The sequence below is a fragment of the Acinonyx jubatus genome, chromosome B2 (genome assembly GCF_027475565.1).
Source record: "Acinonyx jubatus isolate Ajub_Pintada_27869175 chromosome B2, VMU_Ajub_asm_v1.0, whole genome shotgun sequence".
Classification (NCBI taxonomy): Eukaryota; Metazoa; Chordata; class Mammalia; order Carnivora; family Felidae; genus Acinonyx; species Acinonyx jubatus.
In genome coordinates this window covers 120,627,688-120,762,311 of record NC_069385.1, presented here as the reverse complement: position 1 = coordinate 120,762,311, position 134,624 = coordinate 120,627,688, and the positions used below count along the sequence as shown (strand labels likewise).

General features: G+C 47.5%; 12 protein-coding genes and 1 long non-coding RNA gene across 31 annotated transcripts in view; 6 read left to right on the top strand and 7 right to left on the bottom strand.

Annotated features, from left to right (window-relative positions):
- Positions 1-13,971, top strand: part of ABCF1 (ATP binding cassette subfamily F member 1) — a 14,992-nt gene extending 1,021 nt beyond the window's left edge. The window contains exons 2-25 of one of the 3 annotated variants that reach the window (XM_053223373.1): positions 3,490-3,536; positions 3,756-3,845; positions 3,961-4,087; positions 4,238-4,275; positions 4,361-4,468; positions 5,908-5,982; positions 6,064-6,180; positions 7,022-7,126; positions 7,721-7,843; positions 8,253-8,353; positions 8,447-8,532; positions 8,806-8,945; positions 9,031-9,179; positions 9,503-9,586; positions 9,787-9,911; positions 10,100-10,212; positions 10,332-10,503; positions 10,669-10,743; positions 10,836-10,906; positions 12,396-12,428; positions 12,511-12,679; positions 12,859-12,923; positions 13,010-13,082; positions 13,207-13,971. In XM_053223373.1, coding sequence (XP_053079348.1) covers positions 3,490-3,536; positions 3,756-3,845; positions 3,961-4,087; positions 4,238-4,275; positions 4,361-4,468; positions 5,908-5,982; positions 6,064-6,180; positions 7,022-7,126; positions 7,721-7,843; positions 8,253-8,353; positions 8,447-8,532; positions 8,806-8,945; positions 9,031-9,179; positions 9,503-9,586; positions 9,787-9,911; positions 10,100-10,212; positions 10,332-10,503; positions 10,669-10,743; positions 10,836-10,906; positions 12,396-12,428; positions 12,511-12,679; positions 12,859-12,923; positions 13,010-13,082; positions 13,207-13,373 — 2,453 coding nt within the window. In that variant the 3' untranslated portion in view covers positions 13,374-13,971. Of the gene's footprint in view, positions 1-3,470; positions 3,537-3,755; positions 3,846-3,957; positions 4,088-4,237; positions 4,276-4,360; positions 4,469-5,907; positions 5,983-6,063; positions 6,181-7,021; positions 7,127-7,720; positions 7,844-8,252; positions 8,354-8,446; positions 8,533-8,805; positions 8,946-9,030; positions 9,180-9,502; positions 9,587-9,786; positions 9,912-10,099; positions 10,213-10,331; positions 10,504-10,668; positions 10,744-10,835; positions 10,907-12,395; positions 12,429-12,510; positions 12,680-12,858; positions 12,924-13,009; positions 13,083-13,206 lie in introns of all 3 variants that reach the window. The other 2 variants (XM_053223372.1, XM_053223374.1) reach the window with 2 other exon arrangements.
- Positions 13,972-19,214: 5,243 nt separating this feature from the next.
- PPP1R10 (protein phosphatase 1 regulatory subunit 10) lies at positions 19,215-38,154 on the bottom strand. Its single transcript, XM_015062720.3, has 19 exons — positions 37,416-38,154; positions 31,137-31,254; positions 30,364-30,450; positions 30,074-30,209; positions 28,779-28,830; positions 26,204-26,281; positions 25,892-26,065; positions 25,569-25,674; positions 25,344-25,456; positions 23,875-23,975; positions 23,471-23,618; positions 23,235-23,393; positions 22,887-23,133; positions 22,639-22,702; positions 22,344-22,538; positions 22,100-22,175; positions 21,729-21,842; positions 20,771-21,571; positions 19,215-20,475 (listed from the first exon to the last, which is right to left on the bottom strand). Exons 2-19 carry the CDS (start codon positions 31,241-31,243, stop codon positions 20,366-20,368), a joined length of 2,868 nt encoding a protein of 955 aa, XP_014918206.1. The 5' UTR covers positions 31,244-31,254; positions 37,416-38,154; the 3' UTR covers positions 19,215-20,365.
- Positions 38,155-38,728: 574 nt separating this feature from the next.
- On the top strand, positions 38,729-44,741 carry MRPS18B (mitochondrial ribosomal protein S18B). Its single transcript, XM_015062728.3, has 7 exons — positions 38,729-38,885; positions 40,074-40,182; positions 40,291-40,388; positions 40,521-40,589; positions 41,936-42,002; positions 43,530-43,589; positions 44,163-44,741. The coding sequence occupies exons 1-7, from the start codon at positions 38,808-38,810 to the stop codon at positions 44,456-44,458; spliced, it is 777 nt and encodes a 258-aa protein (XP_014918214.1). The 5' UTR covers positions 38,729-38,807; the 3' UTR covers positions 44,459-44,741.
- A 475-nt stretch (positions 44,742-45,216) lies between these two features.
- ATAT1 (alpha tubulin acetyltransferase 1) lies at positions 45,217-59,487 on the top strand. Of its 6 annotated transcripts, none has more exons than XM_015062723.3 (13): positions 45,217-45,360; positions 45,794-45,854; positions 45,981-46,072; positions 46,192-46,252; positions 46,370-46,483; positions 46,681-46,782; positions 53,767-53,812; positions 53,932-54,000; positions 55,566-55,637; positions 55,808-56,051; positions 58,573-58,652; positions 58,744-58,786; positions 59,120-59,487. In XM_015062723.3, exons 1-13 carry the CDS (start codon positions 45,254-45,256, stop codon positions 59,292-59,294), a joined length of 1,266 nt encoding a protein of 421 aa, XP_014918209.1. In that variant the 5' UTR covers positions 45,217-45,253; the 3' UTR covers positions 59,295-59,487. The 6 variants fall into 6 exon arrangements, with proteins under 6 accessions (XP_014918209.1, XP_014918210.1, XP_014918211.1 ...); XM_053223380.1 differs by lacking the exon at positions 45,217-45,360 and adding an exon at positions 45,367-45,683; XM_015062724.3 differs by lacking the exon at positions 53,932-54,000.
- Positions 59,488-59,674: 187 nt separating this feature from the next.
- On the top strand, positions 59,675-63,475 carry CB2H6orf136 (chromosome B2 C6orf136 homolog). Of its 2 annotated transcripts, none has more exons than XM_027052821.2 (6): positions 59,675-59,935; positions 61,311-61,709; positions 61,980-62,068; positions 62,251-62,451; positions 63,030-63,099; positions 63,179-63,475. In XM_027052821.2, exons 1-6 carry the CDS (start codon positions 59,864-59,866, stop codon positions 63,290-63,292), a joined length of 945 nt encoding a protein of 314 aa, XP_026908622.1. In that variant the 5' UTR covers positions 59,675-59,863; the 3' UTR covers positions 63,293-63,475. The 2 variants fall into 2 exon arrangements, with proteins under 2 accessions (XP_026908622.1, XP_053079365.1); XM_053223390.1 differs by lacking the exon at positions 59,675-59,935 and adding an exon at positions 59,961-60,513.
- Positions 63,476-63,525: 50 nt separating this feature from the next.
- Positions 63,526-79,065, bottom strand: DHX16 (DEAH-box helicase 16). 2 transcript variants are annotated; one of them, XM_015062718.3, is made up of 20 exons: positions 78,587-79,063; positions 76,918-77,165; positions 76,669-76,831; positions 76,304-76,360; positions 72,721-72,975; positions 72,331-72,534; positions 72,059-72,250; positions 71,302-71,412; positions 71,015-71,130; positions 69,150-69,360; positions 68,855-68,953; positions 68,598-68,750; positions 67,054-67,194; positions 66,259-66,421; positions 66,042-66,160; positions 65,861-65,928; positions 64,990-65,152; positions 64,721-64,882; positions 64,259-64,432; positions 63,526-63,744 (listed from the first exon to the last, which is right to left on the bottom strand). In XM_015062718.3, the coding sequence occupies exons 1-20, from the start codon at positions 78,791-78,793 to the stop codon at positions 63,616-63,618; spliced, it is 3,135 nt and encodes a 1,044-aa protein (XP_014918204.2). In that variant the 5' UTR covers positions 78,794-79,063; the 3' UTR covers positions 63,526-63,615. The 2 variants fall into 2 exon arrangements, with proteins under 2 accessions (XP_014918204.2, XP_053079345.1); XM_053223370.1 differs by lacking the exons at positions 69,150-69,360; positions 71,015-71,130 and having other exon boundaries at positions 78,587-79,065.
- A 1,748-nt stretch (positions 79,066-80,813) lies between these two features.
- Positions 80,814-90,059, bottom strand: PPP1R18 (protein phosphatase 1 regulatory subunit 18). 2 transcript variants are annotated; one of them, XM_027052818.2, is made up of 4 exons: positions 89,962-90,059; positions 87,266-88,957; positions 82,387-82,597; positions 80,814-81,740 (listed from the first exon to the last, which is right to left on the bottom strand). In XM_027052818.2, exons 2-4 carry the CDS (start codon positions 88,889-88,891, stop codon positions 81,721-81,723), a joined length of 1,857 nt encoding a protein of 618 aa, XP_026908619.2. In that variant the 5' UTR covers positions 88,892-88,957; positions 89,962-90,059; the 3' UTR covers positions 80,814-81,720. The 2 variants fall into 2 exon arrangements, with proteins under 2 accessions (XP_026908619.2, XP_014918244.3); XM_015062758.3 differs by lacking the exon at positions 89,962-90,059 and having other exon boundaries at positions 87,266-89,623.
- Positions 90,060-90,896: 837 nt separating this feature from the next.
- NRM (nurim) lies at positions 90,897-93,914 on the bottom strand. Of its 2 annotated transcripts, XM_015062729.3 has the most exons (4): positions 93,638-93,908; positions 92,857-93,053; positions 92,068-92,244; positions 90,897-91,718 (listed from the first exon to the last, which is right to left on the bottom strand). In XM_015062729.3, the coding sequence occupies exons 1-4, from the start codon at positions 93,768-93,770 to the stop codon at positions 91,437-91,439; spliced, it is 789 nt and encodes a 262-aa protein (XP_014918215.1). In that variant the 5' UTR covers positions 93,771-93,908; the 3' UTR covers positions 90,897-91,436. The 2 variants fall into 2 exon arrangements, with proteins under 2 accessions (XP_014918215.1, XP_014918216.1); XM_015062730.3 differs by lacking the exon at positions 92,068-92,244 and having other exon boundaries at positions 93,638-93,914.
- On the top strand, positions 93,365-97,754 carry LOC106966618 (uncharacterized). The gene is made up of 4 exons (XR_008298860.1): positions 93,365-93,684; positions 94,119-94,272; positions 94,967-95,108; positions 96,845-97,754. It is a non-coding gene; the product is annotated as an uncharacterized LOC106966618 (long non-coding RNA).
- Positions 96,596-111,628, bottom strand: MDC1 (mediator of DNA damage checkpoint 1). 7 transcript variants are annotated; one of them, XM_015062731.3, is made up of 15 exons: positions 111,393-111,624; positions 109,035-109,173; positions 108,106-108,486; positions 107,951-108,020; positions 106,200-107,665; positions 105,399-105,464; positions 105,141-105,230; positions 103,651-104,427; positions 103,502-103,545; positions 100,999-103,032; positions 100,798-100,917; positions 100,487-100,669; positions 100,131-100,256; positions 99,909-100,019; positions 96,596-98,105 (listed from the first exon to the last, which is right to left on the bottom strand). In XM_015062731.3, exons 1-15 carry the CDS (start codon positions 111,393-111,395, stop codon positions 97,938-97,940), a joined length of 5,778 nt encoding a protein of 1,925 aa, XP_014918217.3. In that variant the 5' UTR covers positions 111,396-111,624; the 3' UTR covers positions 96,596-97,937. The 7 variants fall into 7 exon arrangements, 6 of the variants coding, with proteins under 6 accessions (XP_014918217.3, XP_014918218.3, XP_014918219.3 ...); XM_015062732.3 differs by lacking the exon at positions 111,393-111,624 and adding an exon at positions 111,004-111,250; XM_015062733.3 differs by lacking the exon at positions 111,393-111,624 and adding an exon at positions 110,843-110,997.
- Positions 111,629-113,300: 1,672 nt separating this feature from the next.
- TUBB (tubulin beta class I) lies at positions 113,301-116,963 on the top strand. The gene is made up of 4 exons (XM_015062738.3): positions 113,301-113,540; positions 114,928-115,036; positions 115,312-115,422; positions 115,722-116,963. Exons 1-4 carry the CDS (start codon positions 113,484-113,486, stop codon positions 116,777-116,779), a joined length of 1,335 nt encoding a protein of 444 aa, XP_014918224.1. The 5' UTR covers positions 113,301-113,483; the 3' UTR covers positions 116,780-116,963.
- A 2,072-nt stretch (positions 116,964-119,035) lies between these two features.
- On the bottom strand, positions 119,036-131,150 carry FLOT1 (flotillin 1). Of its 2 annotated transcripts, XM_027052855.2 has the most exons (13): positions 130,972-131,150; positions 130,607-130,665; positions 130,239-130,314; positions 130,056-130,146; positions 129,675-129,818; positions 129,419-129,538; positions 129,235-129,330; positions 128,859-129,011; positions 121,941-122,122; positions 121,734-121,779; positions 121,478-121,615; positions 121,054-121,218; positions 119,036-119,682 (listed from the first exon to the last, which is right to left on the bottom strand). In XM_027052855.2, exons 2-13 carry the CDS (start codon positions 130,647-130,649, stop codon positions 119,653-119,655), a joined length of 1,284 nt encoding a protein of 427 aa, XP_026908656.1. In that variant the 5' UTR covers positions 130,650-130,665; positions 130,972-131,150; the 3' UTR covers positions 119,036-119,652. The 2 variants fall into 2 exon arrangements, with proteins under 2 accessions (XP_026908656.1, XP_026908655.1); XM_027052854.2 differs by lacking the exons at positions 129,419-129,538; positions 130,972-131,150 and having other exon boundaries at positions 130,607-130,792.
- A 379-nt stretch (positions 131,151-131,529) lies between these two features.
- On the bottom strand, positions 131,530-132,841 carry IER3 (immediate early response 3). The gene is made up of 2 exons (XM_027052856.2): positions 132,587-132,841; positions 131,530-132,487 (listed from the first exon to the last, which is right to left on the bottom strand). The coding sequence occupies exons 1-2, from the start codon at positions 132,794-132,796 to the stop codon at positions 132,227-132,229; spliced, it is 471 nt and encodes a 156-aa protein (XP_026908657.1). The 5' UTR covers positions 132,797-132,841; the 3' UTR covers positions 131,530-132,226.
- Positions 132,842-134,624: the final 1,783 nt, after the last annotated feature.

The following is a 134,624-nucleotide window of genomic DNA, read 5'->3' as shown; positions in this document are numbered from 1 at the left end:
CTCAGACAGCTAGGGTAGGAATGTCAGCAAAGCCTCCCAGAAATATGTGGCAGCTGAGTTGATTCTGAAAGAATCAGTATGAGTTAGCAAGGGGAAGAGCATTCCAAGCAGAGGAAGAAATTTGTGCAAAGGTAAAGACGTAGGTGAGCCTGGCCGTTCCCCATATTGGGTGACTAATGTAATGGGGTTGGAAAGGTGTGCAGGAGACAAATAATGGGACGCTTTACACGGTATTCCAAAGACTTTAATTCTGAAGACATTAAGACTAATTGAAGTGCATAAGGCATGGTGTGATCAGCTCATCCTGACAACACTGAGCAGTGGAGAATGACTTGTATTGGTCAAGATTGGAGGCAGGGCTACCATGTAAGAGGTGCTGGCAATGATCTAGGTGAGAAGCAGTACCAGGGTAAGCCAAGGCAGTGAATATTAAAGAGTTACTAAGGAAATGGCATTGAGCAGGTCTGAGAACAGACTGAATGAAGGGAGAAGAATTAAGGATGACACTCACTTAAGTAACTCAAAGGGTAGTATACTATTGTTTGAGATCAGAAATGGGCTGTAGGGTTGGGAGTGGGAAGAGATAAGGTCAGCTTTTGAATGTCAAGTTGGGGATTCCTGGGGAACTTCTAAGAGGAGATGGCAGGGAGAGATCTAGGCTAGAAGTAAACACACAAGCAAGTGTTGTTGAAACGTTGAATTCAGAGGAGTCCCCTGAGAGAGTATGCAGATTGAAGCCAAAAGAGGACAGAAGACAGGAACCCAAAAGATCCTCAACAATTAAGGGAAGGGAAGGAAGGAGGTAGAGGAGATGACACTGAGAAAGGTGAGCAGCCAGAGAAACTGAAGGCAAACCAGGAGCCAACAGGGTCCCTGAAATTAAGTAATAACAGGAGGGAAGCAGAGGATGAGGAGGTGGTAGCATGGAATATTGCAGAGAAGTCATGCAAAATCAGGACTAAAAAAATTCTTTTTGGGTTGAGCAACTAAGGGGACAGTGGCAACTTTGGCAAAGGTAGTAGTCATTAGGAGATGATACCCAAATCAGATCGGAGTATGCTCAAAAAGGAATGGGAAATGAGGAAGCAGAGCTAGTGTGAACCTGTGGAGACCAAAGTAGAAAGCAGTAATTGGGGGAAGAGATAGTAAGGAAGTGTTCTATTAGGCTTTGAAGTTAGCTTAAGTTGTGTGCTGAAGGGGAGGAGCTATTAGGGGAGGAGCGATGGAGGAGCAATGGAGGAGCGCATTGCTTTAGCGGTACTTAGCTTTTTCCTCTTCCTTGGTGATCATACCTTGTCGCACTTGAACCTGTGCATAGGATTTTCCTTTCTATGGTTAGGAGGATCAAAGTGAGGTTTAAAGTTCAAAAGAGAATTAAAGGAAGGGAGAGATGGTTGCGTTGTGTTAGTCCTTGGGGAGAGATTAATACCTGGGAGGAGTCACTCCTCAGTGTTGTCAAGGTGAGCTGATCATGCCATTCCTTCCTCTGTACTGCAGTGGGTCCTCCCTCCTAATGTCTTTACGATTAAACTCTCTGGAATAACATATAAAGCCTTTCATTATTTCTCCTGCACATCTTTCCAATTCATTGACACTATTCACCCAATATGGGGGATCAAATTTTGATGAAATGTGTTCTGGTTGGAAGATACAGATTAAGCAAAGACAGACCTACATATGCCTGAGACTTAATCAGGGGGCAATAACAGGTCAGTGTCCAGAACATAGGTGTGGGTAGGAAAACAGAGATATAGCAGAAAAGATAGAATAGGACCCTTTTAATTTGTAAAGTCTTAAGTTATAGGGATTGTTCTTTGATAACACCAGTTTTGGGCATATGGGTGGTCAGTAAAACTTTCCTCAATAATTGGTTACTACAGACTATGTGGAATTCTAGTTTAAAAATACTTAGTCAGTAGAGCATGTGACTTTTTTTTTTAATGTTTTGTGTGAGAGAGAGAGGGTGCATGTGCATGGGGGCGCAGGGGGAGGGGCAGGGGCAGAGAGAATCCCAAGCAGGCTCCACACTTGGTGCCCCACGAGTTCAAGCCCCACATTGGGTGTGGAGCCTAGGAGCCTACTTTTTAAAAAAAATGAAAAATAGGGGCACCTGGGTGGCTCAGTCGGTTAAATGTCCAATTCTTGGTTTCAGCTCAGGGCATGATCTTGTGGTTTTGTGAGTTCAAGCCCCATGTCAGTCTCTGCTTACAGCACGTAGCCTGTTTGGGATTCTCTCTCTTCTCTCTCTCCTCTCTCTCTGCCCCTCCCCCACTCGCACTAAATAAATTTAAAAAACTTTTTTTTAATGAAAAATACTTAATGTAGGTAGCAGAAAGCCACTGATATATATATTTTTTAATTTTTATTTATTTTTGAGAGAGAAAGCAGGGGAGGGGCAGAGAGAGAAAGAAAGAAAATCCCAAGCACACTCTGCACTCTCAGGGCAGAACACGATGCAGGGCTCAAACCCTCAAACCGCGAGATCATGACCTGAACCAAAATCAGAAGTTGGATGGTTAACTGACTGAGCCACCCAGGTGCCCCTGATTTTTTTTTTTTTTTTTTTTTTTAACTAAATGATTACAGGAGTGTTTCTGGATAGAATTGGAAAGCAGTGGATGGATAGGATGATTTGAAGGGGAATGTGATAGTGGGTAGGCCCGGACAGGAAGAGAAATCATAAAGCTGCTGGCTGCCTCCCATTCTCATGGGGGAAGGGAGAGAGGGAGTTAGTCATAGTCTCCTGCCTTCAGGGAAACAGGGTTGGATAGAGGGGAGGAGCTGGAATTTGTTCAGTCAGTCAGGTTTTGTATAAGACTTCCTACTTTGTTCCATGGGAACGCAAGCTAAACAGTCTGTCAGGTTGCTCTCTGGGTTGAAAGACTAATGTACAAACAGTTAAATATAACAGTGTGATTTGTGCTAGAATGTTATTTGAGCAGACCAGGTGGGGCATAGACCCAGATGTTCATTTATTAACCAGACAGCTCCGTTTACACAGTCTGCAGCTTTTCACAAATTACATATGGCAAACCAAATTTATACTATCTTTGTCCTTTTAGAGAGGACCTTCTCTTCCAGTATGTCCTGAGTTAATAAATGGTACCACTATCCCAACTAATTTTGCCCAGCTAAAAACATAGGAGTCTTTGGGGCACCTGGCTGGCTCAGTCGGAGGAGCATGGGACTCTTTGGGTTGTGGGCTTGAGCCCCGTGTTGAGTGTTGAGATTACTTAAAATAAAATCTTAAAAAAAAAAAGAAAATGTAGGAGTCCTCTTTGAGTACCGTGTCTTCCCACTTCTGTCTTCACTCTATAAATTCTACTTCTCCCTTCCACTGCCACTCTAGACCAAGGCACAGTTGGGACAATGCCTAAGGAATGATAGAAAGTAGTAAAATAGGATGGAGCCACTGAGAGCTTTGCAGGGGAGGTCAGGCTGCTTTGGAATTTGTAGATAAGCATTCACAGTGTCTGCTTAACCTTCTAGACAAAGTGGTGAAGAAAGGGAAGAAGGACAAGAAGACCAAAAAGACGGTGAGTAAATGAGGGTTGTGGATGAGAAATGACAGTGGATGTTTCCAATCAAAATAAGCCCATGTGAAGGAGGCAGGGGGTCCAAGGGAGGAGGAAAGATCTTTTCAAGAAAGGAAGCAAGGTGAGGGTGGACTGGAGGTTCAGTGGGCCTGTGTGTGGCAGAGAAGGACTTGGTTGGTCTCTGAGCCACATGTACCTATCTCTTAACTCCTTTTACAGTTCTTTGAGGAACTGGCAGTAGAAGATAAACAGGCTGGGGAAGAAGAGAAAGTGCTCAAGGAGAAGGAGCAGCCGCAACAGCAACAGCAGGTTCTCAAGTGTCAGGGGGTCCAGCCCACATTGGTTCAGTCGGTTAATGAGGAACTCTCTGTACAGCAGAGAGGGGCCTGGGCTTCGTTGTCTTACTCTCTTTTCCTTTCAGCAGCAAAAAAAGAAACGAGACACCCGAAAAGGCCGGCGGAAGAAGGACGTAGACGATGATGGAGAAGAGAAAGAGCTCATGGAGCGTCTTAAGAAGCTCTCAGTGCCAGCCAGTGATGAGGAGGATGAGGGTAAATGACCTGAGGGGAAATGGGTTCCCAGAATCCCTGAGTCATGAATAATAAAGTGCCTCATTTCTTGATTTTGAGTTGGATTAGATTGAGTAACCAGACATTATAATTGTTTCCTAACTCATCTTCCCAACCGTCGTGTCATTTCAGTACCTGCCCTAATACCCCGAGGAGGGAAGAAAACCAAGGTAAGCCATCTGTGTGATAAACAAGAGACCCCAGGGCTGCAAACTTGACCATCCCACTGATTTCTCTGGCCCTTTCATTCTCTAGGGTGGTAATGTTTTTGCAGCCCTGATTCAGGATCAAAGTGAGGATGAGGAGGAGGAAGAAAAACATCCTCCCAAGCCTGCCAAGTTGGAAAAGAATCGGATTAATAAGGTGAAAGTGGCCACTCTGCTGGTCACTCCCACCCCATGTAGCACCTTCTGGCCATGGTGTGGTAATTCCCCTGCTTTTTTTCCTGCTTTTATTTTTTTAATTTTTTAATTTTAATTTCTTTTAAGATTTTAAGTAATCTCTATACCCACTGTGGGCTCGAACTCACAACCCTGAGATCAAGAGTCACATGTGTCACTGATTGAGCAAGCCACACTCCCCATTTTCCTGCTTTTTAACTAGTTCTTTTAGGGGTGCCTGGGTGGCTCGGTCAGTTGAGAGTCCAACTTTGGCTCAGGTCATGATCTCATGGTTTGTGGGTTTGAGTCCCGTGTCGGGTTCTGTGCTAACAGCTCAGAGCCTGGAGCCTGCTCCACATTCTCTGTTTGTCTGTCTGTCTCTCTCTCTCTCTCTCCCTCTCTCTGCCCTTCCCTTGCTCACGTTCTCTTTCTCAAAAATAAACATTAAAAAATTAAATAAAAAAAAAAACTAGTTCTTTTAGGTCTCACACTATCAAAATCATCTTTTTTTTTTTTTTTTTTAACGTTTATTTGAGAAAGAACATATGCGAGCAGGGGAGGGGCAGAGAAAGGGGGACAGAGGATCTAAAGCAAGCTCTGCACTGACAGCAGAGAGCGTGATGTGTGGCTTCAATTCACAAACTTCGAGCTCATGACCCAAGCCGAAGCTGGACGTTTAACTGACTGAGCCACCCAGGCTCCCCAGATTAGACTCAAAATCTAAAGCAAAGGGCCTCAAGTTTTTGCTTTTCCACTCGGACCCCTTTTGCAGGGTTACTTGGGATTCTTCTGTGTATATGTTTCAAATTAGCCTGTTCACACCTTGGCATTCAGTTTTATGCCTGTGTTGAAGTATTTGTGGTTTTGTTTGTTTTTTAAGTAATCTTGACATCCAACTTGGGGCTCAGACTTAACCCCAAGATCAAGACTTGCATGCTGTACTGACTGAGCCAGCCAGGTTCCCCGCCCCCCCACCCTTTTAAGCACTACCCCAACATAGAGTTTGATTGAACCCATGACCCCAACATCAAGAGTCGTGTACTCCACCAGCTGAACCAGACACGCACCCCAAAGCCTTTCTTTCTTCTTTATGTTGTGTCTTCCCTTTTCCTTAGAATGCTCTCTCTAAGCTCAAGTCCATTATTTCCTCTCAAGATGTGCCCTCTCGAGGAAGCCCTCCAGTGCTAGTGCCACCCCACCCATGTTCGTTTTCCTGACTCATGTTCCCTTAGCTTTGCTGACATCATCTAACTATTTTTTCACTCTTTCACCTCAAGGTAGAAACTAGGGTTTTCCTAGGTCTCATTTGTTTTCGGAGGAGCACTCAGTATAGTTAGCTCCTAGTTCTAAACTCCCTAGGAATGCTTGATAAATAAGTTAACAAATTACTTTTCTGTGTGTGTGTGTGTGTGTGTTCTCCAGGCTGTATCTGAGGAACAACAGCCTGGGCTGAAGGGCAGAAAGGGAAAGGAAGAGAAGTCAAAGGGGAAGACCAAGGTGAGGGAGTATTGGCAGGAGGAGGTGCTGGGTCTCAGGAATTAGAACATTTCATCAGATCCGTTGTTTTTTCCCTGTTAGCCTCAAAATAAATTTGCTGCTCTGGACAATGAAGAGGAGGAGGATGAAGAAGAAGAAATAACAAAACAAAAGGAGCCACCCAGACAAGGGAGGGAGAAGACCATGAAGGCAGAGCAGGTGTGTATTTTGGTGTTGGGGGAAGGAAGATTGGCTGAGGGACTGGCCTTCTGTGGCTCTTGGTTGGGGGAGGGGAGCAGGATCTGGGGGTGGCATTACTACCCAGAGCAGGAATTAGCAGGCTTTTGTAAAGGGCCACATAGTAAATATTTTTGGTTTTGTGGACCACATATAATCTCTGATGCATATTCCTGTTTTTTAAAAAAATTCTTTGAAAATGTAAAACCATTCTTAGCGCTTGGGCCGTATAAAAATAGGCATCAGGTGAGATTTGGCCCACAATCCATTTAGCTCCTGATTCAGAGAGGAAGGGACCGTGGTGGTAGCCTCAGATGATCTGGGTTCTGGCTCTGCCACTCACCACCTGTGTGACCTTTCCACCTTCTCAGGGCACAGTTATCTGTATGATCTAGTGATCTCTGCAGTCCCTCCACCTCTAGAACTTTCTAATTCTGGATTCTGTTAGATTTCTTAGTGCTGTAAGGGTTTCTGGACGTTTTCTTTGCATGTTAACATGTAAGCCACAGAAACTCATTTGATACATGAGTAAAAGCTGTTTTATTTATTTCCTCCCCAGTGGTATGGGCAGTTTTGTTTTTAGGTGGGTAGAACTGTTATACTTTGTACATACACATTCATACTATTTGTCTTCTGTCATTCCTGACACAGAAGTGGGTGAAGGACTCCAGGGAGCCCAGGAGTGTGTGTGAGAGAGTGAGAGGACCCACCAAGAAATTTCAGGACTCTGGGAAAGGAACGAGCTAACTGTGGGGCTGGGTGAATGACATGAAATCTGAGTTTTAGAAGGGGTCTCTTGTTTTTCATCATCTCGTTCTCACAGGGTTCAGAGGAAGAAGGAGAAGAGGAGGAAGAAGAAGGGGAGTCTAAGGCTGATGATCCTTATGTGCACCTTAGCAAAAAGGAGAAGAAAAAGCTAAAGAAACAAGTAAGATCTCGGTCAGAATTAGGAGCGTTTGACTGTTTTATTTTTTATTATTTATTTATTTATTTAAATTTTTTTTTTTTTTTAACATTTACTTATTTTTGAGACAGAGAGAGAGCATGAACAGGGGAGGGTCAGAGAAAGAGGGAGACACAGAATCTGAAACAGTCTCCAGCCTCTGAGCTGTCAGCACAGAGCCCGATGCGGGGCTCGAACCCACAGACTGAGATCATGACCTGAACCGAAGTCGGACACTCAACCGACTGAGCCACCCAGGCGCCCCGCGTTTGACTTTTTTAATATTTCAGTTGGACTCCTGGCTGGCTCAGTAGGTGGAGCATGCAACTCTTGATCGAGTTCCAGCCCCACATTGGGTGTAGAGATTACATAAAATCTTTAAAAAAAAATTTTTTTTTAAACTAGGGGACATCTGAATTGGGGCAAAAGGGAGCTTTTGACGTTACTGCAAGAACAACAGTTGGAATAAAGAAACATGTATTTTGTGGACCTTTTTTTGGTGTCTGATGACATGTGGCTGTGTTGTGACGGGTAACTGGCAGACAGTGGCCTCATATGTGGGTTTTCCTTCTTTCTCAGATGGAGTATGAGCGCCAGGTGGCTTCATTAAAAGCAGCCAATGCTGCTGAAAATGATTTCTCCGTGTCCCAAGCAGAGGTGTCCTCCCGCCAAGCCATGTTAGAAAATGCATCTGACATTAAGGTAAGGTCTGAGAGGCTCCCTCCCAACCAGTTTGCTCAAGGAAGTGCCACCTTTCCCTGAGTGGCCATGGCAGCCGAGGAAGCCAGGTATGAGTGGTATATTGGAAGAAAGCTTGGAGGTGTTTTCCATACCTTGACTTCTGCCAGCTTCAGTGAGAAGATAGGAAAACCAACACAACTAGAGGGGTCCACCCTTGGGGGGCAGGAAGGGTGGGATGGGCTGGACTCATTTAGAATTTGGGAGACTCCCCTTCAAAGCAGTGGACAGGAAGTGGACCAGCATGGTGAAGAGGGTCATGCTGGAGCTATCTGTTTTGTCAGAGGCTTCCCAGCAGGGAGAAAGTTGTCTGAAAGAGGGGGGTTCTCATGTGCTTTTCTTTCTTCTGCCACTGCTTCCCTGACAACTGCAGCTGGAGAAGTTCAGCATCTCGGCCCACGGCAAGGAGTTATTTGTCAACGCAGACTTGTACATTGTAGCTGGCCGCCGCTATGGGCTAGTGGGACCCAACGGGTGAGGAGAAGGGCTGGAGCTATAAAAGGGAAGGGGCTGGAAAAAAAAAGGTTTTTCAGGGATGGCCTGGTCTTAATAGTTCTCGTTCCCCAGCAAGGGCAAGACTACTCTCCTCAAGCACATTGCCAACCGGGCCTTGAGCATACCTCCCAACATTGACGTGCTGCTGTGTGAGCAGGGTGAGGCCAGTGGTGGGATGGGCCTGAGGGGTGGGCAGTTGGGGTAGAAGAGTCAACCAAGACCAGAAGAAATTGTGGTTATGGAGTGGGAAAGGTTCTAAAGTAAGATTGGGGACTGGGAGATGGATGCTAAGGAAAGACTAGAGAAAATTTCTTTGGAATAAGTACAAAGAATTGGGCAAGGTCAGACAAACCTGAAATTGAGCTGAAGAAAAGAAGGAATGGGGGACTTGGCCCTCAGGGCAACTGGCCTTTTCTCCCCTGACCCCCCAGAGGTGGTAGCAGATGAGACGCCAGCTGTGCAGGCTGTTCTTCGGGCCGACACCAAGCGATTGAAACTGTTGGAAGAGGAGCGACGGCTCCAGGGGCAGCTGGAGCAGGGAGATGATGCAGCTGCTGAGAGGCTAGAGAAGGTAGAGGAGATGGCGCAGGGGACATGGGCTAAGAGTTGGGGGTTCCTGGAACCTTTGGACATGTGTCCTCTTCTCCCTCCTCCAGGTATATGAGGAATTGCGGGCGACTGGGGCAGCAGCTGCAGAGGCCAAAGCCCGGCGGATCCTGGCTGGTCTGGGCTTTGACCCTGAAATGCAGAATCGGCCCACACAGAAGTTCTCTGGGGGCTGGCGCATGCGTGTCTCCCTGGCCAGGTGGGCCACCTACCTCCTTGCCTTTCCCCTTTGCAGCATCAATCCACGCATGGGCAGGGGTGGCGGGAGGCGGGGCTTTCTCTTCTTCCTGTTCTTCTAAGGCCAGTAGGGAGTTTCAAGTCTTCCTGCTCCTTCCTGTATTGTCTGCATTGCCAGACTCAAGATCTTTCCTCTTGGGGGCATAATCTTTTCAACATCTCCTGCTCTCTGAGGAGAGATATGGAAGGAGTGTTCATGGTCTCACCTGCCAGAGGCTTCTGTGGAGTTCTCTGAGCGAGCATCTTCCTACCCCTGACCCTACATTCTGGTGCCCCACCTTCTAGGGCATTGTTCATGGAGCCCACGCTGCTGATGTTGGATGAACCTACCAACCACCTGGACCTCAATGCTGTCATCTGGCTCAATAAGTGCGTCACCTTTGACTACAGTCTTTGCGTCATTGGTTGTCATTCTGTCCTTGTCTCCTCTAGCTGTTTACACTCTGTCCTTGACAGCACTGTATCCAGCCCCTTTCTCTTTTCCTCCCTGTTTTCGTTGTCAGTCTGTTTCCCTGACTTAACCCTAAACTGACCATTGTGACCTGTCCACACTCTTCTCTAAAACCCAGCTACCTCCAGGGCTGGCGGAAGACATTGCTCATCGTTTCCCATGACCAGGGCTTTCTGGATGATGTCTGCACCGATATTATTCATCTCGATGCCCAGCGGCTCCATTACTATCGGGGCAATTACAGTAAGGATCATTTGTTGGGGGGAGGAAAGAGATGAGGCCTTGGAGGGAGGACCCATAGGGATGCAATGATTAGCTAAATCTTAAAAGAGTCTAGACAGAGATGCCCAACTCTGTCCTCACCAGTTCTGGTTGTCCCTCTGCTGGGGAGGAAGACAACCGTTGTTGCCCATCCTCCTTTTCTGCCTCAGTGACCTTCAAGAAGATGTATCAGCAGAAGCAGAAAGAACTGCTGAAGCAGTATGAGAAGCAGGAGAAGAAGCTGAAGGAGCTAAAGGCAGGTGGCAAGTCCACCAAGCAGGCGGTAAGCACCTGGGGGGCTTTTCTCTCAATATGGAGAAAGAGGGAACTCTGTGACACTGCTCTCCATTTCAGGGACTGCTGTGAAGGGTGTGAATTTCTCCTTTTCCCCTTCCTCTCCAGGAAAAGCAAACAAAGGAAGCCCTGACTCGAAAGCAGCAGAAATGCCGGCGGAAAAACCAAGATGAGGAATCGCAAGAGGCCCCTGAGCTCCTGAAGCGCCCCAAGGAGTACACTGTGCGCTTTACTTTCCCTAATCCCCCACCGCTCAGCCCTCCTGTGCTGGGTCTGCATGGTGAGCAGCTGCAGACCCCACCAACGCAGGGCGGAAGTGTGTGCACCCCACGTCTTCCACCCAGCGTGGGATCCATTCCTTTTCTCCAAGGCCAGGAAAGGACTTTAGGACACCTTCAGAGTGATTCCGAAAAGAAAGTATATCACTTCTTTTCCTGATTCTCAGGTGTGACGTTTGGCTATGAGGGGCAGAAACCACTCTTTAAGAACCTGGATTTTGGCATTGACATGGATTCAAGGAGTGAGTTGGTGTCAAGTGGCTTGGGGACGTGAAGCAGGGCTACAGGGACAGTTTCTGAGGACCTCTTTGACCACCTGTCTTCCTCCTTGCAGTCTGCATCGTGGGCCCTAACGGTGTGGGGAAGAGCACCCTGCTTCTGTTGTTGACGGGCAAGCTGACACCAGTAAGTCCTGGTGCCAGGACCAGAGAGCATGACGAGTGTGAAAAGGCAGCTGTTCACCAAATGCTAGAATCAAGGAGCCCCCTCTGTGCTGGAGATTTAAATACAGAATTCATCGTAGATGATTCCTTTTCCTCAGAGGTGCTAGAGAGGAGAACACTGTAGATCAGGGGAGAGAGCCAGCAGAAGTGGGGTTGGACTGGGGGCACCACTCCCCCATGTGTGTTTTGGTTATAGAATAACTAGAAATTGCATGAGTCAGGGGCACCTGGGTGACTCATCCGGTTAAGCTTCTGACTCTTGATCTCCGCTCAGGTTATAATCTCACGGTTCCTGGGATCGAGCCCCATGTTGGGCTCTGTACTGACAGCAGGGAACCTGCTTGGGATTCTCTCTCCCTCTCTGCCCTCTCCCTCTCTCTCAAAAATAAAAAACTTAAGAAAAAAAGAAATTGCAGGAGTCAGAAAAGTCTGGAGATAACCAGTATTAATTTAGATGGATTACTTTCTCTTTTTCTTCTCTGCAAATGTGCATATAATTTTTTTTTAACAAAAGTGGGTTCTCAGATGAATTGTTTCATAGCCAGTTCTCAGATAATACACATCAAGTATTTTTCCATGCCAATAATTACCTGTGTACATTCGTTTCTTGTGGATTTATAGTTTTTGATCACAGTCGTTTAGATTTTTTTCTGGTTTTTCACTGAAGGTCAATCCTATAGTAAACTTCTTTTTTTTTTTTTTTTTTGAGAGGGTGCAAGTGAGCAAGGGGCAGAGAGAGTGAAAGAGAAAGAGAATCCCACTGGCAGATGGAGAGAGAGAGAAGGTGGGGCTCATCCAAAGGGGGGCTTGAGCTCACCTGATGCGGGACTCAAACTCATGTATCGTGACACCATGACCTGAGCCGAAGTCAGGTGTTTAACCAACTGAGCCACCCAAGTGCTCCAGTAAATATTATTGTACATGTTCATGACTGTAGGTTTTTTTTTTAAGGATAAACTTCCTAGAATTGTTTTTAGGATTTACAACATACTGCAATACAGTGCTTTTGATTGGTTGTAACCATCTTTGCTCCCTCCAGGAAAATGTTGAGAAGGGCCCACTTCTTCATACACCTCAAGTTATTTTTTCTTAGATCCTCTTACAGTCTCTTAACTCCCATATGAGGCAGAACCCTGAAAAAGTTGCCATTGGTAGATCTTGCTGGGTGGGAAGGGGGTGTTTGTTGGTTGTGGTCAGTCCCCTCTTGGTTCTGAATCTGTGCTTTTTGTGTCCCCTCCTTTATTGTCATCTCACTCCCCTTTGCCCTGTACTCTTGTCATTTCCTGGATGTGCCTTTGTCACATTAGGGAGGACATCCGCGTTCCCCTTCTTGCATGGACTGATTCCCAGCCCAATTCTGGTATTTGTCTCCCCTTAAGAAAAGTGACGATGTGGAGGGGCAGCATCTTCCTCTCCATTCCCTTATCTTCCCACTTGCTTTTTCCTTGCAGACTCGTGGAGAAATGAGAAAGAACCACCGGTTGGTAAGTTGGCTTTGGGAATTAGGGAGGAAGAGCCTGATAGAGGAAGTATGATTTTTACAGACCGCCTTCCTCTCTTGGGCAGAAAATTGGCTTCTTCAACCAGCAGTATGCAGAACAGCTGCGCATGGAGGAAACACCCACTGAATATCTGCAGCGGGGCTTCAACCTGCCCTACCAGGATGCCCGGAAGTGCCTAGGCCGCTTTGGCCTTGAGAGTCATGCCCACACCATCCAGATCTGCAAACTCTCTGGTACCACTGTAGGGGGCTAGGGAAGGTGTCCTCCTCAATTTTCACACCTCCAGACTGTACCTAGAGTCAGAAAAGAACAGCTAGGACTTGGGGAATCTCTGCACACACACATCTTCAGAGTTTATCTTCAGAAACATAAGGCAGTGAAGTGTGATGGCCCTCTTTTTCCTTTGCTACAGGTGGGCAAAAAGCCCGAGTTGTGTTTGCTGAGCTGGCTTGTCGGGAACCCGATGTCCTCATCTTGGTGAGTGAGCTGGACTATGGGAGGGGGTAAAGGTGACAGTAATGAAAAGAATTGTAACACTTGGTCATGGAATGTCTCTTCCATAGGATGAACCCACCAATAACTTGGACATTGAGTCTATTGATGCTCTTGGGGAAGCCATCAATGAATACAAGGGTGGTAAGTCAGCTCAGGGTGCACCCTCCTCCTTTCCTGGTTCTCATTTGTCTCATTTGTTCTTCACGTTCTCATTTGTCTTTGCCTTCTTTGTCCCTACTCTCCCTGCTCACATCTTTTTTTAAAGCTGTGATCGTCGTCAGCCATGATGCCCGACTCATCACCGAAACCAACTGCCAGCTGTGGGTGGTGGAGGAGCAGAGTGTAAGCCAGATCGATGGTGACTTTGAGGACTACAAGCGGGAGGTATTGGAGGCTCTGGGTGAAGTCATGGTCATCAGACCCCGAGAGTGAGTTTTCCTTCCTGGAAGTCTCCTGAAAGACAAGCTTGTGTGGCCTAGAAGTCCCCTGTTGTCTCCCTTTCTCTGCTTGGAAGCCTGCCTCTGGTCTGCAGCTGACCCAGCAACTACTCAGGCACAGGAAGGCAGAGCATGGTCTTGATGTGACCAGGGTACCACTTTGGTTCCTTTTCTCTGAAAAACTAGCCTGTTACAGTTTTCTTCAGATAACTGAGCTGGCCTTATCCTTGACATTCCTCCATATACACAGAGATGACCTTCATCATTGTGGGCTCCATCTAGCCAAACTTATGTGGCCAGTTGTCTAGAGACTTTCATCACCAAGAACCCTGCCTGTGGTCCACCAGAAAGCTTCAGGGCTATCTGGTCCCCTGGTCTTTGAGTGGTGCTGTTCTTTTCTGGTGGATTTAATGCTGACTTACTGATACAGTTACTGCAGCTCAGTGCTGGAGGCAAGTTGTGAGGCCTAGGCTGTTACCCAGCCTAGGGCTTGGTGCCTGCAGTCTTTTTGTAGTTGGGGACTTGGGGGCAAGAAAATTACCCCTCAACTTGAATCTCCCTTTACAAGGGGAGGAAATAAAGGAAAGTTGTTGCCGTCCTGTCGCTGTTTGGAGATTCATGGGCATTGGGACTATTTTTAGTTTTGATTCACTTTATTGCTAGCAGCATTCAGTATCCATGCTTCCCCACTAATACAGATGGATCTAATTTGTAGTCTTATGCATTTTAGATGGTGCTTGCTGTTTGAGGATTCTCCAACCCTTCAGATAGGAACAGAAAGGGGTTCATCCCTTCCATCTGGGACTCTTGGGCCTCCCATTGCCCAAGCTTTGCTCTGTGGTCAGGGCCCCACAGTACTGATACTCTGAAAAGTTCTTAAGTAACTGACATCACATACAGCACTGTGGAGTGTACAAAAAGGAAAAGACAAGGTCTGCCTGCATCAATAGTTTAGCTACAGAAGACTTTAGAAAATGAGACATGAGTGTAAAGGTGATTTGGTTAATTGCCAAATGTGTGTCCTCTAGATGCTATAAGTTGCCACGTGCTCATAGAAGGGAAAGATGATCCAGAACTTGATTATTTGATAGACAGGATCACTTCAGGATGGGCCTCTTGAAAAATAAAAAGAATTTGAATAATGAGAAAATAGGGAGTCATTTTTGGAATGTAGGAAAAGAGAGATCTCAGGCCTGGAAAGAAGAAAAAACTATTCGGGAGTTAATGAGAAAGCGTAGCTGGTGTGGCCATTTTTCTTACTATTATATTGGAGAGGTAGATTTGGAAAGTAACCACTGGCAGGTGGTTGGTGACTTTAGGTGGTGATGGGTGAGGTCGACTATAGAAGTATATGGAATGGAATCCATAACTTGTTGTGGGTGAGGTAACTAAATGCTGAACTAGGGTAGGGGAGGCATGGGAAGGAAAGGACGGGAGAGGTGTGTGGGAGTTGGGGAGAAAGAAGAGAATGATCTGATGTATCCAGTTCCAGAGGGAATATGAGGAGCTGTTTGGTTAAGTCTGACAGCTTGGATATCTATTTTGGGGAAACTATTTTTTGACCAAGTGAATAAGTAATAGCCTGAGGTACAGATTTTGTAGGGAAGTGTAGTTTTGGTGTGGAAATAGTGTTGTTAGGGAACATCTCAAATTAGAAAGGAACTACTCCCTTATGGAATTTGAGGGGAAAAAATCAGGGTCTTAAACCAAGCACCTGAGTAAGATGTTTTATGTAAAGTAATTTCCACGATTATGTGAAGTAAATCTGTCATAGAACAGTGGGAGCCAGGTTTCAAGTCTACTTACTAAGAGTATGATGTTGGACAGGCTACTTAGCCTCTTGGTACTGGTTTTCTCATCTGTAAAAAGAAGATTGAAAGTGTGTACCTAGGGACACCTGGGTGGCTCAGTCTTAACCGACTGACTCTTGATTTTGGCTCAGGTCACCATCTCATGGTTTGTGAGATGGAGCCCCGCATCAGGCTCTGTGCTGACAGTACAGAACCTGCTTGGGTCCCTCTCTCTCCCTCTCTCACTATGCCCCTCCCCTGCTTGTGCACTCTCAAAATAAATGAATAAACTTAAAAAAAAAAAGTAGCTACCTTGTAGGATTATTAAGGGATTAGGCAATTTTCTAAAGTGTTTTAAATTTTTTTGTTAGATGTGTTTCACGTTACACTCTACACTTTTCAGTTCACTGGTCTAGATGAGATGATGCATAAAATATATAGGAATGTTATTTATAAAGTGAATACCAAAATTTTGCGTTTCAAGTTTTTTATCAACTTCACAACAAGTACTTTATGCTTCAAAACAGCTTCCATACATGGACACAAATTGTAGTTTTTTCCTTCAATATACATAGTAATGGAGTTATTAATGCACTTAAATGTGGGCAAAAAAATACAATGCAAAAAGAACAAAAAATATGGTTTATATGGTACAGTATGTATGGATAACCCAAAGCCTGGAAAATGGAATTTTGTTAACAAATATTCTTACTCATAGACAACTTTTATTATCTATAAGTCATGCACTAATGTATATAATAACTACCATAGAAATGGTTTTGAAAAGCAGAGATTCTTCTGCATACCTTCCTAATGAAACAGAGGACACTGACCTGCCCACAACCATCCGCCCTCAACAGAGATGGTTGTTGCTGATATGATGGCTCTTGTTTAGCTGACTCCAGTGTCCTGGCTATTTTCCCTCTTGTGTAAAATGTGGACAGGGTAACCAAAGGGTGAGTCCTGGAAGAGCATGAAAGCCAGGATAGCACTGTGTTTTAGGAACACACAATGAGGTTTCAGGAAATAGTGCCAGTACACTACAGTAAGAAACTACAATAAGAAAAGTGAAAACCAGGATTGAGCCTTGTGGCCATACAGCATGGGAGTATCCAAAGTTGCCATTGTGTGGCCAGTGCTAAATGCAACAACTGGGACACCGAACTGGCTGTTCTGGGTAGTGATGTTCAAAGTGTCCCAGACCAGCAGCATGAGCATCGCTTGGGATTCTGTTAGTGCAAGGATAGGAACTCTGCTGCCTTTGGAGCTAGGATAGAAAGGGTAGGGGGTGGGCTTTAAATCCAGTGAATAAGAAAGATTTCTCAGGAATAACATTAAAGTCAAGGCCTGAAGGTGGTGAAGGAACTAGGTGAGTGGAAAAGAAGAGCCCTCAGGGAAGAAACCATAGTGTTTCAGGGACCCTGGAGCCAGAAGAGCTTGACATAGACAAGATAGGCAGCTTGAAATAGAGCAGGGGCCAGACACTCAGAGCCTGTAAGCCTTGATGGTGAGTTGGGATACTGTTTGAGAAGCAATGGGAGGCCATTCTCACAGTGGTGAGAATTTATTATTTTTAATGTGTATTTGTTTTTGAAAGAGTGGGAGGGGCAGAGAGAGGGAGAACACCCAAGCAGGCTCTGCACTGTCCGCACAGAGCCCAATGTGGGGCTCCATCTCATGAACCAGGAGATCATGACCTGAGCCAAAATCAAGAGTCCAACACAACCATTTGAGCTACCCAGGTGCCCGTGTTTTGATTTTTACAAAATTGTTCTGGCTGCTGGGTGAATAGTTGAGTGGGTAGAGGAGATGCTGAGAGAGGGTTAGATACTGCCTTGAAAACTGATACCCTTCTTCCTCTGGGAAAGGAAGATCACATAGGCTCAGATATTTTCAGGTGAAGAGGAAGTGGTGCTCACACTGGATGGATCTCATTCAGGAGCTCGGGTGCCAATCAAGAGGAATTGCCAAGTAGCAGTAAGTGTTGAGTTGGTGTCAAGATGGTAGGATTTTGTGTTTTTTGCAACATTAGGTTTACTGCCCAGGAGCAGGAATGGGGAAACTAGAACAGTGATGATCCAGAATTGGAGATGGAACTGGTGTGCTTTGGGTGGGGTTGACAGAGAATGTCTAAAGTTGAAAGGGTATTTCAGGGGCAGGGGGAATGGAAGCAGAAAGGAAGAACAGACCAGCTGAAATGGAGAGAAGTGCCTGCAGGGGAATTGGTGAAGGCATGGAAATGGGTCGCTTTGGATTTCCATGGAGAATTTGAAAGAAAAATGGCTGAACTAAATTTTAAATTAACGTAGAAAAAACTTTGAGCTCTAAAAGTTCTTGTGGCTTGATGCCAGAGATAGGGAAGCACAAGCCAGAGAATGGCCCACTAGATTTTTCCACTTGAGCTGGTACTACATTTTTTTTTCAACGTTAAAAAATTTTTAAGTAATCTCTGCCCCCAACGTAGGGCTCCAGCACACACCCCTAAGCTCCAGAGTTGCACACTCCACTGACCAAGCCAGCCATGCACCCCTACTTCATTCATACTTTATTTTTTTTTTTAATCTTTTTTTTACCTCATATTTTAACCTCTTTTTAGGTGCTTTTCTCAGGTCCTAAGTGCACAGAGCTTGTATACGCTGACTGGGCACAACCCCTCTGAGGACTCAGCAAAGAGAAGATAAAATTAGCCCCATTGGCCTTGCTAAATGTAAATGACACCTGTGAAATTTAGGTTATGCCCTCGTGTGACCAATCCTGTGTTCTAGGGCAGTGTCTTTTCAGTGTTTTCCAGATCAGCATCAGCAACACGTGGGAACTTGTTAGAAATGCAAAATCTCCAGATCCATCCCAGAACTACTCAAATTAGGAAATTTGCTGGACCCCATTCCTCATGTCTTTTAATAAGCCCCTCAGTTGATTCTGATGAACACTAAAAGGTTGAAAACTGTTCCTTTTAAAAAAAAATTTTTTTTTAAGTAATCTCTGTGCCCAATGTGGGGCTCAAACAACCCTGAGATCAAGTTGCATGCTGTACTGAGCCAGCCAGGTGCCCCAAAACGAGCTGCTTTCTCTGAAATCTCTATGCCCAACATGGGGCTCAAACTCATGACCTAGAGATCCAGAGCCACATGCTCTACTGACTGAGCCAGCTAGGTGCTCCTGAAGACCACTGTTCTTAACCCATGCCCTAATATCCCCACCTTCCTCCTCAAAATGCACTATAATTCTAATTTCCCATTTCAAAATTAGCAAAACTTCATATTTGTAATAATCCTATGTTCTGATCTCTAAGACCTGTCTCCGCAAGAATCTTACTCCATCAACTAGGCCCTCAGTACTTGCCCTTAAGAATCCTGCATCATCAGGACACCTTGGTGGCTCAGTTGGGTGGGCATCTGACTTTGACTCAGGTCATGATCTCATAGTTCGAGTTCAACCCCCACATCAGGCTCTCCACTCTTGGCACAGGGCCCGCTTTGGATCCTCTGTCTCCCTCTCTCTCCTCAGCCCCTCCCCTGCTCATGCACTCTCTAAAAAATAAAAATTAAAAAAAAAAAAAAATCCAGCATCATCTAGCAGCAGTTAGTACAGCGACCTCTATTTTGCAAAGCCACTTCTTGGGGGAAGAGGAGCGTACATTTTCTGCTTTTCTTCACTTTCTCCACTGGAACTGCTCTTAATAGGAGCCACCAGCTTTTCCTTTCACCCACCCTCACTTAAATTCCTTCCCTAAGTAACTCCACAGGCATGTTGAAGTGAATGTCCACCTACACCATCTGTAGCTCCAGCAATCTGTGAAAAGCTGTGTTCCCCTAGGTCCCAATGCTTACTCAAATAATGTTGACCCATGGGATTTACTCTGTACCTATGGGTGTTTTATGTTCAAAATATTCCTTAATTATTTCACTTAATACCAACACTGACCTCACAGAACAAATGTTAGCTCCTCAAGAACTGAAAACACATTCCACAAATGTTTGTCCTAATGTACCTAAAACAGCAGATAATGGCTGGGTTTTAAACAAAGAGCCCAAACACACTAAGGGTTAAATAAGCTGCTTCTCTTTCCACTGTTTATTATTAATGTACAAAATATACAAAACCAAAAGAAAAAAGAAAATACTCATCCCTCAAATCCATTGTGGCTCTAACCCAAGACCCTGCACAAAAGCCAACCAATCCACTGTTTTCACAGAAAACAACTGATGCCGAGACATGTGAAGGAGAGGGCTGGGGAAGGGCAAGTCAGCTTGTTGCACCCACCCAGGAAGGCACCTGGTGGGATTCAGAGGTGGCTGACAGGGCAAGGGAGCCAGAGGCCTCACACCAACAAGGTTCCAGGTGGGGGCAAAGAGTGCGCCAACTCCTGAAGGCAGTGCATGTAGTGTGACTGTCAGGCCCAGCGTGCTGGGCAAGTTGATGAAAAGCTGGTCTCACTGAAGTGTTTTACAAAGTTTCCAGAATGAGTTGTAGGCAAGGGTGGACCAACACCAGCAGCCTCACCTATACCAGCTAAAACTTCCACTGGATGCAGATGTGAATTGGCCATCACTGAACCTAACAGACCCATGATGCAGACTTGGGTGTTCACAGAAGGTTGCAAAGTCTTGAGAAAGGACTCAATGTAAAGCCTGTGTCAGGGCAGAAGTGGGGATGATATTTTCCAGAACTCAAATCCAGCCTAATTGAGCCCTCTCAGTGCAGTGGGATATATAATACCCCTTTTACCATCTCCCCACCCCCATGAGGAATAATGAACTTGGCTGGGATGATTTCATAAGTGCAGCTGATCCCATGTCAGTTCTGTGTGCATGTGGAGGACCCACAATAGGAGAGTAGAGGTGTTCTCCAGGATAACCAGCTTTAGGTTCTCAGGCATTAAGGGCAATACTGGAAAGGGATTTGGGGTTATAGGGCAAATCTCCTCAAAAAATGAAGCCAACTGGGTCTTCTCTTCAGCAGTCCAGGGTACAGAATGTATCCAGTCTCTCCTCCCCAGACTGGAGGAAAATATGTACATCAATACGCACCAGTGATCGAAAACCCCCAGAAACCCAAGCAGGTGGGAACTGAGGGGGCCGGCTCCTCATCAGCTGGGGAAAGGGGAAAAGTGGGCCTCACAGAAGCCATAACAGGGTAGAAGGAGCAAGGCTGCAGTCCACAGGGGTGTGTGTGGGTGGGGCAGAGGAGGTGGTCCCTAGGGCAGGGGGGGCCCATTGACACCCGGGTGGTAGAAGGCACAGTTGTTCTCATAGCGGCAGTTGCCCTTCATCATGAAATGTCGGCAAACAGGGCGGTTTGACATGTCTGTGGGAATGACAGTGGAATGGTTAGACAGAAAACGGCAGACAGAGGTCAATGCCACCCTCACCCCCACTTCCTCCCACCCCCACCCCCACCCCATCCACAGCATCCTGAAAACTTCTCTTTCAGGGAGACCTGGAATCTTATGGATTTGGGGGAAGGGCAAAGGGTAGGAACTGAATGCATGCTGAGAATGAGGTGATCTCATGTTTGGCCTAGCACACCTGGGGTACTAATGCTCCCCCAACAACTTGTATGGAACACCAAAAACCATATAGGGAGCAGGAACTATTCTCACCTCCTCCATGGCTGTGGCCTCCATCATGCCCTCGGTGGCCCCCTCCTCCATGGCCAGGGCCATCATGGCCACGGTGCTCATGAGGCGGTGGCCCTCGATGGTCATGGCCTCGGTGACCAGGGACATCATGAGGCCGGTGGCCATGGGGCCCTCCATGTCCAGGACCTTCATGGGGGCGATGTCCACTGCTTCCACCCATGCTCCCACCAGGGCCTTCATGGGGGCGATGTCCGCCACCAGCACCCATGCCTCCACCAGGGCCTTCATGAGGACGATGTCCACTGCCTCCGCCCATGCCACCGCCAGGGCCTTCATGGGGACGATGTCCACTGCCACTGCCCATGCCACCGCCAGGGCCTTCATGGGGACGATGTCCCCCACCTCCACCCATGCTACCACCAGGGCCTTCGTGGGGGCGATGCCCACCACCCATGACACTGCCAGGGCCTTCATGGGGACGATGGCCACTGCTGCTGCTCATGCCCCCACCAGGGCCTTCATGAGGACGATGCCCACCACCTCCAACCATGCCCCCACCAGGGCCCCCTCTTCCATTTGGGGGTCCTCCTCCAGAGCGACCTCCTCTGGCCCCTCGGAAGGGAGGAGGAGGAGGAGGTTCATTTCCTCCTCGGCCACCACGGCCTCTATGGTACGGTCCAGGACCTGGTCCTGGACCCCCCCGCATTGGGCCACCCCGCATGGGGTCACCCGGGCCATCCCAGAAGGGATCACCCCCTCGTGGAGGGGGTGGGGGACCCAAGAGACGTGGACCCACTGGCCCACCGGGGCCTCCGTGAGGACCTGTTAGGGGGAAAAAAGAAACAGTAACAGTTACCTGTTACACTCAGCCTCTCCCAGCCTAAACTATCTATCTCCTCCCACCTTTTGGTCAACCTACACTATTACCATACCACAATCAAGCAGGTAAACCCATTCCAACCTCTCGTTTACCACCTACCTGGCATAGGTCCCCCAGGTCCAGGGGGGAAGTGCTGCATGGCCTTGGGGCCACCAGGGCCTCCTGGTGGGAAACCATTGGCTATTGGACCAGGGCCTAATAATCCATGTGGCACTATTAAATACAAAAAAAAAAAAAAAAAAAAAAAAAGAGAACAGTCAGCAAGAGGATTCTAGAAGAGTGGCATGACTTCCTACTCAGGTATGCCCCTCTGGCCCTCTCAGACCAACTTGGCAGAGCAATGCTCTATCCAGTCTTCCCCTCCCCATCTAGCAGCAAAACCCCTGGCTCACCACTGTCTGTGAACCCTACTCCCCACACCCCAAAGTAGTCTTTCTCCCCCCAGGCCCAGGGCTGGCCCTGGTGATTACCCAGCATCTGCTTGATCTTGTCTGAATAGTCTGGTTGCTTTAGCAGTTCCTCTGAGGGATGACTATTTGGGCTACCCTGTGAGGAGGCAAGGTGAATAGAGAGCAAGGTTAACAACTGGCAGAGAAAAGAGAGGCAGATGAGGGGGTAAGTGAGAAGATGAGTATTAGCGTAAAAAGACAAGCAGATTCCAGAGAAAGTGGAAATGAGGAAGGCAGAGGAAGGCAGAGGAAGGCGGACTCTTACCATGATGGAGGTGAGGATCTCTTGGACATTGATGCCCCCTCCTCCAGGACCCTGGGGGCTCTTTCCAGCACCCATGCTTCCCATGAGATTGGCCAGGACAGGAGGCAACTTGGAGCCACCTGCCCCATCAGGTGAGCCACCAGCTCCCCCGGGCTCCAGGGTCTCAATATATGGGGTCTCATCCATAGAACACTCCTGCAAGAACAGGAGAACAATTCCATTTGAAATGGAAATGAAATGTGAAAGACACATTAAAATCAATCACAGTCTCCATTGCCACATAGCATTCGCTCACCTCATCTAGGGGGATGAGCTTCGGGGGTACAGGATCATAGGGCTCAGGATCAGGCTCATGAGGACTATTAGGAATGTCACAGGTAATAAGGAAAAAAAAAGATAGTCAAATTATTTATTCAAGCTCTCACATTCCCTCCTAGCCTACACCCCCTTCTGAATTACCCCAGAGCGCATGTTCCCCTCAGCAGTCCAAGCACTTAATATGGATATGGTTCATGCCTAGAGCATAAATCCTGTTCTGCTCACCTTTCCTTGTTCAGGAAGAGCTCCTGAAGGATTCCTTTCTCCCTCTCAGCCTGGATGTATCGCTCCTGGCTATTGCTTCCAGGGGTGACAAGAGGTGAGGGTAGAACCAGGGGTCGCGGGCACACCCAGGGAACCTTCTCCTCCATATTGTCATGGCTCAGACGACGGGCTGTCTCAAATGCATGTCGGTCTGACAGTATCTCTCGTTTAGCTGCCTCACCAAAGTCCTTGATCTTATTCACATTTACTATTGGCAAGGAGAAAAAAACAAGAGCAAAAGTAAGTACAACCACGTCCTTTTTAAACTCTCTGTACCCACCTACTACACAGGAATCTACACACGCTAACCTCGTTCAGTTTCATCCAGTTCAAAATAGAAATATTCTCTCAGTTTGCCCTCCTCAGGCCATGTCACAGTCTTCCTCTTCCTGCCTTTCCGGGTCAGCTGGCTAGGATCTCCAGGACTCTCCACTGGCTTTGCATCCAGTGCTCCTGGCTCTAAAGAAGCTGTAAGCAAAAGAGGTTTTAGACGCAGGCCCTTTCTTTCAGAAAACCCCCAAATCTGAACCAATTTCTAGACTTACCTGTATCCATGAGCTCTGGGACTTCAACAGGGGGAACTGGGGTTCCTGGGCGGTCTGTGTCCATAGGCTCACAAGGAGGTGCTGGTTCTGGGGAAGAAGGCTTGGCTGTGCTTGGTTCTGTGCTCGTTTTCCCTTCAAATGGGCTTGGCTATAATGAAAGAAAAAGTTAATGAGCTGATAAGAAAGCCAAAGTTAAGGTAAGGCAATTAGTCCGTGGTCCTAGACAGAATCTCCCATGAGTTCCTATAAAGGAAGACTTTGTCTCTCACATTGCCAACCTCCCACCCACACCCCAGCCTACATCTTGTTGTCCTCCCTAACCACCCCTACCTGCTAAACCCTTCCCTTCCTTCTACTTTACTTTTGACATCCTGTCACTGACACCTACTGCCCAGGGCTCATACCTTGGCAGCTGTAGGTGACAACACCTTCTTCTTCTTCTTAATTTTGATGCCTGGAACAGGGGCTGAATTGAGCGCATCCAGAAAGCCCAGGCCCTCCATAGCTATAAAAGGAAAAAGCATAACATGGAATCATTAGACCTCTTTCACAATTCTATTCCTATACACAAATCTGGGCAGAAAATGGGCCAATGGAGACCCTGCTCCAACTTAGGACATCATAAGGGCTGCCTACATGACTCCGTCGTTTAAGAGTCCCACTTTGGCTCAGGTTCAGGCCCCACATTGGGCTCTGTGCTGACAGTGCAGAACCTGCTTGGGATTCTCTTCCCCTTTCTCTCTGCCCCTTCCCCATGCATGCACTCTCTCTCTCAAAATAAACTTTCATGGAGTTTTTTTTTTTTTATGTTTATTTATTTTTGAGAAAGAGAGACAGAACGTGAGCAGGGGAGGGGCAGAGAGACAGGGAGACACAGAATCTGAAGCAGGCTCCAAACTCCGAGCTGTCAGCACAGAGCCTGACACGGGCCTCGAGCTCACGTGACCTGAGCCTCGATCATGACCTGAGTCAAAGTCAGATATTTAAATCAACTAAACCACCCAGGCGCCCCTCAAAATAAACTTTTAAAAAATAATAGTAGTAATGAAAAAAAAAGAAAAGGATTAAAAACAAAACAAAACAAACAAGAAAACTTAGGACATAATAAGTTCAAGATGCCAGGAAGCATATGCTGGATTCATATAAGAAATGCTTGTTAGGGGCGCCTGGGTGGCGCAGTCGGTTAAGCGTCCGACTTCAGCCAGGTCACGATCTCGCAGTCCGTGAGTTCGAGCCCCGCGTCGGGCTCTGGGCTGATGGCTCAGAGCCTGGAGCCTGTTTCTGATTCTGTGTCTCCCTCTCTCTCTGCCCCTCGCCCGTTCATGCTCTGTCTCTCTCTGTCCCAAAAATAAATAAACGTTGAAAAAAAAAAGTTATAGAAATGCTTGTTATTCTTACTAAAACATTTTTTTATTTTTATAAAATTTATGAAAAATTTATTAAAAAATTTGATTTTTATCTTACATAATCTCTATACCCAATGTAGGCTCAAACTCATGACCTGGAGATCAAGAATTGCATGCTCCTCCAACTGAGCCAGCTGGGCACCCCTATTCTTTCTTTCTTTTAAAGGCAAACAATTTGTAGCTTTAAGTATGAATTAGAGCTCAGATAACTGAAGAAGCCAGCCCCCAGTGACATGACAGAATATCCTGCAGCTGGGAGTGCTCCTAACCGGTCACATACCTCCCAATACCATCTCTAAAAGTACCCCTAAGTAATCCTACGAAAGGGGAGCTCCAGAAGTGCAAAAATTAAGACACACACACACTTAAGACATGAAGAAATCAACCCCCTACCTACCCCCCAACAATCATTCCCATGAAAAGAGTTTGTTCCCAATTCCACGTATATTCCTTCACTTTAGACTCACGCTGTGGTGGGATGATCTTCACTTTGATCTCTTTGGTGGCATTGGGTGTGGTGTTCAGTGGCTTGTATTTCTTCTCTGCAGGGGGGGCAGCATCTCCTGGAGCAACTGTGGTGCTGTCAGAAGAGGAATGGTCAACAACATCTCTGATTCACCCTGACTTGCCCCTTCTTTCTCCCTCGTGTCCACAGACATAACCCACGCAGAAACCCAGGATGTAGTCCCTACCTCTGACGCTTGAGGGGGATGGGTTTAAGGTTGTACTTGTCAGAAACCACCACTGCACTGGCATTCTTCTTCACAGGCACCAAAGATGGGGTCTCCAGCTCTAGCCCTGGCGGAAGGAAAAAACATGATATTGGGGTTGAACTCACCCCCATTCTCTTAACTCTTCTTCCCTGGTGCAACCCCAAATCTTCATCCAGCCCAAGCTTCATCCACTAGTTTTCCCTCTTCCATGTGTGTGCCGTTTCATAAATCGGCTATTCCACCACAAGACCCTAGGTATGCATATGCCCACAGACTGTCCCAAGACTGGTCAACAGCCCTACCAGTGGAACGGAACTTGGCATGACTGGGTGCTGTGGTTCGGAGAGACTTGGGCTTCTCCTTCTTCTTCTCTGGGGCCTCCTCAGCCCGGGTCTCAGCCTTCACCTCAGTCAAGGGTCGCTCAGGAGGGGTGGTTCGACTCTTCCCCTCTTCTTTACGTTTTTTTTTATCTTTCTCTGTTGTTAAAAAACAAAGCAGAAAAGGATTTTACTTAAAGAGAAAGACTCTCAGAGATGAAGCAGGCTAATGGTACTGAAAGCCATGTCCCAGTGGGAAAGAAATAAATACAAGGGATAAAAGACTAAGGAGCTTACCAGCAGGCTGGGTACTGCTCTGGGAGCGGATGACAGCCATCCAGTCACTGACAAGGACTGAAGCCAATTTCCGGAGCTCTGCAGGTGAGAGTAAGGAGAAATGCCTAAGTAATTAAAAATATTACTCTTCCAATAACAGAAAACAGAGATGTTTAAAGATATACTGTGAAAACCTGTGTAACAAAAAAAGTAACTCAGAGTTTTAAGAAAAACATGGGATAGGCTGAAAAACCAAACTCTTTAAAATGGAAAGATGAATCATATAGCAGTCTTCTATTCCAATTCAACACTGGGAGGGGAGGCGGGGCGGAGGTGGGGAAGAGAGAGAATAAACATCAATTACACATAGAATACATTATAAAAACTACATCAGTTGTTTTATGTATACTTCATGTGGTTGTTATATTCCAAAGATTTTTAAACCTCCTTCACAAAGTGAGAAAGAGAAAGCTAGAAAACCAGAACGAAGCCAGTGCCAATGCTCTTCCCCTAACCAGTATTAGTTTGTGTTGTGCCTAAAGACAAAGTTCAAAGGAGGTAGATTTAGATCTTTTTTTTTTTTTTTTAAGTTTGAGAGAGAGCAAGCATGAGCAAGGGAGGGGCAGAAAGGAGAGAGAGAATATGAGAATACCAAACAAGCTCCATGCTGCCAGCACAGAGCTGGACTTGGGACTGGAACCCAGGAACCGTGAGATCATGACTTGAGCCGAAACCAAGAGTCTGACCCAGGTGGCTCAGGTAGTTAAGCATCCAACTCTTGGTTTCAGCTCAGGTCATGATCTCACAGTTCATGAGATCAGGCCCCTTATCAGGCTCCATGCTCAGAACACTGCGCCTGCTTGGCATTCTTTCTCTTCCTCTCTCTCTGCCCCTCCCCCCCTCAAAAATAAATAAACTTTATTTTTTTTTTCAACGTTTATTTATTTATTTATTTTTGGGGGGGGGGGGACAGAGAGAGACAGAGCATGAACGGGAGAGGGGCAGAGAGAGAGGGAGACACAGAATCAGAAACAGGCTCCAGGCTCTGAGCCATCAGCCCAGAGCCTGACGCGGGGCTCGAACTCACGGACCGCGAGATCGTGACCTGGCTGAAGTCGGACGCTTAACCGACTGCGCCACCCAGGCGCCCCTAAAAAATAAATAAACTTTAAAAAATCCTTTCCAGCTCTTGGCTTTTGTACTTGGCAAATAACGTATCTATGGCACCCCTCCTCTTACCAACACTTTCACTTACAGACTCACTTAATAATGAGATTGTTTAAAACATTAAAACCTAACTTTTCAAATATTCACAAAACCAGCAATTTCTATACTTAAGGCAACATGAACCCCAAGGCATCCCCAATGCAGGGATATTATAAACCTTTTTGGACCAAATGAAATTATGGTCTACTGAAACTTTACAGTCTATAAGGAATATATAAATTACAGTATCCAAAGAAATTATACAAGAATTACACCTATATTCAAAAGTGGCAGCATACAATTGAGCCAACTAGAAAACAGGGAACAATATACCTGACAATGAAGAAACAAGAGATGGGCAATGATTTAAAAGGATCTTTTGTAATGTATTTTTACATTACAAATTATTATTAAAGATACTTGTGATATCACAAATCAGAAGTGCTCAGTATTTAAAGGGCTTAAAAACCAAGAATTAATACAGCTAAAAGAATAGAAAGCTAGAAAAGGTCTTTCACTGAAACAATTCTGTGAGTTAAACCCTTTATCTTTGTACATTTTCTGTGTTTTCCTCTATAGCTAAAGGAACTTCAGATAGGCTTACCCAGGTTTACATGCTCCTTCCACACCCAAACCACCAAAGCCTCTTTTCAAAAGGACCTAGCACACCATTCCCTTCAGCCAAAAGAGCAAGCCTGTATTCTGATCAGGGGATTAGCTCTGCTAGAATACTGCTCACTTGTGGGATACTGGTGTCTTGTGCTTGTGGTTTGTACCCTGGGTATAACCCCCTTTTTTTTTTCCACTAAAGAAAAGGCTGTAACTTTCTGGAGCCAGGCTCTGTCTTCAAGCCAGAACTGTATGGCCCTTGCCAAGGAGTCCACAACGCTTTGTCTTAGAAAAGGAAAGACTCTGTTGCCACCAAAGCTATAATCTATCTACTCCAGCAGTCAGGATTCTGTCCGTGCCCTAAAGGAAGGTGTTTACTGGTAGAAATAGTGTATCTGTTGTTAAGAAAATACACACTGAAAGTCTCAGAATATGCTTTATATTTAGAAAAACAGAGTGATGATGACACTCTCTAGGATGATGCTATTTTCCCCAAAGAATTTTAAGTGTATACCTTTTACACCAAGAGATATTAAGAATCAGCTTCTAAAGTGCGGTGTCTTGTTTTACATTCAACAATAGAGAAATGGACAAATCCCATTCAGAGTTGAGAACAGGAAAAGAGGACAGGTTAGAGAAGCTCAATTTTTAAAAGAAAGAGAAAAGCAAGGTGAGGTAACAAGGAGTGACAGGACAGTTCAAGGATGGAAGTGAGACATGGCATTAACTAAGTAGAAGTAATGAGGAAGGGCTGTGACAGAAAGTAAGGACTGGCCCCTACCTTCATCCTCACTTGACTTGCTCAGTTGCTTCACCAGTTTGGCCGTGTTGTTCTATGAGAGATGGGGAGAAGAGTTACGTCCCAGGAGGAAAATAAGTCCTCTCAGTTAACAACTGCACAAACTCACCCACAGTTTCTTTTATTCTTTTTTAGATTTTATTTTTAAGTATTTTTAAGTATTGGGTATTTTTAAATACCCAATGTGGGTGGGGCTTGGGCTTGAACCCGTAACTCCAAGATCAAGAGTGACACACTCTTCCGACTGAGCCAGACAGGTGCTCCAGCTAAAATTTCTTTTTTTTCCTTAAGTTTATTTATTTTGAAACAGACAGACAGCATGAGTTGGGGAGGGGCAGAGAGACAGAGGACAGAGAGAGAATCCCAAGCATGCTTGCTGTTGCGGGGCTTGAACCCATGAAGGCGTGAGATCATGACCTGAGCTGAAACCAAGAGTAAGAGGCTTAACAGTCAGCACAAAGCCCGATGTGGGGCTTGAACTCACCAACTGTGAGATCATGACCTGAGCTGAAACCATGAGTTAGACACTTTAACTGACTGAGCCGCCCAGGCACCCCTTTGTAGACATATTCATACTTAACCCTGAAAACAACCAACAATAGGGGTGCCTGGGCGGCTCAGTTGGTTAAGCAACCGATTCTTGGTTTCGGCTCAGTTCATGATCTTGTGGTTTCAGGAGTTCAAGCCCCACACTGGGCTCTGCCCTAGCAGCACGGAGACTGCTTGGGATTCTCTATCCCCCTCTCTCTGTTCCTTCCCCACTTGCACTCTCTCTCTCTCAAATAAATAAAACCTAAAAAAAAAAAAAACGTGGCACGTCACTTAAAAAAAAACAAAACCCCAGTAATGGATGAGAAAACTAAGGCTCAAATATATGAAGTGTCCCAACCACACATCTATTAAATTTAGTTTTCTGATACTAAATTCCTATTTTTTCTTTTTCAATTTTTTTTTTTTTTAACATTTATTTATTTTTGACAGAGCATGAGCAGGGGAGGGGTAGAGAGAGAGGGAGATACGGAATCCAAAGCAGGCTCCAGGCTCTGAGCTGTCAGCACAGAGCCTGACGCGGGGCTTGAACCTACGAACCTTGAGATCATGACCTGAGTTGAAGTCGGGACACTTAACTGAGTCACCCAGGTACCCCAAATTCCTATTTTTTTCTACCACTCTCCTTCACAGGCCCAAGACTGCAACGCCATCAGTGCTACTGTGGGTATTTTATCTGTTAGGCTAATGCAAAAAGGAAGCACTAGGGTTGTAAAGACTTAAGGTACCTGCTTGAGGTGGTCCACAGTGAGTGGTAGGTGCTGCAGGGTCAGCAGAATTTGCTGCAAGAGGGGAATGTTGTTGGTTGTCTTTGAATAGGTCAGCCAATTGTTAAGAAGCTTGTAGCCACCAACATCAATAAACCTGTAGGCAGGTAGGAGAATCTGTAATGACCTTCCTAGGTTTTGGAGTGCCACATCCCACACTCTTACTCCCCCATCAATAATCTAGAAACCCAGGCCTCACCTCCCCCACTTTCTAACATCTTCCCATCTCAGCCGCCCAGCTCCCCACTTACTTGACCAATATTTCTGGTGACTGGGTCTGCAGGAGAATGTTCAAGTAAGTGCATCGACTCACCATCTTTCGTGCTTCCTTCATAAGACTGTAGGAGGGAAATTAAGGTTAGACATGGAGCAGCTAGAATGCCTCTTCTTTCAGCAGAAGCATCTCTAACTGTGGGAGTGCGTTAATAATCCTAATGACTTGGGACTTTGCTACAGGGTAGGAGGGTCACACAAGCCTCTTGGAGGATGATATGGATCCAGAGTGAAATGGAAACCTATGAGAGGATGGAAGACAATTCAGGAGACACTGAAGTCTCTGATCCAGGGAGGTGAGCATCACTGCTTCTAACACAGGACACACGTGATTCTGCTTCCTGGTCAAGAAACCTAGCACTAACAGCCATCCGTTCATAGTCTGTTCAGGACTGGTTTAGTTCTTTCCCTTCCACTGGGGAACTGGAAGGTTCCTGAGGGAAAATAACAATTTGGGTATAAGGAATGTGACCTAAAACAGAACCAAAAATTCTGCTCCCCTGCTCCCTTCCTTCCAAAGTGTGACTCCCTCAAGACTGTGGATATCCAAATATTCAAATTCCATTATGGCCAGGAACCAAGGGATCACTTTTTCCTATCGCTTACTCTAAAATTATTGGATTCCAATCATATTCCCACTGACTCTCCCTTTCCCCTCCAAGAACACTCATTCCTGTCTGCCTTACTTAAGGTTATATTACAACATACAATATCTTCTACTCACAATGAATCCAAAGATAGGCAGACTCACCTGAAGATCTTGGAAATGCCATCCACACTCTTGACTTCCCCATCTCGGTTAAGGAAGCTATCCAGGCCCTTGAGAAGCTCTTTGGGATCTATGGGACCCGAACCCATGATCGAGGTTTCTAAGACAAGGACAAAGCAAACCCACAGAATAAGTGGGTGGCAAGGACAGTCCCACTATGCCCTCTAATAACTTCCATTTCTATATGTGACAAAATTCTGTGACTAATTATTCAATCTATATTCAACTACTCTCACCATTTTCTAGATATGAAAAAATCAACACAGACCATCACACCACTGAGAAAAAAAGCCCTGGCAAGTTAAGCATGGTACTAATACAGGACTGAATGGCAAGACAATGGACTGGGCAGTACACCTTTCTCTCTTCCTCCCAGTTACATCCTTTCTAGATAGCTAACTTCACTAAATTGTATTAGGGCTAAAAAACAAGTGCCTGTAACAAAACACTCAACACTCCAAGGCATTTTTGCTTAGTTAGTTCCTGTTTCTACTTAGCAGCTGATAAATTTGGCCTGAAAAAAACCTGTAGTTTGATAAGAACTGGGCAAATCTTGGACAGGGCTAAATGTCTTCTAAGATTAGTCGGTTCCTTTTTATCTTAGTCTTATTTAGCCATAATCACCTCAAGTGGTAGGATGAGCTCTGCTTGCATCAGGAGAAAATCAGCTAAAATGGCAGGTGATATAAAACTTGATAACAGAACCTTTCCCTCAAGAGAGTTGAGGGGAGCTCCCAGAAATGGAGACAAATGGACATAAAAGATATCAAGCTGGCACTCCTCAGTCTTGAATAGAACTGTCATTCATTAACCAAATACTGTACATGTTTTTATTGTTTTAAAGTCAAGAGAAAGACTGCTTTGTGATTTCAAAAGCAAAGACACAAATCTGAGCACTACTCCTCTCCAAAATCACACCACCATCCAAGATCTTCAAGAAAGGCCTGAAATTAGAAACCACAGAGGCAAAAAGAATGGAGTAGAGCTAGAAGCTGGAAAAATGCCATTAAATTCTTAAGTAGCTACTTTAGACCAGGTTAGAAAAGGAGCTCAGTAAAAGCTAAACTCTGTTATGGGATGAAGTGTGAAGCAATTTCTAGGCCAGAACCCAAGATAATCTTGCATCAATGTGGCTGATTGGGATTTTTATCCGCAATACCTCTAAATATCAACTTCTGAGAACCAAAAAAGAAAGCCACCTCAGTAATACTTGCATTTGGAATATAAGGTTAACATTGGGTAGAAAGGAGGCAAGAACAATTTCTTGCCTCCTGCTTCTAGTACAGATAACAGACAGAATCTCAGTAGAAGGGTGGGAAAATCAGTGTTTTACAACAATGACTGAACTTTGTGCAGGAAAGAGAACAAGTTTCTTATAAAATAACATAAATTCGTTCTATATGTTCTCAGACAAATCAAAAAGCATAACAATCTCAACCTTTTAGTCCTCTCAACAAAAAGGCCAACAAATTTCTAAATAGATAGGTCCTAACAACCTAAGGAAGAAGCAGCAGAAGCAGGGAAGAGGCTGGTTCTTGAGATCATAACCTGTGGGATGAATAGAGAGGAAATAAGGTAAGAAATTCCGAGAGGTGAGCAACTCTGGGTTAACTGTGCTGTTGTTGTTGCTGCCCTGGAACCTCCACAAAGACAGGTAGAACCTGAGGTCAGAGAAAAAAACACTGAAGTCGAATACTGGATAAGAGTAGAAGCCCATGAGCCAAATCCACTGAAATGTGAGGATTCTTAGAGGCAGACATGGAGATAAAGGCATTTTTTCCCATGTAGTAAGACACCATATAAAGTGATCCATAGACACTACTATACCAAGAGATACACAGACACAATGGGATATATAAACCGACTTCCCATTTGTTGGGGACTAAAAAAGCAATGAGTGAATCCAAAGTAATACATATCATCAACCAAAATATACACAATTTGACAAAAGCCTTCAATTAAGTAACACTTTAAACCAGTGCTACCTACCCCCCACACCCCTTCCAGCCAAATACAGCTGATCCCAATGATTCAAACCTGGAGTAGGATATACATCGCCTTGGAGAACTACCTTTGGCATATCCAAGTCCAAGCTAAATCAACAGGACTGCTCCCCCTACTTCCTTCAGAAACAAAAAAGTGTCACCTGAGCTCAAATGTTCCTTCACTTAAGAGGGTGAGAGAGAAGAGAATAACCATCCCCAAGAAAGAGACCAATGAGTGCAAAGCTAAATTCTGTCTAGTGCCTTCTGCTGGAAATGGGAACCAGGGACAACTTTTTCATTCCCATTCATAAAAAGCAAGAATAATCAGGGGAAGCTAGAAGGCAAAGCAGATATATTAAATATTAGGTTTCCACCATTGTTATTCCTATTTATAATTTGGAAGTATAATTAACAAAAACTAAGTTTTGTCTCCTAAGTGCCAATTGTGAGAAAATGTAAATGGGTTTTCTCATGGTTTTCCTATAGGCAAATTAGTTTTCACTAAAATTAAGGACTCCAAATGTCTTACAACCAAATTTCCTTACTTCAAAGTCAGTACATTCTGAAAGAAGCTACAAGGCACTCAAGTGGAAAGAAATGAAGAGCCTAAATTCCTGGCACAGGCCTACAGTGGAAAAGGCAAAGGAGTTGAACAGGGAAGGAGGGGCAATAACTAAGTGTCAACATTACCTAGCCATATCTGGAGCTTGGAATGAATGCTTGAGGAAGCTTTCTGGAACCAAAAATAATCTAGGGCTTGACATGTTAATTTCCTCCAAGATAGAACATACAGAATAAGAAGGGGCGGGGAGAGGGAAATAACCCCAGCCTTATCTCCACCTTCTCCTAAGCTGTGCATTCCTTCTTATGGAGGATATTTGCAAGCAGAGATGAGCACTACTGACACAAGGCACTGGGAAATTTTCTACCTTTCTTACCAGAAACTTAAAAAGTCCTTAAGTGACACCAACTCCTGCCTCTGAAATGAGTTTTCCTTGAGGGTTACTCAGTTAACAAGGTGAAAAATATCTAGCTTGGCGAAAATTATCCCATACCCATCACCAAGAAAAAGGAACTTAATTGGTTCAGGACAAAAACCCTATGCAAATCAGAGCCCTTCTAAAGACAATCACAACACTCATAACAAGGAAGGAGTCTGAGTTTACCTTGACTTAGAGAAGTCTTAGCACTTCTGGAAATGAAAATGTTTTGTACCTGACCTCTTACACTCCCCCCACCCTTCCTTTCCTTGGTGTTTGAGGTATTTCCTAATAGGACTCAGTGAACTGAATTAGGTCTCTTGGGTGATGTACAAGGTCTTACCTCTCCTAAGCATAAGCCCCTACCCCTTAAACTTCTTTTGAAAACCTGATACAGTAATCTCCCAGAAACCTTATTTGCCTTTCAGTAAGGATGTAAAATCACCCCCCACCTGCCAGCAAAGTATCCCAGAAAATAACTCTGGCCACAAACTACAAGGATCAGGTTCTCCAAGGTTCTCTGGATGGATGTGGTTTCCCTATCTCCCATGTTAAGGAAGATCTTCTTTATTAATCCCCTGTTCACTAGAGATCAGGAACCCCAATGGGTAGAATGTTCAGCTCCCAAGGAAGGTATGCTGCAGAGGCACATGGCAAACTGCTTAAAAGATAAAAAACTTGTGGTCAATAGACATGTGGAAGAGTCCCTCCCACCCAATCCAGAAGTTTAAGCACTAATTGGAGAATCAGTACCCAACAGAAAATTAGCCCTGAAGTCTCACCAAGTCACCACAGGACAACTGTTCAAAAGGGCTTTCCAATTTTGCCTAGAAACTCCACGCTTCAAGGCAGGACTTTAAAAAATGAAAAGTATATGGAGAGTTGGACAAAGATTTGACTGAAAAAGTTGGAGGAAGATAGATAAGGGACAGGATACCCAATACCACCCTCAGATAGGGCATGGCTTTGAACATGCACCAACTGCTAAAGCACTGCACAAGTTGAAAAATGAAGACATTATTTTCCCATTAATGTTTTTAAGGAATTTCTTTCTAAAGGGAAGGAAAAAGAAATTCAAAAAGGGTGGCTCTTTGGAAAAAAGAAATGAAGGTTGTGAAATGTAATACCAGAAAGGTTTTGCTTACCAGACACCGTAGCTTGCATCCCCCTGCCTTGAGTTTACAACTGCCGCTTCCTTTCCTATTCACTTCTCATCCTAGTACCAATGTACAGGAGCTAAGCAACTGGAGAACGTGACACAGCACTGAACACAAAGAGTTTATCCCCAAACCCAGAGGTGGGATAAGGAAATAAGGGTGATTTAAAAGAAGTCCTCAGGTACCCACCCTCCCCCGTCTCATTATACAAAGCGACCAAATGCAGGCCCAAGGACTGGTTCCTGGACAGAAAGGGCACATTTCAGTATTAGGCCCCACTTGTCTATTCAAGTCACTTCCACAAGTTCTCCTTTCCCCAGTATCCCCCACACCACACCTACATACACACACACACACACACACACACACACACACACACACACCACCAGAAGGCTCCCAGTCTTAAAGTATAGTTGGTTTGACTGGTTTTCCACCCCTGGCAACTGAAGCGGGGAAAATTTCCAAGCTGTTGTGATGAGTGAAGGAAGATGAAAATAAAAGCAACAGGCTTTGATTGTTAAATATAAAAACTAGAGCTGCCCAGGAGATGGACAACTTCAAGACCTAATCCCTATAAGTTTTTCCCTCTTAAGAATATAAAAGATACTCTAAATACAGAAAATGTCTTTTCCTGTCTAGCAGCAGCGTGCACAGGGAGTCCAGAAAGCATCTGCTCAGGGGTGGAGTTTCAAGAGGGTGGAGAGGAAGAAAGCTGATTACATCACCTTTCCATGCTGCTCCTCCCCCTTGACCAAGTTTCTAGGGCGGCCCTAAGCTCTGGATGGCAAAAGGGGGAGAAAAAAACAACAAAGAAGCAGGGACGACGCCATTTTGTAATGGAGAAGAGGAAAACTTAAAAAAGCTATCCCGGCTCTGCCGGCAGCTAGTTACATTAGAAAACAACCCTTCTCAGTAAAATACCCCAAACCAGCCACCCACCCTGAATGGTCTTTAACCTAATTTGAGTAAAAGAGTTGTGAAAATAAAACCAATTAAAATATTTAAAAGAACATTTTTCTGTGGGGAAGAATTGAATTTGCAATTGAGGTTCAACCTGCTACCATCGACCACCCCCATCCTCCCTATAAAGGGAAAGGGGGAGGACTTGGACCCCTCTCAACAAATAGGGTTGAGGTGGGAGGACAGGAGAAAAATGGGCCAAGACACAACCTGCAACACCGCTTTGAAGACAAAAGGACAAGGAAAGTCGCCATATTGAAGCAGGGAAGAAAAAAATTCCTTTTAACGACACAAATCTTTTAGAAAGCTAGCATTCAATTGCACTAAATGGCTTTTAAAATTATACTCCTGAATTCCACATTTCCCAACCTTTCCACCCCCTATTAGACTGTATTCCCACCCACCAAAACGTATCAAGTTAAAATGTTAATCACTTTTTTCCTCTTAAATAACCTGCGCAACCTGCAACAATTAAAAACATTCTTTACCTCCCCATTATCTTGTATGTACTGGCACTAAGATTATATTTTTGTACTGAATTAAGTGTCTTGCAATCTTTATTCCTAGATTGCCACCTATTTTAACCACACAAATATATCCCAAGCAAATTACATTAAAATTGAGAGGATTTAACAATCATTTAAAGTCATAGCCAGCTATTATTTCTCTGCCCATCTGCTTACCCTGCAATCTTTATGTACAGATTGCTTATTAATCTGGCAAATTGAAAGGCGCCCTGCTTGTCTCACACACAAAGAAGTGGGACTTCTGGGCCACAAGATCCACCATCTTTTGTATGTGAGCTCATTAACCCTTTTGAAGACTGCTAACAAGAGGAAGTTAACCATTCCTCCTTATAAAAAGCAAACACTTATGGCTTTGGCAGTCTGGAAATTGGCTGGATTATCAAGGGTTAACCATCAAAATCCTCACTTGCTGGCCCTCCCTCCACCCTTTCCTTGCCTGCAGCAGGGCAGGAAGGTAGGTGGCAGGGGAGAGAGAACAAGACTGTTTAGACCAAAGGCCCTTTTTTAATGGAGATTAAGTGACCGGCTTGGTCCTTCTCCAGTTCTCTATTTTGTTCTATTGTCTCATTTCTTCCTCTCATTATTTTTGGTTTCACAACGGGAAACGTTGATTTCTTGTTGCAAGGCTGGTTTTGGAAAATTCGACACTTACTATCCAATTTTTTTGCGACGTCAGCACCTCGGGCTCAGGGGGGGAGGGGGCTCAAATTTTGGAGAAAAAAAATAAAACAACCAACCAAGACCCAAAACTCAATTATTTGGGGGGCCTCATTGGATCAAAAAGTCTCTTAAAAAAACGAAGGCCAACTCAGTATTCATTTTCCCCCCACCCAACTCCATTTAGGGAGGGGGGATCGTAGAAAAAAAGTTCTGAGTGGATTCAAAAAAGTAAACGCTGGATGAGTGAATTTGGGTGGGTTTGGGAAGGGTGGGTGGTTGATTATTTTTGAAGTTATGTGGTGACGGTCCTTCGGCCACAGATTTCAAGTCCCATGCAGCGTGGGCTGGTGGGGTGGGCAAGATAGGTGGGAAGGGGCAGAAGACACAAGTGGTTGGGCTGGTGGCTGCGGTTTTCCCTTTCCCCCCTCTTTCAGGATCCTTTCAAGGGCTTAGATGTTGCTGCGGCTTGTTTTTTTCCTCGTGGCCGGCCTGTCTTTCTCCGAGAAAATTCAAACCTAGGATAAAAGGAACACAAGGGAGAAAGATGTAATCAATACGGGCTGTTTTAAACACCCAAAATACCATATCTGTTGTCTCCAATCACATCCAGGTCCCATCCCGAACACAGCCGCCTTTTATAAGCCATGATCCTCCACAGAACCCATCCCTAACCCCCTCCTCAGTCCGACGAAATCAACAAAACTTAACCCTCCAACCGACAAAACACCCAAACTTACCTCTAAACGAACCCCAGAATGGCGGCTGCCTGCTCGGGCGGAGTCTTTTATACCCGGACGCCGCCCAACGCGCCCAAACATGCTAGGGAAACGCCCTTGTCGCGAGACATTGTGCGCGAGGCATGAATTCATTGGCCAACCCGAAAGACAACTCGCTAGCTGATTGGCTATCCTTCCTTCACCTTCGCTCAGCCCCTTCCTCCCCCGGGACCTTCTTCCGCCTCCTTCCTGGCCCCCCCCCCCCGCCCCAGGCAAGCGCGTGACCGCAGAGCCTAGCACCTCCCTTTCCTCTGCTTCCACCACTTCCGTCCTCCAGAACTTTTCTCACCCTGGTTGGTAGAACCGGCCCGGCGCGTGCGCATTGAGAAGACGTTGGTCGAAATCGCCTTCAAAATTGTTTAAAACGCAAGCCCTTAGTATGAGATCTAAGAATCGTAATGACTGGTTTAGGAAAAACGCAATTTTGAGGCCAAATTCAATTGTGACGCAGTTGAAATTGGCTTCTCCCCATAGCCCCCCCCTTTTACGCTTCCGTCCTGACGCAAGTGTGGGGCCGCCTCCCGCACTGCGGACTAGCCCTTGGCCCTACCGTAGTCAGTTTCTTGGAGCATGCGCAGTCGCCTTTCGTGCCTTGGGCGTACGTCAAGATGGCGGCGTCCCTGTCGTGTTCTTTGCTGAGGCGCCTTCTTAACCTTTCGCCCTTCAGAGGTGCCTACGGAGTTCAGGTAACTCCTTGGAGCACACTTTGCACAACCGCAACTTAGTTATACCTTCTCTAGGTTATTTCTGGGAATCCAGGAGCGGAGACCTTCCCAAGTGCTTATGCCTTGGCCGGCTAGGCAGCACTGCTTCCACCACCCTTTCCTTCTCACCCTTTTCAGTGCTGCGCGGCTTTTTAATCTTTAGCCCCCCAGGGCAAAGAGCCCGGGTTAGATATCATTCTTTTCCCGTTACCATCGCGGCTAAAGAACTAGGTAAAGGATTGGACCTCTTGGTCATACACAACCAGCTCTTAAGTATGCGTATGGTGTTTAAACCTGATTGTCTAGAGTGATCTTGGGTTGAGGGAGACTAACTTTTACCTGCTGTGATATCTCCCAGTAAAGCCAGGATACGTTCTCAAGACCTGGGGACCAATTTCTCCGCTTTCTCTCACTAAATTATTTTATTATTGTTATTATTATTATTATTTTAATCAGAGCATACATGAGACCTTAACTCAGTCCTTTGGATTGAGGTTTCCCTCCAGCCTCATGTACTCACCACACTGGAAGTTCTTGGTAGGGCACGGTAGGTTCTTGGTAGGGCAGGGTGAGATAGAAAGGCTTGCACAGCTGCCACTCCCTAAAGTGGGACTGAAGACTGGTGACAGGGGGTCACCACGGAGTTAATAACAGCTTTGGTAGCTTTAAAGCTAGCGTTAGTACTCAAGTTTGTTCTGACCTATGGAATGTTGACCTTCAACTTTTTTAAGACTGGGCAATTTCATGATCCAGGATTGGATTGGGTTGGAGATTGCCCTGTCATATGCATCCTCTCCCTGCCAGGCATCTTCCTTCCAAGAAGTTAGACATTCTCCCTTTTCCTTTCTTCTCACTTTCCTCCACTAGACTCAGTATATTCTCAAAAGCACGACTATATCATAGGTGTCTTCTCAAATACGCCTGCTTCCCAGTCACTTAACCTAGTTACCCTCTCATATTAGCTTTTCCTTCAGGGTCCAGTCAGAGACAGGAATAGTGGTTGATGATACCAATTTTACCCTAACAAAAATGCTACTTTCTCTGTATATTCTTACTATATTCCATTAGTACAGTGGACATGAATTCCCCTTCTGCTAACATGTGGGCAGTGAGACAATCAGGCCCTTTCCTTGAGCTCTTTTTCTGATTTTTTTGGCCCTCTTTTTATAGGTTCCCCTCCAGACTCTTTGCACCAAAGCCCTTCCTGAGGAAGATTCTTTGCCCCTAGATCCCATAACCCCTTATAAGAATGAACCCTGGAAATATCTGGACTCAGAAGGTACCTCTGAATGGGAAAGGGGAGGATCACAGCGGTCTGAAATAAGTGGACAGAGACATTTCTATTACCCACCCCCCCAGAAATAACTTGTGTGGTTTTTCATTTCAGAATACCAGAATCGCTATGGTTCTCGCCCTGTGTGGGCTGACTACCGTCGAAACCACAAAGGTGGCATACCCCCTCAGCGAACTCGAAAGACCTGTATTGTGAGTTTCTGAAGGTGGTACACGGATGGGATGGGATGTAGAGTGTGGATGGAGGCCATAGTGACCATGGCAGCAGTACTTTTTCTCATAGGACTTTGAACATCTTCACTTACCAGTTTTTTCTCTCCACAGCGTAGAGACAAAGTTGCTGGGAATCCCTGCCCCATCTGCCGGGATCCCAAGCTGCATGTCGACTTTAGGGTAAGGGGAATCTTTTCTTCAGAGTAAGGACTTGGAGTTTCTTCATAGTGCTAAAGAGAGTACCATAGGTGTCCTACTCTTCTTCATAGTGTAGTACTCCTATAGTTTATTTTGCATTGACTTTCTAGTAACAGAAAAGCATTCCTCTCTCCAGCCTCTTGTTCTTTATTGTGGATCATACTAAAAAGTTTCATCTCTTATATGTGAAATTTACAGTTTACATTGTAAGGCCAGAAGAATACCTGTTTCTAATGGGAGAGCAATACCCAAAGGTTCATTTGTATCCATCACAATTATTGGCAAGTAGATTGGGCTAGTTTTTTTCTGTGCGTGTGTTTGTTTTTGTTTTATTGTTGTCATGTTGTGTGATGGCCTGCTGAGACTTGGGGTTGGAGAGCAGATACATGAAGAGTATCTCAGAGTACATACAGAGTCTAATTATTTTTCAAAAAGCCTTTATTGCCAGGACAGAATTTCCTCCCTAAAGAGTACAAAAAACCATATAAAAATATGGGGAAAAAATGGGAAAATGCTATTCTGAGCTTGCAGTGAAGGCATTAGAGCAGAAGCTGAATGGTCATCAAGGGAGTTGGAGGAAATTCGTGTATCAGTAAGCAGATGGGGGTGTCTGACTGCTCTCAGGTCCTTTCAGATACAGTTGTGGAAGGGTCCAATAGATAGATAATATCTCCATTTCAACTGTGTACAATTGGTTATAAAAAGAGAACGTAAGCAGTTGTATACAGTTCAGAAGCCATTACGTGACCGAGGAAGAGACACAGGTTATAGGTTGAATAGTTCAGATGATTCTGCTTGCTCTTTTACTCCACACACGTATCTACTTTTTTCCTTGGGTGTCACCTCCTGTTGATTGACCTGCTGGCCAACGGGCATTCTACACAATTAAGACTGTAAAATTGTTCTTAGTAAATATATATGTTATACATAGTATGCTGTTGTGTACATTAATATTTTACACGTGTGCATTACAACATATATTTGTGGGTGATTTCATGGATTGCCAACTGACTATCCCCAATTTGTTTTGCATGAAAGGCTGATTTTAGAACCTAACCCCTGCGGGAGAGGATTCTATGTAAGTCTCAGTGACAGAATGTAGAGTGTGCACATAAAATGGTTGGAAGGTCAAGAAAGGGGAAACGTTTGCTGGAGTTTTTAAGAATGTGTTTAGCAAAGTGATGGGGCTAGAAGGAGGGTAACACCTGAAGAGACACAGAGGAGTTAAGGATGTCTGACTTGTGTACAGATTGTGCACTTCCAGTCTCTCAAGGTCTTGGTGCTCTCCCTGCCGTCTCTCATGTTTCCCCACCACTTTCCTCCCACAGAACCTGAAGCTCTTGGAACAATTTGTCTGCGCCCACACGGGTGTCATCTTTCATGCTCCGTACACAGGTTAGCCCATCATCCCTGTCACCACCAGAATAACTTTTCCTTGGAGCACTTCTTGTTTATTCAGTCACACAACAGGTATTTGGTGGTTCCTACGTATGGCATAAAAAAACATTGATTGAACGTGTTTGGAAATCCTGCTTTAATGGGAATGTTCACATGCTAAAGCAATTATATGTGGACAAAAGATATAAGCAAGTACCAATGTAAGTACTATCTCAACAGAGCTCTTAGAAGATAAGTCGTGGTGATTATCTCCTTTCTGTAGAGTCTCTGCTTTTACAAAAATTGACTGTCATTGGTCACAAACAGACACAAGTCTCCAGAGTGAAATCCCATCGTGCAATTTTTAGGCACTATCTCTTAATCCCTTCCCAGTCTACAGCTCCTACAGAGCACTCTGGGGGCTCTCCTGCTCGATGGAGGCTTCAGCTGGGTTTGTGAGGGGCACCTCGAGCATTGATTGGCTCAGGTGGGGGACCACTCTCTTCTCGGAGATGACTGATAAATTGACTGCATGTAAGTTCTTTTTGCCATCGACAATCCAATTAGCTCTAACTCTCTCAAATTTGGAATTGTAATCCTAACAATGCAAGGTTACATCCATTCCTTAACGATGGTCACAGGCCAAATATGGCTCACTGCTGTTTCCATTTATTTTCATATTGTCTACAACTGCTTTCAAACTACAATGGCAGAGTTGAGTAGCTGAGACAGAGATTGTAGGACCTGCAGAGCCTGAAATTTATGTGGCCCACCACAAAAATTTTGCCAACCCCTGCTCTAAAGCAAGATAAATTTGCAGAACTAATCTGAATCCACCATTTTGTGGAAGGCAGCATGATCAGTGGAGTTTGGTTTGTCGGGGAGTTTTAAAGAGGAGCATTTATAGTCAAGCTATAGAAAGTTAAAGGGACTATTTTGCTACTCTCTCAGATCACCTTCTCCAGATCTGGAAACCTTTCTTCCTTTATGTTTTGTTTAGGTTTATTTATTTTCTTTGAGAGAAAGCAAGAGTGAGTGAGGGGGGCGGGGCAGAGAGAGAGAGGGAGAGAGAGAGAATCCCAAGCAGACTCCACATTCAGCGCAGAGCCTAATGCGGGGCTTGATTTCATGAACTGTGAGAACGTGACCTAAGCCTAAATCAAGTCAGATGTTTAACAGATTGAGCCATCTGGGCACCCCCCTTTCTTGCTTTATTGACTCATTCTTTGTGGATTGTCCAATCTAAATCTTTAATCAACCATACTTGCCCTTTGAATTTTGTTCTGCTGTCTTGGAGGCTTTACCATCAAATGGCTTTTCTGTGGTGGCTAGATCCTCTTAAAGTCTTCATCTCAGCTCTCAGAAAGGGGGGATTCTTTCCATTGGATAGATGGGGAAACTGAGGCCCATGGAGGGGTCAGAGAACTGGGATTATTAGAGCAACTTTTTCAAACCCAGCTCTTTATCATCATATAGAAGTAGTTATATACTTTATTTACTGTGCTTTTCGGAACAAGCACCAAGTCTCTCTCTTTCTCCCTTCAGGGGTCTGTATGAAGCAACACAAGAAGTTGACCCAAGCCATCCAGAAAGCCAGGGATCATGGTGAGCATAAGGGGCACAGTGCAGTTTTGTGCCATAAAGAAGGTGATTTAGGGCTGGAGGGCGGATATAAATGCTACCGATCTGAAAAGGTGGTACCCAACGTGCTCTTCCCAAAAAATCTTTCAGCACTCCACTGGTCCCTTTTTCCCTCTCCTGAGTCTTTTACCTTGTCCTTGTCCTATTCCGTTATTCTTCCTCTTTCCTTTCTCTTCCCTAACTATTGGTCCCAATGCCAGAGATAAATCATAGGGGATCTTTGTATAAATCTCTGGCCCTAGGCTCCATGACACCTTCGCAGAAATTTTAAAAAGGTATACCTCTGCTAGGGCAGGTGCACCTTTATAGTCCTGGTGCAGAGCTGCACGGTTTGGCAGGCAAGAGCCCATGCAGTAAGTATGTCAGTCCTCATTGCCCCTTGTCCAGTTGCCTTTGTGCAGTGTACAACATGCATAAATGTACCCAGTGGCTCTGACTGGTTCCTCCCTCCCTTTATAGGTCATTTTATTTATTGTCTTGACCTGAACTACTCTTCCTTGCTTCCTTCCTTCACTTTCTCTTTTTTTAATCCCCTAGGTCTCCTCAGGTACCACATTCCTCAGGTTGAACCTCGGGACCTTGACTTCAGTACCTCTCATGGAGCTGTGAGTGCTACTCCACCATCGCCCAGCCTGGTGTCAGGTGACCCCTGGTACCCATGGTACAGCTGGAAACAGCCACCAGAGAGAGAGCTGTCCCGTCTTCGACGCCTCTATCAGAGTCATCTCCGAGAAGAGAGTGGTCCCCCACCTGAGTCAATGCCCGAATTGCCACTCACAACCCCAGCTGAAGCCTCCTCCACTGAGCAGGAGAGCCCCCAGAGTGCTCTGTAGGAGCTGTATCCTGGGAAGGGATTATAAGAGATAGTGCCTAAAAATTGCATAATGGGATTTGACTCTGGAGACTTGGGTCTGTTTGTGGCCAGTGGCAGGCCCAGGGCCCGAGAAAAGAAATGATTGTGTTGTTGAGGGAAAAAATACATTTGAGGCTTAGGGAGGGCAGGACAGATGTGTATGGGAAACCCCAACCCCTATATATTGTAAATAGGCTAAACATTCTGTTACTGCTTCAGACTTCTGCTAACTCAACTTTACACAATAAAGCTATATCTCTGTTTATGGTCTGAGTTTCAGATTAATGCCATTTGTGTGGGGGAAATGGGTGCTGCTGTGGGGAGGGGAGGGGTGAAGCTTGCGCCAGACCAGCCAGTGACTCTTGGAACCAGGAGCCACCAGAAATGGGCAGTTGGGCCATTAGGTCATGATCACCTTTCTGGCCTCCTGTGCCCAACTCTGTGTTAGTGTTCCCACCATACCAGCTGTTTGGCGGGGTGGTATGTTAAAGGGTTGGAGAATGGGTCTTTAGGTTAGGAAAAATGCATTGCTATGGCCCTAGCTATGTGGGATGTGGGGTAGGGGAGTGGCATTGCTAAGGGACTGACTGGCCTGGGGAGAACGGTTTCTCCAGGGCTGGCTGCCAGGAAGCTCGTGCTGCCCCTAGAGGCGGGTCCTGAGCCCCTCCACTGCCAGGAAATAAGGGTTCTCAGAAGCACTTCCTCCCCTCCACCTCCTTCGAGGAGGAGCGGAAGTGACGTGTTGCGGGGCGGGTCTGTCCACGCACAATGGGCCATGGAGTTCTCTTTCGATGTGGACGCCCTGCTGCCGGAGCGGATCACGGTGCTGGACCAGCACCTGCGACCCCCAGCCCGGCGACCCGGAACCACAACGCCGGCCCGGTGACATCTCAAATTCGCCCCAAGGCCCTTCTCTCCTAGTTTCTCTCAAAAAGTGGTCCAGGCACCACGCCCCCTTTTCACGGAATAGTGGCCCTGCCTTTTGTGGTCCTGGCTTGCCCTTTGGTGACCTTTGACCCTAGACCTGGTGGAGTTGGTCGCCACTTGCATCTGTGACCTTTCACTCTTAGGCCTGATTTGTTCTAACCAAAGCCCTTCCGGCTTCCCCACAATAACCTCAGGGAAGAAGGAGTGTACTGTATTGAAAAGAGGTGTGGCAAAAGTTTGGGTTCCAGAAAGGTGGGGTGGAAAATCAGATTGGAAAGGTAAAGTCAGAGAGTCTTAAGTGCTGAACCTGGATTGAGGTTGTGGCCAATGTTACCAGGATCCTCTAATTCAGTAAGTATCTGACTCTTTGTTTCCTTTCTTTCTGTAGTGTTGATCTGCAGCAGCAAATTATGACCATTGTAGATGAACTGGGCAAGGCTTCTGCCAAGGTACTGGGGAGTCTTTAGATGGAGAAAAGGGCGGGGTGGGGGGAATCTCTCTGGGGCCAGTAGATAAGAGAGGCCTAGGTCCTTGGGAATGGACTTGCAGAAAGTCTCTCTTCATCTTCCCGGCAGGCCCAGCATCTTCCTGCTCCCATCACCAGTGCATCAAGGATGCAGAGCAACCGCCATGTTATGTATGTGCTCAAAGACACTTCAGCGCGACCGTAAGTGCCAAATGCCCTTCCATCCCATATTTTATTCCTTCCAACCCCAGCCCCTCTCCCTTTTTTGACTCTCCCAATAGCTGCTACTAGCTTGTTTCATTATTCTTCCCATCCTGCAGAGCTGGAAAAGGAGCCATTATTGGCTTCCTGAAAGTTGGATACAAGAAACTCTTTGTGCTGGTGAGTGTTACTGGAAGCTGAGAGTTCACATGCCTTGGCTTTCGAGAATAAAAGGGCTGGATGTTGGGAGGGGGCAACGATGTCTGTCCTAAAAGATATTTGTTCTTTACCTCTTAGGATGATCGTGAGGCTCACAATGAGGTAGAACCACTTTGCATTCTGGACTTTTACATCCATGAGTCACTTCAACGCCATGGCCATGGACGAGAACTCTTCCACTATATGTTGCAGGTGTCATTTAGCTTTTCACCAGTCCATCCAAAATAGAGATCAAAGGCCCCTTTGCCCTGACCCCTCCCAAAGGCCCTGACTTCCACCCTCCTCCCTGCCACATTCCCATATCCTCCTATCCCCTTCCCAGGCTGCTGGGTTCCTCTTGGCATGCTTTCCCCCAACCTTCTCCTACCCTGAGTCTCCTGTCTTTGCAGAAGGAGCGGGTTGAACCACACCAACTGGCCATTGACCGACCATCACAGAAGCTGCTTAAGTTCCTGAATAAACATTACAACCTGGAGACCACAGTCCCACAGGTTAGAGGCTTCAGAGGGTAGATCCTCATTGAACATTCCCATTGAATGTATTTATTATTTGGGGGCAAAGAAATGGCATCTTCCATGCATTCCTTATTACCCATTATATAGGATTTATTCTGTGTAGCTAACCTCTTCTCCCCCAGCCGCCCCCCCCCCATTTTTTTATGGTACCATCTCTCATTCTGCAGCTATTCACTTTCATGTATTTTGATTTTTCGTTATTGGCTGTTCTGTATACCCAATAATATGTTTGTGCCCCAAACATAGCCAGTTTTCACCTCATTTTTACACAGGCCTTTACTCAATCAATATTTATTAAGGCCCAGAGTAATATATATTCCTTGTTTTGGGGGAGTTTTGGCCTAATAGGGAAGGTGGTTTGTGTATAAGTAAATATGATACAATGTACTAATGCTATCCATTCATTTAACAAATATTTATTGGGCAGTTGACACTGTTTTGCACACTAGGAATACTTTACTCAACAAAACAGACAAAAGTCTCTGCCCTTGTGCAGTTTATATTCTCGTTGGGGAAACAACCGTAACAAATGACTATGTAGTATGGTTGATGATAAGTGCTCTGGAAAGAGGAGAGCCACTGAGAAGGCTTGCAAGTACCATTGTGGGGATGGGAGTTCACGGAGTTGCAAGTTTAAATAGGATGATCAGGGGCACCTGGGTGGTCTGTTAAGCATCCCATTCTTGGTTTTGGCTCAGGTCATGATCTCACAGTTCGTGAGTTCAAACCCAGCATAGGGCTCTGTACTTGGCTGCTTGGGAGTCTCTCTCTCTCTGCTCGCTCCCCTGCTCACTCTCTCTTGCAAAATAAATAAGCTTCAAAAATTTTAAATGGGATAATCAGGGAAGGCCTCACTGAGAAAGTGCCATTTGAGCAGTAACTTAAAGGAAGTGAGAATAAGAGCCAGGTAATATCTGGAGAGAGGGCATCCAGGCAGAAGGAATGGCTAGTGCAAAGTCCATGAGACAGAATGTGCCTGAATGAATGAATTGGCTGGTGTGGCTAGAGCAGTTTGAGTGAATGGGAGTGTGGTGGATCAAGTAGCAAGGGGGAGGAAGAACATTTCAGACCTTACAGGTATTGCAAAGGCTTTGGCGTTTGCTCTAAGTGAAAAAAGGAGAGTCATCATAGGAGTTTGAGCAGAGACATGATACAATCTGATTTAACGAGACCACTTTGGCTATTAAGAATAGCAATAGGGGAGCAAGGATATAAGCAAGCAGACTAGTGAGGAAGCAACAATCTTGATGGAAAATGGTGGGGCTGAAACCAAGATGGTAGCATTAGAGAGGGTAAAGGGTGGTCAGATTTTAAATATTTTGAAGTTAAATAAGATATCCTAATAGATGATCTGTGGAGAAAGAGAAAGAGAAAGAAGGAGTTAAGGATGATCCCAAACTCGGCCTGAGCCATTGGACAGATGAAATTTGCTTAACCGAGATGGTAGGTGGAGCAGCTTTGGAGAGAAATGGTAGGAGTCCATTTTGATTTTGTTAATCCTAGGTTGAGTTGACAGTTGGGTACTTCTTTGGAGTCCACAGAAGAGATTTGGAATAGAAAGGTCTCAGCATACATAGGGTGTTGAAAGCAAGGAGATAGGAGGAGATCACCAAGGAATGAGTATAGAAAGAAAAGTGGTTCAAGGACTTGAGCCACTGAGCACTTTTTTTTTTTTTTAAGTTTATTTACTTTGAGAGAGACAGAGCTGTGAGTGGGGGAGGGGCAAAGAGAGAGGGAGAGAGAATCCCAAGATCCCAAGCAGGCTCCACACTGTCAGTACAGAGCCTACTGTGGGGCTTGGTCCCATGAGCCATGAGATCACAACCTGAGCTGAAACCAAGAATCAGGTGTTCAACCCAGGTACCCCAAGCACTCTTTTAAGGGGTGTCACCAGAGGAGGAGAAGAACCAGCACATGTGACCAAGGAGCGACTAGTGAAGTAGATGAAAATTTACAGGTAGGTAGGGTGACCTGGAAGACTAATGAAGAAAACATTTCCAGGAGGAAGGAATGGCTTAATGAGTCAAATGCTGCTGATTAGTGAGGTCAGAAGAGGCCTGAGAGGTGACTGTTGTATTTAGCTGCCTGAGGCCACTGGTGATCTTGACAACGGTTTTGGTGTAGTGGTGGGTAGAACCTGGATGGATTGGGTTTAAGGAGATTGAAAAGCCAGGAAGTGGAGAGGGCAAGAATAGGCCATAAATGCTGCTTTAAGGGGAACAAAGAAATAGAGCAAGAGCTAGAGGGGAAAGTGGATTAAGACAGGGTTGACAATTTCCGTTTGGAAGAACCAGCAATATAAGAATGACTTAATAGAAAATGTGATGTCAGAACATGGGGAGAATTGCAGAAGCAATGTCATTGAATGGGCAGGAGGGGTTGGGATTGGGTTGACAAGTTAGCTTTGGATAGGAGCATGGACAATCCACTAACATGATTTGATTGATGTGCTTACAGAAGAAGGTATAAAGACATGGTGGTGAGTGCTACCTTGGGGTGGGGGTTGGGTAAAGGAAGGCTTGACTTAGTTTAATCGTGAAAGCTGAATGTCATGGGGACAGAAGTAGGCAGGCTAAAGTGCATTTCCTATAGAGGAACCAGCATGAGCACAAGCAGATAGGTATTCAGATACCTTTTAGGGTACTACAGGCAGTATGGTGTGGCAGGAATGCTGTGCATGTGCAATAATTATTGCTGGAGTAGGAGGGTGGGCTTGTAGACAGGGTCAAGGCAGGAGATAGGCAGGATCTATTAATATTTAGAATGTCCTCCCCTAATACATTGTTCCATTAAGAGGCAGTGGAGAGTGGTGGGAGGAGCATACCATATTGGGCATACCAAGGTAACCTGTAGACCAAAGCATTGTAGAGTATAATTATGTAAATAATGATTCATGAGCTCTGTGTGCTGTCTACATGCATCATCTTAGTTGATCTTTGTACCTCTCTTTGAGATGGGTGCTTTTATTGACCCCACTTAGGGGTTTATACAGATGAGCAACTTGACCAAGTTCACACAGCTAATAAGTGGCAGAGCAATAACCTGAACCCAATGCCCACTCTTTTTTTTTTTTTTTTTTTTTTTTTATTTATTTTTGAGGGAGAGAGAGACACACACAAAGTATGAGCAGGGGAGGGGCAGAGAGAGGAGACACAGAATCTGAAGCAGCCTTCAGGCTTTGACCTGTCAGCACAGAGCCTGACATGGGGCTAGAACCCACGAACTGTGAGATAATGACCTGAGCCAAAGTCAGATGCTTAACCAACTGAGCTACCCAGGCATCCCAGCTATTGGCCACTCTTTATGACTACACTATATTCCTGGCTGAAATGCTGCAGCTAGAATCAAGATTCTGGGGCTTAAGTCCTGGCTGTGTCACTTGTTAGCTATTTGGCTTTCGGCAGGCCATGTTTCCAAGCCTTTTTATTCTTCTTTAACATTATGACTACAAGGATTGTTGTGAAGGTCAAATTGAATGTGGTTTGACAAAATAACTCTAAAATGGTCAATTGGCACCCTGTCCTCCAGCATGTCTTCTCTTAACAATTCTACCCATTTGAACCCTGCTTAATTCTTAGTTTTTCTCATTGTTTACATACTTAAACTATTTGGTCTTGTTAATGTGTGTGAATGTTTAAGTTTTTGTTTTGACAGTTCGGGATGCCTCATCTTCCCTGATGTTTTGTGTGCTGTCTTTCCCATTTGCTTGGGTCCTGGGAGAACTAAAAAGTAGGGTATGGGTTTTTGTTTTTGTTTTTTCTGGTTTTTTGTTTTTTTTTTTCTTTGGGTTTTTTGTTTTTGAGATAAAATGCACTGTTTTAACTATCTAAAATATACAGTTTAGTGATTTTTAGTATTTTCACAATGTTGTGTGATTATTCCTGCTAATTCTAGACCACTTCTATGATAAAGAGAAACCCAGAACTCATTAAGCAGTCACTTCCCATTCCCCTTTCCCCAGCCTTTGTCAACCAGTAATTTACTCTGTGGATTTGCTTATTCTGTACATTTTATATAAATGGAATCATACGATATGTGGCCTTTGTGTTTGTCTTTCACTTAGCATAATGTTTTCAGAGGGTTCATCCATTGTAGCATGTATTGGTACGTCATCACTTTTTATGGGTGAATAATACTCCATTATTTGGATATATCGTATTTTGTTTATCCATTTATCATTGTTTATCCATTTATCAGCTGATTCAGATTTGGTTGTTTCTACTTTTTGGTTATTATGAATAATACTGCTGTGAATATTTGTGGGCAAGATTGTGTTTGCACATATCTTTATAGTTCTTTTGGGTATATGCCTAAGAGTAGAATTGCTGGGTCAAATGGTAATTCTTTATCTGTTTGAGGAACGGACAAGATGTTTTTCCACAATGACTGCAACATTATACATCTTCTACCAGCAATGTACAGTATTCCAAGTTCTCATTATCCTTACTAACATTTGTCATCCTAGTGGCTATGCACTGTTATCTCTTTGCAGTTTTGATTTGCATCTTCTTGATGACTAATACAGATCTGCATCTTTTCAAATGTTTATTGGCCATTTGCTTATCTTCAGAGAAATGTTTATTCCAAGTCCAATATCAAGTCCCATTTTTAAATTGTGTTCTTTTTTTAAATTTTTTTTAATGTTTATTTTTGAGAGAGAGAGACAGAGTGTGAGAGGGGGGAGGGTCAGAGAGAGCGGGAGACACAGGATCCCAAGCAGGCTCCAGGCTCTGAGCTGTCAGTACAGAGCCCAATGTGGGGCTTCAACTCACAAACCATGAGTTCATGACCTGAGCTGAAGTTGGACGCTTAACTGACTGAGCCACCCATTTACACCCTCCCTTAAATTGTGTTCTTTGTTCTTGAATTAAGTGTTCTTTATATATTCTAGATATAACACTCTTATCAGATGTATGATTTGCAAAGATTTTCTATTCTGTGAGTTTTTTCATTTTTTCCTTCCTTCCTTCCTTCCTTCCTTCCTTCCTTCCTTCCTTCCTTCCTTCCTTCCTTCCTTCCTTCCTTTTTAAGTTTACTTATTTTGAGAGAGACAGAGCACAAGCAGGGGAGGGCCAGAGAGAGGGAAAGAGAGAGAATCCCAAGCAGGTTTCATGCTGCCAGCCGCAGAGCCTGATTCAGGGCTCTAACTCAAACACCAGGAGACAGTGACCTGAGCTGAAACCAAGAGTTGGACGCTTAACCAACTGAGCCACACAGGTGTGCCCCGTCTTTGCATTTTCTTAATTGTGTCTTTGGAAGTACAAAAGGTTTTGCTTTTGATGAAGTCCAATTAATTTTTTTCTTTGCTTTCTTATGCTTTGGTGTCATATTTAAGAAACAATTGTCTAATCCAGGTCATGAATATTATTCCCTATGTTTCCTTTTAAGAGTTTCATAGTTTTAGCTCTTAACAATTAAATCTTTGGGGCACCTCGCTGGCTCAGTCAGAAAAGCATGCAATGCTTGGTCTCTAGGCTATGAGTTGAACCCCATGTTGGATGCAGAGACTACATACATACATACATACATAAAGTTTAAAAAATTAAAAAAGAAATTGAGATCTTTGACCCAGTTGAAGTTATTTTTGTCTAGTGTGAGGTGTAGGCCCACATTCAGTATCTTGCATGTGAATATTCAGTTGTCCAAGCACCGTTTTTTGTTTTGTTTTGTTTTTTCCTTTTCAAATTTTTATTCAAATTGTAGTTACCATACAGTGCAATATTGGTTTCAGGGGCAAAATTCAGCAATTCATCACTTACATACAATGCCTGGTGCTCATCATAACAAGTGCCCTCCTTAATAACCATCACCCATGTAGCCCATCCCCCACTTACCTCTCTCCATCAACCCTCAGTTTGTTCTCTATCTTTAAGGTCTCTTGAGGCACCTGGGTGACTCAGTCAGCTAAGCGTCCGACTCTTGATTTTGCCTCAGGTCATGATCTCATGGTTCATGAATTCCAGCACTGACAGCACAGACCCTGCTTGGGATTCTGTCTCCCTCTCTCTTCCCACCCCCCTGCTTATGCTCTCTCTCTCTCTCTCTCTCTCTCTCTCAAAAAAAATAAAGCTTAAAAAAGTTAAAAAGCAAAAGAGTCTCTTACAGTTTGTTCCCCCATGTCATATGTTCATTTGTTTCATTTCTTCAGTTCCACATATGAGTGAAATCATAAGGTATTTGTCTTTCTCTGACTTATTTCACTTAGCATAATACATTCTAGCTCCATCCATGTCGCTGCAAATGGCAAGAGTTCATCCTTTTTTATGGCTTAGTAATATTCCATTATAGATATACCATTTCTCTCTCTCTCTCTCTCTCTCTCTCTCTCTCTCTCTCACACACACACACACACACACACACACACACACACGGACTCTTTATATAGTTGGACTTTTGTTGATAGTGCTGCTATAAACATCGGGGTGCATGTTCCCTTTTGAATCTATGTTTTTATATCCTTTGGGTAAATACCGAATGGTGCAATTGCTGGATCACAGTGTAGTTCTATTTTTAACTTTTTGAGGAACCTTCCAGAGTGCCAAGCACCATTTGTTTAAAAAGCTGCTTTTCCTCGCATCGAATCATCTTGGCATCCTTGTTGAAAATTGACCATAAACACATGGGTTTATTTCTGGGCTCTATTCATTCCAATGGTCTCTCTCTCTGTCCATCTTTAGGCCTCTTCCATTACCATTTTGATTACCATACCTTGTAGAAAGTTTTGAAATCAGGAAGTGTGAATCCTCCAAGATTGTCTTGGCTATTTGAGGTCTTTTATAATTCCATATCAACTTTTAGGATCAGCTTATCAGGGTTTGAGTTTTTGACTAATTCTGTCAACAAGGACAGGAAGGCTGGCTTTTTGTTCCTCCCACTATGTTTTTTTTAGGACAAGTTCTATCCCCAGGTAGTGCTGAATGGCTGAATGGACAACTATATTTCACTTGTTTCATCTTATAGGTCAACAACTTTGTGATCTTCGAAGGCTTCTTTGCCCATCAGCACCGTAAGTTTTCTCAATTTGTGTGTGTTGGCCAAGTAGTTGGGGTGAGGGGAAGGAAAGAGGTGGATTCTTGATCCCATTGGCCCCCTCACTGAGGGGCACCACCACTTCCTTCCTCACAGGGCCCCCTGCTCCCTCCCTGAGAGCATCTCGACATTCTCGTGCTGCTGTGGTTGATCCTACACCTGCTGGTAAAGCTGCAGTGAATGGGTAGAACTGTAGGGCCATAGTGGCTAATTCCTCTGGAGGCCACGGGGAGCATAGTGCAATCATGGGCAATTTGGGAGAATTCTAAAGCAGCCGAAGTCTCTGGCAATTGTTACCCATTTGCCATTGCCATTGTGAGCTTAGTGCATCTTAGGTTTGTTAGAACTTTAACCAAGTGAGTTCACTGGGAGCCTGTTTGAGGATTGGTATTGATGGGGTCTCTTGCCCCTTCAGGTCCGTCAAAATAGGCCAGAGTCACATTCCTTTGCAAACCCCTCAGGTTTCTGTCAGTCAGTGAGGGACAGACAAGTGTAGTCAGCCCTTCCATTTCCAATCATAGAATAGTGACACAAATGGTCCAAAGTTTAAATATATATTAGTTTTAAAAAACAATGCTCAGAATTTAGTATTTCCAACCAAATAATGAAATTGATCTGGAGAAACCAAACCTAGGAGGTACTGAAATGCTGCCCAGCTTCCCCATTCCATCATACACACATGTTCCTTGCCAGTTTGGGCCCCACTCCTCCCTCTTCCTCACTGCCTCCCACAGGTAGAGAAGCACAGCTTACACAGAAGTGCTCCCTTGTTGATCTGGTTTTGTGGCTAGCTCTCACCTCGTCCATGGCCAGGAAAGGGAGTAGCAGCCACCCAAAGAACAGTCTGTTACCAGTTATTAGTTTCGACCAGCGTCAGGCACTGGGAGGCAATTCATATCCATGACTCGCTTTGCTTGCCAAGGCTTCTTCCATCTAGCTCCTGCTGACTTAAAGGCTGTAAGAGGGAGTGAGAGCCAACAAGGACAGTGAGGACCAAGATCCACAGGGGAGGAGAGCACAGATAAAGCCTAAGTGGATTTGTTGAGAAGTCTCTCATTTACCACACATGATAGAGAACCTCTGGAAAGGGAAAGGGAGGGAGCAAATAGGAAAGTAAGGGGATGGAAAGTAGAGCTCTGGATAATATGTTAGCCTCCCATTTACTCTGCTAACTCCAGATGTCTTTGTTTTCTCCTCAAACTTTTGTTTTTCCTAAAAAAAGCTTAAGTTTTGTCCTATTTTTGCGCCAGAAGGAGAGGTTCTGCCCCACCCCAACCTCTCCAAAGCAATCCTCATTAACCAAGGGCTTTGTCCGTCTCATCTAGAGGGACCTGGGGTCCTCGTTGGCCCAGCTGGGACCATTCCACTGCCCCAGAATCCCAGGGGGGCCTGACAGCACCCACTGACAGTAAGAGCTCGCCTCCCTTAGCCATCCTTCTCCTGCATCACCCAGGCCCCAGAGTCTCCCCCTGGAACTTTTCCCCCAACTCTGCATTTGACCTACTCCTTCTGGCTCCCCTCAAAAATGCTCCAACATTTTCCTTGAATTCCCTCTTGGTGTGAAGGCATTGCCACAGAGCTGCTTCTGTGATGGAGCTGAACTCTCCTTCCCTGGGAAGAACTGTGGTGTCAGGGAGTAGAGGTTTGGGGTCATGGGGGTAGTGGCTGGGAGGAGGGGTGCAGGGTATGTCTCCTAATGCTTGCTTTGCCTGTGTTTTCTTCACTGACAGCTCCAGCAAGAAAGCTGCCACCCAAGAGAGCAGAGGGAGACATTAAGCCATATTCCTCTAGTGACCGAGAATGTAAGACTGGGGTAGGGTGGCTGGCTTGGGGACCTTAAGCCAGGGGAAGGATTAGTTCTCTCTAAAGGCTCTGATTTCTCTTTTTTCTACCCAAATCTTTGCTGTCATCACTCTCTTCCCTCTTTTTTTTCTTCTTTCTCTGTTGTGGTCTGTATTTTCCCTCTTGCCAGTTCTGAAGGTAGCTGTGGAGCCTCCTTGGCCCCTAAACAGGGCCCCTCGCCGTGCTACACCTCCAGTTCACCCACCCCCCCGCTCCAGCAGCCTGGGAAACTCACCAGAACGGGGTCCCCTCCGCCCCTTTGTGCCAGAGCAGGAGCTGCTGCGTTCCCTGCGCCTCTGCCCTCCACACCCTACTGCCCGCCTTCTGCTTGCTACTGACCCTGGGGGCAGTCCAGCCCAGCGTCGCCGCACCAGGTAATAGGAGTTAGGGAGGGTTAGGGAGCCTCAAAACTGTCAGAGAGGTTGTTAGAAATGGCAAAGGGCAGTTTGAATCCACCAGAGATGTGAAGCAATAGGACATGTGGATTGGAGAGGCCTGAAACCTTTTGATAAGAATATATTGGAACAGAGTGGTATGGAGTGGTATAGAAATAAACGAAGGAGCAGAATAGTATTTTATACGGAATCGAGTGTTTTAAAGTGAGAGACAGGAGGAAGGAAGAACACAGATCCATTCGATGGGGAAATGGAGTCAAATTGGGGAAATCTTGGTTTAATACTTACTGGGAAGATGCAGTGTCTCTGACATTTTGGGGAGCCACTGGCCCCATGTTAGTGCTTTGTATGGCAGCAGCCCATCTTAACAGGTGGAGTGGGCATCTCATTGATTTCTCTCCCTAGCTTTCTCTTCACTTCTGACTTTGCTTTCTGTTTTTCTCTCTCCCCCATTTTCCCTTTCCCTTTCTCCTGTCCATAACACCCTTCCTCAGCTCCCTTCCCCGCTCTGATGAGAGTCGATACTGACAGACAGCTACCCCTTCCCCTCCCGTGGAGACCCGGGATGGGCAGAGCCCCCTCTCCCTGAGAACCCCAGACCCACTCTTCCATTGTAGTCCCAGGTTTCAGTGGAACCTGACAGAGCTCATAGGATTCCCTCTTCCACTTTCTTGGGCAACAGTGTTGTCAGGGTCCTACATGGCCAAATACTTTGTAGCTTTTCTGCCTTCTTCCTAAGTGGGCTGCGAACACTCCCACAGACAGCCTGATTTGCTGCCAGATCCATTGATTGGGTGGCTCATACTGATTATCCAGAGAAGCACACTTTTGCTTGCTGTGTTAGACCCTAGAACACCAAGGAAGGTCCAAGGGCCTCCTCTGCCAGGGAAACTTTTAAGGAGTCTTGTCCATGGAATAAATCCCATAGTCCTTCCACAGTGTTACTGGTGGCTCTAATACTGCTTTGTGCTGCCTACTACATTTATCTTCTCAGCCTGCTGAAGCCAACCAATGAGCTTTGCTTCAGAGCAGCTCAGTGATCTAGGACAGGGTCTTACCAGCTCCCCAAAGGGATCCACTCAACATTGCCAAACTCTAAATCTCCCCATGTTTTGTGTATGTATTGGGAACCCCCAAGCTGATGTCTGCTTTGAGGCTCTAGATTCCCCACACTTCTGAAGATACCATCACTTCCCCCAGATCCAGATACTGTGAGGGAGTTTGTTTCTTGGCAGCAGATCCTGTTGAGCACCCTGTGATCACTCTTAGCCATGTTTCAGAAGATAGGCCCTGAGTCTCAAGTATCTGTTAGCTCCTGGGATCCCCTCTTGTATACATCCCTCCCCAGTAGCTAGATGCTGATAAATGCCTGTCTGGTGAGGTTGTCTTGAGATGATGGAGGAACTCTTCCTCTGGCCTTCCTTTCTTTCTTCCATAGCAAGATCCTTCCCTGCTCCATACCCAGGGTATGGAACATCCTTCCCCCTCCCTACCTTCTGAATGTGTGGTAGATCAGGTTACTCCCAGTGTGTTCCCCCATCCCAGTACTTGGGAGCAGGATCTCCCTCTCTCCCAACTCACTCCTTTTCCTTCCCCTTCTCACTGTTGTTTGAATAAACTGCATTCTTTTGTGTTTTTTAAATGGACATTTTCAATGAAAGAAAAATCAAAAAAAAAAATACAAAAACAAAAACAAAAAAACCCCCAAACTTCAGGTCTCAGCCTCGTTTGTGTGTCACCTGTTTTTTTTTTTCCTTGCGATCTCTGGACCTCTGTGCCTCTCATCTTCCTTACCTCTGAGATCTACTGGATCTTCTGCAGGTTCCTTCTCCTGTCCATGTAGTCACTGGATCCTCTGTGTAGGCTTCTGGATCTACTCTCCCATTCCCTCCAGAAACCTCCAGCTGTCCCCAGTGACTTCTACCCTTTTGCATAGGCCAGCCATTGCTGAGATGTCAAGATTTGCCAACATCTCTGGGACCTACTCATTGCCTCCTGACTGTTCCCTGGATTCCTCTTCCCATTCTGGTTTCCTGCCCCTCTCCCACCCTTGGACCTCTCTCCGTACAATTTCTTTTACTCCTAAATTAAGCCTTGTCACTCCCTATTTCCCTCTGGTCTGACATATCCTATAATTAAAATAACCATGTTTTCTAAACCAAACACCAGGGCATCTGGTCTAACAATTTTTTTTGCCTATATGTGACTCTGGTTTTCTGACATAACTCGAATCACATTTAACCTTATTTTTAACACACTACCTCAACTAGAACTAAGACTACAGCAAACTAGGACTGCTCCAAAAAATCTTGCGGTATAAAATGAGCTCCCTACCCTTTTCTGCAGCATAGATTAGATTAAAACCCCATAGGAATGGTAATTACCCCTTTGTCTTTATCCTGTACTATTCCTTTCCTTTCTCTTCTCTGATTCCCCCCTCCATACCCACTTATCTTTCTTCCTGTAGCCTCTTCCCCATCATCTCCCATTTCTTCTACAGGGGGGCTCCCCCAGGGCTGGTAGCCCAAAGCTGCTGCTACAGCCGCCATGGGGGATTGAGTTCCTCATCCCCCAATACAGGTAAGTATTCATCCTTCCTTATCCTCAAACCAAGTAGACCATATTCACTACCTACTCCAGCCTTCCCATGACATGCCTGGTGTTTCCACAGGCAACCAAGAGTGGAAGCAGGGGGAACAGGAAACACAGAATAGGTGAGGTCTGAGCCCTTCCTCTACCAGCTTCTCCACCACTTCTGACTCCTTTCCTAACATCACTGTCTGCTACTTTCTCCTTTGAACACCAGCTCCTCCCATAAATTGTTCTACCTACCATCCTTAAACCCTCTTTCCCCATAGGTTCAACTCGTGCTTACTTTGGCACTAAGAGGTTTCAGATTTGGACACATAGCACTAATGGTTTCAGCCTCATACTCACTCCATCATGTATCCTACTCTACATTAGGGCCAGACCTTGAAGAGCCCCTGATCTTAACTGCCACTCTAGTACCCCAGTAATTCACCTTTCATCTCCCTCTCACCTACCAGGTCTGCCAGCGAGGAGCAGGTCTTGTCACAGGATGGGTCTGGGGAGGAACTCATGCACACAGTTCCTCCACAGGCCCAGGCCCTACCAGCTCAGTCCTGGACAATGGGTGGGGACATGTTCAACGCCAGGTTCATTCGAAACTTGCAGGACCGTCGCAGCACTAGGCCTTGGTGACGGAAACCCTTTCTCACACCTTCAAAGTCAGTATAATTTCTCACTACAGGAGGTAGCCAAACAAAGCCCGCCCTCATAATGGAAATATTTATTCATTAATTCTTTCATTTATTCAACAGCGTTTCTTACCAGTGCCAAGTCATTTGTATTTTATTTTTAACCAGAGCAATAAAAGTTTATTTTTATCACGAGAGCTACTAAAAAACTTGATTGTTATTTCAGTCCCACCCCTCGTTCTTTGTTGCACCTGGTTCAGGCCTATCATCGCCCAGCCTTTTGCGTAAGCGCCGCACGTGAGGCAGCTGTGTTCCCCTGGACGCTAGTTTACTGCGCAAGCGCTCTGAGGCAGCCTCAAGAACAGGAGAGCGCAGGCGCACTTAGTGCAGACAAAGTCACCGCTTCCCTGGAATCCGCTGCAGTGCGCAAGCGCGCAACATCTCCGTTTCCCTCCCTTCAGCCCCTTAACCCCCCCCCCACGTCCTTTCCCCTTCAAGAAACCGGCTCCAGGGCGCGCTCACCCCTGTGAGGAAGCCGGACGCGGGAGGCGCTGTCTCCGCTCCCGGAAGATCATGTACCAGCCCAGCCGGGGGGCGGCCCGGCGTCTCGGCCCCTGCCTCCGTACCTACCAGGCTCGCCCCCAGGTGAGAGTAAAGGGGAAACCCGGGAGAGGAGGGGGCGGGGTGAGACCCTCCTCAGAGCCGGCGCGTAGGGCGGAGCGCGCGCCCCGTCCGCGCAGGCGCAGTGGCGTCCTACCGCCCCTTTTCACCTGGGCTGGGCGGTGCATGGAGGGGCGAGGGGTCGCGAGGATTGGAGGGTTGTGCAGCCATCGGTGGCGTACACGGGATGTTGGTTCTCCCGGGTCTGGGTTGTGCAGGTTGGATTGAAGCTGGGACGGCGGGGCGAGGCCGCATTTCGTCCCATCTTCTGCGGTTACCTGTGCCTGGAGGTGATTTGAAGGGCAGTGGGTGGAGAGGTTCGCAGCCCGGCCGCGGAGCTGCCCCGGGAGTTTCCAAGTCCCGACCGGACAGACCTACGGGCCGCGCTTTGCAGCTCGCGCATCTTCCACCCGGATAGCGGTCCTGGCAGAAAGGCCGGCCCGGCTGGACCGGACTCGGGCCCCCGCTCCAGGGTGGGCAAGATGGCCACGCCCCCGGCGGAGACGGTGCCTCAGGGACACCTTTGGGGACAGAGGTACCTGCACGGCCCGCCAGCCTTCCCGGTAGTGAGACACCCCCCCACCCCCCGCCCGGGGGGGTTCCTTGAGAGCGGAGAGACTTGGGCTAGGCCTATGAGTGGCCTCCCACTCATCGCACTTTAAGCGTAGGTAAACCAGAGGAATGAAGCCCTCTGGTTTCATTAACCTTCGTTAAAGGTCTGGAGACCTTTATCGGTCTCCTGGGCTTGTTTCTGTCATTAAGGGAGGCCCGAAATGATAGTAGCTTACATCTACATACTACTTTATAGGTCGCGGAGTTTTATTTACATTTATTAGGTCATATAGTCCTCATAATAACTCAGTGTGGCTTCATCGTCCTCGTTTATAAGAGGACATTTATAAGAGATAGGCATATGTAATGAGAATGCCTAAGGTGTCACAATGTAATCGGAGCTCAGAGAAATGTCTCCTACTTCCAGTTGGATGTTTTTTTTGTTACACCCTGCTTGGTGGAGTTCCCTTACAGGCTACGTTATTTCATCCACAGTAAGCGAAAATTTGTTACTCGTTCTTTTTTCAAAAAATATATTATGATTCTTCCTGTAAGAGAGATGGAATTGCCCCCAAACAGTGTTAGGATCTTAAACAAGTGTACTGTTTTGGGGGAAGTAGTACCTGTGTCACAGGAAACTCTTTCCTCCTGTTTTCAGTAGAGATGAATTCATCCCATTTTCCTCTAATAATTTTCTCTCTCCTGTCAGGAGAAGCACGATTGGAAGCATATTAATGAACAGAGTTTAGATGCGGGGGTATCAGGCAGCTAGATTCTTACCTTTTTTCCTTTTATTCTTCCTCCTTAGGACCAGCTTTCTCCACGGGCTCTACCATTTCCTCCACTTTGGCCCCACTCCACAACAACCACTTCTCCATCTTCTATTCTCTGGTCTCCCCCACTCCCACCCCCTCCTATCTGGTTGCTTCCCCGAGCTCCTCCCCTCCCTCTCCCTCAGATCCAGGCCCTCAGCTCACCATGGGTGGTTCTCCCTCCAGGAAAGGGAGAGGAGGGACCAGGACCTGAGATGCATAGCGGCTGCTTGGATGGGCTTAGGAGCCTATTTGAGGGACCTCCCTGCCCCTATCCTGGGGCTTTGATACCTTTCCAAGCCCCTGGGACCTCTTGCTCTTGCTCTGCCACTCCATCAGGAGATCCGAGTATGGAGGAGCACCTGGCTATCATGTATGAGAGACTGAGACACGAGGTAAGTCAGCTTGAAAGTGGGCTTCACCCACAGTGAGAAGGGATGTAGGCAATACTTGGAAACAGAGGATTTTCTTGAAATCACGAGGCAGGCAAATATATGTATTATGTTATTTCCCAAGGAAGAGATGTTCTTCAGTTTTGATTTAAGGGAAGTTAGACATGGAATGAGATTTCCTTTCAGAGGGGAGTAAAGAGGCACCAAAAAGAGAAAACTGAGAAATAGGATAATTTCTTTCCTACTGGACTGATGCCTTCTTCTTCCACCTAGCTTCCCAATCTCTTCCTTCACTCCCACGACTATACTCTCTACTCATCGGATGTGGAATTCATCAATGAGATCCTGAACATACGCACCAAGTGAGAATCCGGGCACGGGTAGGGCCTTGGGAAAGAAAACCACCCAATGCTTTATACTTGACCTTTTTCACTTACCAGAGAAGGTCCTGCTACTTCTCACAACTGTTTCCCATTCCCCAGAGGCCAGTGAGGTTTTTCTCATTATGCCATCATAAGATAGCTTTCCCATCCCTTCTTCACAGGGGCCTAACATGGTACATTCTGTCACTGACCCTCTGCCGCTTCCTGGCCTGGAACTATTTTGCACAACTTCGGTTGGAGGTTCTACAGCTGACCCGCCACCCAGAGAATTGGACCCTGCAAGCCCGCTGGCGGCTTGTGGGGCTGCCCATCCACATGCTTTTCCTGCGTTTCTACAAGCGTGACAAGGAAGAGCTTTACCAGTAAGAAAAGATCCAGTCAGTTTCCTAATCCTACTTTAGGACTCTGATGGTCTAGTCTTCCAGACAATCCTTAATCTACTCTGACTTGACTGCAAGCTTTTTCTTGAGGGCAGGGATTTTGTTTTAGTCTACTTTAATATACAGAAATACAGAGTGTGGGAAACCTCTAAACTTGGGTTTCTTCGTGTACATTGTGTGGTACATAGTAGGCATTCAAATATTTATTGAACAAATGAAAATTCCTGTGTAGTAAGTTGAGCCTCGCAACCCTAGGTAGAGTATTTGGTAAGTTTCTGGCAGAGAGTAGAATCTCAAGAAATTGTTAGGCTCAGCCCAAACCAGTGGTCCTCAAAGTTTGCTGCACGGTGGAATCATCTAAGGATCTTTAAAAAATATTGGTGCCAGACATTCTGATTTAAGTGGGACAGGGTACAGCCTCGGCAATCAGTACTTTTCAGAGTTCTCCAGGTGATCTAGTATGTAGCAAAATTTAGCAACTACTGGTTTAAACAAATGCTTGAATTAAACTTTGCGATCAGTCACCTCCCTCAGTAAGCCTTTCTTTCTCCCTTCACCAGGACCTATGATGCCTATTCCACCTTCTTCCTGAATTCCAATGGCCTCATTTGTCGCCATCGCCTAGACAAAGTGAGTCCTTTAGACTGGATGGGGATGGGGTGAAGGGATAGAACATCCCACCAGCTGGCATTAACCTTTGTTCCTGCAGCTGATGCCTTCACACTCACCCCCAACACCTGTGAAGAAACTGCTAGTGGGAGCCCTGGTGGCTCTAGGACTGTCAGAGCCAGAACCCAACTTACACCTGTGTTCTAAGACCTGATCCAGGAACTGGGTGGAGGCAGCACTGAAGACTTTGCTACATACGCACAAGTGGTGGAGGTGGAGGTGGCCTAGAATCTCTGGGAGTCAGCTTCCTCCTCTCTTTTCTCTCCTTTTTTGCCATCTCATGCCATGTAAAGCTGCTGTGTAATTTAATTTGTAAATAATAAAGTCTAAGTAAATATATGAGAATTTCCACGTCATTTTCTCTGCATCTCAAAAGTTCCTACAAGCTTTATTCCAAAAATACTTTTATTAATAGATATTAAATAATACTACAGAAAGAAAAGGAGCTGGCGTTGGGTTGTTTGTGTTCCCTTCTCTTTACCCTAGCTCTTCTCGTGTCTTGCCTATTTTTTTTGGCATTTTCTTAGAATGGGGATCTTCTAGCTCCTTGGCCTTATAATAGTGGGGAGCTACCTCCAGAAGCCAACTGCTTTCAATCTCTAATACCTAGAAGAGATCAAAAAAATTAGCAGGGTTCCCCTTTTTCCAACCTAGATTCATAATGTACGTGTTTGACCAAAAAGTTTCTTTTTTTCCACCTTTAACTACAGGGCTAGGGGAAAGGTGCCAGGTTCTAATACTATATACCCCAAAGGCAGACACACCTCTACATGTCATTCAGGATCCCAAGCAAACTATCCCTAAAAAATCTGATCATAAAGCTATATAAACTACACTCATGACAGAGACCACATCGGCTTTGTTCACCATTCTCACCCCAGCATCTGAAAATACTGAGACAACAGGCATTCTCATTCACTAATTCATTGAATGAGTATGCAGATCTTAGTAGATGCTGACACGGCTGTTAGAAACAATGTCTTTCTATTTTATCCTACCTTAAATCAATATGTTTTCCTTTTTCTGCTGGTCTCAGCAACTTGAATCTGGATTTTGAGCTTGCTAGGATCCCACCGCCCCACACATCTTCACCTTCCTGGGCAGGGGAAGGTCCCCTCACCTGTCTCATGAATTCCTTGGTGGTCAAGACAAGTTCATGGTAGAGCAGCCAGCGTGGCTGTTCCTCAAAGAGAGAGGAGTTGGGGTGAATGAACACTGTCTGCTGTTGTTTGACTGTGCGATAGCCACTACGAGTCAGTCGCGCCGTGTGGTAAAAGTAACCAGCTGTGATGGCCTTAGGGGCAGACAGGAAAGAAAGTCAACCAGAAAGCCAGATATCCAAGCACCCTAAGCACTCACTACCTTTTTAGTTCAGGCTTCTGGAGAACTAGAAAGGTAAAGGATGCATGAAGAACCCACTGAGAAGGAACCTTCATTGGCGTGGGGGGAGAAAGCACAGAAGAGCACACTTTCCACAGGGGAAGAGGACATATCCTCAGGCTGGAGGGATGACTGCAGGCCGCTGGAGAAGCTTGCTCCATAGATTGAGGGGGTGTGCGGAACAGCAGACTAAAATGCTGACCTTGCGTACACGAATATAGTCCCCTTGGCAGGAGCTGAGACCAACTTCCACTCGTTCCAAGAGCCCCTCCAGCTGTTCCCGCACATCCCTGGCTCGGCGCATTGATCTGAACTGTACAAAGTTTTCATAGCACCACTGGGAAGAGTAACCACTCTCAGCCCACTGTGAAGACGGTTAAAAAAAGGGGGTAGAAGTGGGGGGGGGTAAGTAGCAGAACCAGAGTCTCCCCTCATGTCTCCCTCATTCCCATCATCCATGCCCAGTGTGACCTGTGTATAAACGTTTAGCAGAACCAGGTGGTCCCCACCAGGGAGGAAAAAGTTGACACGGGCATTGTCGGCATGGACGACCTTGTCCTTGGGTCTGTAGAAGATGGAATTGTTGACAGAGAGCATGGCAGCCACTGTCAGGATCTCTTCTGAACAGCTATACCTGGGGCAGGAAGGGGAAAACATGAGGATTCAAAGGAAGACACACAGGAACAGACACACGGTGAGGGGAAAAGTGATCACTGTGTGTAGCTATGTCCTCACATGGAAACTGTTGGTTAGGATAATGGCCACAAACCAGAGCAGACAGATTTTGGTTGCAGCAATGGCAATATGGGTGTCGAGGACATGAAACAACAGAGGAGGGCTATCCTTGGAGGTGGGGACAGGAAAGCACTTGGGACTTCTGAGGGTTCTATAGGAGGAAGGTGTGTATTGTGTGCATCAGGGAAAGACAGCACTTCATGTAATCACCTCTGACCTCAACCATGGCAGGGGAATGGCATTTAAAGGTGATCCCTCCACAACTACATCTGAATGTTACAGTCTGAAACCTTAGGAGCGAGTAAGTCCCCAAACCAGTCCACAAATAGCACTCTGCACAGGTGTGAAGGGACTTCCACATCCATTCATGCCCCCAAATTTTCTGTTAGTCAATCTTATCCATTTCATATCACGATCAAGGAAGGGCAAGACAGTGTCTTACTGCCCCTTGTGAGCCTCAAAAGGGGCAGTAAGAGCTTTCTAACTTACTTGTTAAAGAATAATACAGTAGAGAAAAAAAGCAAGATAACAAAGATGGCCCCAAGAGACAGAAAGAGGCACAGCTGGTTTGTGTGCTGGGGGTTTGGGCAGGGTGAGGGTTGCTTACTTTTCAGAGGCCAAGATCATTTTAGATAGCATGGGATCCACCGGTAGCTCTGCCATCTTTCGACCAGACTAAGGAAGGAAAGAGAGTTGAGGCCAGTCCTCCTTCAGGTGTCTCTCCACCATTCAAGAGGTTACCCCCAATCCCTTCACCCTGCCCAGCCCATGCTGCCCTCCCACCTCACCGTGGTGAGCTCCCCAAGGTGGTTGAGGGCTCCCAGAGCATACAACTGCTCCAAGGCCAGCAGCAGGGTCTCATATGGTGGAGGGTCCAGGAAATCAAAGTGCATTAGGTCATGGATCCCTAAAGAAAAATGTGAGGGAACAGACAGTTTCTCTGCAAGGACCAGTGACTCTAACCCCACCTCCCTCCTCTCAGGAAAACTGGGGGACCCCAATAACCTAAGCTCTTGAGCAGCAACACAACATTGCCCAGGCTGGTCCTCTGGATCTCTGGCACAGTGGTTTCCTCCAGCTCATGCTGATAGGCCCAGGCGGTATACAGGCGGAAGCACTTCCCTGCAGCCACCCGACCCGCCCGACCAGCTCGTTGATTGGCTGAGGCCTGGAAAGAAAGGAGAAGCAGGACAGCTGACAATCTGATGAGGGAAAAGACAAAGGGCAATATTTATGCAAGATATCTGAAAGGATGGGAGCACCTGGGTGACTTGGTCGGTTAAGCATCCGACTTCCGATCAGGTCACAATCTCATGGTTAGTGAGTCTGAGCCCCACGTTGGGTTCTGTGCTAACAGCATGGAGCCTGCTTTGGATTCCGTATCTCCCTTTCTCTCTGCCCCTCCTTGCCACTCGCACTCAGTCTCTCTCAAAAATAAATGAACATTTAAAAAAAAGGGGGCACCTAGGTGGCTCAGTCGGTTGAGCATCCAACTTCGGCTCAGGTCATGATCTCGCAGTCCATGAGTTCTAGCCCTGCGCTGGGCCCTGTGCTGACAGCTCGGAGCCTGGAGCCTGCTTCTGATTCTGTGTCTCCCTCTCCCTCTGCCCCTCCCCCGCTCATGCTCTGTCTCTCTCACTCTCAGAAGTGAATAAATGGTAAAAAAAAAAAAAAAAAAAAAAAAGAAAAAGAAATCTGAGAGGATGTAGGTTGCTTATTTCCTGTCCTCTGAGAAGCTCCCACAGGTTTCTGAGTTGAACCTTCCCCATGGAGACCCTGCTAGAGCCCAATCAGGCTGACCTTGCTGCAGGGTGTGACAGTGAGGGATTCCATGCCTGTGCGAGGGTTGTAGCTCTTCTGCTTACAGAACCCTGGATCCAGCACATAAATGATGCCCTCAATGGTGAGTGACGTCTCAGCGATGTTTGTTGCCACAACCACCTGAGTGAAAGGATGTAGAATCACCCAGGGACCCCACCCACCAAGTTACCTAGAAAAAGTAATCCTGGAAGATTCAAGTAGACAAGTAGGTGCAGACAAGGGGCAAGAGCTGAGGGGATTTATATCCAAAGGCAGGAGAGGGGTCCAAGGCCAGGCAGGGGCAAGGGAGAAGTAGGGATAAACAGGGACATGATGTGGAAAGGGAATAGGGAGGAGTTAGAACTTTTTTCAGAAATGGGAGAGGGTGGGTCCAGGTCCCTGCCTCCATCTTGTCCAACACCACTTTCACATTCACCCTCCCCCACTACTTCCTGCAAGAGCCTCCTCATGTGTCTTCCTGGCTTTACTCCAAGCCCTGTTTATGTGGCATCCAGATGGTTCTTTAAAAATGTTAACTTGTCACGTCTCTAACCCCATCCTTCAATGGCTTCCTGCCTACTTGAGAATTATATACAAGTCCCTTAAGGCGCTCAGTCCTCCAGCCCTGGCTACCATTCTGACCTTACCTCTGAGTAAGGGCTCCCAGCCAGGCTCCCAGGCTGGTCCGAGCATACTCCTCACTCAGGTCCTTTGCATAAGCTCTTACCTCTGCTGGACACACTCATCTCCCAGATTATCAGCCTGGCTCCCTCCTTCACCAGGTTCAGGCCTCAGCTTCCCTTTCACCTTACTGGAGAGGGAGAGGCCTTCCCTACACCCCAAGGAAAATACTTTCCTGCCATTCCTCACTCCCACCCCCTAGAGTCAGTCTCCATCTTCCCAAGCTGCACTGTATTTCTCCACAGCATTAGCATTTGTCATAAATCAGCATTGTGTATTTACGTGTCCACTGTCTCCTAACCTCTGTTAGACTATAAACTCTGGGAGGCTAGGGACTTAGTTCATCACTGTATCTTCGTTCCCTAGAACAGTAACTGGCATGTAGGAGAGCTTGTTAAATATTTGTTGAATGAAAGTTACATCTTTACTCAAAACCTTTTGAATGCCACCCAATCGTCTAAAGTCCAAATGCTTTCAACTGCTGTGAAAGGCCCTCCCTAATATCAGTCCAAAGTTTTCACCTTGTGAACTTTCCACTCAGCCTTCTAGATAACGCTCTGATCTCAAACTCACCTTAGGCCTTGCTCTGATATTCCCCACCATTTTTCTTAAAGGTCCAGATCAAATCTAACCTGCTGGCACACCAAGGACCTCCCTCCTCCTCTGGACCCCTACAGTGCTACTTAACAGATCATGTATTTGGCTATGTCTCACTTCATGCTGAATTATTCTCTCTCTCCAGCTCTGGAAGTGAGGGACTATTACTGAACCCTGTAGCTGTAACACTGCCCAGGACATATCCTGCACAGGGCAGGCACATACTCTCTTTTCCATTACTAGTTGTGTGGGTTTCTCCAACTAACCTTTCGTGCCCCAGGGGGTGTGGGCTGGAAGATTCGAGCTTGCATGTCAGAAGGCAGGTTGGCATAAATGGGTAACACCAAGAGCTCCCGGATTTTGGAGCCCAGGCGGCGGCAGCGATCCTGGAGCATCTCACAGGCGGCCTCAATCTCCTCCTAGATTTGGGATGGGGAGAACAGTCTAGTGACATACAGCTGACATGCCAGCTCTGTCTTCCCCTGGGATACACACATCATCATCCCTCCCCTACACCTCACACCTGTCCTGTCAGGAACACCAGGATATCCCCGGGAGGCTGGGTCACATGGATCTGCAGCACAGACACCACACAAGCTTCCAGGTAGTCAGCCTCTGGAGCCTGGGGATGAGGAGGAGAAGGGTCACAGGAAGGCCATCTGTTCAGGAAACCTCTTCCTCTTCTCCCAGCTCAGTAACCACTTTATCCCAGTTCCCCTTTGGACTCTCCATTTCCCCTTCCATCTTTAGAACAACCTTCTCCAAAGGCTCAAGCTTTGGTGCCTCACACTTAAGTCCATCCTCCCTGAGGGGAGCACCTTGGTATAGAAGATGTCAACTGGAAACCTGCGTCCAGGGATTCGGAAGACAGGGGCGTCATCAAAGAAGGTGGAAAAACGGGCAGTGTCCAGTGTGGCTGAAGCCACCAAGACCTTCAGCTCAGGCCGGAAGCGAGCAACATCCTTGATCAACCCAAAGAGAATGTCTGTATGTAGGGTCCGTTCATGAGCCTCATCTACCATCACCACGCTGGGGAAAGAACAGGGGAGCAGTGAGCAAGGAAAGCTGGGCATTGTAGGAGAGGACACTAGAGTGCCCTGGATAAGGGCACAAATGGAAGTAAAGAGCCCAAAGGTGAATGTGGGAGGAGGGAGTTCCAAGGAGAAGCCAATCACCCCAGTTAAGGAAGATCAACAAAAAGTTAAAGAAGGTCAAGACCCCAGGGTCTGCAGCCTATTCCAGCCTGGCAGACAACAATAACCAAGATGTGGAGGCTGGAAGCCAAGGCCAGGACAAGTCAGACAATCCTCTCTGGATCAGAGTCAAAGGTCTGTCAGAGTCAACAGAAGTAAGAATATCTGTTTTAAAGCAGAAAAAAAGTGAGAGCAGGGCCTCTTCAAATAAGGCTGGGCTCCCCAGGCTGGCTGGGGATGAACAGACAGATCTGAGCCACCACGATCTGAACAGCCCAGAAGTTCCCAGGCTCCCAACGGACTGCTGTGGTGTGTCCCTGTTGGTCCTGCTGCCTCTCTGTGGAGAGAGGGAGCGGTTAAGTCTTTCTACCCCAAACTTAAAGGACCTTGCAGGCTTCTTGGTTTCCTCCTTAGTTACATGTGTGCCATGCTTCTTTATCCTTGCTCCAGTCTTTGGATTTCCAGGTGACAGTCAAGCCTGCAGGAGCTCACCCCCTGGCTCAACCCTTTGTGCCTAACCCTGACTATGCTGGTGTAGTCCCCAACTGTTTCACAAAGCAGGCTGATTTGATGGGAAAACCCCATGCCCCAAACACTCTTACACTGGCTAGCCTTCTATGGGTTCTGAGATTTTTGCAAGGGATGTGAAGGCTCAAATTATATTTGTTCTATTGCTCCATATATGATATCCTAGGACCAGAAATCTATAGCCTCCTAAAAGTTAAAAAGGCACATATTGCTCAGCTGGCCTGACCCCACCACTAGCCCATGCACAGATCCCTTCTCTTCCTAAACACATGTTCATGCAAAGCCCTGCTTGGCCAACACCAACACTGAGAACTCACTATTCACAGGCCAAGGCACTCCAAGACTTTGGCCAAAGGCCCAAGAGTGAGGGTCCAGGCATACTGACAGCCCCTCTGATCACCACTCTGGCTTCTTGGTATTGCGCTGAAATCCGTCTCACTATAACCTCTCCCATGGTTGCTCCATGTACTCTCTGTAGTCATGTGAAACAAGTCTGACCTTTTTTTCTAGGTAACACCCCTTCCCATGTTTAGAGGGAACCAGGATGTGTCCCCTGAGTTTCTTCTCTCTAAGCTGAACATTCTAAGTTTCTTCAAAGGGTCTTCACATGGCTTTTCAAGTCTCTACAGCACTACTTTACCATCCTGGTGTTTTCTACACTCTGGAAGCAACAGGGTGGGGGGCGGTGGGTGGGCAGGGAAGGGAGAGGACTTCTCTGCAGTCTCTTCTACCCCATCTCCATGGCGCCTGCAGTTCAGTCCTAGTACCATCCACACCATAAAGATCTAAGAAGTGGTGGGCTAGTCAGAAGACAAAGGCCAAACTAGCTGGGTAAGAATAAAGAGAAGAAAGGCCAGAGATTAAAGGAGATACAGGAAGGTACTGAAGGGGGAGGAAGGCAGCAGATGGGGTAGAGGAGAAGATGGTGGCTCTCTTGTGGGAGGTGGGGACCCCTTGTGTACCTGTAACTTGCAAGGTCAGGTTCAGAGAGGAACTCCCGGAGGAGCATCCCATCTGTCATGTAGCGGAGGACAGTTCGCTCCGACGTGCAGTCCTCAAAGCGGATGCTATAGCCAACCTGTTAAGGGGGCCATTAGCAATCAAAATTGGGCTGGTGCTCCCTGAAGGGAGTGCAGGGCTAGGGGATGAGGTGCCAGGGCCTGGACCTGTGGTGTGAAGCCCTGTGCAGTGTGGGCTACGTCCCAGACCCTAGAGGCTCCCCTCACCCTTCGGTCCCCACATATCTCACCTCATTCCCAAGCTTCACACCCATCTCCCGGGCCACTCGGGCAGCCACACTCATGGCTGCCACTCTCCGGGGCTGGGTGCAGGCAATCTTCATTCCCTTCTTTGTGTAACCCTGAATGATAAGAGAAGAGGTTTTCCCTTTGTTAAATATGCTCCTGGAACCCAGGACAATTCAGAGAAAGAGATGTAAATTCATGACAGGGCAGGGGGAATGGAGGGAAAAGACAAAAACTGAAAACGAGACCACAAGGGCAAACGGATAGGACAGCACACCTAGGGCCCCTGAGGGCATTGTCACCCAGCCCTGAGAGTCCCAGCATCTGGGTAATCATGTTCGGGCCCTGCTAGATTTGAGGTGGAACAGGACAGATAACTGGGGCAGACCCAGATGCAATGGAAAACAAAAGAAGGTGAAAAAGGAAAATGAGTCCTTTGACTCTTCGTTCTTTGGCCCCTGCAGAGGAGCAACAGCTGAGCTGGCTGGCATGGGAAGGTCCACAGCCCACCATCTATCCGCTTACATGTTCTTCCAACATGCATGTGTGGAACTAGACACAAACATTGTGGCAGGAAGTGAGAATAGAAACATAAAGGGTTTGTCCTTATTCTTAAGAAACTCACAATTTAGAGGAAAAGACTAAGTGACTGAAGACGAAAAGGTAAGCAGCTACTCAAAACACCATGTAAAAGAAGGTCTGACAGGACTGTGCTTGTCAAGGGCCAGTGCCCAGCAACCTGGAGGGTGTGGATGACTGTACCTCCTCAAAGAGATACTGCGGGATCTGGGTGGTCTTCCCGGAGCCTGTCTCACCCTCAATGATGAGGACCTGATGATTAGCAATAGCAGCCAGGAGCTCCTCACGGAATGGGAACACTGGGAGGCTGCGGCGGACAGCCTGGATGGACTCTTTCTGCTGAGCCTGGGTTGGAGGTGGTGGGCCTGATGGCTCCTGAGAAGGAGAAAGAAGGACATGAGCTTCAGAGCCAGCTTCCCAACCTCCTTACGATGTCCCAGAGTTCTCCCGCTCACCTCGTCACCCTGGAGCTGAGTGGCCCGGACAAACTCGATGGTCTCCTCTTCCTCCAGCACCAGCTGATACTTGGGCTTCTGGGAGGCAGCATCTCGGGCCCCAAATTTCAGGGACGCTGCCCCCAGCCGGGCTTCCTCCCAGCGCCGCTGCTCCTCCCCAGGGGCACCTGATTCCTCCTCCACTAGATCCATAGCTCGTGCTGGCTATGGAGAGGACATGTGAAGACAGGTGATGCCTTCTTTCCAGGCCCCTCCTCCCCAGTCACTACCCCTGCCCACCAGGAAAGGCAAGACAAAGAAGGGGCCAGCCACAGCCCTGGTCAATGCCTTCAAGACCTCCCTCCCCTCAGCTTGGGGAGCAGGGCTGAAGCTGATTCTGCTTAATCTCACCTGTCCTCGGGTCTCCTCAGGCATATGGTAACGATTGGTGGCCTCCAGCTTCTCCTGCTCCCCAGCAGCCCGGTACTCTCGGGCCAAGTCCCGCACTCGCCGCTTGTATTTGAGCTCCCGCCGCTCATGTCGGCTCAGCTCCACATCCCCAAAAAGGAACTCCTCATCAGCCAGCTCAGCCTCCAGATCCTCAAGTTTCTCTCGTTCCCTCTTAGCCAAGTACTCTCGGCGGGATTTCTTCCGCAGCTCAGGGACCTGGGTCAGGACAGGGCAACCAAATCCTTATCTTATTAGAATAGCAACCCCTTTCCTTATCTATCTGTAAAAGTGACAAGTTCCCCAACAGGCTGGCAATGTCCCTCTGCAATGTCCAACCTAATGGTATACTCCAAGCTGGGCCTCTCTGAAAGCCACACACTGACCCCACACACTATCTTCTAGCAGCATGATCCAACTGGAAGGACTTCTGGACAGTCTCACCATCTTTGTCGATACAAATACATCAGGGCAATTATTTGAATATTTTAGATTATATTCTTATTATTTTATTCAACTTAGTGGAAAGGAGGAAAACAAAAGGGCTAATACCAGCATTTAGAAGCACAGGTCTCAAATGAAAACCACTGGCTGTGCCAAAAACAGTAGGTAATCTTCAGCCTGTTAGATGCTCCCTGGTCTTAAATCAAATGACTATGGTTTGGGAAAAGGGGAAAAATACACTATATACAAAAAAATGGAAGTATAACATCAGAAAGTGTTCTGTAAGGCAAGATGTAATCAGAAAGGCCTAGCTCTCTGAAACTAACCTCTCCCCGCCTCCTACAATGTGTCATTTGACTTCTACAGGTTCCTTTGATATGAGCTTTTTAGGACATATTATGGATACCAATAAAAGACTGGCCACATCCATAAGACCTTTCTCAGCTCTCATCCTGAGCCCTCCCACTGTGGTAACATTGTCTTCTCCGGATCACAACAACCTCCTCTACTGTGGTGGCAAAACCTCATTAAGCCCTTTCGTTGGGGACTCCAATTCGATTTAATTGCTTGGCTTTTCTTGTTCGTTCTGTGAAGACTTAAAAGTTTATGCTCATGATCTAATGTGAGTACACAATCAAATACCCTTCCAACCTGATGGGTAAAGCAGAAGATATCCTTTTAAAATATGGACAAAAAACCAGGGCAATTTGAGGGGCACCTGGCTGGCTTAGTCAGAAGAGCATGGAACTCTTGATCTCAGGATCCTGAGTTCAAACCCCACACTGGGTGCAGAGATTACTAAAACAAACAAACAAACAAACACACATACAAACAAACAAACCAAAACAACCCAGGGCAATATAAACATCAAAAAGAATCATGATAGGGCACCTGGGTGGCTCAGTCAGTTAAGCATCTGACTCTTGATTTCAGCTCAGGTCATAATCTCACCGTCGTGGAATGGAACCCTACATTGGGCTCTGCATTGACAAAGTGAAGCCTGCTTGGGATTCTCTCTCTCTCCCTCTCTTTCTGCCCTTCCCCAACTCATGCACATGCACTGTCTCTCAAAATAAAAAAAAAAAAGAATAATGATATGAAACTGTAAACTACTGCAAAATAGAAATTCGTGAGTCCAATGTGACACACATACACACAAAGAATGGGAAAAAGCTTTTGCCCCCAGTGAGGTGGCTGTTACACCAAACTCCTTACTCTGAAAATTAGTAATTAAACATTTTCCCTGCCTTTTAAAAAGGAATGATAGCTCATTCCTACTTGTTAAGGAAAAGCTCTTCTTTACGTAACAAGGTTAGCCAAAAAATGTAGGAGGGATGTCAAACTCCAAAAATCACCTTTCTGCAATCCCCAGTGAAACAGCAGATTCAGGAAAGGATCTGCATCTAATGGCTACTAAAACCATTAGATGAAAGGCTGTTGGCAGAAAGGATATCTGCACTAACAGGTAGACATCGGATAGGATGTCCCCCCTGATGTGGTATAATGTGAAGTGCACATCGCCACCCAAGAGGTGTTCCTGTCACAACTTTTTAATCTGAGTTGAGGCAAGATTTAGATACAATTTCCACTTTAAAGGAAGCATGGGGCATAGAAGAACTCAATACCACAAGATAAGCGTCAGATAAATCCAGAATGTAGGACATAGTACAAGATGAGAGAGAGAGAGAGAGAGAGAGAGAATGAAACAAAAAAATATATAACAGTCTGAAACACCAAATGTAATGTAGGAAATTTAACTGGGTTCCTGCTTGGAAAAGCAGTTACTAAACACATTTTGGGGTAACTGGGGAAGTTTTACTATGGACAGGTTCCTAGTTGACACATGAGAAGTACTGTTCATCTTCTGGGGTGTGACAATGGCACTGTGGCTTTAGAGGACAATATCTTTATTTTTAGAAGGTACATGTTAATAGGATAAAATGCCATGTCTAAACTCTTTTAAATGGTTCAAAAAGAAAAAAAAGCCTACACTCACACAGACATTGCAAATACTACACTATTAACCATTTCTAGGGTGCCTGGGTGGCTCAGTTGGTTAAGCATCCTACTTCAGTTCAGATCATGATCTCACGGTTTGTGAGTTCGAACCCTGCATGGGGTTCTCTGCTCTGAGAACAGAGCCCCCTTCAGATCCTCTATCCCCCCTCTCTCTCTGCCTCTCTCCCGCTCATACATGTGTTCGCTCTCTAAAATAAACATTAAAAAAAAAAAAACTTAAGAAAAAAATTAACCATTTCTGAATCCAGTCTATATGAATGTTAATTATACTAATGCTTTCAACATTCTTATTTGTTTGGAAGTTTTCATGATTCAAAAAGAAAAGGAAAATTAAATTCTGGCAAATAAAAACATTACACCTGTACAGACAAATGTCTTAGTACTCTCTGACCACAATTGTTTTGTGGGGTGGGTCATGAGACAGCTTGGTCAGGAGAGACCTGAGTTCTAATAGGTTATTCTTAGGACATCAAGAGTCTCAAAATTCTTTTGAGAAACCAAAGTATAACCTTACTTGGGAAGACCAAATCTTTGGAAAACCACCTACCCTAACTAAACTTATACCATAACAAGTTCAGTTCATGAATTACAAGGGTTGTGTCCCCATTCAGTAAGAAGACCAACTCAGGAAACTAGAGGAAGATCACAAGGCCATGTCCGGGATAGAGAGACTAGATGGTAGGAAGGTATTTGGAACTAGGTGTGTCCAAGCTGAATGGTCAGCATATCCCTAGGCAGATCCCTGGGCAGTGGGATAGCTGCCCTGCCCCTGCCCTCCAGCCACCCCCCTTGATGTTCCAGCTGCCTTTTGATTACATCTCATTAAGTCTCAGGAAAAGGGAAAGCTCACACTTCCTTTACGAACACAGCGTGATTTAATTCTAAGGAGTCAGGAGGGTTTGTGTGTAGCTTCCTTCCCTCTACAACTTAAGTTTGTCCTTGGTAGGCTCCTGTCAACAGGGACCTGACACCCCATCAGCATCCCCGCTGTATTTCGTGTCCTTTTTCCCCTACCCCAAACCATTTCATCAGAAAGTCTTTCCTTTTGCTTTCTGATGTTGGCTTCTTGGGCACTGGGACTCACCATGGCTTTCCGGTCTTCCTCAGCCATCTTGAGGCGCTTCTGAGCCTCTTCATAAGCCTAGGAAAAGAAACCAAGAGTAAAGCGCTGTGAGGACAAAATCTCCCAAAGCCACAGTCACTCCCCCTTTAGAATCACAAGGTTTTGATATACCATAGCATGAAGAAATGTCCCTTCTCAGTGGGAATCTCTAGGGCTACAGGTTCAGCAGAGGGTCGCCTTAGCCAAAGCACCCAGAGGGGTCCTCTTACCATACAGATGAATACCACCAGAGGCCATCGCTGGTCTTCCCAAAGATTACTATCTCTGCAATCACACCCAACCAGGAATATTCCTGGGGATTTACAAAACATGCTGCTCCTATGTACCTTCTTGTCTGACCGCTCCAGGACATTTCGAGTCCGATCCTTGTCCCGCTGCCGAACCCTCTCAGCAAAGGCATCACGTTCCTCCAGGTCCTGAAGGCGCTCTCGCTCAGTCCTCTCCCACTCATCCTCCGACTCTGGCTTCTCAGTCAGCTGTTTACTTCCTCTGCAGCCCAGCCCGAAGGATCACATAAGGCCTCCTAGAAGGTTTATCATCCCATCATCCCCTGCCCCATCCTGCTTCTGTCTTACCCTGTCTTTCTCTTCTCCTTCTCAGAAACCTCTTGCTCCTCTTCTTCCTCTTCATCCTGACGTTTCTTCCTGAGGTGTTTCCGTTTTTTACGCTTCTTCTGGACATTGCTCCCAGCTCTACCTACGGTCTCCTCACTGCTCTCCTCACTGTCTTCCAGCAACTTATAGGATAGGTTCTTCTCTAGCAGGGCTCGGGCCTCTCGCTCTGCCACTCGAGCTGGCTTTTCTACCACTGCCTTCCGTGGTACCTTTCAGTAGGAGGGAAGATAATGGGATGTGAGCAACTCCTGATCTCTGCCCACCAAGTTTGCCCCATTCCAAATTTAAGGAATGACCTGATCTTAAACCAGCCTTCATTGTCCCTCTTCCCAATGGCTTCACACCATGTTCATCCAGTAGTTAACATTTATTGAAACCTGTCCAATGCACCAGGTACTCGCTAGGTACGAACACAGGATTAAACAAAAGACAAAAATCCCTGCCTTCATGGAGTTTATTTTGCATTCTCAAAACCAATTCTCAGTTGCTCAGCCTCTGTTGTTCCTCATGATTAAGTCATTCTGATACCACTGCACCCAGTGCTCCAGCCCAGCTGGTGTCACTATGATGACCCACGGTGCCCCGTTCCTGGCCCTGAATTCTCTGAAGCAGCCATGCTGGCGGCCGACATGCTACGAGGATTGATTTGCAAAGGCTTGTCATATGTCTGGCACTGTATCAGATTCCAGAGATGCTAAACAGATTAACATAAATCATCTACCCTCATATTACTTACATTCTAAACTTATCTCTCACCAGGCACCATATCTCTCACCAGACAACTAAAGCAGGCTATTTGCCATTCTAGGAACATGCCAAACACTTTCACTCTTCCATATACCTGTTTTGTAAGGTGCTGTCAGGTGAGAGAAATACAAAGACAAGAAATACACAGTTCTGTCCTCTAGAAGCTCACCTTACACCTTTACTACTTTCCCCTTCTCTGACAAATTTCAAGGAATTTTTGGGCCCACATGCCTTGATCAGTACTGCTACCTTTTTCTGCCCTTCCACAGAACTTCTCTCTCTCTCTTTTTTTTTTTTAATTTTTTAATGTTTATTTATTTCTGAGAGAGAAAGAGAGAGACAGAGAGTGAGCGGGGGAGGGGCAGAGACAGAGGGAGACAGAATCCGAAGCAGGATTCAGGCTCTGAGTTGTCAGCACAGAGCTGGTGGCAGGGCTCCATCCAACTCAAGAGCGGGAGATCCTGACCCGAGCTGAAGTCGGACGCTTTACCCACTGAGCCACCCAAGTGCCCCAGCACCTCTCTTCTCTGGCCTCGCTATTCAAAGTGTAGTCTGTGGACTATCGGATTTACCCGGAAACTAGTTAGAAATGCAAAAATTAAGATCCCATCCCATAACTAATAAATCGGAATCTGCACTTTAACAAGGGTCCTGAATGAGTCTCTGCATATTAAAGTTCAAGAAACACTGCTCTGTAGCACTTAACCCTCCTTGAACTTCTCCCCACAGCTGGACATCCAGCACCTAGCACAGTACCCAGGCGACAACGGACAAGGCTAGGTGCTTGTAAACTGAGCTTATTTAATTCCCCGAAAAACAGTTAGCCCAGTCTCACCAGGACAAATAAACTGGGGCCCCTCCCCTGCCCCACCCCTTCCCACACCTTGTTCCAGAGTCTCAGGGCGAAGTCCCGGGCCGGCCCGCTGAGGTCCAGAGTATCCGTGTCTCGGAGGCGCTGCACGAACTCCTCGGCCGAGGCACAGCGCTGCGCGGTACCGATCAGAAATTGGGCTACATGCCGTTCGCTCAACCCCAACACCGAGTGCAGCTCGTCCTGCACCCAGCGCTCCAGCCCAGCTGGCGTCGCCATGGTGACCCACGCTGCCCCGTTCCTGGCCCTGAATTCTCTCGAGCAGCCACGCTGGCGGCCGTCCCGTCGGAGGCCCGGAGACCTGGAGTCCTAGGCTGGAGTCTCAGCTCCGCAAAGGACCTGCCTTAGGACCTTGAGGTTTGGTTTCCGACAGCCCCAAACCTTCCTCCCACCGAGGCCGGAAGCGTCCGATCATTTCCGGTCTAAGCACTATGGTGGCCGAGCGAGTTCAAACCTCGCGGTACCGCCCCTGAGGCTCGGGATAAAATGTTCTATTTCCGCCACTACTAAGTTCCTCAGTCGTCCCCTGATGGTCGGTCTGTGGATGCCTCTCTCACTTATTCATTCAACAAATGCTGTGTGCTAAGCACAATTTTAGTTGCTGGGGATATGGCAAAGAACTAATCAGAAAAAATCCCTTACCGAAGGGAGGGTCGAAGACAAGATACATAATAAAACATGTAAGTCCTATGGTTAAAAATATGTCAAAAAATAATGCAAGGTTTGTGTGTTGTGGGGGGAGATTCTCTTTCAAATGGAAGGTCAGGTCCATGCTGATGAAAGATTAGCCCATGCTGTTTAGGAGTTACCTTTGTTAGCACTGTACCTGCAGCAGGAATGAATACAGGTTAGGAATAAGCAAGGACCTCCAAGCTGGAAGAAACAGGATTTGGGGAAAAAACAAAGGTTCCCTCTTTTCTTTGTGCTGTCTTAAAGTTATTTTTAAAAGTCTCCAAACTAAGGAATGTGTAAACTGTGTTCTACATTTTCGCTAACCGCTTGAATTCTCTGGTGGCACTTAATCAAAAAATAAGCAGAACTTGTTATCTTGCTCTCTGCTTATCTGACGTCGGTTTGACCCTGTTTCATACTTTTATGACTAACTGGACTTATCAGACACTACTGTTGGGAAATGAAATAATCCAACAGCCACAGGTAGCTCCTTAGCATTGACTTCTTAGATGCATTGTTTTCTGTTTCTGAGATGGACTTTGGGCACCACAGGCATATCAGAGCTTCCTGCCCTGCTTTCCTGGGTTACAACAGATTAGGATCTTTACTTAATTAGCTACTAATGTAAGCATTGTTTCCCTCTATACTCACACCCTCTCTAAATTGGCTCATTGTTCTAACACCTTGCTTGTTCCTTTGCTAGTAAATTGAAGACTGTTGGTACGTGTTTAAGATCACTTTGTCTTATTTTGTATTTAGTAAAAGGGAGTCTCCTCTGACTAGGCTGAGAAAACTCCTGTAATAGTAGGACTGTAACTACTCAAACAAGTCTTTACTACCTTAGCAAACTAGAAAGAAAAAAAAAAAAGACTTGATAAGCAAACTACATGTATAGATCTTCCACATTTACAGAAGATAGAAATTCTTTGAAATGCCAACATTCAGTGTACTTGGGCAACAAACCCATGAATTATCAATGGCTCTTAAACCTTCAGGTATAAAACCCATTGTCTAGCGGACTCTTTTTCAGAAAACTGCACTTCTGTACATACACTATATTTTGCAGCAATTTTAGTCTTGTTATATATGGTCCCAAGTCTTGAAGTAAATGCCCCTGGACTAGCCAGTGTTATACACTAGCTGGCTGCTTCTAGCAGGCTTCTAAATACTGAAATTCTTCAATGCCAATATTTTAGCTATTTTCATCTATTCCTATATTTGTTCAGTCATTCAATCTAGTAATAGTTTTGTGAGGCCTGGGCTACTTCATTAAACCCAACTGACATCGTTTGCCCTTGTGGCACTTCCAGTTTAGTGGATTCTTCCTGCCCTTCCTCAGACCAGTCCTTTTCCTGCTAGTCCTTCGAGAAACAGATACAGGGCTCTTACAGAGCCCTTTCTTCATGTCAGTATTGAGTTCCTGTTTCACTTCCATCATTTTTCCCTCCTGCAGCCATAGCCACTACCTCTTCAAGGCCAATAGGAAGATGGGAGAGGCTTGGTATGAGAAACACAGAACCTCCCACACACATACTTTTTTTCTAAAGAAGGAAAAGCAGCAGGAGAGTTGGAGAGATCTCCATTTTATTATGGAAAACTTCAAAAACAAACAAACAAACAAACAAAAAAAACCAAACAGGCAGTTGATAAGGAAGGAGAAATGGGAGAGAAGAGTTGAGGTGCATTGTTTGTCACTCCACACCCTTGCAATTCAATTGTGAACCACTAGGAGGAACAGAATTAAATAACTAAATGGGGGTACAAGGTTAGGGTACAAGGTAAGGATTCCCAGACTTTCCTCTTGGGGTAAACAGAGGTACAGACTGAGCAAAAGTGGAAGAAGCCACACCCCCAATGAGGCAGCTGCCAGGGACAGGGGAGAGGATTCCATATAGACTCAACATGTAGGTGTGGTTGTAAACCTGGGACTTTGGCAGGTAGGACTGGGAGCTAGTGGGGTTTGTAAACCAGGCTGGTGGTCAAGGGAGGTGGCAGGAGCTGTAAACAAAGGGGCAGTGACCTAAGGAACAGGAAGGAGAGGGGCCTGTAAATAGAATGGGGGCAGGCTGCCCAGGATGAGTGTTTAAATTGTAAGAGCCCTCAAGGGGTGGTGGGGAGTAAAGGAAGGCTGGAGAGTGTACTCTGTCCATGGAGATGTAAGAGGTGCTTCATCTCCCTCCCCCAACCCCTCACCCCCATGAGCTCTGTGCTCCTCCCCAGGACTTGATGCTCACTCTTGAATCACCCAGGGTGCACCAGCATGTCTGATGCACTCACATCAGAGACCTTTGGTGAATGTAGAAACTGGGTAACTAGCTCTGCCCCTATAAACAGGATGAGGAAAGCAAGTTGGAAGATGTCGGTTGCCTTCCCTTCCAAGCTCATGTTCAGGGTTTCTCTGTTCTCAATCTTCTGGGCTCCAGGATCTTCAGTTCTGGGAAAGGGGAAGGTATAGACCCTATGTTGGAAGAGGGTCACCTCCGGCAGGACTCATCTGTGGGAGAGGAGGCAATAATGATAGAGAATGAGTGAGGGCCTCTGCCACCCGCCTTCCCCCCTTACTCTCCACACTGAAGATAAGTCTTTATATCTTTCATGCTGAGTGCTTGCTACTACAGTAACAGCAGCCATCATTCACTAAGCTTGCATTCTGTGCCAGGCATTCTTACAACCTGTTTAATCACACAATAACCCCAGATGAGTTTAAGTAATTTAATGTCCAGCCATAGTTCCAAGATGCTTCATAAAAATTACTGAACCCTCTCAGTAAACCCCAGGAGGTGGTTATTTTTAGCTCTATGTCATAATTGCTAAAAATAAGGCCAGAGAGCAGGTGATTTCCTGGAGATTACACCACAGGTAAGAGACAAGATGGAATTTAAACACAGTCCTGTCTGACCAAAACCTTGTGTTTTTAACCACAGAAAGAGTTATGGTTTTGAAATCTGGAGATCCCTTGTGCACTTCACTTTCTAAGACCTTGGTTTCCCCATTTGTCAAGGGAGTGGGTGGGGTTAGAGGTCCTACCAAGTCTCTTCCAGGAGCACCAACATTAATTAATTCCTCCCTTTCCCTCCTGGACTGCAGTGCCCAATAGGAACACCAGGGGGTGTCCTCGGACCAGCAGAGCCTCAGCTCACCCACGATCAGGGCCTTGGTGCGCAGGCCGCCCTGGAGCTCCCGTTGTAGCAGCAACAACTCTTCCTCATCCTCTTCGTCATCGGGTTGGGCCGCTGGGGGGCTGGGGGTACTGGGAGCCTCAGGCTCTGGGCCCAGCTCCTCCAGCACTGAACTTTCAGAGGGGTATTGATACGTGGTCTCCAGTGCTGTCTCGCTGAAGGAGATCTTGAGCTGAGAGTAGGAGAGAAACGCAGGAGGCATGGAGTTCAGCCAGGGAAAGCTCCTAGGGAAGCACGTGCCAGGTGGGGAGGGGAGCTGGATTTGGGCACCCTACTGACTTTACCCTCCCTATCCACTCTGGGGCCCAGGGATCCAGTTTTCCTTTTTTTTCCCCTAAATTTTTATTATTTTATGTATTAATTATTATAATATATATAGCACATATATAATATAATATATATAATAAATTATTTATAAATATTACTTATTATGCATTTATTAATTTAATACTTGTTTATTTTGAGAGAGAGAAAACGTGAGGAGAGTTAAAGAGAACCCCATGGGGTGCCTGGGTGGCTCAGTCAGTTAAGCGTCCGACTTCAGCTCAGGTCATGATCTCGGGGTCCATGAGATTGAGCCCTGCGTCGGGCTCTGTGCTGACAGCTCAGAGCCTGGAGCCTGTTTCAGATTCTGTGTGTCTCTCTCTCTGCCCCTCCCCTATTCACGCTCTCTCTCTGTCTCAAAAATAAATAAACGTTAAAAAAAAAAAAAAAAAAAAAAGAGAGAACCCCAAGCAGGCTCCTTGCTGTCAGCATGGAGCTAGCCGTGAGGGGGCTTGAACTCACCAACTGTGAGACCATGACCTGAGCCAAAACCAAGAGTCCAACACTTAACCGACTGAGCCACCCAGGCATCCCACCCAGTTTTCCTTTTGATATAGGCTCTCCAATCCCAGACTTCCCTTCTTCTGTCATATCATTTCCAAAACATCAGACTTTTGCCTGAACTTTCACACAGGTGCAGAAGTGAGTAATACAGGACCCAGCTTCCTACTCTTTAGACTGTGGGTGGCAGAAGGGTAAAAAGAAAATACGTGGAGATAACACCTGTGATCAGAACCGAATCTTTGGGTACCCTGAGGGCAATCAAGAAGGCTTCCCAGAGGTAGGAAGTTTGAGCTGGCAGGAAATAGGTGGCTAGAGGGAGCCCCAGGCAAAAGCAAGGAAGAGCACTTTGGTTTCCACATCTTCAGACCCTTGGCTGTTCCTGAGAAACCCTGGACACCTGTGCCCTCCTGCTCCCCCCCTCACTCCTCTCCTACAGCTGGAGTGAACTCACAACAAAGTGGGGCTGGGGCCTGGGAGGGAAGAAGAGACTCTACTGAAAAGCCCAGAGGAAACAAGACTCTCCCCTAACACAGAGAGGAGATGGGCCCTTGAGTCCCTGCAAGAGAAGCTAGGTGAGGCGTCAGGGGCAGAGAGGAAAGTCCATGCAAACACAGGTTGGGGTGGAAAGCGCAACAGGAGAAACATGCAGAGACACAGGCAAAAAGCCAGAGGGGACCTGGAGGGGGCAGAAATCCTCCACAAACACAATGTTCCAAGAGCAGGCGAGCCCCAGATGTTCTCACTCCCTTTCTACTCTTCCCCTTTGCCCTTTTAAGAAGCTCAGGGGCAGGGGCAGAGTGGGATTAACTCTGGGAGCCAAAGCGATTAAGGAGACACACAGGAGGATTCTGTGTGAACTACTTGGAAAGGTCCAGACTATCTATTCAGGTCTTCCCAGAAGACCTGTTTGGGAAACTTGGGGCTTGGGCCCTGCATCCTTGAGTCTCCACATGGACTGGGGTGTGAGAAAAGAGAAACTGGGAGGGTGGCTGGACAAGTGGATGCTAAGGGCTGTACAGAATGTGCAACATGGGTTCCATGGGAAGCTGGAACTCAGAGACTCCTTGGCTCCAAACCCAGCATTGACTCCCCATTTCACTGGGAGGAAAAGCCAGAGCCTGACTAAGGCCCACAGGGTACTCCCACTGTACCACTTCTCCCTACCCCCCACTTCTCAGGCAACTATCTGCTCCCACTGCAGCCACCCTGGTCACAGTTCCTCTAAGGCCAACAGGGGCACTCCAATCTTAAGGCCTTTGCACTGGCTATTCCTTCTGCCTGGAACACTGTTCCCCCAAATACCCCCATAGCTCCCTCTCTCCCAGTCACCCTATTTAAAGTTCATATTCACTCCCCCAACTTTCTCGCTGTCTACGTTCCACTTACCCTGTTGTAATTTTTTTCCATAATCATTTACCACCTCCTAATCTACCAGAGAATTTACTTGTTATTCTGTGTCCACTGTCCATAGGAGCATGAAAGTTGCTATGGTGAGTAAGGAAGAGTTGGTTCAGACCTCAGGTGTGGTCCCCACAGACAACCAACACTGGGGACCAGAGTGGAAGGTACACAGTCTATCTGTGGAACTGCTGGTAGAAATGCATGACAGCAACCAGATCCCTTATATCCCAATTCTTCAGAAGGACCAGTTCTGGTTCTGTTACTGACAGATTTACCCAAACTTCTGGGAACCCATTTGTTTTCTTTTCACATTCCCTTTTGGGATAACAAGCTCCATGGTTTGTTATCCACTCTGAAAAATGATTCATTTTATTTGTTCTCAATCATGTTTGTCTCTCTTCTCCAATCCTGCTTCTCTGCTCACACCCCCACCCCTCCCAGCCAACTTCTGACTGGGCTTCTCAGGAATGCACAGCCTCCATGGGAGTTTGGGGGGGGGGGGGGAGTACAGAGGGGTGTGACTCACTTGCTCCTCTCCCATCAGCTATATAAAGTCACAAGGGGGCCAAAGAGGGGAGGGGCCCATCTCTCAGCTAGAAGGGCCTCTGGGGAAGGGCACCAGCCACAAGACAGGGCTGGGATTTCTCTCCCATGGCAAGGATGCATTTGATGGCCTTAGCTTCCAAACAAGAGTTATTTCGGGAAGGGGGTGGGGGGGCAGTCCTCTGGTCCCAGAGCAAGTGGATTGGGTCAGAGCTGGAACAAGCATGTCAGTCCCTGCTGAGCAGGGTGCAGAGAGAGGGAAGAAGGCCTGAGACAGGGTGGAGGGGGAGGTGTCTGGGTCTAGAAAACTCTGTGCTGCTTCTCTCCACCCCCACCCCTAGAGCAGCCATGGCTTCCTCATTCTCTCACCACATCCTGAGCAGTTCTGGCAGGCCTAGGGCCCAGCGGTTCCCCACTCAGCCCCACCAGCCTTCCGGCCCCCACCCCAGGCTTCCTGTTTGGGTGATCTGCTTCCGGCTTCCCTGCTCCCTAACCTAGGTATGGTCACCATCACAGGTCCTGTCCTGCACTCACATGGTCCCCAGCTTTGGGCCCTGAATTTCATGCCTCCCTCTGCTCTTCCTCCCCAAAGGCACAGGCCAACCTCTATAGGAAGTGACTTGTCTGAACACCTCACTCTGGCAGTTCCTGGCCTACCTCCTAACATCTGTCCAGCCCAAAGGGGAAGGGGCGGGTAGCAGTCAGAGTGCTCAGGATAGACTCAGGTACCATGGCTCAGGGAGGGGAGCTTGAGCTGCACATGAGGATGAACTGGGGGATCAAGTGTCCCGCAAGCTTAATCTAGGTCTTTGGTCCCTGTGGTTTCCCACTGACAAAGCACGCGCGTGCGCGCGCACACACACAAGACAAATCTGAGGACGTCAGATGAGATGACAACTGGAGACTATGAAGGGCTTCCCAGTCTCTGGGGAGATGTGTTAGGTGCAGGGACCTCTCTTTCCTTAGAGATTTTCAAGCTGGAAACTGATTGGTGTGTAAGGAAGGGGTTGGGCTGAAGCCACAGCAAGAAGCCTGGCTGCTCCCACTTCCTGCACTTTGTCCTTTTTCCAGTTTAACCTCTAACCCTCTGCTGGCCTCAGCCCCCATCCCTGTCCCCAACTCCCATTGTATTCCCTGCTCTCAGCTCAGTGTCTCCAAATTCACTTCTCTTTTTTGCTACCCCAAAGGGAGGGAGAGGCCAGGGCAACAGGAAGAGAGGGGAAAACCAACTGCTGAGCCAGTTCTGGGGAGGGAGGGGAAGCCCAGGGAGGAAGGAAGAAGGGGAGTGAGGGGTGGGGGTATTTTGGAAGAAGAGAAGGCTTTTCTTGTCCCAAGAGAGAAGGGAGCACTGTTTAAAGCAGTGGCCCAGCTGGGGGTGTGCAACCCTGAGGTCACCCACTTCAAATGGCTTCTGTGTGTGCCTCTCCCATGGAGCAGACTTGGGGTTCAAAAGTCTTCTCTTTGGCCAGCCTTATTCCATTCCCCCACCCTCATCCCAGTAGTCTCCTCACTGGCTCTGCCCCCTCTGCCTTGGGACTGAGAACTTCCTCCACTCACTTCTCCCTGCCATTTTCCCCTAGAACCCCAAAGGCACCCCCCTGTGCCTCTTCAGGCTTCCTGGCCCCACATGCCCTCCCCTGGGAGGCTGTGTGTGCTTTCAATCTGAGGACCCTGCTCTCATAGATTCTAGGCTGTAGCCTCAGCTCAGGTCTCCACCAGACTCAGAGGAAAGGAAGGTTGTGTCCCAGACTCAGAGGAAAGGACGGAAAGAAATGGGGGCCAGGGAGGGACTCAGAGCCTGAGGGAATGAAGAGTGAGCAGCCTGGGCACACCCTGAGAGAGACACACCCAGAGACAGCACTTGATTTAGGGCAGGATTCTTGGGCTTGGAAATGAATGGAAAAGGAGGGCAACAAGAAGAAAGGGTGTGTGTGCAGAGGAGGAAGGGTTGTGGCAGGAATTAGCACGAAAGAATAGAGAAAGACCAGAACATAGGGATATAAAAAAGAAAGTACAGAAAGAACCGATGAGCAGGCTTCTAAAGAAAGCTGGCTTAGCTGCTCCCTACCTGTTTGTGATGCCTTTCAGGGGACCCCTTGACAAGGCAGCTGCGGCTGAGACGGAGGTAGCCCCCCAGAACCAAGATCTCCTCAGCAGTTGGGTACCGCTTCTTCCCAGCTCCGGGGACTGCAACATCAGCTGTGGCTGGGGTGGCGGGAGGAGTGGTGGGGGCTGCAGGGGGCAGGGACCGCCGGGGGTTGACTGTGAAGGTGTGTCCACTGCGGCGAGGGGCCCCCACCCCTGGCCCTGCCTTCACCCCATAGAACAGTCGGTTCATGAGGGGATCCCCAGGGGACTGGGGGGCAGGTGGGGCTGGGGGTGGGGGAGACAGAGGGGCTGCTGGTGGGGGCCGGGGTTGCACTGCTTCCTCTTCCTGCCCTCTAGAGCCTCCAGTCCCAGCGTCCTCTGGTGGGAAGGGGGAGGGCACAGAGCTGCAGTTCTGCAGGGTTCTCAAAGGCCTGCCCAGAGCCCCCGCCTTCTCCTTCTCAGCCTCGCCTTCTCCAGCCTCTGTACCAAAGGGCCCCAGATACTTCTCAGCAGACTCTGGGGGGACTGGTTTCTGAATTTGAGTCTCTGTGTCCCTGGGTGTCCATTCTCGAACCTTCCCAGAATTCAGGGTCCATTTCCATCCTTCTGTCAGCCTCAGTCCCCTCTCACCATCCTGCACAGGGCTACGCCTTTGTTCTGCTGCCTCCACTTCTCCAGAGCTGCTGTCTGGAGCCTCCCTACTCAGGGTCTCTGACAGCTCTGTAATCTCTTCTGAGGCCAGCGTTGGAATTGGCCTCTCTTCTTTTCTCCCACATTCCTCTGAGCAGTCTTTTCTTTTTTCTAAGCTCAGCCTCCACTCTGATATCTCCAGTTGTACCAAACTCTGTTCCTGAGACTCTCCAGAGTCGGGCCTCCATTTATGGGCCTCTGTCAGGCCCATCTTCTGGTTGTCAGACTCCGCTGGGCTCAGTCTACTTTCCACCACCTCTTTTCTCCTCGGGCTTTGTTCTCCAGGCTCTGCCAGTCTCAGACTCCACTCTGGAGTTTCTCCCGGGCTCAGCCTCCATTTCCGCGCTTCCGACAGTCTGGAGCTCTTGTCTCCAGCCTCTCCTGGGCTCTGCCTCCAGTCCCAAGCCTCTGAAGGCCTGGGGCTCGACTCTCGGGCTCCCCCTATCCTCTTCTCTCTGGCCTCTCTGGGACTGAGCCGATCTTCTCTCGACTCTCTTCCCTTGGGGCTCTGATCCCGCATCTCCCCAGGGCTGGGTCTCTGCTCCCTGGCCTCCAAAGTCCCGGGCCTTCTTTCTGCAAGTAGTTCTTCATTACGCTGCTGCTGCTGCTGCTGCTGCTGCTGCTGCTGCTGGCGCTCCTGCCGAATGAATCGGTTCTGGTGCACTGGCCCAATGGCCTCTAGGAGGACAGCCGACTCGTCTGGGTCTGGAGGTCCAGCCTCTGTAGTCCCAGGTGTAGGGCTAGGCTCCCCAGGAGACAGACCAAGCTTGGCCCGGCGGCGCTCCAGGAGCCCCCGCTTCCAGGCTGGCATCTGGGACAGACGCTCCCGCTCTGCCTTCTCCCGGCCACGAAGGGCTGCCTCCTCCTGCCGTCGCCGGGCTAGCAGCTGTAGCTTCCAGTCTGGGATGGTGGCCATGACCGCGTTGAGGTAAGGGTGCGGAGCGCTGGGGCCAGAGAACAGGAAGGAGAGGCTCCAGAGGCCCTGGGGGTGAGACTGGGGGTGGGCGGAGAGGAAGTAGAGGGGGAGAGGTGGGACACAGAGATGGGCAAAGGAGCTGAGGGTGAAGACAGAGGGAAAGAGGGAGAAGACGGAAAGCAGAGAAAGGGGGAAACTAAGAAAGTGAAGAAAAAGCTGTGGACCAAGTGGGGGTGGGGTCGTGGCAGTGAGAGGAAGAGTGGAGATTCAGGGCAAAGAGGCAGGAGTCAGATTTGGTAATGTACGGTTAATGGTATCACAGTCCCAAGGATGTGAGAGGAGAGAAAGGCGGAAAAAGAAGCCGGCATGAGGGAGGAGAGAGAAAAGAGAGGCGGGGGAGGGGGGGTTGCGGGGGAGTAGGGGTCAGGCGAGGTTTCCCCACAGCTACTCCAGAGGCGGTTAGAGTGGGAAGGGAGGTCAGGGAATCCCGCCCGAGAAGGGGTGGTGGGACCTGAGGAGGGGGGGCGGGGAGGTGAGGAGGGGCGGAGAGTGGAGAGGTCCAGGGGAGCAAGGAGACTCCGGGGGCAGAGGGGAAATAGAGCTCCGCGGGAGGAGCGGGGCGCGCGTTTCAGCGTGGGCCGGGGAGGTCCTGGCTCCCCTCCCAGATCCGCTCGGGCCACGCCTCTCCGGCCCCCAGCCGCCACCCCTCCGCCCTGCACTCCGCCCCCAGGCAGGTCGGGGGGGAAATACCCTCCCTTGAGGACTTTCGGAACCCTGGCGTCCACCCCCACCCGTCCCGCCACCACCGCCTGCCTCTCCCACCGGCCGGGCCCGGGACCCTGGGTGCGGAGCACCGGCTCCACGACTCTGCTCTCCGGACCTTCGAATCCTATGCCCGGGTCTCCGATCTCACGGAACCCTGACATAGCCGGCCATCCCCACCCAGCTCGGACCGCACAGACAATCTCGGCACAAAGAGGAGACAGCCCAAGGTCCTGGCTGGGGGCAGGAGCGGGGACAGAGGGAGGAGACACCCCTTCCCCAAGTCTGAAGCCCCTCAGTCAACTCACTAGCCAGCAGGGTTCCCAGGGGAGGGGGTGCGGAGGAGCCTGGCGTCCGGAGGGAGGAGGGAGAGGAAGAGGAGGAGAGTGGGATTGAGGGAGATCCGGAGACAGGAGGGAGGGGAGGAGGGAAGGAAAGGAGGAGGAGGGAAGACGGAGTAGAGGAGGAGGGACGGAGACAGAGACCTGGGGGCCGGGCGGGGGGCGGCGACCGCTTTGTCTGAGGACAATGGGGAAAAGGAAGGGGGCGCGGGGCGGGGCCCGAGGGGGCGGGGCCTCGCTCCAGAGACCCCCGCGTGGGACTAGACTTGCCGACTCACCCCTTTCCCGCCGCAACCCCTGGCCCTTCGCTCTCTGTCTTCAGGACCCTCAACCCACCCCCACCTCCCAGTAGCCCTGGAGAACCTAGGTGTCCAGACCCTCGCCCCCAGCTCACAGACTCAAGGCAGCGGCCCATGACTCAGGCCCCTCCAGGGACTTGGAGAGGAAGCAGCAGCTGCTGCGAGCCGGGCCCGCCCTTCCCATCTCCTGCCGCTCCTCCCCACGCTTTTGCCTCCCCCCCGCCCCCCACCCGGACAGCCTTTGTTACTGCGGGGTCCAGGGCCGCCACCAGGCTGCGGTGGGTCTGTGGAGAGCCGGGGCGGCTGGAGAAGTGCTCAGAAGCCAACGACTTTGGAAACTGGTTCCCCCACCAGAGCCAATGCCCCACTCTCTAGCTTCATCCTGTCTTCCATGGGTCCCCTGGTCTGCAGTGGGAAAATTGGGAATTTGGAGGAAGGGAGACCGGGGAGATGGGGGTGGGTCTGCCGGAATGGTCGCCGCCCAGCTGTCGCCAGAGGGCGCGGTGGCTGTCCAGACTCGAGTTTGGCGTGCCCTGGCTCCGCTTGCCTTCCGTCCCAAAGTTAGCCCTCTGGCTAGAGAAGACACTGACAGACTACATGGCATATGTAGAAAAAAAGGCTGAATTTTATTTTTCTGCTGCGCGTGTTCCTCGGGAGAACAGAAGAGCGGAAGGATCCTCTCAACTAGGTTAGAGGACAGAGCCAGGGGCAGGGCCTAAAGAGGCCAGTGGGGCAGGCACTAACATCAAACCTGCAGACTCTGCTCCTAGGAAGGGAAGCTGGAGGAGAAGGAGATCCCTGAGGCACAGAATCAAGTAACAGTGGGAGGGAAGTGGTCAGGCCCACCCTTCTTCCTTTATAAGGAGGTTCTTGAGGCAGGTGGGTGGGAGGGGAAGGGGGGGATCAAGCCCTAAACTGTGAGGAGACATAAGTTTCCCACCTCCTTTTCCTGGCTGGTGAGATCTTGGGGGTCCAGTGGTTGAAACTCAAAATTTAGGGTATGGAGCTGGACCCAAGGAGTGGAGGCTCAAACAAGGGAAGGGACAGCCCCTTCAGTCCATAGATTTGGGCCTCAGGTCTGAAGCAGCCAGGGCCTGGATGTTAAAGGAGAGGAAGTGCAGGGCTTGGAACCAGGCTAGCTCTTCACTCAGCCTCACCTTCCTGGGGCCGGGAGAGCAGGTTGAGTTTTCTTTGTAACTGGGCCCGGAGGTAGCGGAGGTCTTGCTGGTCAAGTCCGTGAGCCAGGCCCAGGTAGAGTGTAAGGAGGAGAGCAAGGAGGAGGCGGTCAGTGCCCAGGGTGGGCACCACCCACAGCACTGTCAGCAACTCCACACAGACTGGGTGGCGCAAGTGGGAGAAGAGTCTCAGAGCCCGGGGAGACTTCAGGGCCAGAGGCTCACCCAGCCCCAGCACATGGTAGTATACCTAGGAGGGAGAACAGCTTAGAAATGAAGTCAAACCCTTTTTGCAACTTAGCCACCTCTTTCCTCCCTTTGGAGGAAACTTCCCCTTCTATAACTCAGGCCCAAGAACCACCCTTCTGAGACCTGGACTCCTGATTCTCATCTCTGCTAGGCCCAGGAGGCCTATGGTTTCTGACCTTTGAGGGAAAGCTGAGGGGAGACTCTCTTATAAGAAAAGGAAGTAGGTGAGGGAGTTGAAAGAAGAGGAAGGTGGAAGAGCATGGGAGGAGGAGGAGGAGGGAAATCCTTGAAAGGGAAAGAGGCATTCTAGAGGGAATCAGAGGTCTCAGGTAGGAATCTGGGAGCCTCACCTGTTTGAGGCCCATGAGCTCGGCGTAGTCAAAGACGAGAAGGATGCTGAAGATGAGGAGCCAGGCTATGACGTGGAGCACAAAGCAGAGGAGGGGCACCCAGGTGGCCCATGGCTCAGCTCGAGCCTCCCACAACACAGGGCCTCTGGGTACAGGTTCCCAGTACCGCATCACCAACTGGGAAAGGATGAGGGGCTGGGTATCTCAGCAGCCTACCCTTGAAAGACCTAGACCCAGAGGCTGCCCCCACCCCAGGCTGGCCTGCAGTTCTCCCCACCTCTACCATGAGCATCATAAACAAAAATTCACCATGTGGAGCATGCTAGGTGGGGTCCCAAGGATGGAAGGATAACCTGTATCTACCCTGAGGACTTAAGAGAACAGACGGGGGTGACCAGATAGGTACATAAAGTAGCCTGTGCCAAGCACACACTGAGAAAACAAATGTGTACTAACTGGGAAGCCTCCTCTTGAGACCTCAAGAAGTGATTCTGAAGAAAGGGTAGGACTGAAAGAGGTGTCACCAAAGGGATCTCAAGCAGAACAACATGAACAAAGTTGCAAAGGTGAGAATGCACATATGGTACTTGGGGAATGAGGAGTGGTACACCATTCTTGATAAGAAGGATATGTGCTGTGGAGGAATGGAAGCTGAGATTAGAGTCCTAAACACCCTAAATTCCCCTAAACCCACATTTTATCCGAAGGCTAAGGTCCTTGCCCCTTCAACTGAGGGCACCCTTCTCACAGATTGTTTCCCTTGGGGACTCAGTGGCCAAGGCCTCATACCTGCAATGCCAGGGCAGTGCATGCCACGTACAGTGACCTCTGAAGAACCCCAAAATATCGAGACATCCACGCCTTCACTGTCTCAGTTGCCATGAGGCTGTGCTGCCCCACAAATAGTATCAGGAGACCCAGATCCCAAGCCAGGGGGGCAAGGATGCTGCAGTCCTGCAGAGCAGCCAGCCATCCTTGGCGGGCATCTAGGGGGAGTTCAAGAAGGGGACAAAAGATCAAGAAAGTTTCAGGAAACACCCCCTACCCTAATCTCCTCTTGGGGGTCCCAGGCCATGTCCTTTAATGCTTTCAAGATCCTTAATGCTTCCTCTCCTGGTTTTTCCCATATTGCTTTTCCATTCTCTGCCCTTTCCCTTTTCCCCAGGCCTCCTTCAGAGTGGGGGGGAGGATTCCTTCAATCACAAAAGGCTTGGCTGGAGAGGCCACCATTGGACTATCCTCGTGTTTTCGGTACTCCAAATGTGCCCTCTTTTTCGGTACTCCAAATGTGCCCCTCGCCATAGTCCTCTCAACAAAAGCACTTTCCTTTCCTCTGCTTCTTATCGCCTTTTCCCTCCCCACTCAGTCCTAACTCTTCCGCCTCTCCAAACCGCTAATCCCTGAGTTCCTAATTTAGCCCTCCGGTCAGCCCTGAAGCTTCTCGGGCTTTCAAGGTTCTAGTTCCCTCTCCCGGACTTCCCCTGTCATTTGTCTCGAAGCCCCGCCCTCCCTCGCTCTCGTCCGGCTCCACCTCCAGCCACAGAGCTCATCCTCGATCCCTTCCGCTCACCCGGACCCCCAGGCTCCGGGAGCCCTCCAAGAAGTGGCCGAAGAGAGGTAAAGCGCACGAACTCCACTCCGGTGCCAAAAGCCAGGATGAAAGAGGCGAGGGCAGCAGGGACGAGGAGCAGAGTTGGGGCCATGGCGACACTCGGAGGGGTTGGGAAAAGGGCGGGTATGGGATTCCCGCGGCCGCAGGCCCCGCCCCCGCCCCCACCTCCAGCCTGGGGTCCTGCCCAGGAAGGCGTGGCTCCTTCGCGCCGCTGCCTCGGCGTGCGTTCTCCGCGCGCTTTTTTTTTCCACACTGTCCCTAAGGGCGGGTCCCGGCGCCTTGACTGAGCCTGCGGTCGCCGCGTCATAGAAGGGAATGTTGTTAGAATTCTGAGTGACAAGTGGAAACGTAGGCTGCTCTGCAGCCACTCGTGTGGGTTGAGTCGCAGCTCGGCTAGTTGTCTCATCTAAAATGAAGACAGTTCGTTCGTTTCTTTCAGGGTTCTTGTAGAAAACGAGAATTATAAACCCCCTTTTCTGTAACCTTAGCCACTAAACATAGCCAAAGTCAGAGGTTACAAAGCGTCGGTTAACGCTTCAAATAGGAAACGGTGAGAGAACGGAAGACTGTTGACCGAGGCTGAAAACCCAAAGGTCTGAATCACCTATTACATCTTGTTAAAAAGTTAGTGACCATTTTACCATAAAGTAAATTAATGTTTATTCTGTAACTTATTCTCTCCACTTGCCAAGGACAGAGAATTTCTCTGTAACACTTAGATTATTTCTAATAATGCCAAAGGCTGTTGATCTATAATCATGAGAATAACAATGTTAAATATTTGTGATAGAAAATTTTGTGTTGTAAACTTTGTAGTAGGTTAATTTTACCCAAGCTTGTGATAATTATGACTTTACTCTGCAAGCTCATAAGCCTGACCACCATCCAAGAGTCAGAAACCGCTAAGATCTTTTGTCTGAATTTTTTCCTCCAGACCTGTTTGTAATACCTACAGAATAACATATTTGAAAAGCAAAGTAAAAATAAGGTTTTCCTCCATCTGAATTAAACATCATGTTGCTAAGGACCTAGTCACAGTACCTATGACCATAGCAGGGACCTTAGAACATCATGTAGCGAAATCCTTCAGCTTACAGACATAAGAATATAAAGAAAATTTACGAAGATGAGAACTAAGTTGCTGCTAGTCCTGTGGGCTCATGGATGAGAAAATTGCCAGGCAGCATCCCACAGCCTTTACTTTCCTTCTGTTGGAGGATCAGTACTCCCACCCTCCTCTGAATCAGTGCTGTTGTAAACTATACCAGTCTTATATTTTCCCTCCAGATGCACCCTTCACCCTTCTTGTTCGAGGTTGTCCCGAATGGACTAAATCAATGAAAATCACAGCTTTTATTGAGGAAGCCCTCTCTGCATAACTGCTCTCTCCTCTCAACCTTTTGGACTTAGAGGTGGTCACAATAGAGCTGTGAGTACTAGGGTACTGTAACATTATGATTTCTCTACACTCTCCCAACTTCCTTGTCATTTTCACTGTATTAAACTCTCTCCAATTATCCTAATTTGACTGTGCTGTTATTTCCTGCTAGGACCCTGATAGAAATACATTATTTGTACTACTATAGTATTCATTGGAAGTGTAAGAAAAGATCTCTATTCTCCAGAAGTTTAAACTGGGACACTTCAATGTCACTAAGTCAAGGTGCAGATGAGTGCTAAAATGGGGGTATAGAGACAGCTAGTACTGTAAGGCGCCCCATGAACCTCAAGGCCATAGACAGTTTCACACAGTACAAGATTCTGAGTGTGCAAGGGGACTAATATTTATTTGGGTCCTACTGTGCTGACAGCTCAGAGCCTGGAGCCTGCTTCAGATTCTGTCTCCCTCTCTCTGCCCTTCCCCCCCTTGCACGTGTGTGCTCTCTCTCAAAAATAAATAAACATTAAAAAAGAGAGACATGTTTATATGTTTAAAAGTCAGCAGTATGTGGCAAAGCTCATGCTCTTTCTACGACACCAAAGTTTTACAAACTTAAGTATAATTTACTTGCAGAAAAGCCACTAACTAATCACCCATCTTTGTTATTAAAGTGAAATTCACATAACATAAAAACAACTATTTTAAAGAGAACAATCCAGTGACATTTAATACAATTCATAATGTGTGCAATCACCATCTCTATCTAGTTCCAAAGCATTTTTATCATCCCAAAATAAAACCCTATAGCCATTAAGCAGTCACTCCCCATTTCCCCCTTCTCCCAGCTGCTGACAATCACTACTCTACTCTGTCTCTATGAATTTACCTATTCCAAGTATTTCATGTAGGTGGAATCATCCCAGGTGACTTTGTGTCTGGCTTCTTTCACTTAGTATAATGCTTTTGAGGTTCATTCTCAAAACATTGTAGCAAGAATCGATACTTCATCTCCTTTTATGGCTGAATAATATTCTGTTGTGTGGATATGCCACATTTGTTTATTCACCTGTTAATGAACATTTTTCTTTTCACCTTTTGGCTCTAATGAAGTATAGATATGAACATCTGTGTACAAGTATTTGTTTCAACATGTGTTTTAAGTCTTTTGGGTGCACACCTACTAGTGGAATTACTGGGTCTTTTGGTAATTCTATGTCTGATTTTTTAGAAATTGTCAGATTGTTTACCACAGCAGCTGAACCATTTTATATTCCCACCAGCAATATGTGATAAGGGTTCCAATTTCTCCACATCATTGAAATCAACTAACTTTTAAACTTTAAATTTAAGGGGCACTTGGATGGCTCAATTGGTGGAACATGCAACTCTTGATCTTGGGGTTGTGAGTTCAAGCCCCACAGTGGGTGTAGAGCTTACTTTAAAGACAAAAATAAACAAATACATAAATAAGATGTAAGATTATAAATAAATAATACATAAATTTAAGATGTTTAAAAAAAACCTGCACTACACCATAAGGCACAGAGTGAATATTTATTTATCACAGAAATTAAACCTAAGCTCTAATTTTATAAATACTGGAAAAGCAGGCCAGAAAAGTGCAAAGATCTGCTGAAAGTCAAAACTAAAGAACACTTCTAACAAGATGGGGTGAGGAGAGAGGAAAATATTTTAGTAGCATTCCATACCTCCAACCTCAAATTTACTCACTCCAAGCATCCCTTCAAGTTCTTGACACTAAAATTGTTTCTACTCTCTTTCAGAGGATGAATAAGAATCCCAGTCAAAGAGGGAGAGAGAGATGGCTTCCAAACAGGAGGCAGGACACCATGTGTGCCACACAGCAGTAAGTACATCAGTCCTGCTAAGGACAGCCACTTATGATATCTGAGAATGGGATTACCCAACTCTAAGTGGCCATTTGAGAAATCTGTGTCTCATCAGGTGACCCAGCTGCCTCCCACTCCTTGTGTCTCAATCTAAACACTGAGTGACCACTGACATGCTCCAACTCCTGGGCTGTAGTGTCTTTGTGGAGATGGTAAATAGACCTGAATAGCTTATAGGAGGCCCCTCCCTTCTCAAAGATAGGAGGGGTCTCTGCCTCAGTTTCCCCTTCTAGACAGCAGAGGGCTCTGGCTGTCCCCCACTGATATCATTATGGAACCCCAGCTGGGGTCCCTATTCAGTGCTGACTCCCCCCTCCTAACAGCTGCTCTTCCAAACACACCCCTCCTCCTGCTGCCCCAGCCCTTGACACTGGCTGGCCTTCCCCCCCACACACAGGCCATGAGATGGGCTCCTGAGACCCTCCCCCAGCAAAGGGCTACCTGCAGCTCATTCTGGAGAGAGAGAGCAGGCAAAAACTTGGACTGGCAGATAGAGGCCTGGGGAGTCAGAGTGCCTCAGTTTCCTCCTCAATAGCAACTGAGTATTTATAGTATCTGAAAGCAGGCTTGATACTTGATGGCACAAATGTAGACTTCATCTCCTTTCCCGCTTCCTGCAGGAAGCAGGATGGGGGCAGGTAGCACCTGGTAGGCAGGATGGTTTGCCCCTCCCTCCTCCATCCCTTCTGGAAGTTTTGGGGCCTTAGTGCCTGCAACAGCCAGCCTTGGGCAAATAAAAGACTAGGTTGTTTACTAAAAAAAAAAAAAAAAAAAAAGAAAACAACTGTGGCTAAAATCTCATCTTTTTGTTTATCCATAAGCCTTGTTAGCCCCACCCATGTTCTAAGACAAATCAGGACAGCATACCCCAATTCTTTCTAAAGCCCTAGGTTCTTTCTTCCAAATCTTTTCTAACACTTTATTTACTGGTCTGGGAGGGAAAACAGTAAGTACTGTGGTGATGTTTTCACGAGGATGACATTTCCAAAGTGGAGAGGATGAAGGCCTCTGGCTTGGCTTCCTGCTTCAGCACTCCTGTCAGCAGGAACTCAGGTGAGAGAATGGGCAGCCCAACCCGAAATGGAATAGAGCATCGAGAGAAGTCCTGGGAGCATGTAATCACAACTCTCTGAGGCTGGGAAAGACAGAGAGCAAAGACAAAGTCATGGGTGAAAAACAATCCTAGAAATAGGTTTGGAGTCCACAAATCAGTTTCAGCATCGCTACAATATACCTCCTGATAGGAAGCACACTTGCTGGAAGTACTCTTCCCAGAAAAACTGAACCTGAATTTATTCGAGCTTTTAAAATTAACTACAATTTACAAGGAATGTAAGAGATGGAAGAACAAGATAAATTACACAGCAAAGGAGCAAACAGAAAAACCCAGACTGGAACATTCTAAAGAACAACTGACATAGTTTCTGCAGGAAGTCAATGGAATAAGAAAGGCTGGGTGGGTTGGGGGGGGATCTTCTAGAGTAAAAGAGAATTAAGAGACATGCAATTGTGAGGGGAACCTGGGTGGCTCAGTCAGTTAAGCAACTTATTTCAGCTCAAGTCATGATCTCAGGGGTGATGAGATGGAGCCCTGAGTTGGGGCTCTGTGCTGTCAGGGCAGGGCCTGCTTGGGATCCTCTCTCTCTGTCCCTTCCTGCTCACATGTGCAAGCATACTTTCTCTCAAAAATAAACAGGGGTGCCTGAGTGGCTCAGTTGGTTAAACCTCCAACTTTGGCTCAGGTCATGATCTCACAGTTCATGGGTTTGAGCCCCGCCTCAGGCTCTGTGTTGACAGCTGAGAGCCTGGAGCCAGCTTCAGATTCTGTCTCTTTCTGCCCCTACCCTGCTTGCACTGTGTCTCTCTCTCTCTCTCAAAAGTAAATAAACATTCGGGGCGCCTGGGTGGCTCAGTCGGTTAAGCGTCTGACTTCGGCTCAGGTCATGATCTCACAGTTTGTGAGTTCGAGCCCCACATCGGGCTCTGTGCTGACAGCTTGGAGCCTGGAGCCTGCTTAGATTCTGTGTCTCCCTCTCTCTCTGACCCTCCCCCCTTTCATGCTCTGTCTCTGTCTCAAAAATAAATAAAAATTTAAAAAAAAAAAAAAACATTAAAAAAGTTTTTTTAAATAACCATTAAAAAAAAGGAGATTGCAATTGTGGCAATACTTGGACCTCATCTAAATCTTGACTTGAATTATAAAGACACATTTTTGGCCAATTGGAAAAATCTGACTAATGGACTCTGAGAAAATGACAAGAAACTATTGTTAATTTTGTTATGGATCAATAATGGCGTTGTGATTATGTAAACAAACATACATCATTTCTTACAGAAGTATACTTTAAGTATGTAGGGGGAAATAATATGATGCTTGTAGTTTCCTTTAAGATACTTCAGCAAAGGAGCGCCTGGGTGGCTCAGTCAGTAAAGCATCTGACTCTTGGTTTCAGCCCATGACATGATCTCATGGTTTGTGAGTCTGAGCCCCGCATCAGGCTCTGCGCAGAGCCTGCTTGGGATGATCTGTCTCCCCTCTCTTTCTGCCCCTACCTTGCTCATACTCTTTCAAAATAAATAAACTTTACAAAACTTTTTTTTAAGTACTTCAGCAAAGAAAAAAAAAGGGATAAATGCAGACGATATAGCAAAATCTAAGCTATCTTGTTAAATCTGAGTGACTGACATATAGAGGTTCATTGATATATGGAAGTTCTCTCTCCCTTTGTGTATATTTAAAATATTAAAAATGCAAAATAAAAATCCATTTGGAATCAGCAAACCTCTCCTACATTTCTATCCCTTTATATACCACAGAGCTTACCCCCACCCTCTCACTACTCTGTGTTTCTATCCATACCAGTATTCTCCAAACTTTTCCCATTCCAGCCACCTCTTTAACTGCCACCTCACTAGACCCAAAACATACCACCCATACCTTATAGGAGCGGGGCATGCTGGGTAGGACAGTGCCTCCACAGCAGCTGATGATCTCTCCCATTTGAGGTGGTGGTGGCTGGACTCCTGGGGTCACATGGATTTCATAGCCCTAAGCAGAAGAAAACAGTGAAGACCATAGATGTATGCACTGAGAGCCCATGAACAGCTGGAGAGCCTCAGGAAGGAGGCCTGAAGCATGGGGCAGAAGACAGCCTCTCACCTCTAGCAACCTTCTCTCCCGAGCCCGGCTTAGGGCATCTCGAAGGCTGAAGCCAAAGTTCTTCTCCTGCTCAGGATCAGTCACCACATATTCATCCGGGGGCAAGAAGCAACCAGCCTTGCGGGACTAAGGATAGCAGCAGTGAGCATCAAAGCTGAGCCCAGCCTACCACCCAGCTCTTCTGCTTATCATGTGGACGGAGCTTATGAAATGTTCTTTGAATTAAGCTTTCTGCCTCATTCACCTCCCTTGTCTTCCTTTACCCCCTTTCCCCTCACTACTTTCTAGAGCATCATGTGAGCAGTCTTCTGCCATCAATATCTCTGCTGGTGTGCTATCACCTCCTGGCCTCTCACCTGGTGCAGCCAGTCCAGGGAGAGGATGGGGATCCCCCGCCCCAGGGCACACAGGAACTTGACCGTGCGGCGGACTCGATCAGTCACCAGGTGGGAAGCCTCTGCCACTGAGCTGGCCAGACTCCCACCCAGGGCCAGCACCGCCCGTTCTCCACGGGCATCCACCACACCTGTGAAGAGTACCTGTGGAGGGAGTTAGCCTAAGCTGGTCATGGCAACCCATGCCATCAGTGTCTATCTCTGAACCCCTAAGTCTCCTCCCATCCTCCCATGTCTGTCTCCCACCAAGCCCTAGGCCCCTTCTCTCCTACTTTGGGTGCTGTGGACTCTTGGTTAGGTTTGACCCGCCGAAGGCTGCAGCTTGGGATTCCCCTGGGCTCCTCCTCTGTTTGGTCTCTCTTTCTCTTGCCTGGTCCTGGAATCACTGCCACCTGGGATTGAGAAAGATCTTGCTGGGAGTTTCCGAGCCTCCAAGCCCTTTCCTAGCTTCATGGCCCCAGCCCTCTCCTCACCTCGTACTTCCTTGGGCTCTCTGCTGAATCTTCTTCCTCTTTGTGGAGGGACACGGTCTTACGTTGGAGCCGTTTTTGAAGTGGGGGTGAATCCACAGTAGCCAAAGGCCTCTTGCGGCTCTGAGAGGGCTTAGACTGGGGCTCTGGGGTGAACTCAGATCTGCCTGCTGCCTCTACCTTTTGGATCTGGGTAGCATCAGTGGGGGCCTCAGGAAGCTGGGCAAGAGCAGGCTCGGGAATGGTCCTAAGAGACTCCACTGCTCTCACTGCTCGTCTTTGGTTCTTTGAGGATCGAGAGTTAGGTTCAGGGGGCGCAGAGTGGGGCTGATGGACAATGGGAGCTGTGAAAGACCCATGCTTCCTTGTGGCCCTCCGCTTCCTGCTGCAGTTGGCTTGAGGGATGGGCTCAGGGGGAACAGGCTGGCCTATGGGGTCAGGATTCTGGGATTCATGGGTGGTAAGAACTGGCACAGCACTTACTGTAGACCTTAGTGTCTTACCCTGACCACCCTCAGCTATAGCCTTAGGGGTGACCAGTTGATCTATGGGGTTGAGAGATTCAAGGTCAGAGGCTGTAGATTCAATTGGTTGGGGGATCTTGACAGAGGACCTATGTATCCTTCCCCGAGTGGCCCGAAATGTAGGCTCAGGGGTGACAGGCTGATCTGTGGAGATGGAAGGCTGGAGCTCAGAGGCTGTGGGGACAACTGGCTCAGGGGTCTTGACCGAGGACCTTTGTGTCCTGCCCCGAGTGGCCCGAGGTGTGAGTTTGGGAGTGACAGGCTCGTCTGTGGGGGTGGAAGCCTGGAGCTCAGGGACTGTGGGGACAACTGGTTTGGTGGTCTTGCTAGAAGACCTGGGTGTCCTGCCCTGAGATTTACGTTTGGGGGTGACAGACTGGCCTTTGGGGGTGGTAGGCTGGAGCTCAGGGGCTGTGGGAACAGTTGGTTCATGGGTCTTGACAAAAGACCTGGATGTCCTGCGCTGAGATGTAGGTTTGGGGGTGACAGACTGGTCTGTGGGGATGGAAGACTGGCCTTCAGGAGCTGTTGGGACAACTAGCTCAGGAATCTTGACAGAAGACCTAGGAATCCTGCTATGAGTGGCCCCAGATGTGGGCTCAGTGACGACAGACTGGTCTTTGGAGGTGGTAGGCTGGAGTTCAGGGGCCGTGGGGACAGTTGATTCAGGAGGGATCTTGACAGAGGACCCACGTGTCCTGCCTCGAGTGACTCGAGATGTGGGCTCAGGGGTGACAGGCTGGTCTTTGGAAGTAGAAGGCTGGAGCTCAGGGGCTGTGGGGACAATTGCTTTGGGAGTCTTGACACAAGACCTACGTGCCCTGCCCTGAGTAGCCCCAGATACAGACTCAGTGAGGACAAACTGGCCTTTGGAGGTGGAAGGCTGGAGCTGAGAGGCTGTGGAAATAACCGGTTCAGGGGTTTTTACAAATTTATGTGTCCTGTCCTGAGATATGAGCTCAGGAGTGACAGACTGGTCTTTAGAGGTGGAAGGCTGAACATCAGGGGCTGTAGGGACAACTACTTCAGGGGCCTTGACAGAGAACCTTTGTGTCCTACCCCGAGTGATCCGCGATGTGAGCTCAGGGGTGACAGGCTGGTCTTTGGAAATGGAAGGCTGGAGCTCAGGGGCTGTGGGGACAACCAGTTCAGGGGTCTTCACAGAGGACCTACGTCTCCTGCCCTGAGTGACCTGAGATGTGGGCTCAGCACTGAGGGGTTGGTCTGTGGGAATGGCAGTATGAGGTTCAAGGGCTACAGAAGAAACTGGAGAGGGTGTCTTCCTGGAGGACCCTCGGAGCCTGACTTTGGGTTTTGGCAAGGTAGTCTCTGGAACTTTCTGATTCCTGTTTTGCCTGGTCCTGGGAATGGGCTTTAAAGAAGATGGAGAGGAAGAACAGAAGGGCTGAGGTACAGGATGTTTTTGACTCTGAAAGAGGAGGGGGTTTTGGTGTGGGGCTGAAGCTTCAGGCACTGCAGGAGGCTGACAAGCATCTGTGGATTCCTGATCACCCTGAGGAGAAATAGAAGCAAGTGAGGGAGGAAGAGGCAGAAAGAAGAAAGACAGTACTTGAATACTGTTCTTGATACTTGTTTATGGTTAGACTGTATTCCTGGCATTTCACTTGTCTATGACCTCCCTTCCTAAGACTGGAAACTTCCTGGGGAGGGAGCAGTCCTCATTCCCACAGACCCCACCTCATGCTAGAATAGTGTTCTCCATAGATGGATGATGGCAATAAGAGGATGGTTGGAAAAAAGAGGGAAAAGACACAAAAAAATGGATATTCTGAGTTAGGTACAGGGAGACAGAACTTGAAAAACAGATACAGAAAATGACAGGTGCCAAGGGAAAGGGAAAGAAACCAACTAAGGAGTGGTGACAACAGATTAAAACTGGGAAGACAGAGAAAGGAGTAGATTGGAGCAAGGTTAGGGGAAGGAACAGTGGAATAGGAGGAGGCAGAAACAGCAGCTCTCACCCCGAAGGCCTTCTCAGCAGGTGGCACCTCACAAGTCAAGTGGCCTGGACAGAAAGAAAAAACAAGTGTAGCTGAGGTCTAAGCAGTCAGTCACTTGGGGGTTGATTAGCACGAAGGCTAACCTGGGGTTCCCCTCTGTCTTCACTTACCTCTCTGCTGCCTCCTGGGGCTCATTGGGACTCCCTCTCCTCCACCTGACTGGCTCCCAGAAGCTACTGAGGCTGAAGCAAGTCCCTGATGACTGCCTGTCCCTGTTTCAAGCTCTAGTGTTGGACTGGAGGCTTGCCCTTCCTGGTCCTGGCTCCCTTTCTCAGTCTCCCCTCTCTGTGGGCCTCTCTCCAGTATTACTTCCGGTACCTCAACTCCTAATCCATTTGGCTCACCCTCTCTCTCTAGTACTAGTTTCTCTGTTTCTCTCTCAAATATTTCTCTTGCAAGAATCTGCTTTTCTATTTCTTTCTCTTGTATTTCCCTGGTTATCTCAATTTCTACGTTCAAACTCTCCATATTTCTTTTAATACTTGCAATTTTCACCTTTTGGTCAGACTCTTGTCCTTGAGTATCTCTAGCTAACACCTGTATCCCTCTGGTTAACTCTTCTTCTCCTATCACATCTTCTTGTTCTCCTGATGGCAGGTTCTCAGTTTCCCTGTCCAATGGTCCTCTCTCAGGGGCCACCCCCTCTGCTGCTTCTCTTGGTATCCCCATGTCTTTTTCCATAGTCTGCATCCCTTTGTCCTGAATTCCCAATGGCTCTATGTGAACTGGGCTTCCTGGATTTTGGCCTTGTGGTATTGTCCAAGGTGTAGAGAGGCAGGATCCATGGGCATCAAGAGGAGCAACAATGGGCTCGGGCTCAGGGGCCTCAGACTCTCTCGGACAGAATGGCTGTGTTGCCAAGGCCTCCCACGGCTCATCCAAGGTACCTGGAAGGAGAGAGAGAGAGAGAGAGAGATACAGATTGAAAATGTAACAGGTTGAGAAAAGATTAAGATAAATTCATGAACAGTAAACCTAAATGGATTATTAAAGGAAAGTTGGGAATAAGGAGGACAGTTATAACATTTAGTATTTGTCTAAAAAATAAGACCGCACACACGTACATAAATTCTTATAGGGGTGCCTGGGTGGCTCAGTTGGTTAAGCATCCAACTTCGGCTTAGGTCATGATCTTGTGGTTCATGAGCTCAAGCCCCACATCAGGCTCTCTGCTGTCAGCACAGAGCCCGCTTCGGATCCTCTATCCCCCTCTCTCACTGCCCCTCTCCAGCTCGTTCTCTCTCAAAATAAATAAATAAAGTTAAAAAAAAAAAAGTTCTCATAGCAGCCTCTTTAAAAATGACGGAGGGGCGCCTGGGTGGCTCAGTTGGTTAGGTGTCCGGCTTGATTTCAGCTCCGGTCATGATCTCATGATTCGGGATACTGAGCCTTGCATCAGGCTCTGCATTGACAACGAGAGCCTGCTGGGGATTCTCTCTCTCTCCCTCTCTCAAATAAATAAATAAACTTAAAAAAAAAAATTTAAAAAGATGATGGAGATGGAGAAACATCAGCAAAAGTCAAACAATATGAAAAAAACATGTAGAGGGAGAAAGCAATGATGCCAAGTTAGGGGCATGAAAGACAGAATAGCTTATACCTGTATCCTGGAAGCTACAGCAGGAAGGACCAGGCTCTTGGGGTAGAGTAACCAGAAACGCCTGGGTGGCTTCATCCTCCATGCTCTGGGCTGTTGCACAAGAAAAGCCAACTCAAGCACAGCTCCTCCACAGAACTCCAGGGTCCCATTCCTGGTTTCTTGCCTCACCCATGCTAGCTTTCACAACCTTCAAGGACCACCACTTTGGGCTCCCAGGTCCCACCTGCACCAACATCCACATGACATGGATGTCCTCACCTTCCAGATTCTGATTGTCTCTCTCCACAAAGCACTGGGTAGCCTGTAGGTCCAGGTCTTCAGAATCTGGTGGAGGAAGAATAGAGGATCGATAATAAAAACTCTACCTGACCCTTAATTCCTTACTGTCTCTACCATTTTCTCCCTAACCCAAATCCTTCTGCAATGGACCAAATGTGTGTATCCCCCAAATTCATATGCTGAAATCTAATTTCCAACGTGAGTTTATTAGGAGGTGGGGCCTTAGGGAGATGATTAGTACATGAGGATAGAACACACGTAAAGGGGATTAGTACCCTTAAAAAGAGACCCCAGAGGGGCGCCTGGGTGGCTCAGTCGGTTAAACATCCGACTTTGGCTCAGGTCATGATCTCGCAGTCCGTGAGTTCAAGCCCCGTGTCGGCCTCTGTGCTGACAGCTCAGAGCCTGGAGCCTGTTTCAGATTCTGTATCTCCCTCTCTCTCTACCCCTCCCCCGTTAATGCTCTGTCTCTCTCTGTCTCAAAAATAAATAAATGTTAAAAAAAAAAAAAAAAAAGAGACCCCAGAGAGTTCCCTTGTGCCCTCTGCCATGTAAGGACATAGTAAGAACACAGCTGCCTATGAACAAGGAAGCAAGTCTTTACCAGAACATGACCAATCTGGCATTTTGATCTTAGACTTACCAGCCTTCACAACTGTGTGAAAAATAAATTTCTGTTATTTATAAGCCACCAGTATTCTGTTATTACAGCCCAAATGGACTAAGATACTCTATAAGCATTCTTTCTTTTAGGGGTCAAGGGAGAAGGCCAGCACTTACCACCGTGGTTGTCTCCAGAGTCCTGGGTCCTGTCCATATGTGGTTCTCTCTCCCTTTCTATGGAGGTCTGGGCTCCCTCTCTCTGTGGCTGGATGGATTCCCCTGAAGTGCCTGTGACCACCAGATCATTAATATCCTCCCTTGAGACAGGGAGGTGATCCTGCTCCACCTGTGAAACAAGTGACCCACCCTGGGCCCTCGCCTCAAGATCTCTCTTGTGCTCAAGAACAGCTACAGCCCTCTTTGCCCCAGCATCCTCTTCTGCTGGAAGCTGGCTCTTTCTTATATCTGCCACCACTGAAGCTGCTAAGGATATGCCCTCCACATCTGTCTCACAGTCCCCAGATGGAGGTTTGGCTTCCTCTAGATGCATCACAGGCAGCTTCGCTTGGCCCTCTTCTACTTCCACATCTGTTTGATCTGTCCATACCACAGGCACCTGATGCTTCTCCACAAGTATAACAGCTGACCCTGGTGGGACTTTCTCCTTCACTTGTATGTTGATGTCCACTGTGGCAGAGGCTTGGCTTCTCTCCAGATGGACCCCAAGTGAGCTCTTATCTTTGTCCACCCCTAGATCACTGTTTTGGGGAGGAGGTTGCCTCTTTTCTGAATATGCCTTGTCTGTGTGACCCTTGAAAACAGTTCCTCTCTTTTCCATTGGGAGCCCCTCCTCCTCCATGTCTGTGTCGCTGTCTCTCCCAGTAGAGGTTTGGTTTTGCTCCAGAAGGGCCACAGGTTGGGCCCTGTCCTCTTCCAAATCTGTATCTCTGTTCCATGTAGTGGCTCGGCTCTCTTTCAGATGTGCCAAAGCGAGTGCTGCTAAGACTTCTTCCTCACCATCTGTATTGCTGTCAATCACCACAGAGGCTCGGCTTCTCTCTAGAGGGACTGCCAGCTGGATCTCACCTTCCCCCACATCTGTATCACTACCAGTTGGGCTCTCCTGTAGATGTACTAAGGCATGTGTCCGAGGACTCTCTGTACTAATTCCATGGAAGATTTTCCTCTTCTTCATAGGAACTACAGCTGGGGTTGCAGGGATCTCTTCTTCTTCCACATCAGTATCACTGTCTATGAAGTCAGAAGGCTGAGCCCTTTCCAAATGGACCACAGCAGGCCTTCCTGGAGGCCTGCTCTCATCATCCACATCTGTGTCACTGTCTTCCCCAGCAGGTTGGTTCCTCTCCAGTATCACCCCAAGTGGGACCACCCCATTCCTTGCATCCCTTTCAACTTCTGTGTCATTGTTTCTCTCTTTTACTGAACACTGATTCTTTTCAAGCTGGATTTCAGTTGCCATAGCTGTAGACTGTTTTGTCTCTGCAGTGGAGCCTCTTCTGGCAGTTGAGGAGGCCTCTCCTGATGCTGGATGTTGACTTTCTTCCTCATCTGTGTCACTGTCCAGGTTGAATGCAAAAGGTGGCCCAGGGCCATCTGGGGCAGGGGAAGGCCCCTCTTCATCACTGTGAAGGGAACAGAAAGGAAAGAATCTAAAGCATGTTTCCCAAGAAGGAATATTCTACTCAATAGGGAGCTCCCTGAGAGCAGACACAAGGCAGTAGCTGTTTTTTTCTCCCCAGCAATTAGTTCTCTTCTTGGCACGTCAGGTTAATGAAAGTTCAGCTGAGCAAAAGACTATGTGCAATTCCCCGGCCCCACTTTCATGATAATCATCTCTCAGAGATGGATCCTATAGCCCTGGTTCCTCCTCCTTTTGAGGACTCAAGTATCTGGTCCTCTGCACTCACCTCTCTGGAACCACTGCAGCTAGAGGGCAGGTTCTTGGTTCTTTCACCACACACCTTTCTGAAGGAGAATCTATAAAGAATAGAAAGGAGTAAGTTGACTATTTTAAACTCACCATCCCCATCTTCTCACCCACCCTCCCAATACACAAACATACCTACTTCCTCCTCTGAGTCCTCAGCCAACAGGAGTCCCTGGGGTTGAGTTCGTCCCTGTACCCTGGGTGTCTCTTCTATAGTTAGAGGGCCCCGGGAAACAAAGGGCAGGGGAACATTCAGGCGATGGTACTGGCAGGGCAAGTCAGCAAAGAGAATCAACTCCTGGTCTCTCAGCCGATGACTCACCCCTGGGCTTAGGACCTTAGGAGGCCTTAGGACTTGAGTACCATTGAGGCTGCCACAATCTTGAAGGACAGGTGCCTTGTCCCAGGCCAAGATTTCAATCACTGCATGTTGTTTGGAGATGGATGAAAAGGGCAGGATCACAGAGCATTCAGGCATTCGGCCTACCATATTCTTCCCGAGATACAGAGGGAAATCTAAGAATTAGAGAGGTAGATAGATTAAGGCCAGAGTCTTGGCCTGCTATCAGGAAAATATTCCTGTTAAGTACCCCACTACTAACTCAAGGTCTCCACATACACAAGAAAATAAAAGGCTGTAGTACACCTAAGTATTGAAGAATATAAGCAATGTTATTCATTGTCAATATCCATCCATATTGCGTTTTTTTCTATTGTGGTAAAATATATGTTAAAATTTACCATGTAACCATTTTTAAGTGTACAGTTCAGGGGCATTAAGTACACTCACATTGTTGTGCAACCATCGCCACCATCCATTTCCAGACTATGCTCAATTTCTATCTGAATCTCTTCACCTTCTCCTACCAAAGTAAAATTGAGCCCATTGAGTCCAGGGCACTTGCCTGGAACAATCAATTCAATCAGCCCCCTCTTCTCCATTCCCAGTGAAAAACATTTTCAGATCTCCTTGAAATATATATAAGCTTCTTGCAACCTTCCAACTACCTCCCCATAAAAATAAGGGGCCTGTGTCAGTACTCGAGCATCTAATAACCTCTGACCTTTTTCTGGTCCATGGGCACTACTGAAGATATGCAGTCGTCCTACGGGCTCCAAGCTACACCCCGAGGATTCACTGGGTATCTCTTTCTCCTCCTCTTCCTCAACCTCCCAGTTAATAGCTTGGGTGTCTTCCATGACCTGGGAAAGAAACACATTATCATCATCTCTATCACAACATTTAATTAAAAAATATTTGCGATGGTTAGTGAGTTGGAGCTCAACATTGGGCTCTATGCTGTCAGCACAAAGCCAGCTTTGAATCCTCTGTCCCCCTCTCTCTCTGCCCTTCCCCCACTTACACACATGCACATGCTCTCCCTCTCTCAAAACTAAACAAAAATTTGTGACTATGATAAAAAATAAATATTGGTGGGGGATAAATATTACAAGGTCCCAAGTACACAAATATATACAAACACACGTACTTACGTACAAACATTCTCAGAAACAATGTTTGCCTTAGGATATACAATATACTGATAGTTTTCATTCCCGTTCTCTATTTTTTAAATGCTGATTTGCAACACACAGTTTGAAAAAAAAAAACATTTCAAAGGGAGCCAAATTATGCTAAGCATCAACTATGTGTTGGGCATTGTGGTATATGTCAGGCATAGCAGACATAGGAGGCATGCATTTAGGAAAGTAATGCTAAAAATATTAAATGAGTTGCTCAGAATAACATAGCAAGTAGGTAGAAAGGACAAGAATAAATATGCTTCTGGAGGCAAAGCCCATGGTTTTTACACTTTGCCAGAACATCTCAGTATGATCAGAGTAAACTGCAAAGAATCCTAACAGCTGATATACATACATGCTTGCGATGTGTGAAGCACTGCTCTAGTTACTTTATATCTATCTACCTATCTCTATATATGTACATATATACATATAAGTACATATATTAATATATACAGATTCAGTGCTCACAAGAATCTTGTAAACAACTATTACTATATTCTATTTCTCAGATTAGGAAACTGCAACATACATGGGTTCAAGAACTTGCCCAAGATCACCAACATACTGTCCATCCTCTGTTTAACATTTGGTGGCTTTTCATGCCCACAGAATAAAGTAAAATCTCAACTCCATAGCAAGACCTTCCATGATCTGAACCTCAGGTCCTACAATGTATGCTCCCCTCCCCCAAAGCCTATGGTTCAGCCATATGGACCTTCTCCCCAATTTCCCAACACAGTTCCTGTTGTCTCCCACACCTGCATGCTTTAGCCAGTACCTTGGCCCTTAACTCCTAGTTTTCTGATCCAACTCCTACCCATGATTTATGATTCAGTTCAAATGTCACTTCCAACAAAGCCTTTCCTGGAGTCTTCCCTGCTTTCTGGCGTTCTTTGTGTACCCACATGTTCCACAGTGGTCAGTAAACTTGTCTTTCCCCTAACCTTTCTCACTATATTGTAACCAGTACTTTCCATTTCTGCCTTCACACACCCTCTCGAGAAATGGACCAGCAGAACTGTGTCTTTTCCCCTAGGGCACATCATATTCGCTCGACAGTACCTATTGTGTACCTGGTACTGTTCAAACCAAACAAAATTAACCCTGCCCTCCTGTTGAAAGGGGATGAAAACTCAAAACAGGATGGGTGGAACTCACTTAGAAGGATGCCATCCCAGAGGCTAATTGTTGACAGGGAAAGTAGGACGCGTCCATGGGGATAGTGCTAACTCCGTCCTTAAGACTGGAGGATTCGGCGGAGCCCGGGACCCTTGGCTCCAATCCAGTGGACCACCATCTTTGATCCCTACCCCAGTGGGTTCCCTCCAGGCCCAATGTCTCATACCTAAACTCGGGGAGGGGCGTCAAGTAAGGATGAGTATTATAATCCGAGAAGCAAACTTCCAAGTATCCTCCGCCCAGTCGCACCCAAGGCACGCCCCTCCCGCCCTCCGGGAGAACCAAGATGGCACCCGAGGAGTCGTGGGCGAGGCCCCCCGAACTCACCTACTTTGAGTCCCCGCGCGCGCCACCAGTAACGGCCACGACCCAGTGGCGCTAGAGCTCGTGCCGGGAGGGAGCCGATTCGCTGATTGGCTCCTGCTGCTGTCTTTCACAGCCCTGCTGCGCGACGATTGACGAAGCTCCCAACGCCGAGACACAAAGCCCCGCCCCCACCCTTAACAGCTTCAAGGGGCTGCTTCTCCCGGGAACCCGAAATCGGTTGAGGGAGGCGGCAATCGGAGGTTGCTCTGTGCGCACAGAATCGCGCACCTCGATTGGACAGCTCCGAGGCACAACCCACCACCGCTTCACCACCCACCGCCCACTTCCCGCGTAGATTTCCAAACCGCAACCACAGAGTCTGGCTGCCGCCGGCGGATAGAGGGGCTTACCATAGTCGTTGCCGGATGCGTTTACTGCAACCAGAGAGCCCTTCCCCGGTCCTCCGAGACATGGAGTCCGCTGACTCATGAGAAATGAAAATGAGGTGTGGGTTGCAGTCGTGGCTGGAGGCTGCAGTTTGGAGAAAGGCCCGTAGGCGTGGCGCTTGAGGACTCCCTCATGGAACTTCATTTCCTTCTGATTTGGCTTTTTTAGTAGAAGTCATGTCTGTTGCTCCCTGAGAATACATCCCTGATGGACATTTGGAGGTCATTTTCCTAAGGATCCGTAGGCGAAGAGAGAGAACTGTTTTGTTAACTATCTTAAAGGTTGACCAAGGTCTTTCAAGAGGTGTAGAAAGGATGATAAAATCATCTATTTCATGATCTCATACTAAGAGGAGAAGAGAATAGTAACAATTCGATATGTGTATAATTTAGGAAGTCTTTTTGCGTTCTTTATCTCACTTTCTTCCGACCACAACAATCAAATAAAGAGAATAGATTTTACAGAAGGAATTGAAGGTCTGCGCGGACCTCCCGAGGTTCCTACAGCTAATGTAAGGTAGAGACAACTTGAAACAAGTCCTCTAATTCTAAATTCTGAGCCCTCCCCACTACCACAAAATAACTGCTTTCATGGTGATCATGCTCCAAAACATGAAATATTCTCTTTTTAGTGGGTAGAGGGGGTCTTATACAACTTGATGTTTATTTTTTTAGGTGAGGAGAAATGTGTTGAATGGATTGTGAATGATGATCTTGTTGTCCCATATTGTTACAGTGCTTCCCACACTCCATTGTTTATACACTTCCCACCAAATTGCAAGATCCTGAAGACCCGGGAGCTAATTTTTACTCTTTTTGTATCCGTAGCTTCTGGTTTGTTGGACACCTAGTTTCTATCAAACGAATTAACCCCTAAGAAGAGGCATGCTACCCTGACTTGAGCCCATCCAATTTTCTCCCATCAGCTCCCCTCTTTTGTTTCAATCCTGAGGCTTTTGAAAGATTGCAATGACCAGCCACCTAGTCAGTGAATTCAGCAAACTGAAAAACAGTTCCAGTGAAGTGTCTGGAGAGGCAGGCTGGAAGACACTAAAATTCTACCACGCACTTCATCTCAACAGTTCTGTGACAAAAAGCGTCTTTAGTGCTGCTCTAAGGCCCAGAACCCGTTACACGTAGACAAAGACTTCTGGCTTCACAGATTCCAGATAGTTTCTCTAAACCATTCAACTTATTCTTTGAACACACCCTCAGACAATTATATCTCTCTTCTAAAAAGCCCTTGCTGCAATTTGGTTTCTTTCTAAACATTATCATTAGAAAACTTACAAGGAAATAGAGAGGCAATACGCTCTTTCTATCTGGGGGAGCAGCGGCTCACTGGCGCTCATGCCTAGGGGACCAGCCGTTAGATAGCAGAGCAGGGTGCCGCATTTCTCCCGTTTTCGCTGAGCTAAGCGGCCCTCTCTTCCCAAGAGCTACCGCAGCAGGGAGCGTTCGGGGCGTGCCCACTCCACCTTCCAACGCCTGGCACCCTAGGGTTCCCAATTAGTGTGTCCCCGAAAACTACTCCCTCTTAGTACAAAAACTCAGGCATGGGGGAAAGAAATCTTGCGCAAGATCACTTTTCATCAAAACAAAAAACAAAACCCAAACCAAAAATCCAGTATCCACCCATCCCTCCCTCCCTTTTGCAGCGTGGACAACAATGGAGGACTACAACTCCCAGTGAGGCCTGCGTTCCTCCATCCAAGCAGAGACCAATGGACGTCTCATACGTGAGTGGCATCGACTAATCAGGGCCAGCCTAGATAAGGCTTTGTCTCGGGACCGCGGCGCGGGGCGCGTTCTCCCGCCTCCCAGCCTGGGCGCACGCGCGCCCCGCCCTGCCCGCCTTCCCTCCTTTGCCCTCCCCTCTTCTTTCTCCCTCTCAGAACCTTCCTGCAGCTGCGTTCGGACCTCGCTGCTGTAGGCTCCGGGACACGTCCCATCCTTCCAGCCTGCGACTAGCAGTATAGAAAAAAAAATTCCATATCATTTTCTTGCCCCCTACACATCTTGAGGCGAGCAAAAAATTTAAAATAAATTTTAACAATGAGGGAAATCGTGCACATCCAGGCCGGTCAGTGTGGCAACCAGATCGGTGCCAAGGTAAGGATTTTAAACCTCTTCTTTTAATTCTATTTCTTTTGAGATGGAAAAAGTCCAGATAAATGATGAAGAATAGTTGTGGGATATATTTGCATTTCATCCATAGTTGAACTTTGCCCCCCAAAAGTTTTCTATACATAATAGACCTCTGTAACTAGATTTCGCTTTTGAAAAACGAGGAATTCTTGGCTGGCTTATTTTGGGAAAGCTATTAAGTACCTTTAGGGTTTGGGGGTGGGAAGACCGTGGTTCTGTAAGATTTTACCTGAAAGTGTTCTAACGGTCTGAGGACCGGGGAGGGAGGAAGATGCGGAAACGGTTCGAGACAAAGCGAAGCGAGGTTTCCCCCATGTGCATCCCCCTTGGCTGGGTTTCGTCGGAGGGGGAAGGAGAGAGGTTGGGCGGCGGCTGCGGAGAGCTCGAATCCCACCCGTGGGCTGGGGGACGCGGTGCGCCAGGGTGGGCTGCGGTGAGCGGTGCCCTTCGCAAAAGATAGGCATCTCGCGCGCCCGCGATCCCTGAGGGGCGGCCCCGTAGTTCTTCGTGGATGGAAGACTAATAGGTGCTGAATTAATTTTATTTCCTTTCATCTCCCGTAAAGAGACCCTTTTAGGGCGTGAACAGATACCGGGAAAGAGGGCGGGAGAGTCCTTTTCTTTAAAGGGTCCCTCAGGAATAACCAGGGGGAGAAAGGAAGATAATCCGTATTTAAAGCGAGGGTTTAAAAGCTAGCCCAGGAATAAAATACCGAGGCCAACCAAGGCAGAGTTGGGGAGTGGTGGGTTTTTTTTTGTTTTTTTTTTTTTTTGCGCGCCGTTACAGTGTAGCGGGGGAAGGGCGGGGAGGAAGTGCTGCTGCTACGTTGTAGCAGAAGGGCGGGGCCGGGAGCCCCTGGCGCGCGGGGACAATGCGGCCCTGCAGACCGGCTGGGGGCGCGCTAGTCCGAGTTGAGCCCCGCCTCGCGCGGAATTCACGCCCCCGCCCACGCGCGACGCACCCTTTGTCAGTGGTACGGCGCGCGCGTGCGCCTCAATCGTGGAGGGAGGGTGGTCCACTGCAGCAGCTGCTTCTTTCTCTACCCCTTGCCCTTTGTACAAGTCCGGAAGGTGCGCTTGTCCAGTCTGGTCTGCCGCCTCCATCCCCCTCGGCACACTCCCACCCCACAATTTCCTGCTATCGCCGGGCATCCTCAGCCGCAACTCCGTTCACATCCCAAGCAGTGAAACCTGCGGGTGGCTCGTGGAAGGAGGTGGCAGGCAGATGGGGGGAATACCGGGCCCTAGAACCGGGCTCACCACCGGGGTGTCTGGGATTAAAATGTGTGGATCGGGGGGGCTTAATTGGCTGGGACCAGAGCTTTTGAGGTCTCATTGCTTTCCCTCGGCAGTTCTGGGAGGTAATCAGTGATGAACATGGCATTGACCCCACCGGTACCTACCACGGTGACAGCGACCTGCAGCTGGACCGCATCTCCGTGTACTATAATGAAGCTACAGGTAAGAGCGGGAGCCCGGGAAGTTTGCCTCCTATCTCCTCTCCCCCTTCTCTGGGGTCTCTTTCCAGCCCTGGAGAGCCCTTTACCACCTTCGGATGGGTCTATCTTTTTTTTTTTTTTAAAGGAGAACTCAACTTAATTTGACTTCCCCGTGGAGCAAAAGATTGGCTCTCCTGCCCCCTGGTGGCAGCACTTGGAATCACAAGTTTGGGTCCTTGGTCTCCCAGCCCCAATTTATCTTGTCTGCCAATTTTTACTTTACTTTCTTCCATATAGGTGGCAAATATGTTCCTCGTGCTATCTTGGTGGATCTAGAACCAGGGACCATGGACTCTGTTCGCTCAGGTCCTTTTGGGCAGATATTCAGACCAGACAACTTTGTTTTCGGTGAGTTATACACATATTAGTAGATAATGTGCTGTTCAATTTACTAGTATGAAGGAAACAGGAAGAATTAGGAGATAATTGTTATACTGGAGAGCTTACCTGGGGCTGTGTTCTGAAATCTCTAATGCAGGGTGTTGGTAGTGACTACCCTAGGTTGTAAATAATGGGGGGGGGGGTATATATCACAGGTGAGTGAGAAAGAAGGCACATTCATGGACATTTTTCCAAAAGTTGAAGGTGGAATTTGGTCTTTTATCTCTCACCTTACTAACCAAGATTGCCTCCTGACCCCATTCCAGGTCAGTCTGGGGCAGGCAACAACTGGGCTAAGGGCCACTACACAGAGGGGGCTGAGCTGGTTGACTCAGTCTTGGATGTGGTACGGAAGGAGGCCGAGAGCTGTGACTGCCTGCAGGGCTTCCAGCTGACCCACTCACTGGGTGGGGGCACAGGCTCTGGAATGGGCACCTTGCTCATCAGCAAGATCCGAGAAGAATATCCTGACCGCATCATGAACACCTTCAGTGTGGTACCTTCACCCAAAGTGTCTGACACTGTGGTTGAGCCCTACAATGCCACCCTCTCCGTCCATCAATTGGTAGAGAACACAGATGAGACCTACTGCATTGACAACGAGGCCCTTTATGACATCTGCTTCCGCACTCTCAAGCTGACCACTCCAACCTACGGGGACCTGAACCACCTTGTCTCAGCCACCATGAGCGGTGTCACCACCTGCCTTCGCTTCCCTGGTCAGCTCAATGCAGACCTCCGCAAGCTGGCAGTTAACATGGTGCCCTTCCCACGTCTCCACTTCTTTATGCCTGGCTTTGCACCTCTGACCAGCCGTGGAAGCCAGCAGTATCGGGCCCTTACTGTGCCTGAACTCACCCAGCAGGTCTTCGATGCCAAGAACATGATGGCTGCCTGTGACCCCCGCCATGGCCGTTACCTCACTGTAGCTGCTGTCTTCCGTGGGCGGATGTCCATGAAGGAGGTAGATGAGCAGATGCTCAATGTGCAAAACAAGAATAGCAGCTACTTCGTGGAATGGATCCCCAACAATGTCAAGACGGCTGTCTGTGACATCCCACCCCGTGGCCTCAAGATGGCAGTCACCTTCATCGGCAACAGCACGGCCATCCAGGAGCTCTTCAAGCGCATCTCAGAGCAATTCACGGCCATGTTCCGGCGCAAGGCCTTCCTCCACTGGTACACAGGTGAGGGCATGGACGAGATGGAGTTCACTGAAGCTGAGAGCAACATGAACGACCTTGTCTCCGAGTACCAGCAGTACCAGGATGCCACCGCAGAAGAAGAAGAGGATTTTGGCGAGGAGGCTGAAGAGGAGGCCTAAGAGCATCATCACCGTAGCCTTCTCTGTTCCCTCAGCCTTCTTCCTCAACTGCCCCTGTCCTCTCCCTCAGAATTTGCATTTTCTGCCTCCATCTTGTTTTTTGTTTTTCCTTTTTTGGAGGGGGGTTCCTAGAACAGTGCCTGGCACATAATAGGCGCTCAATAAATATTTGTTGTTTGTTGAATGTCTCCTCTCTTCCACTTTGGGAAAACCTAGATTTCTGCCATTCTGGGTAACCTGGTATTCCCCTTAGGTATACATTTCTCTCATCTGTCCAGTTGATATTTCCCTTTAAGAAGCTGGAATTTATTAGATCTCATTTAGAACCATATGCTGAAAACCCAGTAGATGGCCACTCTCCTAAGCCCATGTGGTAGCCCAAGGGAAAGGAAACCAACCCACCTCATAACAGGTAGAGGTACCTATAAGGGTTAGGGTTTTCTATTCCAGAGCGGTTTTGGGGAAGGCTATACAGGCTATTGAAGTCCTGATTTCCGGGAATTTCCCTGTTATTTCTCAGCTTTAGGGAAGGTGTTAACAGTATTATCTCCATTTTTAGTCTCCTTCCAAGCTCTGTCCTGTTTCCTTTGTAGGGTTCTGCCCACTCTGTTGAGTGGGATCCTTCCCTCTTCTATGCAACCTCTTTCACATGTTGGATTCCTTTTCCCATGGTTGGAGAAGGCCAAAAGGGGGAAGAGGGACTGACTTTGGTCCCTAAAGCCTCCAGAAAGGCCCTCCCCATCCCCACTTTTTCTTACAAACCTAGTCCTGCCATGTATAAGGTGTGTATTGCCACCTAAATACTTGAGTCATTCCTCCAGAGAAGGGACAAGGAGAACCCTCCATCTTTTGGCAACATCTCATCTCTTCCTTTTGCTATTCCTTTTATCCACCTGCCCTTGGTTTTGTCCTGTCCTACACTTCAAATTTCTATTTTGTGTTGAACTTGCTTTTTTTCATATTGAAAAGATGACATTGCCCCAAGAGCCAAAAATAAATGAGAATTGAAAAGAAGTTGTGAGGTGTGTGCTCATTTAGGGAAAGCTTGCCAGTGGACACATGAAGCTAAAGTTCAGTTATACATATACTCTGCTTTCCATAAGCTGACGAGAATATCCTTATACTTAATTGACTTTCATTTCTTAGCCCTAGTACCCAAACCACCCCACCACCCTTACTACCAGTCTCAGTAACTGGGATAGGCATAGGCTCAGATGCAGGATCTATGGACAGAAATGGGAACTGAGATGATTGTTAGTGTGTAACTGGTTCCCAGACCAGCAGGCATCAACATCCTCTTGGAACTTATAGAAATGCAGATCCTCAGGCCTACTGGGATGTACTAAACCAGAAACCAGTTGACTACAGCAATCTGTTTTAACTGTAGTCTGGGAGAATCTCATGAATGAAGAGTTGGAAGCTACTACTGCACCACTTCCAAAATATAGCACATCCAGGGTTCATTTGCGTTATGGCTCTGTGTCCTGTTTTCTGTTACCCTTTGGCGTTTTCTCAGTTAACACAAGGGAAAGATAACTAGTGAGGGATGCCACGTCATGGTCTACAGTGACTTACACCTAAAATCTACCCCATGCTTCTAAGTACACAAAATAAGTCTCAAAGCTACCTTAGAAATTTAAGTTAACAATTTTCCTTGGCCCTATTTTCAGTAATTCTGGGGACTAGTGCAGTTCTCTCCATTCCTCTCATTTCAGCATGCTTTCTGCCTGTAGCCAACTTTTGCAGGAAAAAAAAAGTTGTGCAACTTTAACAGTGTATAAGTAACTTCTCCCATTCTAAAAAGTACTTAAAAATTTTTTTTTGTATCTTTTTTGTTTTTGAGAGAGACAGAGCACGAGTTGGGGAGGGGCAGAGAGAGAGATGGAGCCACAGAATCCAAAGCCAACGCCAGGCTCTGAGCTGTCAGCATGTGGGGCTCAAATGCAGGAACCGTGAGATCATGACCTGAGCCAAAGTGAGTCACTTAACCAACCGAGCCACTCAGGCGCCCCTTAAAATTTTTAATGTTTATTTTTGAGAGAGAGCGCAAGCATGAGTGGGGGAGGGGCAGAGAGAGAAGGAGACAGAATCTGAAACAGGCTCCAGGCTCTGAGATATCAGCACTGAGCTCAATTCGGGGGTTGAACTCTGGAATGGCAAGATCATGACCTGAACTGAAGTTGGATGCTTAACTGACTGAGCCACCCAGGTGCCCCAAAAGTCTACTGAATGAAGGGAATAAGCTACATACTAGCATTCATTTTGAATGAATTCTGCTTTATTAATTGTTCATCAGTATTTGTAATTTGTAATTTTTTTTTTATTTTTGAGAGAGTGTGAGCAGGGGAGGGGCAGAGAGACAGGGAGACACAGAATCCATAGCAGGCTCCAGGCTCCAAACTGTCAACACAGAACCCAATGCAGGGCTTGAATCCACAAACCGCAAGATCATGACCTGAGCTGAAGTCGAATGCTTAACTGACTGAGCCACCCAGACACTCTAGTGTTAGTGCTTCTTAACAGCAATTGATTTGACGAAGTTGTGAACCTCCAGGCCATCCCTCAAGTTTGGGTCAGGAAAATTCTAGACAATAGGCTCACACAGTGTAATTAGGAAGTTAAATAAGCTGGGTGAGTAGGATAATCAGAAGACTGGCATGGGAACCCTGGGGGACTGATACTCTTGGCAGTGTAGGGTTGGCAAGGGGAGCAACCATTCCCCTTCAAGGCAAGGCACAGGCAATTTGGCAAGGAGATGAGGGGTGGGACCCCAATGTCAAAGGACATGCTCAGGGAAGCCAGTTGTACATGCAGTATGGGAACCATTCTGGCAACTTGAGCCATGAGGCTAGGCATCAGCGAAGGTTGACGGCTCAAGCTGTTCGCAAAGGCTTGTGGTTAACCTGGCAAAAAGACAATGGTGATGACACTTGGGAACCAGGTACCCTATTCTCCCAGCTCCCCATTTGGATGAAGGCTGAAGGGAGGACATGCATTTCCAGGAGTCTTCTAAGAAGTTTTTTTTCTGCCACCCTACCCTACCCTCTTGTCAAGTGGTCATTAGGACCCATGTACAGCAACATATCACTGAAGAGGAGTGGAGAGGGCCAGAGCCCTTTCACAGACCCTCCTCAGCTCCTAATCTCTCAGTGCTTTCAATGAAGGCCTCAAGAAGGCTCCAAGGAAACTAACTTGAAGGGCACTTCTATATATTTTTAATTTTTCTTTTTTGAGAGAGAGAGAGAGAGAGAGAGAGCAGGGGAGGGCCAGAGAGAGAGGGAGAGAGAATCCCATGCAGGTTTTGCACTGTCAGCACAGAGCCTAATGCAGGGCTCGAACTCAAAACTGAGATCATGACCTGAGCTGAAATAAGAGTTAGACACTTAACCAACTGAACCACCCAGGCACCCCTATATGTATATATATTAATATATATATATATATATATATATATATATATATATATATATATATATAATTTTTTTTAATGTTTATTCATTTTTGAGCAACAGAACAGGAACGGGGGAGGGGCAGAAGAGAGAGGGAGACAGAGGATCTGAAGCTGGCTCTGAGCTGACAGCAGCGAGCCTGATGTGGGGCTTGAACTTACAAATCGTGAGATCATGACCTGAGCTGAAGCTGGATGCTCAATCGACTGGCCATCCAGGTACCCCATATTTTATATATATATATATATAAAATCCCCTCAGCAATTCAACATAGTAAATAGTATTATTAACATGATTTTAAGGTGAGGAAAGAGGTACAGGGAAGTAGAGAACTTGTCTAAGATCACAGCTAGCAGGCACTGAAGCCAGGATTCACACCAGAAAAGTCTGGTTCCAGGGCCTGCTTTCTGACCTCTACCATAATCTATAGGTGAATAAACAGACACCAAGAAAAGCAGTAATATGCCTTGGAATTGTCAACAGGCTGCAACTAGTTTCTTGTGCTAGTGGGGCCACAAGGCTCTAGAGGATGGTCAGCCTGGGTTTGAAGCCTAGCTTCACCAGCTGTATGACAGGGGCTAAGTTCCTTAACACATTGGAAGTTGTTTCTTTACTTTGTAAAATACTACTTACCCAAAGGATATTTTGATTTTAAAAAACAAACCATATCTGTAGAAGCTTAGCAGTGTGTCTGGCACATAGAAAACAAAAATGTCAATGGTCCCCAAGCCTCCTTAGTGCTGGTCCCACTACTAGGCCCGCTGCATCACATGCCCCAGGAACCCAGAAATTCTGTTCCACAGCTCCCACCCTACAGACCCTCACCTGGGAGATGCTGATGCCTGTGAGTCTTTCCACGCTCTCTGGCAAGTGGCTCAGTATGTCCAGTACTTCCCCCGTCACTTTGGCCGCCCCCATGGCCCCGCCTCCACTGGACACCAGTGTGATCTTTTTGGCAGAGGTCAAGGGACCACTGATCTCCTCTGCTACCTGGTAGGTGAGAGATGCCCACTCAGCACCTGTGGTCTGACCACATTCCTTCCTAAAACGCCTTACCCTGGGCTTCAAGATCCTTGATCTGCTTCACTTTGTAAAGATCATCCTTCCTCACTTTGGTTGCTGGCTTATAATTCCCACCCCTAGTTTATGGTCCCCTAGCCTGGTTCTCCCCAAGCTCTTGCCCCTCATTTCCGCCCACCCTACATTCCCTGGGTCTGTTCTTCTCCTGGTGCCCACACAACCTCCAGACCTGGGGCAGCTTCTCCAGCAGCATGTCCAGCTGAGCAGCCTCCTGGTACAGCTGGAATGCTTCCGCTTTCTTGGCCATCTGCTCAGCCTCGGCCCGGGCTCGAGCCCCTATGGCAAAGGCCTCAGCCTCCCCACGCATCTGAGAAGGGTACAGGAAAGTTGTGGTACTGATGGCTGTAGTTAAGGATAAGGAACCCCAGCTGATACAGCAACCCCTACTCCCTCCACAAGCCAGCAAGAGCCCCCTCTTAACTCACCCTCACAGATTCAGCTTCTGCCTCAGCCTGCATAATCAGTTGAGACCTGGGCACAGAAGGGGAGGGAGGGGCTGAGGAGGGGCAAAAGGCAGACCCCATTGGAGAGACAGAGGCTCCTGTAACCCGAGTTCCATAGAACTCAGTTCTTCATCTGGGGGCACCCACATGGTAAAGGATCCAGGATGGGGCCTGGGAAGGGGCATTTACTTCTCTGCCTCAGCTAGGCGCTCCAGCTTGTAGCGCTCAGCCTCGGCTGGCTTCCGAACTCGGGCCTCCAGCTCCTTCTCTCGGCGGGCGATCTCCTGTTCCTGCACTGCCACCTGCTGGGCCCGCTCCACCACCTGCACCTGTACCCGCTGCTCCTCGATCTGCTGCTTAGTCTTGGCCACCTGGGTAGGAGTGATGCTCAACATCAGGGCTGAAGGGCAAGTTCCCAGGAACCGCAGAGAGAAGCCAGAGCTCCAGAGAGAGATATAGAGTAGGTACATGAAGTTAGTCCTTGGCGGGTTCAGCCAGCCCAGCAAAGTCCATTTCTCCCATATGGATCCCAGTCATAGCTTGGGGGATGGCCTAATCCTTCTCAGAGGCAATATCAAAGGTAGGGCATTTTCTAGGCAGCCTCAGCATCAAGAGATGCGTAGGGCTGGGATCCAGTCCCTGTTCTCCCTTGGCCATGCTAAGTTTCCCTCTGTTGAGCTCCCCTATTAGTCTATTTCTCCACAGTGTCCATTGCTAGCGTACGAGCACTGGAGGGCTCTGGTGCACAGTGGGCCGTCTTCCACCTTTAGGCTCACTCAAACCCATGTACTTCTCTCCATCTGTACTCCTTTAAACTTCCTGCAAGTCACCCTCAATTCTAGCCTGACCTGCCAACAGCTGCCTACTGGCTTGGGGCGGGGGCAGGGGCGGGTGTATGTACGTATCTTTTTCACTTTTATTTTTTGCATATGGTACAAATTCAAAAGAAAAAAATGAATAATGATAAGCAAGGCTTCTATCCACTTATTTCCTCAAACCACCTTGTTCCTTTCCCCAGAAGCAACCATTGTGACCAGCTTCTTGTGTATTCTTCTCCCAGGGACAAAGCATCTACAAGAATGTGTACATATAGAATTCCTCTTATTTAGGCATATTTCTTTTTCTAATTCCTTATAGAGTACAGAGATCAGAAGGCTCTTGCCAAGATTTTGGTGAGAGGTACCAGAGAAAAACATGTGTCTTTATTATCTCACTGCTCTGGCTCAGCCATGTACCAACATCCCTGTGGGTCTTATCAATAACAGAGATGGTGCCCAGCCTCTAATGCAGCCATCTGTTCACTCGAGAACAGTGCTTCTGAGTATGGCACCCTCCAGTGTCTTTGACCCTAAAATTCCAAACAGGTTCCAAACTGGACTAGTTGCTCTCTACCCCAGAGTGCAGGATCTCTCTGTGTTGGAGTCCCTCCTGCCCACTTTAAGCCCACCTTTTTTTTTTTTTTTTAATGTTGTTTATTTTTGAGACAATGCGAGAAACAGAGTGAGAGCAGGGGAGGGGCAGAGAGGGAGACACAGAATCTGAAGCAGGCTCCAGGCTCTGAGCTGTCAGCCCAGAGCCTAATGCAGGGCTTGAACCCACAAACCATGAGATCATGACCTGAGCAGAAGTTTGACGCTCAACCCACTGAGCCACTCAGGCACCCCTCCTGTTTAAGCCCACCTTTTGATGAAATAACCCCCAGCAGCTTCCTCAGAAAGAGTATGTGGACAATAAGTTTTTGAGATCTTGCTTTTCTGAGGCTTTTTTCTCCTACCTTTCTCTTTGAATGACAATTAGGTTGAGTACAAGTTATTATGTTAAAATTCATTTTCCCAAAATAAATAAACAAAGTTTTAAAAAGGTTGGGCGGGGGGGGACACCTGGGTGGATCAGTCAGTTAAGCGTCCGACTTTTGATTTCAGCTCAGGTCGTGATCTCACAGTTCATGGGTTTGAGCCCCACGTTGTGTCAGCTCAGCCTACTTGGGAATCTCTCTCTCTCCCTGTCTCTCCCTCACTTGTTCTCTCTCTCTCTCTCAAAATAAGTAAACTTTAGAATTCATTTTCCATCAGCACTTTGAAAGCATTTCTCCATGATCTTCTAGTTTCTTGAGAAATCTGAAGTCATTTTGATGCCTGACCCTTTGAGATCTGTTCTTTTTCTGTGGAAGCTTTTAGATCCTTTCTTTGTTCTCCATGTTCTGAAATTTCAGTGTAGTTTTTCATTCATTGTATTACATACTTGGTAGAGGGTTTCAACCTAGAAAGTCATACCTTTCAGAATAACCATTTAAAAATGTTTTCCAGGGGCGCCTGGGTGGCTCAGTCGGTTAAGCGGCCGACTTCGGCTCAGGTCGTGATCTCGCGGTCCGTGAGTTCGAGCCCCGCATCGGGCTCTGTGCTGATGGCTCAGAGCCTGGAGCCTGTTTCCGATTCTGTGTCTCCCTCTCTCTGACCCTCCCCCGTTCATGCTCTGTCTCTCTCTGTCTCAAAAATAAATAAAGGTTAAAAAAAAATTTTTTTTAAATAAATAAATAAATGTTTTCCATTGGCAATTTTCCTCCCAGTTACTTTGTTCTGTTGATTTATTAGATTAATAAATCTACAGATTAGGATTAATGAATTTATTAAAATTAGAATAATTTATTAGAATTAGGTTAATAAATCCCTTGATTAGAATTTCTTTCAATGTGATTTCCGCCCTCATTTCTGCCATCTTATTAATTTCTAGGAGCTCTTTTAATTATTTACTTATTTTTAATTATTATTATTTTTTATTTTTGAGAGAGTGAGAGAGAGCACACATGCACACACCAGTGGGGGAGGGGCAAAGAGAGAGGGAGACACAGAATCCGAAGCAGGGTCCAGGTTCGGAGCTGTCAGCACAAAGCCCAACACAGGGCTCAAACACACAAACCGTGAGATCTTGACCTGAACTGAAGTTGGACATGCAACCAACTGAACTACCCAGGCACCCCTAGGAGCTCTTTTATTTATATGTTTATTTATATTATTTTTGAGAGAACATAAGTGGGGAAGGGGCAGAGAGAGGGGGAGACCGAGAATCCCCAGCAGGCTCCACACGTCAGTGCAGAGCCTGATGCGGCGCTCAATCTCAGGAACCGTGAGATCATGACCTAATCAAGATCAGACATTTAACTGACTGAGCCACCCAGGCACCCCTAAGAGCTCTTTTTTTGTTTTCTGTTCTATGTCCTGATTTTCTGGATGTGAATTTTCCTCTTATCTCACTGGGGGTATTAAAATTTTTTTTTTAACTTTCTTCTCCCTGCATAGTATATATCTCCTTCAAGTCACTTTGCTGTTTGTGGTTTTGGTCTCAGTCTTCCATGTTGCAGTATTCCCTCATATATCAGGTAATTCTTGGCTGTCTGCTCACAGTAAAGGAGGTTTAAAACAGTGAAAGGAAACTGTGGGCATGTGGATAAAGCTTGTTGACTTTGAGCTTCACTCTAGAGTGATTGGGCAGGTCATCTGCTGAGGAACCTCTGATTCAGAATCTTTAAGCCTTTCCCTTTGGATTGGTCATGTTCCCCAGCATGGTCTTCTGATGTCTTCTTTGGAAGATGGAGGGTCTGGGGGGCAAATGGGGTAAGGGAGTTAGGGGAGGCTGTCAGCATTTAGTATTCAATGGTCAGTCACATCGTGCCTGTCATTGATAAAGTACCAGGCCCTCACCTGTTTCTAGCTGGCTCATATCATATCCTCTAGTTTTCTCTTGTCAGATAATAAACTTCCCAATGTCTACTAGGGCAGAGAAGGGCCTATGACCAAAGACATAGGGAGCCAGAGAGGAGCTGAGAAGTGACTTTTTATCACATTTACCTCATTTCTCCTCATTTCAACAGTCTCATCACAACTCCAGAGGCACCTGTTGCTGCTATCTCCTGAGCCTCAGCTGATTACATTGTTTCTCCCTGCAGCTCTGGCTCAGCTGTCTCAGACTGGCTTAGTCAATTATGATGGCTTTCTGGCTTCCAAAATGATATTATGCTTTCTGTTCCTTCTGATTCTATTCTCTGCATCTGTTTTCGTCTTCCCTTTCTTTTCAAAAATCACTCTATGTGGCTTTAGTGAGGTTTTAGAGGGAGTGCAATTAACTATATTTATTCAATCCATCATCTTTGAGAAAGCTTCCAACTTAAATTCCTGCTTCCTCTCTTGTCTTCTGACAATCAATTCTCCACATAGCAGCCAGACTGATCCTTGTGAAAATGTAAATTAGACCATGGCACCACGCTGCTTAGAGTTCTCCAATAGTATGGGACACCTAAGTGCCTCAGTCAGATGAGCGTCTGACTCTTGGTTTTGACACAGGTCATGATCTCATGTTTCGTGGGGTCAAGCCCTGCACTGGGCTCCGCACTCGTAGTGTGGAGCATTCTTGGGATTCTCTCTCCCCCTCTCTCTCATCTTCCCCTGCTCTTGTGTGTACACTCTTTCTCAAAAAAAAAAAAAAAAAAAACCAAAAAAAAGTTCTCCAATAGCATTCTACTGGGTTTTGAATTCTAAGTCTCCATCACGACCACCTGAACCCTATGTGACCTGGCCATGCCTACCTTGCCATCTCACTGCATACCAGCCACACCAGATCAGAACCCTCCTTTCTGTTCCTGGGATATACCAAGCTTTCCTACCTCAGGGCCTTTGCACATGATGGTCCTCTGCCTAGCCACATATGGCTATTTATATTTAAATTAATATTAAATACAATTAAAAATTCTGTTCCTACATTTCACTAGCCACATTTGAAGCACTGAACATCACAGCACAGAGACGCCTGGGTGGCTCAGTGGTCAAGCATCCGACTTCAGATCAGGTCATGATCTCGCAGTTCGTGAGTTCAAGTCCCACATTGGGCTCTGTGCTGACAGCTCAGAGCCTGGCGCCTGCTTCAGATTCTATGTATCCCTCTCTCTCTGCCCCTCCCCCATTGCATTGTGTGTGTGTCTCTCTCTCTCTCAAAAATAAACTTGAAAACGAATAAAAACAATTAAAAAATGTGTAAAAAAAAATCACAGCACAGATTTACAGCACTTCCATCATCATAGAAAGTTCTATTTGAACAGCATTGGCCTAGAATGTTCTTGGTCCACAACTCTTTACATTGCTGGCTCCTTCTCATCTTCAGGTTTATCTCATAAATCACGGCCTCACTGAAGCTTTCTTGGATCACCCCTAACCTAATATAGTACCTCTCCACTGTTTTTCCGCTCACTCTGTGTATTTCTATCATAGCACTTAAACAAGAACCCATAAAAATTATGTACTTGCTTATTAGCTGTTTCCTGTGTTATAATGTAAGCTCCACAAGGGCAGGAATCTTTTCTGCCTTATATCCTTACCTCCAAAACAATGTCTGGCACATAGTAGGCACTTAATACATATTTATTGAATGAATCCTTATTTCATGAGCACCTAGCACAAAGCCTGGCACAAAATAAAGAACTCATAAAAGCTGGAACAGAGCCAAAATCAGCTCAATCCTTTGATCTTCAGACAAATAAAGCCATTTTTAGAAGGTTAAGGACCACTCAAGCAAATGGTTTCCACAATGTTAATGTTTTCAAACTCCAGTGTGTACATGAATCTCCTGGGGATTTTGTTAAAAATGCAGGCTTTGGGGGCACCTGGCTAGCCCAGTTGGTAAAGCATGTGACTCTTGACCTCAGGGTCGCACATTCATGTCCCACACTGGGTCTGCAGCCTACTTAAAAAAAAAAAAAAAAATGCAGATTCTGATTCAGTCAGTAGGACTGGAGCCTGAGATTTTGTATCTAACAAGTTCCACAGTGATGCTGATGCTGATGCTGCTGGTAGGCAGACCATGCTGAGGAGCAAAGCACTATGCTACACTCAATTACCTGTCAAACCACCAGGAATTTAACATCATAAACTAAAGAGGTTTTGCACTTCATTAGGCTTTCAGCCTGTACCAATTCTTGGCAAAACCAAATTTCATAATATTGCCATCCTTTGGGTAAAGGTCTCAAAATACAGTTGATTTTCATTATTTGTGGTAGATCTGTTCTATAGAGTAGCCATGAATACTGAATTAGCAAATACTTATTTTGCTATTAGGTTCCTGTGAGCCCTTGGTCACAACATTTTCATCAACAGATTAGTATATGTCCTTGTTTTACATGTGTTTCTGTTGAAAGATACCTTATGTAATATACATTGTTAATTCATTAACAACAAACTCAGAGCCAAAAGCACTATAACTCCTGTCTGAAAGAAGCTTATCTAACACATGTATTTTCTCTATAGGCATATCACAGCCTCCTTGCACTTAGAAATACTTAGCACTTTAGCAGTACGCTTCGGGGCCATTTTAAACGGCAAAATCACCAACAAAAAGTACAAAAGTGCAAAAAACGTGGCAGTAAATATACTGTGAAAACGACAGTTTACCTTATGAGAGCTGAAACAGGAAGGCAGAATATCTTGTTCAACCTCCGCTGCACTGTTAGGCAACTCAAAGTTTTCACTGCTCTGTGCATTGTGTGCAAATGACCACAAAGGTGCCACAAATACTGTTTCTGGGATTACCAATAAATTTTTGAGTAGGCAAATTCTCAAATACAGAATCTGCAAACAAAGAGGACTGATCATGCCTCCTTGCAATATCAAGGGCTGCCCATATCTCACTTTGCAGGATTCAAAGCTCACATCCATGTTTTTCTTCCTCATGCCCTTCTTGGATCACCAGGGCTGCTGTGAGCCCATGGAAAATCAGAAAAAGGTGCCCCTTCCCCTGGGTGGATGCGGAACCATTGACCTGTGGCAGAATGCACAGTATGGTGAGCAGAGCATGGGCTGGATCCTAGCTTGCTTCACCCCATTCACCCAGGTGCCCTTTCACAGGGAACAGTCTGCCCAAACATATGACCAGTCCTATTGACCATATCCCTTCTTGGCCTTTACTTTTCAACTGAAATGGTTAGGTTTTTCAAATCTTCCTCATATGGAGGAGTTGGGTCAGAAATGGACAGCCAGAGTAAAGGGATCAGAGTTAGAATCTGAGAAAGTGTGGTAGCCTGAGATGGAGGGCCTGAGAGGAACTGCCCAGTGTGGTAGCTCTGACCTGAAGCTGATAGGCCAAGTCAGCCTGTGCTCGGCGGGTGTTGACCTCGATGTCATACGCAGCCTTCTTTAGCTCATAGTCTCTCTGTGCTTTGGCCATCTCGATCTCACTCAGGTACTGAGCAGACACCTTTTCCTGCTTGGCTTTGGCCTCCTGTCCACACAGAGATCAGGAAGGAAGTCAGAGTAGGGAGAGGAAGGCCCCGTGGGGAGAGCCTGCTCCTCACCAGGCTCCCCTGCACGTGGCCTCATCTATGTCCTCTGCCAACCCAGCTCTACCAGACCTCACTCAGATGTGCCTCTTCCATCCCCTCTCCCGCTGCATGCCCAACAAATCCATAGTGACCAACTGACCCCCCAAGTGGGATCTATCTCACCCGGATCCCAGCATCTCTTTTGGCTTCTGCTTCCCCAATCCGAGCATCTTTTTGGACTTGAGCGGTTCGAGCCTTCCCTAAAGAGTGCAAATAATCCTGTGGGAGAGAAGCAGAAATCAGAATCCTCAGGAAGGTTTAAGAGATGGGAGCAGGGAACTGGAGAAGATCAGCCACCTAGGTATACCTGATCATCATGAATGTCCTTCAGGGTATAGCTAACCACACTGATGCCCATGTTGACCAGGTCTGAGGAGGCCACTTTGAAAACTTGCTCTGAGAATTTCTGCCTGTCCTTATAGATTTCCTAGGGTAACAGAATGGTAGGAAGGAGGAATTTAAGCTCTCAGTCCTCTGGCTACTGTCTCCCACAGACTAGCTTGGCCCAGAGGCCCAACTCACTCTGGTATGCCTTCCAGATCTTTCCCTGCCCTCAAGCCCACCTCCACAGTCATGTGGGCCATGATAGCCCTCTGGTGGCCCTCCAGAGTCTCCAGTGCAATGTGGGCAATCTCAGCCTCTGTCTTCCCCAGGAACATCTGGCAGGCAGCTGCCAACATCTCCTTGTTCTGCCCCTGGATTTTCACCTGTAGCCAGAATAGGGATAGAGTGAGTGTGGTGAAGGTCTCATGAAGCCAGGTAGGAAGCAGGAAAAGAATGGAAGAGTCAAGTGCCTCGGGAGTCCCTGGAGAAGGTGAGACTTCGCAGAGAAATTTCTCTGCAGCCAGAGGTTGGGAAGGCCATGGTCAGAAGATTCTTAATGTCTGGGGACACAGAAGGTGATGAAGGAATGGACATCAGGGGAAAGGCTCTGAAAGCCTCACCTGGGCAATGCCAGTGACTGAGATGGGGACCCCATGGCGAGTGTAAACCTTTTCACTCTTGACATTGAGGGTCAGTGTGTTGAGAGAGATCCTATGGGAAAAAGGAGTGGACAGTGAGAAAAAAAAAAAAAAAGGAAAGAGAGAAAACTAGGGTTCCCCTTCCCTGGTTCTCCTTCTACTTACCTCTGGATTTGCTGGATGCAGGGCAGGACAAAAACACGCCCTCCAGCCACCATGACTGGGGGGCTTCGGCAGAAACCTGCAAGGTGAGGGGGCAGTAAGTTGCAGTGGTGAGGGGTAGGGCTAGAATATGGAAGACTGAAAAACTGGGGTTGGGGGGATAATCCCCACGAGGAAATCTGGGAGCTGGAGGGGAGACAGTCTGGCCTCGGAAGGGTAGCGACTGTAATCACAAATGGGTGGCTTGCAGCCATGGGGGGTGGGGTGGACAGAAGGCTTGGCACTGGGGAGCTGGTAGGGAGAAGAGTAAAGGGCAGAGGCAGGACCGCAAGAGTCTGGGGGGCACTGGCTGAGAAGAGAACATTACTTACCGGAGACCACCATGGCCTCATTTGGGCCACAGGTGAAAAACATGGCTCTCAGGTTAGAGCTGGAGGAAAGGGAGAGAAAAACTTTGCGGGCGAGGTCCACAGAAGTGAATACTCTCTCTTTCCAAGGCCCAGTCCCTTCCACACCCGTGCGTCCGTTAAGACATTTCCCTCTGCAGTCCCACAGATCCCCAGCGGCTCCCTCCCACGCCGGCTTACGGCCACTCCCTGCCCCTGCCCCGTCCCGCCTTCAGTGAGGACAGTTTCTCGCTTATCTGATAATGCTCTCCCGCGCCTAGCGGACCCCAGACCTTGAGCCACCCTCCCCGCTCCTCCGCAGCCCGACTACATCTCCCCTCCCCACCCACCTCCCCGCACGCTGGCTGCGGCCGGGCTGGGGTCTCGGCAACGGCTGGGGCGCGCAGCCGATCTGGAGACTGAGCAGCGGTTCCGACGCACCGCCTTCCGGAAAGCTGGGCCTGCGCCCGCGCGGCTCACCCGGCCGCACCCTGTTGCTGCGGCAAACGCGACCCCGCCCCACGCGGCGAGCCAGCCCCCTCACCCCTGCGCCCTCGGCCCGCCCCTTTCCCGGCAGGCCACGCTCTGGTTCGCGGCCAGCCAGCCAGCAGCCTGGCCTACCGAGGCTGCTGGGCTAGCGGCCGCCCCCGCCGTCGCCCTTCCCCAGCTGCGAGCTCCGCCCCGGGATGCGGGACGTGACTTCCGTGGGCCTGGCAACCCAGGGCGGGGGACATTGCTTCATGTCGGATTTGCTCGGCTGTGCTAACTGGGAAAACCACGCGTTGGGCAAAGAACGACCGCATCCGGTCACCTGGGGCGGAGCGCCCGCTAGGGACGTGGACCCAGCTCCTCCCGCCGGCCCGAGGAAGAATGGGGAATCGCCGCTTGCAAAGATACATTCAGATGACTGCTGACCGTAAATCGAGTTTATTTGTGTTCACAGAACATACCGGGCGACCCCACAGCCGCCCCCGATAGCCCACCGACCTTTGACACTGTAGCCACCCCTTGGGGGCAACTTCGAGGAGATCCTCGGACAAGGACCTTATTCCCAACAGTCCGCTAAAGCCTCACACAATAGATCCGCGGAGGTGACATCCTGGAGGACGGAATAACAGTCCCTAAACCTAAGACCCGCCACCATCCTTGCCTCAGCCCGGGCGCTCTCCAGGACCCAGATCCTCTCCATTCCTTCTCGGGAGAAGGATCTCCCTAAATTCTGGGAGCCCTGCTTCCACGTTTCCCACAAAGCTCAAATACTAAGAGATCTGCATTTTCAGTAGGGGGGCACATCTCACACCCCTGCATAAGTTAAAATAAATATTACATACACCCCTCCATCACCTAGGGGAACATACATAAATACATATATAAATATTAATTAGGATCAATAAGAAATAAATTAATGACGCTCTTCCCCACCCGGTCTCGCCCCGGAGTGTCGGTGCTCCTCTAATCCCAGGCTCGGGCTGGAGTCTCCGCTGCAGTATTGTGAGTTAAAATTGCCTCGGAAGTCCCAGTTTGGGATACGCTCTCGCGCACCAGGTACACCTGGTGTTTCTTTGGTTTTTCGGATTCTTTTGAGGGGGATGTGGGGAGTCCCGGTTAGAAGGCGGCCGGGTGTTGCTGGAGAAATGTGCTGAGGTCCAGAGCGTAGTCTGAGGGCTCAGAGGTCAGATTAAGGGTCTCGAGGACCGGGGGCGCAGGGGTGGGCGTGGGGGATGCGCCGCTGGAGGTGTCCTCCGGCGCCAAGGGTGCCGGCACACCCTCTTCAGCCATCAGGATCTGGCAGAAGATGACGGTGAGCAGAAGAAAAAGGAGCCTTTTGGCAGGGTTCGGATCCTCGACTGGCAGCTGGCGCCGGACCTGAAGAGAGACAACGAAGGGAACCGGTTAGCTGAGATCTCGGGGTTCGGCTGTTCCCGCTGCCCTGCCCCACCTGCTGCCTACTTCCTCCACACTCACCACTCGTGGGTACAGGACCCTACGGCTGCGCTTTCGATGCCCGCGGGAGGCGCTGGGGCGCGCGGCAGGGGCCACCGCGGGCTCCGGAAGAGGGTCGAAGGTGAAGATCTCAGGACCAGATCCCCGCCGGGGTCCGGGGCTGGTGGAGGAGACAGGGGTTGGGGCCCGCAGAACGGTCATGGTGGGGAGGGAGCTGCGAGAGTGACACATCGTGAGCTGAGCTGGGCGGAAGACCGAATGAGGACCCGTGGTCGTGCGCAGCAATTTTTGTGCACCCTGGGATGGGCGGATCCTTTTCGACTCCACCCACGACTGGGAGTGGTGGCCGGAGCGAGCTGGAAATTCCGAAGATTAAGCCGAGAGAGGGAGTGGCCTATGCAAGTTTAGGCGCCCAAGTGTGTGTTGTGAGTGTGTGAGTTGTGAGTGGAGTGGGTGAGTTCCCGGACTTCAGGCACATGTCGGGACATGTGGTAGATGGAGACGGGCTAACAGATAGCTTAGAAGGTGGTTGGGCCACAGGTCCCATCTCTTGGGGAGCAGGAGGACTTACCAAAAGAAATCTTACTGCTACAATAGTGACCTAGCAAGTCAGGAAATTACAGTTACACAGGCACATTTATACCCTCGTAGATGCACGCAGAAAACGCACACACCCCAAGAGGAAAGTCATTACTGAAATAGCCAAGACGACATGGAAAAATGAACTACACACAGACACAATGCTTCCTGCCTCAACACACACTGTATTGTAGGGGCAGTAAAAATGGTCTCTTCTTTGGCTGGTCTAATAATTAAGTTGATATAAGATAGATTAACAGGAAAAACAACAAGTTTAATTACCTACTTCTGGAACCCAGGAAGCCTTGAGACTCAAGGCAGTAAAGCAATTGAGGCTTGTAAGCAATCTTGAGCTAGGGAATGGATCAGTGGCCTGGGGCTTCAAAGAGGAGGAGGCCAATTCAGAGGAAGATAAGAACCGAAGTGTGGGAGTCAGAAGTTTGCCTTGCCAAGAGTAAGTCTTTCAGATAAAAGGTTATCTGTGTAATAGCTCTCTTTATCTTTCAGGCCTCTATCTAAATTCTTTTAGCCAGTTGAAGGAGAGAGGTAAAAAGCTTTTCCTGAGTCTTCTGGGTGTTGATTGCCTTCAGCTCAAAATAATTCACATGGCATAGTGGCACATTTTGGGGTGGCCTATTCTGCTCTTCTTTAACGTGTACATAACACATGCATGTGCGTGTGCGCGCACACACACAGAGCAAAGGTGCAGAGACTTTGCAAGGACAACATAACAAAGCTACCCACTTAGATGTGTGCAGAAATGCTCACATAAGGCTGGTGCAGAAAGGCAAGAGGTTAGCAGCCACCCAGATTTGTCCCTTGTCATATAGAAAAAATAACAAAATGTATGTGAAGAACATTTTAAACTGTGAGATGTTATGCAAATATGGTAATGGTAATAAGAAGGGAGAGGCGCTTGCTAAAAAAAAAAATAGAGAATTGACACATTTTCATAACTGCCTTAGAGACAGCTGCTCATGGACACACAATTTAACATCCTTTGAGCATTCACTGGTGCTGGGTACCCTGTTGAAGGTACTGATCAAAGTACTAGGGTTATGAATTCCAGCATATGGGCTGCTGAGTGAGGCAAGCCAGATTTAGTGGGCACCTCACCCTTGTGGGCCTTACCTTATGCATGCGGGGGGGGGGGGGGGGCCCAATCAGGAGAACTGTTTTGAGGATCTTTTTTAATTTTTTATTTAATTTTTTTTAAATTTGCATCCAAGTTAGTTAGCATATAGTGCAACAATGATTTTAGGGGTAGATTCCTTAGTGCTCCTTACCCATTTAGCCCGTCCCCCCTCCCATAACCCCTCCAGTAACCCTCTGTTTGTTCTCCATATTTAAGTGTCTCTTATGTTTTGTCCCCCTTCCTGTTTTTATATTATTTTTGTTTCCCTTCCCTTATGTTCATCTGTTTTGTCTCTTAAAGTCCTCATTTGAGTGAAGTCATATGATTTTTGTCTTTCTCTGACTG

Bases quoted from the DNA above. Each gene is read 5' to 3' on its own strand.
- NRM (XM_015062729.3), bottom strand. From the start codon at position 93,770: ATGGCCCCAACTCTGCTCCTCGTCCCTGCTGCCCTCGCCTCTTTCATC. The intron at 92,245-92,856 runs GTATGAGGCCTT...ATCCTTTCCCAG, and splicing joins GCACTGCCCTGGCATTGCAG to TTGGTGATGCGGTACTGGGA. The intron at 91,719-92,067 runs GTGAGGCTCCCA...TCTCCCTCCTAG, and splicing joins AGCTCATGGGCCTCAAACAG to GTATACTACCATGTGCTGGG.
- MRPS18B (XM_015062728.3), top strand. From the start codon at position 38,808: ATGGCGGCGTCCCTGTCGTGTTCTTTGCTGAGGCGCCTTCTTAACCTT. The intron at 40,183-40,290 runs GTACCTCTGAAT...TTTTCATTTCAG, and splicing joins GAAATATCTGGACTCAGAAG to AATACCAGAATCGCTATGGT. The intron at 40,389-40,520 runs GTGAGTTTCTGA...TTCTCTCCACAG, and splicing joins GAACTCGAAAGACCTGTATT to CGTAGAGACAAAGTTGCTGG.
- FLOT1 (XM_027052855.2), bottom strand. From the start codon at position 130,649: ATGTTTTTCACCTGTGGCCCAAATGAGGCCATGGTGGTCTCCG. The intron at 129,331-129,418 runs GTATACCTAGGT...TCTCTCCCACAG, and splicing joins AGGACATTCATGATGATCAG to GATTATTTGCACTCTTTAGG. The intron at 129,012-129,234 runs GTGAGATAGATC...CTGTGTGGACAG, and splicing joins AAAGAGATGCTGGGATCCGG to GAGGCCAAAGCCAAGCAGGA.
- MDC1 (XM_015062731.3), bottom strand. The intron at 107,666-107,950 runs GTGAGTGCAGAG...TTCCCTTCACAG, and splicing joins GCTGCAGTGGTTCCAGAGAG to TGATGAAGAGGGGCCTTCCC. The intron at 104,428-105,140 runs GTATAAGCTATT...CTCTCCTTCCAG, and splicing joins CTGTAGCTTCCAGGATACAG to GTACCTTGGATGAGCCGTGG.
- PPP1R18 (XM_027052818.2), bottom strand. From the start codon at position 88,891: ATGGCCACCATCCCAGACTGGAAGCTACAGCTGCTAGCCCGGCGACGG. The intron at 82,598-87,265 runs GTAGGGAGCAGC...TCCTACTCTCAG, and splicing joins CTGAAAGGCATCACAAACAG to CTCAAGATCTCCTTCAGCGA. The intron at 81,741-82,386 runs GTGAGCTGAGGC...CCTCTCCCACAG, and splicing joins CACCAAGGCCCTGATCGTGG to ATGAGTCCTGCCGGAGGTGA.
- PPP1R10 (XM_015062720.3), bottom strand. From the start codon at position 31,243: ATGGGTTCGGGTCCCATAGATCCCAAAGAGCTTCTCAAGGGCCTGGAT. The intron at 30,451-31,136 runs GTGAGTCTGCCT...TCCCTCCTACAG, and splicing joins GGCATTTCCAAGATCTTCAG to TCTTATGAAGGAAGCACGAA. The intron at 22,703-22,886 runs GTGAGCAGAACA...CATTCCTAATAG, and splicing joins CTCTTCCTGAACAAGGAAAG to TCCTCATGAGCCTGATCCTG.
- ATAT1 (XM_015062723.3), top strand. From the start codon at position 45,254: ATGGAGTTCTCTTTCGATGTGGACGCCCTGCTGCCGGAGCGGATCACG. The intron at 46,073-46,191 runs GTAAGTGCCAAA...CCCATCCTGCAG, and splicing joins AAAGACACTTCAGCGCGACC to AGCTGGAAAAGGAGCCATTA. The intron at 58,787-59,119 runs GTGAGGTCTGAG...CTCACCTACCAG, and splicing joins GAACAGGAAACACAGAATAG to GTCTGCCAGCGAGGAGCAGG.
- CB2H6orf136 (XM_053223390.1), top strand. From the start codon at position 60,433: ATGGCCACGCCCCCGGCGGAGACGGTGCCTCAGGGACACCTTTGGGGA. The intron at 62,452-63,029 runs GTAAGAAAAGAT...TCCCTTCACCAG, and splicing joins GACAAGGAAGAGCTTTACCA to GACCTATGATGCCTATTCCA. The intron at 63,100-63,178 runs GTGAGTCCTTTA...TTGTTCCTGCAG, and splicing joins GTCGCCATCGCCTAGACAAA to CTGATGCCTTCACACTCACC.
- DHX16 (XM_015062718.3), bottom strand. From the start codon at position 78,793: ATGGCGACGCCAGCTGGGCTGGAGCGCTGGGTGCAGGACGAGCTGCAC. The intron at 67,195-68,597 runs GTTAGTTGGAGA...CCTTTCACTCAG, and splicing joins CACCCCCTGGGGCACGAAAG to GTGGTTGTGGCAACAAACAT. The intron at 65,153-65,860 runs GTAAGCAACCCT...TTCCTGCCCCAG, and splicing joins ATGATCTTGGCCTCTGAAAA to GTATAGCTGTTCAGAAGAGA.
- IER3 (XM_027052856.2), bottom strand. From the start codon at position 132,796: ATGTGTCACTCTCGCAGCTCCCTCCCCACCATGACCGTTCTGCGGGCC. The intron at 132,488-132,586 runs GTGAGTGTGGAG...GTCTCTCTTCAG, and splicing joins GGGTCCTGTACCCACGAGTG to GTCCGGCGCCAGCTGCCAGT.
- TUBB (XM_015062738.3), top strand. From the start codon at position 113,484: ATGAGGGAAATCGTGCACATCCAGGCCGGTCAGTGTGGCAACCAGATC. The intron at 113,541-114,927 runs GTAAGGATTTTA...TTCCCTCGGCAG, and splicing joins GCAACCAGATCGGTGCCAAG to TTCTGGGAGGTAATCAGTGA. The intron at 115,037-115,311 runs GTAAGAGCGGGA...TCTTCCATATAG, and splicing joins GTACTATAATGAAGCTACAG to GTGGCAAATATGTTCCTCGT.